General features: G+C 39.6%; 9 protein-coding genes, 1 non-coding gene and 1 pseudogene across 22 annotated transcripts; 3 read left to right on the top strand and 8 right to left on the bottom strand.

Moving 5' to 3' along the window:
• Positions 1 to 21,311: 21,311 nt before the first annotated feature.
• On the bottom strand, positions 21,312 to 33,683 carry timp2a (TIMP metallopeptidase inhibitor 2a). The gene is made up of 5 exons (XM_029456247.1): positions 33,282 to 33,683; positions 26,194 to 26,294; positions 25,983 to 26,091; positions 23,708 to 23,832; positions 21,312 to 23,322 (listed from the first exon to the last, which is right to left on the bottom strand). Exons 1-5 carry the CDS (start codon positions 33,421 to 33,423, stop codon positions 23,125 to 23,127), a joined length of 675 nt encoding a protein of 224 aa, XP_029312107.1. The 5' UTR covers positions 33,424 to 33,683; the 3' UTR covers positions 21,312 to 23,124.
• Positions 33,684 to 35,723: 2,040 nt separating this feature from the next.
• sfxn2 (sideroflexin 2) lies at positions 35,724 to 40,950 on the bottom strand. The gene is made up of 11 exons (XM_029456706.1): positions 40,932 to 40,950; positions 40,590 to 40,761; positions 40,403 to 40,501; positions 39,339 to 39,414; positions 38,224 to 38,309; positions 38,053 to 38,113; positions 37,906 to 37,972; positions 37,768 to 37,817; positions 36,763 to 36,812; positions 36,559 to 36,606; positions 35,724 to 35,823 (listed from the first exon to the last, which is right to left on the bottom strand). The coding sequence occupies exons 1-11, from the start codon at positions 40,948 to 40,950 to the stop codon at positions 35,724 to 35,726; spliced, it is 828 nt and encodes a 275-aa protein (XP_029312566.1).
• Positions 40,951 to 43,076: 2,126 nt separating this feature from the next.
• On the top strand, positions 43,077 to 47,442 carry arl3b (ADP ribosylation factor like GTPase 3b). Its single transcript, XM_029456138.1, has 7 exons — positions 43,077 to 43,095; positions 43,498 to 43,538; positions 44,741 to 44,884; positions 45,025 to 45,141; positions 45,286 to 45,336; positions 45,859 to 46,044; positions 46,379 to 47,442. The coding sequence occupies exons 2-7, from the start codon at positions 43,536 to 43,538 to the stop codon at positions 46,424 to 46,426; spliced, it is 549 nt and encodes a 182-aa protein (XP_029311998.1). The 5' UTR covers positions 43,077 to 43,095; positions 43,498 to 43,535; the 3' UTR covers positions 46,427 to 47,442.
• A 6,908-nt stretch (positions 47,443 to 54,350) lies between these two features.
• trim8b (tripartite motif containing 8b) lies at positions 54,351 to 69,273 on the bottom strand. Its single transcript, XM_029456007.1, is given in 7 exon segments — positions 54,351 to 56,364; positions 56,366 to 56,493; positions 56,580 to 56,695; positions 57,463 to 57,728; positions 57,841 to 57,936; positions 66,691 to 66,792; positions 66,795 to 69,273. Coding segments are annotated over 7 exon segments (1,779 nt in total). The 5' UTR covers positions 67,299 to 69,273; the 3' UTR covers positions 54,351 to 55,797.
• A 3,407-nt stretch (positions 69,274 to 72,680) lies between these two features.
• LOC115025142 (U5 spliceosomal RNA) lies at positions 72,681 to 72,796 on the bottom strand. Its single transcript, XR_003834185.1, has one exon. It is a non-coding gene; the product is annotated as a U5 spliceosomal RNA (small nuclear RNA).
• Positions 72,797 to 73,681: 885 nt separating this feature from the next.
• On the bottom strand, positions 73,682 to 73,856 carry LOC115025138 (uncharacterized; annotated as a pseudogene).
• A 6,131-nt stretch (positions 73,857 to 79,987) lies between these two features.
• LOC115024617 (alpha-N-acetylgalactosaminide alpha-2,6-sialyltransferase 1-like) lies at positions 79,988 to 93,267 on the bottom strand. The gene is given in 10 exon segments (XM_029456379.1): positions 79,988 to 80,756; positions 80,759 to 80,825; positions 81,205 to 81,304; positions 81,617 to 81,700; positions 87,240 to 87,343; positions 87,428 to 87,566; positions 89,818 to 89,974; positions 92,277 to 92,439; positions 92,613 to 92,889; positions 93,099 to 93,267. Coding segments are annotated over 10 exon segments (1,326 nt in total). The 5' UTR covers positions 93,197 to 93,267; the 3' UTR covers positions 79,988 to 80,619.
• A 392-nt stretch (positions 93,268 to 93,659) lies between these two features.
• Positions 93,660 to 100,071, bottom strand: mxra7 (matrix-remodelling associated 7). 2 transcript variants are annotated; one of them, XM_029457034.1, is made up of 5 exons: positions 98,971 to 100,071; positions 97,605 to 97,709; positions 97,472 to 97,505; positions 97,239 to 97,347; positions 94,070 to 94,206 (listed from the first exon to the last, which is right to left on the bottom strand). In XM_029457034.1, the coding sequence occupies exons 1-5, from the start codon at positions 99,229 to 99,231 to the stop codon at positions 94,092 to 94,094; spliced, it is 624 nt and encodes a 207-aa protein (XP_029312894.1). In that variant the 5' UTR covers positions 99,232 to 100,071; the 3' UTR covers positions 94,070 to 94,091. The 2 variants fall into 2 exon arrangements, with proteins under 2 accessions (XP_029312893.1, XP_029312894.1); XM_029457033.1 differs by having other exon boundaries at positions 93,660 to 94,206; positions 97,472 to 97,709; positions 98,971 to 100,069.
• A 1,715-nt stretch (positions 100,072 to 101,786) lies between these two features.
• srsf2a (serine and arginine rich splicing factor 2a) lies at positions 101,787 to 105,455 on the bottom strand. Of its 8 annotated transcripts, none has more exons than XR_003834170.1 (4): positions 104,915 to 105,454; positions 103,148 to 104,138; positions 102,774 to 102,866; positions 101,787 to 102,258 (listed from the first exon to the last, which is right to left on the bottom strand). XR_003834170.1 is itself a non-coding variant. In XM_029456891.1 (3 exons), the coding sequence occupies exons 1-2, from the start codon at positions 105,268 to 105,270 to the stop codon at positions 103,835 to 103,837; spliced, it is 660 nt and encodes a 219-aa protein (XP_029312751.1). In that variant the 5' UTR covers positions 105,271 to 105,455; the 3' UTR covers positions 101,787 to 103,440; positions 103,811 to 103,834. The 8 variants fall into 8 exon arrangements, 3 of the variants coding, with proteins under 3 accessions (XP_029312751.1, XP_029312752.1, XP_029312750.1); XR_003834171.1 differs by having other exon boundaries at positions 103,243 to 104,138; XR_003834172.1 differs by having other exon boundaries at positions 103,811 to 104,138.
• A 471-nt stretch (positions 105,456 to 105,926) lies between these two features.
• Positions 105,927 to 131,288, top strand: rnf157 (ring finger protein 157). 5 transcript variants are annotated; one of them, XM_029456888.1, is made up of 20 exons: positions 105,931 to 106,546; positions 110,286 to 110,404; positions 113,674 to 113,762; positions 114,237 to 114,386; positions 116,075 to 116,192; positions 116,367 to 116,433; positions 116,536 to 116,579; positions 117,624 to 117,671; positions 117,832 to 117,903; positions 117,992 to 118,151; positions 120,069 to 120,181; positions 120,266 to 120,495; positions 120,827 to 120,929; positions 121,105 to 121,213; positions 122,740 to 122,954; positions 123,040 to 123,102; positions 123,577 to 123,625; positions 127,190 to 127,300; positions 128,241 to 128,275; positions 129,426 to 129,560. In XM_029456888.1, exons 1-19 carry the CDS (start codon positions 106,459 to 106,461, stop codon positions 128,273 to 128,275), a joined length of 1,983 nt encoding a protein of 660 aa, XP_029312748.1. In that variant the 5' UTR covers positions 105,931 to 106,458; the 3' UTR covers positions 129,426 to 129,560. The 5 variants fall into 5 exon arrangements, with proteins under 5 accessions (XP_029312749.1, XP_029312747.1, XP_029312748.1 ...); XM_029456889.1 differs by lacking the exon at positions 127,190 to 127,300 and having other exon boundaries at positions 105,927 to 106,546; XM_029456886.1 differs by lacking the exon at positions 128,241 to 128,275 and having other exon boundaries at positions 105,934 to 106,546; positions 122,839 to 122,954; positions 129,426 to 131,288.
• Positions 131,289 to 134,061: 2,773 nt separating this feature from the next.
• On the top strand, positions 134,062 to 142,703 carry LOC115024935 (5-hydroxytryptamine receptor 3A-like). Its single transcript, XM_029456833.1, has 10 exons — positions 134,062 to 134,101; positions 135,048 to 135,208; positions 135,286 to 135,330; positions 135,447 to 135,556; positions 136,538 to 136,707; positions 136,791 to 136,951; positions 137,613 to 137,823; positions 137,918 to 138,082; positions 139,526 to 139,611; positions 142,485 to 142,703. Exons 1-10 carry the CDS (start codon positions 134,062 to 134,064, stop codon positions 142,701 to 142,703), a joined length of 1,368 nt encoding a protein of 455 aa, XP_029312693.1.
• The last annotated feature ends 234 nt before the right edge of the window (positions 142,704 to 142,937 follow it).

Raw genomic sequence — 142,937 nt, 5'->3', positions numbered from 1 at the left:
ACACAAACACTCACACACACATAGTTTGTCTGACTCGTGTGTACATGAAACACAGAAATGTCAGAAACAGCATGGCACGCACACACACACACACACACACACACACACACACACACACACACACACATACACACTACAGAGCACTCTGTGTCTTGATAACCACAGAAAATCACCACGGCAACTGAACACTGATAGCACTTTGTGCCAGTCTTGCTCTGCTTGTCTGTTATTTCTAGGCTATGAAGAGTCACACAAAAGCAACATTTAACCAGCAAAGACATGTGATAATAACAATGATGACAATTGATTCATAATATTTAATCGTTTGCTCAATAATATGCCACAAAATAGTGAAAAATGTCCATCACAGTTTCTATAAGTCCAAGGTGATGTCTTTAGATGTTTTGTTTTGTCAGTCCAAGATCCCAAAATATTCAGTTTCATATGAGAAAAGCAGGAAATCTCCATATTTCATAGGCTGAAAACTGCATTTTCTGCTATTTTTGCATGAAACATTTCTTCAAAGATGAAGCGATTATCAAATTAGTTGGATATTATTTTTCTATCGATCAACTAATAGATTAGTCGACTAATCGTTGCAGCTCTACTTTTAAACTCAGACAATTAAAGAAAACTGTAAGAGAAATCCGCTCAAACTGAAGTTTACTTATCAATAATTATTCATAAACTCGCAAACTTGAACAACACATTTCTATTTTCTCAAAAAACAAAAAAATGCAAGTGTATTTTTTTTTTTATAAAAAAAACGCTCACCTGTGGCTGCAGCAGGTCGCACTGTAGGACAGAGAAATGCCTGGAAACTGGAGGCACACAGCTCACTCACAGTCCCCATCACCACAGTGGGAATTCAGGAGTTTGTGACAAAAACAGCGTTCGAGGCTAATGGTATCCTCTCAGCATCTCTGTGCTTTACTCCCCTCTTAAGTCAGCTTCATACTTGACTAAAAGGCTCAAGTTCTGGCCTCAGACAGAGAGACGCTCGTTTAAAAAGTGTTTTCCCTCCCGACTGCCACCAGACTCTGACAGACTCTCAGGGAAAAAAAAACACGCTCTCACTCTCTCTCCTCCCACTTGTTCACACACTTGACCTCACTCCTGAATTCAGCCTCACACTCTCCACACATAATACATTCTTCACATAAAAGGACACATATATTGTATATATAGACACACACACACACACACACACACACACACTGCTGTGTCACTTTGAACAGTCGTTGTTAATGTATTCTTGGAAGTAATGACAAATGTACACACACATGCACACTTTCCTCCTGTTTCACACCTCCACACACACACACACACACACACATCAGAGCCCAGATTAGTTTAGTCAGAGCCGAGCAAACACACACACATACACACAAATACATACATACATTATGTTAGAATATATAAATAATAAGTATTTATTGAATTTTATTTATTTTAAAAAAGTACTTTAATTTGCAAGCAGTGTTTTAATTCTATGTCCTGATAATTATATGTATGTGAGTCTTTATATCTTTTGTTTCAGTTTTAGAGGATTTATTTAATTTTGTGAAGATTTATGTCATTAAAAAACAGTTAATGTTTGATTTACACTCCACAATCAAAGAAAATCGAGAAAATTACATAACATATTGAACAAAAAAACAACAACAAAAAAAGAAACACAAAATAAATAAACCACATGCATATTAATATGCACATCCAGAGTTAATGAGTTTTAGAGTATTTCTAACATATTCTTTTTTTTATCTGCTTGTTACAAATCAATAATTACAAAAAGTAAAGTATGTGCAGAGAGTAGTACTCTAAATTATATAATTTGATTATGATAATATATGGGCAGTATTTTCATGTTGTAGCTGGTCAAAGCGGATTTTTTTGTTTTAATATATATTTTTTTTTACTTCTTTACTACCAACTGTTTGTTATGTTTAATGTAGAAACAGTTATGGCAGAAGTACTAGTAGTTGTATAAGAGTATAAGAAACAGGAGCAGTAAATGGTATCTTTTACTGTAGAGGTAGTTGATTGAGTATAACATCAGTACAAAGATAGCAGTAATGGCAGCAGTATCAATACAAAAAGTGACTATTTAGGTAGTTCAGTTAACAGTATTGTCAGTGGTAGTAACGGCTGAATTATAATGACTTCATTACAGAATGTCATGTATAACACCCTAACAATGTATGGAAAATGCCAGCAGTTGTTGTAGGTGCTACTTTATATACATCCACTATAGCTATTAATACAGTGCATCTGCCATTAAGGAGAAGTGCCACTATTTTTGGTGTGAGTGTGATATCATTGCCCTTCAGGCAGCAGTTTGAGTTTGATTTTGCATTTCTAATACCCAATATATTTCCTAATTCTTTGATTTTCTCCATACTACACAACATTTCCTATCAGCATGACTCCATTTATCTTCTTCGCTCATTAAATCTATTTGAGTTTTTGATTATCTTCTTTCCTCTCGTCTCTCTGTAGAGCTGACCTCTTTCTGTTGACCTCCTGACAACCAGGAATATCTTGTATGTTCATCTGTGACAGTATTTTGTGGCTTTATAAGATTCAAGACTCACACAATACAGTTTATACTGCATATACTGTATGTGGCAGGTGGCAGGTGGTACTGACAAACAGAGAAAGAGTAGGTGGTGCGATGTAAGCAGCCCCAGTGAACCTTTTATGTGATTTGCATAAAAAATATAAACAGAGAGAGAGAGTTTCCACAGAATCAGGCTTCATCAGAGGTTTTTGCATACAAGGAATTTGCTTTAGTGTATTGGTGCATAACATAAACATAGTAAGAGAAAATGTAATTAAAAAATCAAAGCAATAATGCAAAAATCAGGAAACATAAATATAGTATAGAAGAAAATTAAAGTGTAAGAAAATAGTAAAGAATTGTGTAAATATGTACATTATATCTGAACTAAAAAAAAGAACTGTGCAGTTTTTAGAAGTGGTAGTTTTGTGCAGAAATGGGCTAAATTATCCAAGGAATCTTTCAAAGCTTCACAGTGAAAAATAAAAACATTATACAATATACAGAGCCCAAAGATGTGCGTTAATGTGACGCATATAGACAGATGTGAAGACAATCAGAGAGATAAGAGTCATTGAGATGATGAAATAAAGACACAAGGTTCAAACTTTCCGGACTTTCAGATGCTTGTTTACATTATTTTCATCTTTTCAATCCTTCAGTTTCCCAATGGAAAAATAAAAGTGAAACATAGTACCACCTTTCTCCGAGACACTCAACCTTCAGTCTCCAAACTCCTCACTTAAATGCACCTAGTTACCATGACAACCACAAAAAAAAGCCCAGCATGTGAGAAAGTGTAATCTGTCCTGCTCCTTGTAGGTAAGAAACGTCATCATTCACTTTCTTCTTGCTCATTAAAAGACTCATAGGTTTGTTTACTCAAAAAAAAAGAAAATATATTCTTGCCCCTTATAAATATGAAGCAATATTTCCCAGAAGGAGGCCTCTGCGCATATGCGAGAGAAAAAAGGGAAAAACTTTATTTTTTAAGTTATAATTTATTCACATAAATGTGACGATTTACATTAAACTCATGTAATGAAATTGGATAGAAAATGTACATGTAATTAAAAATACTTAAAGTCAATGTTTTGACCATGTACAATATTAAACATATAATAATAATAATAATAATAATAATAATAATAATAATAATAATAATAATAATAATAATAATAATAATAATAATAATAATAATAATAATAATAATAATACATTTTATTTTATAGGTGCCTTTCATGGCACTCAAGGACACCGTATAGAACATAAGGTTAAAAACAAGGAACAAACAAGCAACAAAACAAAGTCAGACAGTCATTCACAAACAAAACAAAACAAAAAACAGAGAAAAATAAAACTTAAAAACAACAATCAGTTAACAAATGAGTAACATATATGTTACCCATGCATGCCCCAGTTTATGCCTCTCATGTATTAGCATGATGTGATATAATATGTTGATATAAAACGTTGACTATTTTAATAAATCTGTGCAAAGGTGATAAAAGTGTGTAGGGGAATTACCTTTCTTTGAAAAATAAATCATGTATTAGCATACATAAACATTTACTTCACAAACTGAATAAACAATAAGATATTTACAACAAATTGAAATGAATAAGGCACAGAGAGGTTCAATCAATATCAGTACCCCGCAATCCATCCAATAGTTTTAAAAAGATTTCACTCAAAACCACAAATTTCAATGTCATTTTAATTTAGATAATAGGGGGGAAGATGTCTGTCAAGTTTGGTGAGAGCAATTTGGATATAAATACAAGGTGAAAAACCATACGTGAACTCTAAAAGAATGCTAAACATGATCTGAATTTTATCAAGTTTAAGGTAACAGATTAGCCTCAACTGCTGCCTCCATATCTACGTGTTTCTGTGATTCAAATAGATGAAATCTATGTAGCAGAGGGAAAACTTTTTTTTTAAATCCTTCAAAATATGTTTCCAATCTTATATATAATCAAGAAGGGAATTAGATTTATGACAATTTTGGTTAACATCAATATCCATCCATCCATCCATCCATCGTCCACCGCTTATCCGGGATCGGGTCGCGGGGGCAGCAGCTCCAGTAAGGAACCCCAATCTTCCCTTCTCCGGGCCACATCCTCCAGCTCCGACTGGGGGATCCTGAGGCGTTCCCAGGCCAGTGAGGAGATATAATCTCTCCACCGAGTCCTGGGTCTTCCCCGGGGTCTCCTCCCAACTGGACGTGCCTGGAACACCTCCCTAGGGAGGCGCCCAGGTGGCATCGTTACTAGATGCCCGAACCACCTCAACTGGCTCCTTTCAACGTAAAGGAGCAGCGGCTCTATTCCGAGTCTCTCACGGATGGCTGAGCTTCTCACCCTATCTCCAAGGGAGACACCAGCCACCCGTCTGAGAAAACCCATTTCGGCCGCTTGTACCCGTGATCTCGTTCTTTCGGTCATGACCCAGCCTTCATGACCATAGGTGAGGGTAGGAAGGAAGATCGACCGGTATATTGAGAGCTTTGCCTTCTGGCTCAGCTCTCTTTTCATCACAACGGTGCGGTAAAGTGACTGTAATACCGCCCCCGCTGCTCCGATTCTCCGGCCAATCTCTCGCTTCACCGTCCCCTCACTCGCAAACAAGACCCCGAGGTACTTGAACTCCTTCACTTGGGGTAATGGCTCATTCCCTACCCGGAGTAGGAAATCCACCGGTTTCCTGCTGAGAGCCATGGCCTCAGATTTTGAGGTGCTGATCCTCATCCCAACCGTTTCACACTCGGCTGCGAACCAATCCAGTGACTGTTGAAGGTCACAGACCGATGATGCCATAAGGACCACATCATCTGCAAAGAGCAGCGATGAGATCCTCAGGTCACCGAACTGCAACCCCTCTTCTCCACAACTACGCTTCGATATCCTATCCATGAAAATCACGAACAGGATTGGTGATAAAGCGCAGCCCTGACGGAGACCAACACGAGTCCGACTTACTGCCGAGTATCCGGACACAACTCTCGCTTTGGGCGTACAGGGATTGGATGGCCCTCAAAAGTGACCCCCTCACCCCATACTCCCGCAGCACCTCCCACAGTATCATCCGGGGGACCCGGTCATACGCCTTCTCCAGATCCACAAAACACATGTAGACCGGATGGGCGTACTCCCAGGCCCCCTCCAGGATCCTTGCGAGAGTTGGTCCGTTGTTCCACGACCAGGACGGAATCCGCATTGTTCCTCTTCAATCAGAGGTTCGACTACCGGCCGAACCCTCCTTTCCAGTACCTTGGAGTAGACTTTACCAGGGAGGCTGAGAAGTGTGATACCCCTGTAGTTGGCACACTCTCTGGTCCCCCTTTTTAAATAGTGGAACCACCACCCCGGTCTGCCAACCCCTAGGCACTGTCCCATACTTCCACGCAATGTTGACGAGGCGTGTCAACCAAGACAGCCCTTCAGCCCCTCTGCTGCCCAGGTCTGGTCCGTCAAGGTCCCTGACCATCACTGCCACCCGTGTGACAGCGCACCAGACCCCAGCGGTTTTTCCCATGAGTAGTGGGCCCACAGGATGGATGGATGGGAGGCACTACGTAGCTTCTTCGGGCTGTGCCCGACCGGGCTCCGTGGCAAACCCGGCCACCAGGCGCTCGCTGTCGGGCCCTCCCTCTGGGCCTGGCTCCAGACAGGGGGCCCTGGGCTTCCTCCGGGCAGGGTCTCTCCTTTCCTTTCCCTTTTTTTCATGAAGTCGTTTTTGAACCATTCTTAGTCTGGCCCTTCGCCTGAGACCAATTTGCCTTTGGAGACCCTACCAGGAGTACTAGGCTCCAGACAACACAGCTCTCAGGTTCATGGGACACACAAACCTCTCCACCACGATAAGGTGATGGTTCCCAGAGACATCAATATACTGTAGATAATTTAACTTTGAATAGGTTAGCTCTGTGGACTATAGAGCTGAAAGATAGAGTGAAACAATTCCAATATGCTTGGATTCTCTCAAATGAGAGGATTTCCTGCTTTTCTTTGTCATCAAATCAAATCAAATTTATTTATATAGCCCAATATCACAAATTATACATTTGTCTCAGTGTGCTTTACAGACTGTACAGGATACAACACCCTCTGTCCTTAGACCCTCACATCGCACAAGAAAAAACTTCCTAAAAGAAACCCCACAATTAAAGGGGGAAAAATGGAAGAAACCTCAGGGAGAGCAACTGAGGAGGGATCCCTCTCCCAGGACGGACAGATGTGCAATAGATGTCGTGTGTACAGGATAAACAACATAGTACAAATACAACATTTGACAGAAATTATGTTGTGTTGAAAAAGAGAAAGTATGGATGAATCCAGGAAAATGTCAAAAAGGCTGCCCGGTGTCCAGCAGGACCAGGGCAGCAGGCGCAGCCACGATTCATGATCCTGACGTAAACTTTATCAGTGGCAACCTGCCACATGAAAGACACAGAAAGTCCAGGGATGATGCCCCGGATGATGAGTTAGTAACATACATTTACATAAATGCATACAGATAGAGAGGGAGAAGAAGAGAGGGAGGGGAGGAGAGAGGAAGAGGAGGAGAGCAGGGAGGTGTCCCCCGGAAGTCTAAGCCTATAGCAGCATAACTAGGGGCTGATCCAAGGCAGACCTGTGCCAGCCCTAACTATAAGCTTTATCAAAAAGGAAAGTCTTTAGCCTGCTCTTAAATGTGGAGAGTGTGTCTGCCTCCCGAACACCAACTGGAAGCTGGTTCCACTGGAGAGGAGCTTGATAGCTGAAGGCTCTGGCTCCCATTGTACTCTTAGAGACTCTAGGTCATACATCATTCTGATTAAAAAAACATGGGGTATTTTGACTTCTGGTCAAACAAGATTGAAGACGTCACCTTTGGCTCTGTGAAGCTGTGATGGCCATGTTTTGACAATTATTTTGACATTTCAAAGACTTAACGATTATCGATTAATTGAAAGAAATTATCTGCAGATGAATCGATAATTGAAATACTCGGTAGTTACAGCCCTAATGGACTATTTGCATTGACGAACACTTACAGAAGATGAGTGTTTCAGGGAGAACATTTCAAACTTTCAAAGGCGTCATGTGCTTTAAGAAAGACCTGACCTGAAAGTATCTAAAGAAATGAACCTCTGGCAGGTAAAACATCCCAGAAGATTCAACAAAAGAGGCACTGCCATCATCACTGAATATGTCTTTGAAACATCTTAGCAATAAGCAGTTTTAAAGTTTTGAACTGGTTACGAAACAGTCTCAATTGATGCCGCTCTATAGCCTAAATAACAAGCAAGACAATCAGCAGTAAGATTTCGATAGAGTTATTCTTAATGCCTGTTTATTTAAGAAATACTTTGAGACGTGGCTTTACATCAATATATGGATTTACGTTGGTTAACATTTACTTTGTTTCACCGTCGTCATATTACAGTTAATAATCTCACATAGCCAAAAAGATACATTATGTCATCGCTATGCATCCTGCAAATATGAAAGATTGTGACCTGATTATGAGAAAAAGACCAAAATGCTATTTTTTTAAATCATCGACTCTTATTGTGCATTTCTTTTTTCAGGTGATGCGAGTGTGAATGATGAAAACTTGGTGAAAGTTGAACACTGTTGATCTGGAAACCTAACAAACTGTTTTGGGCGGTTCTTCCTCTGACAGCTGTCAGGATTCACACTTCTCACAAGAATGACTGTTTTTCTCGTTTTATCCTCTGAGAGCAAACATGTGGGTGTTAACAGGATAATATGGATGATCCACATGTCTATTAAATACCAATAAAATATTTCCACATGCTCATTAGTATGAATGAGAGATTTTTCCTTTTCTTTTTCTGCATTCAGTTGCTTCTTAGGTGAATGATTATTTTTTGCTGCTATGTCCTCTGGTGGCCACCGGGTGGCATCACAACAACAAGGGACAATGTTTATGTGGAAATGTATGAAATATGTACACCAGGTACCTGCAGCTTTATATATAATTTATATGATTTGATTTCATCAGTTAAGTCCTGGTTTATTGCTGGTGTGAAATCATGTTGTTATACTTACAGAGAAATGGTGAATTATGTCTTTTTTATAGAGACTATTTTAACCTTTAAAAAAAAGAAATGAGATTGGAGCCTTTTTATGATGTTATAATCTAAAAACGTTCTTCTTTGGTGGAGAAGTTATTCAACTATAAAATGGTCAGATTGATTTTACCTTACTCTTGTGTTACCACCCAAAATGCAACATAATACTCACAATACATCAGATAAAACAATTAGTGAAAAGTCAAATATTTAAAAATGGAAAGGTCAAAATACTTTCTTTTTCCTCAATCGAACAATATGTAGTAAAGGTTTTAGTCTTTCTTTAATTCATAATTAGTTTCTTTACATTTCTTTGTGCTTGTTTGGACAAGAACTTACAATAATAATGTCTCTTCCTTTGCATCGTAACCAGGATTGCAAATCAGAGTTTGCAACAATTCACCGTTCTCACGTAATCGAGGGTTACCCAACTGGGTTTCAAACACAAAGGAAGAAGTCAAAAGCAACTGTCGATTTAAGAGAAGTGACATTATCAGTCCACTTCACCTAAATATACTTATAATGAATTGACACCTTCCCTCAGACACAGTGACCGCTGAGTGTCGGAAGAAGTGAAATCCCCTCTGACACCGGATGAATATTACAATCCTGTTTGACATTATTGAAGGAGAGAATGAACAGAGATGACTGAACCGCCCGGTCTGGGCTCTGCCTGCACATTGCTCAAATATTTTCCTAGTTGAGTCGATTACCACATCTCTTTAAGAGTATTTGTCTGCCCTCCTCCCAGCACAGCCTCTGTACTCTAAAGTCCCTCACAAGCCGACGACCTTAGTGGGACATTAACAGCTGCCAAATGAAGGCCAAATTTGACTGTTTAACATACCTACATTACAAATATTTGGAGGTTAAACTCAGTGTGGAGAATCAAGAAGCAACTAATTATGTAACTATTACTATTATGTAACTCAATAAATAAGACATTATGAAATACATAAGTAAATAACCATACAGAAAATATGGAATATTTAGCATGGCATCGTGGAATAATCAAATTTTCTTGAACTCATTATTATAAAATGTTATTTCATCTTGCTTCTTTCCACAATAAAATTGTTTATTGATGGTTATTGTTAGCCATGCTAGCTGCATTGGTACAACAACTATTGGATGGATCGCCATCAAATTTGGTACAAACATTTATGATCCCCTCAAGATGAACTGTAAAAACTTTAGGGCTCTTTAACTTTTCCTCATCAGGTACATTTATTTATGCTAAAATACCTGCAAAATGAATTAGCAAAAGTTAGCATGATAGCACGCAAAACTAAGATCGTGAACATGATAAACGTAATTGTTTTCTAAACATTAACGCGTTAGCATTGTCTTTGTGAGTATGTTAGCATGCTAATGTTAGCATTTAGCTCAAAGCATCTTATTAGCCTTATGCAAATTCCGTTAGATTGTTAGATTTTACAGCTTGAATAAGTAAAAAACCAAACCATAATTTCTTAACTGTTAAACAAACATTAGCAAGGTTACAAATAATGAGAATAATTGTTTTGCTTCTCGATGCCAATTCTAACTGCTTCTACATTCTGTGGATTTACTTAACTGTAAAAGTCAATACAAATCATTTCGGTTATGATATGGGATGTGTTTTTCCATGGGCGTAATTTCCACTGGGGACAGAGGGGACATGTCCCCCCCACTTTTCAAAATCCCATTTGTGTCCCACCACTTTCAAATTTGTTTATTTATTTATTTTAACCTCATTTTTTATTTTTTTATCTTGATTGAAGATATGCTTTATCACCAGCGCATAATGTATTTTAGACAGTGGAGGGGCATCTCATACACTCTCCGGAGACCACCCCCGATGATGCTCCCCATCAGGAGACACCAGGAGCTTTATTGTGGCAGCTCATTCTAAACCAGCAGAAAACTTTATCTGTGTTTACTTTAAATGTTGTTATATTGTTTTATAATATTTCTCTGTTTATAATAATCATGAAATCATTTTCTTTGTTTATCATTTATTTACATTAATTGATAAGTAATTTTCTAAATTAAATAAACCCTTTTCTAAATTAAAAAATCATGTGTACTAAATAAATTATTTTTGAACATTGAAATCAATTAATCAATCATTTGTTAAGTTTTCATTCATTTTCATTCATAGTTCAAGTAAATTAAAAACACAATATATTCATCATGGTATATTTCTTTATTTGAATTCATTTACATTTCATTTGTCAACAGTTTTCTCCAGCAGAGAGAAGAATCTGTCCATCCTCTCCCTGCTCTCATCTCTTCTGCCTCTGTCTCCTTCTCCCTAAAACAAAAGCCAATTCCCTGCTGCTGCTGCTGCTGCTGGCTCCAAATGGCTAAAGCCAAAGGCCCTGCAGCAGCAGCAGCAGCTGGCTCCGGATGGCTTAAGCCAAAGGACCTGCAGCAGCAGCAGCATCTGGCTCCGGATGGCTAAAGACAAAGGCCCTGCAGCAGCAGCAGCAGCTGGCTCCGGATGGCTAAAGTCAAAGGCCCAGCAAGGTCCAGTAGCAGCAGCAGCAGCTGACTCCAGATGGCTAAAACCAAAGGACCAGCAGCAGCAGCAGCAGCTAGCTCCGGATGGCTAAAGCCAAAGGCCCTGCATCAGCAGCTGGCTCCGGATGGCTATAGCCAAAGACCCAGTAGCAACAGCAGCAGTTGCTGGCTCCGGATGGCTAAAGCCGAAGGCCCAGTAGCAGCAGAAGCAGCAGCTGGCTCCGGATGGCTAAAGCCAAAGGCCCTGCATCAGCAGCTGGCTCCGGATGGCTATAGCAAAAGGCCCAGTAGCAGCAGCAGCAGTTGCTGGCTACCGATGGCTAAAGCCAAAGGCCCAGCAGCAGCAGCAGCAGCAGCAGCAGCTGGCTCCGGATGACTAAAGCCAAAGGCCCAGTAGCAGCATCAGCAGCTGGCTCCGGATGGCTAAAGCCAAAGAGCCAGCAGCAGCAGCAGCACCTGGCTCCAGATGGCTAAAGCCTAAGGTCCAGCAAGGCCCAGCAGCAGGAGCAGCTGGCTCCGGATGACTAAAGCCAAAGGCCCAGTAGCAGCAGTAGCAGCAGTAGCGGCAGCTGGCTCCAGATGGCTAAAGCCAAAGACCCAATAGCAGCAGCTGGCTCCAGATGGCTAAAGCCAAAGACCCAATAGCAGCAGCTGGCTCCGGATGGCTAAAGCCAAAGGCCCAATTGCAGCAGCTGGCTCCGGATGGCTAAAGCCAAAGGCCCAGTAGCAGCAGCAGCTGGCTCCGGATGGCTAAAGCCAAAGGCCCAGCAGCAGCAGCAGCAGCTGGCTCCGGATGGCTAAAGCCAAAGGCTCAGCAGCAGCAGCAGCAGCTGGCTCCAGATGGCTAAAGCCAAAGGCCCTGCATCAGCAGCTGGCTCCGGATGACTATAGCCAAAGGCCCAGCAGCAGCAATAGTTGCTTGATCCCGATGGCTGAAGCCAAAGACCCAATAGCAGTAGCTAGCTCCGGATGGCTAAAGCCAAAGGCCCAATAGCAGCAGCTGGCTTCGGAAGGCTAAAGCCAAAGGCCCAGTAGCAGCAGCAGCTGGCTCCGGATGGCTAAAGACAAAGGCCCAGCAGCTGCAGGAGCAGCTGGCTCCGGATGACTAAAGCTATGCTGATGCAGGGCCTTTGGCTTTAGCCATCCGGAGCCAGCTGCTGCTGCTGCTGCTGCTGCTAGCCTTTGGCTTTAGCCATCCGGAGCCAGCTGCTGCTGCTGGGCCTTTGTCTTTAGCCATCCGGAGCCAGCTGCTGCTGCTACTGGGCCTTTGGCTTTATTCATCCGGAGCCAGCTGCTGATGCAGGACCTTTGGCTTTAGCCATCAGGAGCCAGCTGCTGCTGCTGCTGCTACTGGGCCTTAGGCTTTAGTCATCTGGAGCCAGCTGCTGATGCAGGACCTTGCTGGGCCTTAGGCTTTAGTCATCTGGAGCCAGCTGCTGATGCAGGACCTTGCTGGGCCTTTGGCTTTAGCCATCCGGAGCCAGCTGCTGCTATTGGGCCTTTGGCTTTAGCCATCCGCAGCCAGCTGCTGGTATTGGGTCTTTGGCTTTAGCCATCGGGAGCAAACAACTATTGCTGCTGCTGCTGGGCCTTTGGCTATAGCCATCCGGAGCCAATTGCTGCTGCTGCTATTGGGTCTTTGGCTTTAGCCATCGGGAGCAAACAACTATTGCTGCTGCTGCTGGGCCTTTGGCTTTAGCCATCCGGAGCCAGCTGCTGCTATTGGGCCTTTGGCTTTAGCCATCCGGAGCCAGCTGCTGCTATTGGGTCTTTGGCTTTAGCCATCCGGAGCCAGCTGCTGCTATTGGGTCTTTGGCTTTAGCCATCGGGAGCAAGCAACTATTGCTGCTGCTGCTGGGCCTTTGGCTATAGCCATCCGGAGCCAGCTGCTGCTACTGGGCCTTTGGCTTTAGTCATCCGGAGCCAGCTGCTGCTGTTGCTGCTGGGCCTTTGGCTTTAGCCATCGGTAGCCAGCAACTATTGCTGCTGCTGCTGGGCATTTGGCTTTAGTCATCCGGAGCCAGCTGCTCCTGCTATTGGGCCTTGCTGGGCCTTTGGCTTTAGCCATCGGTAGCCAGCAACTATTGCTGCTGCTGCTGGGCATTTGGCTTTAGTCATCCGGAGCCAGCTGCTCCTGCTATTGGGCCTTGCTGGGCCTTTGGCTTTAGCCATCTGGAGCCAGGTGCTGCTGCTGCTGCTGGGCCTTTGGCTTTAGCCATCCGGAGCCAGCTGCTCCTGCTGCTGCTGGGCCTTTGGCTTTAGCCATCCGGAGCCAGCTGCTGCTGCTGCTGGGCCTTTGTCTTTAGCCATCCGGAGACATTTGTTTTAGTGTTTACATAACTGTTATCAAAGAGACGGTCAGGATACTATGTTGCTCCAAGAAACAAATGTTTATGTTTATATACCCAAAGCTAAAAGGTTTGAGTTTCCCAGAACTGAGTTCATCAGATATATATATATGTATATACAGTATATAAATAATATATGCATAGCCTCTTTGTATCGTATTTATATATATATATATGTATATACAGTATATAAATTATATATGCACAGCCTCTTTGTATAGTATATCAAAAGGAAAGGAAAAAATAGAAAGGATCAAAAACTAAAAAAAGCCCAAGAGCTTATTTCCGTTGTGGTCCTTTGGTTGTAGTGTGTTGGAGTGAGTATAATGCCTTGAAACCCCATACTAACGCTGTCACACTAAATAACTTAAAATACACTCTGGTCTTCCTGCTTACTAGCAGTTATATTGACAGAAACATGGTGTACAATAAGGCCATCAACCATTCTGAATTTAACAGCTAAGTTTTCTCTTCTGCAGCCCATGTTGTTCTGTTTGCAAACATCATCATCTCCACTCTGTTGTGTTTTGCTTTCAAATTTCATCAGGATGTTTGAATTTGCTAGGACGTAAATCTAAATCATGTTGGGAATTTAAATCCTCCAAGACATTGAGGTGATTCTGTATTTGAAAGAAAGTTGTTGTTGCATAAAATAGCACAGAGCTATTAAGAGGAAGAGCAGAAGACGTTTAGTAAAGTAAAGCTTGCATTTCTGATTTGGATATGACTCACGTCGAGCAATAACCACAACAATGGTGACATGCTAATATAATAATTTATTGTATTTTTTATATGTTTTGTGTCCAATTTCCCTGTCGCTGACACAGCCCTGAAAGAGAACAAGAGAACTGCAAAACAGTTATGTGATTTTTTACATAATAATAGTTTATTTGAGGTTTTTCAATCTGGATTTATAGTTCATCATAGCACAGAGACGGCACTGGTGAAAGTTACCAATGACCTTCTAATGGCATCAGACAAAGGACTTGTCTCTGTTCTTGTCTCGTTAGACCTCAGTGCTGCTTTCGATACTGTTGATCAGGACATTCTACTACAGAGGCTGGAACATTGGGTTGGCATAAAAGGAACCGCACTAAGCTGGTTCAAGTCCTATTTATCTGAGCGATCTCAATTTGTACTTGTTAACGATAAATCCTCCATGACAGCCAAAGTCAGTCTTGGAGTTCACCTTATATATGCTTCCTTTGTGAAATATTATAAGGAACCACTCTATAATCTTTTATTGTTATGCGGATGATACCCAATTATATCTATCAATTAAACCAGATGAAACCAATCAATTGGCTAAACTTCAAGCATGCCTTAAGGACATAAAAACTTGGATGTCTAGCAACTTTTTGATGTTAAACACAGACAAAACTGAAGTTATTATACTTGGCCCTAAACGCCTCCGAAACGCATTTTCTAATGATATAGAAGCTCTGGATGGCATTAATTTGGCCTCCAGCACCACTGTAAGGAATCTTGGCGTCATCTTTGATCAAGATCTGTCATTTAACTCCCACATAAAACAAATCTCAAGGACTGTCTTCTTTCATCTACGTAACATTGCAAAAATAAGACACATCCTGTCTCAAAATTATGCAGAAAAACTAGTCCATGCATTTGTTACTTCAAGGCTGGATTACTGCAACTCATTGTTATCAGGTTGTCCCAAAAAGTCGCTTAAGACTCTTCAGTTGATCCAAAATGCAGCAGCACGTGTATTGACAAGAACAAGGAAACGGGATCATATTACTCCTGTTCGGGAGGCAGACACACTCTCCACATTTAAAAGCAGGCTAAAGAATTTCCTTTTTGATAAAGCTTATAGTTAGGGCTGGCTCAGGTTTGCCCTGGATCAGCCCCTAGTTATGCTGCTATAGGCTTAGACTGCCGGGGGACACCTCCCTGCTCTCTTCCTTCTCTTCCTCTCTCCTCCCCTCCCTCTCTTCTTCTCCCTCTCTATCTGTATGCATTTATGTAAATGTATGTTACTAACTCATCATCCGGGGCATCATCCCCGGAGTTTCTGTCTCTCATGTGGCAGGTTGCCACTGATAAAGTTTACGTCAGGATCAGGAATCGTGGCTGCGCCTGCTGCCCTGGTCCTGCTGGATACCGGGAAGCCTTTTTGACATTTTCCTGGATTCATCCATACTTTCACTTTTTTTCAACACAACATAATTTCTGTCAAATGTTGTATTTGTACTATGTTGTTTATCCTGTACACACGACATCTATTGCACGTCTGTCCGTCCTGGGAGAGGGATCCCTCCTCAGTTGCTCTCCCTAGGGTTTCTTCCATTTTTCCCCCTTTAATTATGGAGTTTCTTTTAGGAAGTTTTTCCTTGTGCGATGCGAGGGTCTAAGGACAGAGGGTGTCGTAACCTGTACAGTCTGTAAAGCACACTGAGACAAATGTATAATTTGTGATTTTGGGCTATACAAATAAATTTGATTTGATTTGATTTTGATTTGATTAAACTTGTGAGAAACTAATCACAGAATTACAAATGAGCAAAACTAATTCGATTTTAATAAGATTTATTTCAAATGTAAAACACATAAATAAGAAAACAAAACAAGAACATGAAACTCTCAATAAACAACCTAATTATGTATTCCTGAAAAGGAGTAGGAGGAAGGAAATACTTTTTAAAAATAATATATTTTATCAATCAACTTTATGCAAAAATTAGACAATCAAAACAAGAACAATACAATCAGAATAAAACCAACAAAACATCCTTCATATGCTGTATGTGAGCACAGGACAGACGTGCAACCGATGCCCTGATGAGATAAATCCTCACATTATCCAGTGTGTCTGAAAGGCTGTCCAGGTCCGCGTTCCCTCCTGGGCTCAGTACATATGAGCAGTGCTGACAGCGGCCCTGTGGCAACACTGCACCCACAAGTAGCAGTCACAGTGCCAAGTCTTTGTAGCCATGCTGGGGAACAAATATTGCACATATAAGCATATTTTGTTTCACCCCAACTACTGCCATGGTTCTCAACCATAATTAACACTTATTTACAGTCTTTAGCCCAGGGAACCGGCCCGCCAGAGTGTCCAATCCGGACCGCGGGATGATTTTGCAAATTGTAAAGATTACAGAGAAGACATTAACTGCAATTTTTCAATGAAAGTAACTGTTATTTCAAATGTGTCCACTGGGGGTCGCACACAACACTGTCAAGCAAGCAAACTGTTGATGCTGAACTGCCGGTAAAAGAACTTCTGGAGCTGGCGGGTTCTGTCAACTTTACACTCTGTGGCACCGTCATTACACAAAATGTCTTTGTCAAAAAAGGAGAAAAGTGGACACGGAGTGTAGAGTTTTCCAAGACAAATGGACCGTTTCCTATTTATTCACAGAGGTGTGTGGGAAAGCTGTGTGCTCGGTGTGTTCGCGGCAGGTTTCAGTGCTCAAAGAATATAATATTTGGCGCCACTATGAGACTCATCATGGCGAAAAATAAAACAGCTTGCAAGGACAACTGAGAAGAGAGAAGATACATGAATTGTTAGCGGGTCTGAAGAAGCAGCAGTCTGGTTTTACCCGTAGCCGAGATATCGGTGATGCAGCAGTGAAAGCTAGCTACCGTGTTGCTAGCGAAATAGCGTTAGCATCAAAGCCAGACTGTGAGGGTGAGTTCGTGAAAACATGCATGCTGAAGGCTGCAGGACTCGTGTGCCCTGAGAAGCGACAAGCTTTTGCCAACATTAGCCTGACGAGAAACACTGGCAGATAGGATTTCAGATCTTTCGGCAGAGTTAAACAGCCAGATGAAGCACAAAGTCAAGTCATTTGTTGCATTTTTTTTGTTGTGCTATGACGGACACCACAACAGCAAATTACATTTTCAGCGCTCTCGTTGGAGGGCTGCACCGGGTCGGAGTGGACTGGGCTCGTGCTGTTAGCGTGGCTACAGATGGCGCGCCATCAATGATCGGGGAAAAAGCAGGTGTGACAACTCAGAGAGAAAGTACAGGCTGCAAATGGAGGACATGGTTTTTGGACATTTCACTGTATTTCGCACCAGGAAGCGTTGTGTTGCAAGTGGTTAAAAATGGATCACGTCATGGCAGTGGTTGTCCGAACTGTTAATTTCATCCGAGCCAGAGGTCTGACTCACCTTCAGTTTGACAGCCTCCTCAGTGTAGAAGACTTACCTATAGCCTGCCATACTACACTTATTGCAAATGCTGCTTCAGACACTTTTGCACCATGAACAATATATTTCTGGGAAAATGAATACTTACTTTGGAAATATTTTAAGACATTGAACATTGTGACATATAATGTCAGTCAGCAGCTTCAGTACAAAGAGCCACAACTTTATGTATTTTTTATGTATACATTTTATACATTTACATGGCAGCGGGATAACTTAACCTTCTTCCTTAATAGTTCCCACTTTAGTTTGTGTGGTGTGGTGTCAGTTCAGGTGATCAGGATTACTACACAGATGTGGAAATGAATGTACATTTAAAAATAATTTCTATAGCTTGACGAGTTGTTTTGATCATAAAGTAAAATACTATATTGTTCAGTTCCAGATACCTGTGACTAAATGTGTTGTGCCTTTGTAGACACACTGTGATGTGTATGTTGTACACATGTGTAAATGATAAACTGATGCTTAATATTGTTGAATTTGCACTTATTTTTCTTAAGAATTTTCAGGTTGTTCATAATGTTTTGTAAAAATATAGTTAATTAAATGTGAATATTTTCAGAATGTACTTGTACTTTTTTGTACTAAAACAAAGGGGAACATTTGGAGTTGTCGTTATTTATAGGTTATTATGATATGATTTTACTGGTCCGGCCCACTTGAGATCAAATTGGGCTGCATGTGGCCCCTGAACTAAAATGAGTTTGACACCCCTGCTTTAGCCCATTCTGAATGTCTTACCTTCTGTGCATAAGGTAGTCAGGCTCCTCTGATTTGTTCTTCTCTGCTGTCCTTTGTGAATGCTGCTGCACGCTATTATCCAAGGTTTATATGTAAGCCTGTGTCGCTTCCCTTCCTTTTAGCCCAACACTTCACTACAGGGGGTCGACAAAGTGGGATTAAGCAACACTTAATGGCGACCTACAAGATTACACTTGGTGGGATTTATTCCCCCTCCACAAAAACACGAGACGACCCTTTGCAGCTATTTCCAGTCTGGCACTTGTATGACACATTTTGAATGTACAAAACTAAGACACCATAAAGGATAAAGAAAAATGAGATGACACATTTACAGTATATACATACAGTTTATATATAACAATCATTCATGGAAATATATATCCACGGTCAAGTGCAATAATCATAGATAGGGAGATCTACACCACTCCCTGTCTCTTTCATTGATGTTCACACTCAAGCTAAAAATACACAATATGATTGCCTTCATCATTCATTCTCACAGGCTGGGTACCTACTATATTCTTTTACTCTGTAAAGAAATGAAGATGTAGGATAGAAAGGAGTTAAAAGGAAACAATAGGTGGATAGAATAAGGAGGAAGATGAAAGATAGAGGGAAAGATGGACCAGTAACCCAGTTTCTGTACATGTACAGGACTGTCTCAGAAAATTTGAATATTGTGATAAAGTTCTTTATTTTCTGTAATGCAATTAAAAAAACTAAAATGTCATGCATTCTGGATTCATTACAAATCAACTGAAATATTGCAAGCCTTTTATTATTTTAATATTGCTGATTATGGCTTACAGCTTAAGAAAACTCAAAAATCCTATCTCAAAAAATTAGAATAGTTCCTCAGACCAAGTAAAAAAAAAGATTTATAACAGCAAAACAAAATCAAACATTTGAAAATGTCCATTAATGCACTCAGTACTTGGTTGGGAATCCTTTTGCACGGATTACTGCATCAATGCGGCGTGGCATGGAGGCAATCAGCCTGTGGCATTGCTGAGGTGTTATGGATGCCCAGGATGCTTCAATAGCGGCCTTTAGCTCATTAGCATTGTTGGGTCTGGTGTCTTTCAGCTTCTTCTTCACAATACCCCACATATTCTCTATGGGGTTCAGGTCAGGGGAATTGGCAGGCCAATCGAGGACAGTAATGCCATGGTCAGTACACCAGTTACTGGTGGTTTTGGCACTGTGGGCAGGTGCCAGATCATGCTGGAAAATGAATTCCTCATCTCCATAGAGCTTTTCAGCAGACGGAAGCATGTAGTGCTCTAAAATCTCTTGGTACACAGCTGCATTTACTCTGGGCTTGATGAAACACAGTGGACCAACACCAGCAGCTGACATGGCTCCCCAAACCATCGCTGACTGTGGGAACTTCACACTGGATTTCAAGCAACTTGGATTTTGCTCCTCTCCAGCCTTTCTCCAGACTCTGGCGCCTTGACTTCCAAATGAAATACAAAACTTGCTTTCGTCTGAAAAGAGGACTTTGGACCACTCTGCAACTGTCCAGTGCTTCTTTTCCATAGCCCAAGCTCCCCCAAATTCTGGAAGCGACTCTTCTTCACAATGCTGTTAAGGCTGCGGTCATCTCTCTTGGTTGTGCAGCGTTTCCTGCCACATTTCCCCCTTCCAACAGACTTTTTGTGGATGTGCTTTGAAACTGCACTCTGTGCACAGCTTGCTCTTTGAGAAATTTCTTTTTGTGTCTTACCCTCCTGATGGAGGGTGTCAATGATCGTCCTCTGGACAGCAGTCAGATCAGCAGTCTTCCCCATACTTGTGATTTAGTTTACTGAACCAAGCGTGTTTTTCAAGGCTCAGGAAACCCATGCAGGTGTTTCGAGTTAATTAGACGATTCAAGTGATTCGTTGAACACCCTACTAGTATACTTTTTCATGATATTCTAATATTTAGAGATAGGATATTTGAGTTTGAGTTAAGCTGTATGCCATAATCAGCAATATTAAAATAATAAAAGGCTTGCAATATTTCAGTTGATTTGTAATGAATCCAGAATGTATGACATTTTTGTTTTTTTAATTGCATTACAGAAAATAAAGAACTTTATCACAATATTCTAATTTTCTGAGACAGTCCTGTAGGTGTAAAATGTCATTTTTATTCCGTAACTAAAATGTTTATTGTTAGTAAATCCTGAAACCCCCCACGTATTGTTATTTAATTCCAGCTGTTTTTACTTCAAAAAGTCTTTCATTTCACCACACTATTTTGCCAGAGACCATTTCATTTCATCACATCCTATTTGTCAATCATGATGAACAGGACAGAGCCAGTTATGTGATCATTTTGATAAACAGTTCAGACCAAAATAACAGCCAATTACACAACAGTGTCTGAACTGCCCGCTTTAAAATATGTTTACATTTTGAACACCATGACCAGCCTTTTACATGAAATTGCTTCATTGACACAAAACAAAGATGTTAAATCTAAATCCTTAACATAATTAATGAAGGGCTTCCATATATTTTTTAATATATGCTGTTTAGTCTTTACTATACAAGTTATCCTTTCTAATGGAAGGCTTGAACACATTGAGTAGTGCTTGGTCTGGGAATGTGTTCCAGAACAGTGTAATACATCTTTCTGCGTAAAGCCAGCTACTTGAATTATGCAAATAAAGACTTTTATCACGATGAAAGTGGAATTAAATGAAACTGTTATTATAAACAGACATTTTGTAATTAAATGTTAACTTCATAATTTAGGACAAAGCAAGTTTGTTTCATATTGTCTTACTGTATTTATTTAGACATTTTTGAACACTATGGGCCTTAGTTTTATCCTTCACCACTTCACCAAAATTGTATCAGCAAACACTCAAAAACACTCACACAGGCGGAGTTTATTCTTTCAAACGTGTGGTTTTTATTTGATAATACTGAATATTTTGTCCTTCGCCCGGACTTACACAAAGCATCAAACACATGCACAGTCCTCTATTCACACAAGGTACCCATTTCTCATTTCTCTACACCTCTCCAAAAATGATTAATCTCTCTCACTCTCACGTTACTCCAGCGCAAGAGGACCTTCTCACCTCGACACTACAGCTAAACACATCGTAGACAAAGACAGCGAAAACACACAGAAATCATGACAGGTATAATAATAACACTGAAAAAAACACAAAGTAATGGAAAATGGAAAGAGTTTACTTTTAAATTATGCCTCTAATACTCCATCATATATATATTTTTTTGTTAGCTTGAGGTGTATAAAACAGCACTGTAAACTTTGATTGAGTAACTTGCTTTCTATGACAGCGATAAAGCTTTTATTAATAACTGGAAGGAGCAGGAAAGATGAGTCAAAGCTAACATTAAGCATGTAAAGACCTTATTACTCATGAAATGAACCGTCTGCGAGAATATATTGGCAAATCATTAAACTGCTGTTGGCATTTACAATCAACAGATAATACAAAGACACTGAAATAACATCCAACAAAGCTCTTTTTTGTTTCTCTTTCACACATAAAACCTGCAAAAAGATCCCTTATATCCGAACCTCTCACGCGCCACATTTTTTGTTTTTCTTCTATTGCAAGTACTATTTTATCTGTTATGACAAAGATAGCAAGAATAAGTGAATAGGGATCACCAAAAGCACTCAAAATAGGAGAAATCTGCACCTGAGGTGGATCTGTCGGTCGGGGCGAACTATAATAACTGTCACATCAGAGTGCTCAGGCTCTTGTCTTTACTGGATCCTCAAAAAAGTGCAAATCTAGTTCTAATGCAGTAAATAATAATCATCAAGTAACAACAAAACTAGTATATGCATAGGTACTGTACAGCTACATAGTGGGGGTAACAAGGGAGAGGGGTGAAGACGAGATGAAGAAGAGAAATTTGGGATATTTCTGATTGGACTGCGGGGCAGAGAGCAGGTTTTTAAATTTAAAGTGCTCATCTTTACACAGCATAGACTGGTCCAGTGAGGCCTGTGACGATCACAGACTTAAAATCACCACAAGAGAAGACTTTTCACCGAATGAAACCAGAAAAGATCAGCCATGCAAGATGACTCATGTTCTTTTAAAAGAAAACCCTGTCGTGGGAGTCCCAGCAGAGAAGACGAGAGAGTAACTAAAAGTGTTCGGACAGAGAGAGCGCGACAATCATCTAAAAAAAAGGCAACTTGGAATTTGGCTTTGGAATAAAATAGAGAATGAGGTAATAAAAGTAAGAAACACGATGGGTAACGAATGATCGTCCGTAGATCGGGGATTGATTGTTGGAGTCGGAGGGCAGAGCTGTTAAAGCGCTTTGCGGGGCAGGAAGTGCTCTGTCTCACCGAGAATTTATATCCTCCTGACGCCAGCCTCAGGAGGAAGTTACATCATCACTTGACCAGTCTATGTCTCATGATGCGATTTTATTTGTTTTTACAGAACCGCTGTGTCTGAGAAGAACCTCCGAGCCTCTTCAGTTAAAGTTGAGCAATGCTGAGGTCGCTTTCTCTGACTGAAATGCTAACAGACAACAAATACAAAGAGAGGATGAAGGTTGTTTTCAGACCAGCAGGTAATTTCAGTCACATAAGCTTTGCCTTTTTTAAACAGAAATCACTTTGCTGATGTTGTTATCTTTAATTTCAATGGAACCGTTTACATTTATTTTCCAGACAGTGGGCAGTCAGGCGTGCCACGCGACTAAGGGTCGTCAGCGTCCAGGAACTCCTTCTTGGGCGACGCAATGCCGCGGTACCAGGAGCAGGAGCCGTCCACCCGCTTCACGCAGGCGTAGTGGTTGGCCTGGCGTCCGTGTACCTGCTTCTCGATCATCATGTCCGTCCACAGACACTCCTCAGGAGCAGAGATCTCGCAGGGCAAAGAGGGACAGCGCACAATCTGCAGAGACACACAGGACAATCACCCTATACTGTGTGCACAATCTGCTGAGTCATGTTAAGTCAACTTATGATACCGTCGTATTTTACACATTCACAGTAGGGCTGGTTGTTATTTGAAACTACGACAATTTATTTACATTATATGTTATACTGTTTTATTAAAGTTTAAACTGTTACATTTCTCTATAAATACAGCACGCAGCAAAATCCTCTCATATAAGATGCTCAAAACCAATAAATATTTGTCTTTTTTTTAAATGAATGACTCATCGCATGTTTGTTGTTGTGGCTCATGTCTCATCTCATTTGGTCTGTTATGTCTGACTTTAAGAGCGGGGACTCTGGGAGATAAACCATGGATACACAGACAGTCACTGCCTTACCTTGCAATCACAGCCCATCTGGTAGCGCTGGCTCAAGCCCTTCTTCTGGGTGTTGCTCAAGGAGTCCCAGGGCATGATGTAATCACACAGGGTCACATGCATGCGCCCGTCGGCCTCGGCCTTGCCTGAAAAAAAAACGAAACAGCGATAAAAACGTAACAGTGACAATTCAGACATAACAAGATCACACATGCATCAATGTAAAAGCTCTCATTGGACAAAAGGTCACAAACTGCGAGCGTCAGGCAACAGATTCACAGGTAAAACTGATCAAATCTGTGCCTGCAGGCATCAACACAGACCGCCAGTCCTCTGTGTGAAAAGATGGAGCGTATGTTTCACGCATGAGTGGCACCAGTCAAAACAAGAAGATATTCAACTCGAGTTTACAGATCTGCTCACATCACCGCTATCTGTCTGCAGAGCAACTCTCAACATGTTGGAGTCTTTACAGCACTGACTCACGTTTCACTGGAACTCTTCCAACTGTGTTAACCCTTCAAACTGAAGAGAGGATGAATGGTTTTAAAAGACGCCCGAGTCTGCAGAAAGTTAACTGTCCCACTTTCCCACTGCTCAAGTCCTGCAGTCTGCGAGAGAGAGAGGAAATGCTGGCTTCAGCAGTTCCTCCTCTTACAACTCTCTGTAATTAGGGCCCAGTGTTTGCGGGTGCATCTCTGTCTGCGATGGGGAAACCAGAGCATGCATGACATCATGATGCTCTGTGTCTCCTCTACGCGCTGTACTACGTCTCATTCTGCTCCTTTAAATCACAACACCAACCAACAAAACATTACAAAAAAGGGATAGTTTGACATTTTGGAAAATATGCTTCTTCACTCTCTGGTGGACAGTTGGATGAGAAGATTGATATCAAACTAAGCAATTTATAGCAGCAAAAATATTTTCACTGCTTGACCTTGTTGTCAGGAAGCCCTTTCCCACGGGGAACTAAAGCCATTATCTATGCTTTTCTTCATTGACAAAAACAGTAAATTCTACAGAACAAGGAAGTTGCCGGTCTAACGCTGCCTCTGTTGATTACTTTGTTCTTGTTATTAAGAAACTTTGGAAAATCCGAACTAACGCTTTAAAAACACCAAAGTCACACTGTAACCAACTAGATAAAAAATATATTTTGCTGCTGCCCCGTCCACAGCAGTACTAGGACTATGAATAAGTACCTCAAGCAACCTCACTTCAAAACAATCCGAACTATCCCTTTAAGGTTTTTGGTCTTGAAAAATAAGTGGCTTATAAAACTTATCAACACTGGAGTTGAAGAAAGGCTATGCAGAGTCAATTGGAATAAAAAGGTCTTGGACAGTCACAATACATCCAGCCCACTAGAAAATGCTCTCTTCGTGCTGTTATGTTGTAGAGTGAAATATTTTATTTTCATCTCATGGTCATCGTCATCTCAAGCAGGTTGAACAAGATAAACAGAATGTTACAACTCTCAGGAGCTCAAGCTGCTACACAACAGACAAGGTCACTCCCAGTCTCCACAGGGTTTAGTGAGCAGCATATCATTATCCATAATTACATAAACAGTTACTCCAACACACAACATGGCCGGCTAAGTCTTTATTCAATGCCATGTTTGTCTGCCAGGCTGTTTACACCTGGAGGTCGATATGTGATTATCTGTCTGTCTTTTCATTCTTTCACTTTTTGTATACTTATAATACTTATACTTATATACTTATAATATATATATATATATATATATATATATATATATATATATATATATATATATACCAGAATCCAAAGTAACACATTTCTAATACTATTTACAAAGATATAAAACAGAGAGAAGCAAATAAACTAATATTTAGTATTTTTACTATATAAATTACTTAAATAATTACCATTATTTAAATGTAATGCCAATCAAGCAACTGACTAAATGCAGTGTATGCTTAAAGGAACAGTTGAACGTTTTGTAAAATACGCTTATTGGCCTTCTTTCTGAGAGTTAGATGAGAAGATTGATTAATAACTCTGAATTTGGAGCTACTGCCAGGAGTTGTTAGCTTAGCTTAGCTTAGCATAAAGACTGGAAACAGAGGGAAACAAATAGCCTGGCTCTGTCCAAAGGTGACAAAATCCATCTACCATCATCTTTAAAGCTCAATTATTAACACGTCATATCTTGTTTGTATACAAAAACAGATAAGTGTAAGACAAATTGAGTTTTTACATTTCTGTACAGATTTAAGAAATCTCTCCAGAAACAAAGCTGACATAAAACATTATCAGTAGTACGCACCTGAGATCAAGTACTCCTTCTTGCCGGTGACATCCAAGGTAACGCCACAGACAGCAGACACAGGAGCAGTGAAGATGGCATCGATGTCCTGGTTAGGTCCCTTGAACATCTGGAACAACAACCACAGCCAGCGGGTCAAAGGTCAGAATGAAGGAGTCAAAGTCTGAGCATCCAAATACTTTGGTGGATACTCTGATCAGTTTATTCTTACCTTGATCTGTTTGACCTCATACTGGATCCTCTTGATGGGGTTCCCATAGACATCATTCCCAGAATCCACCTCTCTCTCGCCCACCACCTTCGCTCGAATCACTGTTGAGGAAACAGAAGAACACGGCGCCAGATTACATGATGTTACATGATCCCACCGTCAAAAGACAGGACGTGGATGCGAAAAAGACAAAACCAATACATTTTCCAATAAAAGGATGCAGAAAACTGCTGTAAGCAACCAGATATGTGAACAAGGAGTTCTTTGGAAAGAAATCATGGACTGAGGCTGCTCATGTGAAAAGACTAGAGCCCGAACAATATTAGTTCATTATAGATATATTGGCTTCTTCTTATATGTATATCAGCCGATAAATAACAAGGAATTGAAGTACAGAAATGCCAAATATATGTTTTGAATCAATATCTGCAGTTTATTTATCAACTGTAAAATGTCCTGCTTAGTACATGTCTTGGGTACCAATTCAAAAATGGTTATGTTAAGTTATTTAAAGAAATTAAAATTGTTCAATACATCATTATTTTTCAAACTCAGTAAAAACCTCAAAAGACATCTCATGTCTTCATTTTCTTTATTAGAAGTGTTCTTTAACTAGTTAGCTTAGAAAAATTCATATAAATCAACATTAATAATTAAAAAAATTATAAGTTATTATATAAATACCCTATAAATTATAAGATATGTAGGGTTGCAAAATAATTTTTTTGGATTATTTATTATTTCTTAGTTACATTAAAATGCTGATCACAATTTCAGAAATTCCTAACATCACGTTAGGATTTCTGAAATTGTGATCAGCATTTTTACGATTATATTTATTGTTACAACCAAACAATAAATTAATGTAACTAAGAAATACTAATCATCAATAATCAAAATATTTTTTATTTGCAACCCTACATAAAATTTATAGGGTATTTAAATAATAACTTGTAATTATTTTTTTTGTTTTGTTTTGCCTGACCAACAGAGATATTCAGTTCACAATTCTATAAAACACAGAAAAGCAGCAAATTCTCACATCGGAGAATCTGTCTGCAGAGAATATTTGGCATTTTTGCTTGAATGATTTAAAACAACTTGACGACAGAAGGGCAGATTGACCAAAACAACACAGCTGCTTGAAGTCTCATGTGCACATACCACATAAGATCGAAAGCAGCCCAGTCAATGAAAAACCAACTAAGGGTCCCCATTGGGTCCAAAACTGCATGAGGGCCAGACACATAAACTGACTTGGCCTGCAGCACGAAGCTTCCTGCTTCCAAACATGACCAGGAAACTGTCAAAGGAGCAGAATTAAGGAGTACAACCTGAAAGCTGATCTGCAGAGAGAGCAAGTGGGCCAGAGGCATGTTTCTCACTGTGTGTGTGTGTGTGTGTGTGTGTGTGTGTGTGTGTGTGTGTGTGTGTGTGTGTGTGTGTGTGTGTGTGTTTTAATGGCCTTACTGACTACATCAAGCTTCAGCTATGCTTAGGACATTTATTCAGAATGGAAAATATGAGCCATAGAGGAAGAAAAAAACCCTAAAATAAGCAGGAACAGAGGACACATAGATAAACACACACACACACACACACACACACAACACACACACACACACACACACACACACACACACACACACACACACACACACACACACACACACACAGTGTGCTCTTACACCCTGGGGTTCAGTTTATGACTTGGAGCAGACACAAATATGGGGGTTCATGGCTCTCAAAGTTAATAATGTCTCCTGCTCTTCTGCTCCTTTCCTCCCCTTCTTCCTCTTCCCTTTTTCAATCTCCTTTCCTTGTCCAGGAGGCATGCTTTTCTGCACATCTAATTACAATTTTATAGATTGAACGATCAACGTCAGAAAAGTGAAAAATGATCACATTTTCCCAGAGTGGAAGGTGACATCTTCAAGTAGCTTCTTGATGAATTCCCTCTCTCTCTCCGACAGGGGAAGCAACATCCTGCATCAACCTTATAAAGTGATAATATGTCAACGTTGTGTTTAAAGCTTGTCTCGTTGCCCAGGAGTGGCCATAAAACAAATCTAATAATGCAGGTTTTAATAACAAAAGTTATAAGTTAATGTTTTAAAAATGTATTACATGCTTAGAAATGTCAAAAACGACGACACAATATGTTTAATGTTTTGTTGAGTTGTGTACTTACATAATACCAAATGTTTCAACTATTTTTTAAAACCAGAGAAGTGCTTAATTTTAATCAAGGTAACAAACTGTTTCATTTGGTTGCTTGTAATGGCGTCATGTACCCTTTGTGCATGTGTCAGCGTTGTGGTTGTCTGCCAGAAGCCGTCCTAAAATTGACTCTTTTAAGCCACATTCTTTCTTGTACATTATTGACTGTATATTTTTACTGGATGAAGGATTTTAGTCCTCGGACTTCTGGATCTTAAGTTATCAGAGAAACAAGCTGAGCTAACGTTAGCGGCAGCCGTCAGAGAATTACAGATTTTTAACGTGAAACTTTATTCAGTGTCAATGACGTCAATGGTGGTGAAGACAACAACTCCCATGATCCCACGCTACTTCACAACATCACCAACCACTCGCCTTCTGTTATGGTTTTGATTGAGAGACTCCTGACTGAACATGACATGTTGTGTGTTTAAGTTGATATCAAAATAACAGGTTTTGCCAGACAGATTACACATTTGCAATTTAGATAAATGAAAGAGAAGAAGATAAAAGATTTGATGATGAAGAGATGACCAAATCCACGATACAATAGAGCCAGCTATACGCACTGATAGCTGTCATTATAAAGTCATGTATCAGTGCGTCAGAGAAACCAATCCTAGTTCCTCACAAGCAAACTGCATTTTATTTCCACTCTGATGTTTATGCAAATATGCAGCAGCAGCCAGAGTACACACACACACACACACACACACACACACACACACCTGGCTGGCACTCTCTCCTGCATTCCTCTGTTTTTCCGCTCTCATTTCCTGACCTCATTCGGTGCCACAAACTAATGAGCAAAGAATCAGCAGCAGGACACAATACTGAGGGGAAATTACCCCGTTGTTCACGTGGTTTGCTATAATGGGAGCTTATCTGTCTACCTTGGTGTTGCAGACATGTTTACTTCTCAGTTTTACCCCCTGCAATAAAGCCAAAGTGGATCATCCTGTGCAGTCTAAACAGCGTGTTGCGGAGGCGGCTGACTGCACAGCGTGATGCTAAACCAGCACGAATACCGGGAGACCCGCAGGCGAGCTTCACCGCAGATTGATCCTAAAGTCATCTGATCAGCAGCAGTCAATCAGCAGCCAGGAGCCCCCTCCATGAACCACCAACTGACCCACATTACTCCCGCTCCCCTACCCTCCCGACCAGGACGACATTTAATGACTTGTACATACGTATCAGTTGCACTACGCAATGTTTTCCATGCAAACCCCGTATGAACGAACACACACACACACACACACACACACACACACACACCACATCCTAAGTGCCCCCCCATTCAACCCCACCGCATGACTATCCATTTCTTTTTTCATACTCCAGTGACCACCAAATCTTCGCCGACTTTCCTGATGTGGTTTGTCCAGCTCCAGACGTACGTGGGCCGGCTGTTTATCATTTGACCAGAGACAAACCTCCCACATGACCTCTGACAACATCTGCATGAAGACCTGTGCAGTAAAGATGAAAGCTTCCTTTGTGTAACTGCCAACTATTTTGATAATAAATTACTTGTTCAAGTCATTTTTCATACAAAACGGTCAGAAAATGCTGTTTTCAGCTTCTCCACTTTTCTCTGTTTTATATCATATGAAGCTGAATGTCTTTGGGTTTTGGACTGACGACACAAGACATTTAAAAACATCCCCTTAAACTGGGATTTTGGGGCCCGTTTCCTTCTCCATTGAAAATGTCTAAGGAGGGTGTTGTATGGTGTACAGGTTGTAATTGGGCTATATAAATAACATTTGATTGATTTATTTGACATATTCCTATATTTTCTGACATAAAAAAAAAAAAACATTAGACAGATTAATCAATAATAAAAATAACCATTAGTTGAAGCCCTAGATGACGGTAACAATATTTATCATCAAACGATATTGGCTTTTTGTGCATATTTCCTTCTTTACTTCTAGTGTTATATATTGTCATTTATGTGTTTGATTTATGGATTACTAACAATTACAGAAAATTGACCATCAAAATATCCCAGACCCTAACTTGTCTTTTCCAACCAACAGTCCAAAACACATAAATATTACATTTGCAATTATATAAAACAGAGAAAAAGCAGCATTGCTTTAATACTATAATATTTAAAGTAGCATTTATTGTTCTTTTGGCCTCTTGCGGTCAGTGAAACAAGATGTAAACACGACGCTGACATATCATCCTATCAACCTTCTAATTAGATATGACAAACTTGCTCATTTATAACCAGCAGATACAGAGCAACTTTATCATTCATTTTGAGTCGTGTTCACGTAGCATGATGGATTTTAACCTTATATTCTCTCTACCAACTCCTGAGGGAAATAACTGTCTCTCTCTCTCTCCTACGTTCTTCAGCTATTCTCTAACTGTGTCTGTCTGCTGTTTAATGCTGAGCAGGAAGTGTACAGTGGGTTTTGTGTTGCTTTTTCATTGGCAACAGCTGCTCGCTGCTACTGGAGACAATGTTGATGGAGAGCGGTGGGAATGAATCAAAATGTGGGCCAGAAAACCAAAACAATGAGCCAAAATGTCAATTAGTGCAGATATAATTTCCAGTGAAGTTCACTTCAACTCTTAATAAACCATTTATTAGGGATCTGCGTAAAAAAACAAAAAGTGTATGTAAAGACAATTAAAATACAAATCTGATAAAATTATACATTTTCTATTGCAACTAGTTGCGCTTGTTAATTACTTTTCATGAAGAAAACACAAATATATATATATTAATTATATATATGTAATAACGCACGCACGCACACACACACACACACACACACACACACACACACACACACACACACACACACACACACACACACACACACACACAAATAGAGACTTGCAGAGTCAGTGTGTTGTTGCATGTCCACTCCTGCAAACAGCAGGGTGACTCTGTTCTTCCACAACGCCCAGCCTCCGGACAGTCTGCTGGGCAGGGCTGCCGGGGAAGTTCCCCTTTGTGGGCAACAGATTTATGTGAAAAGAGGATGTTTGTCTCTGCACATGTGTGAGTGTGTGTGTGTGATTGTGTGGTAGGTACATGACACAGCTACATTTTAATGGCTTGTGGTCTTAACCTAGAGCATCATTTAGCATTTAAAACAGAAGGTGACACACGCACGCTGCCGACCCCTGCTTGTACAGTATGTGTGTGAACACGCAACGAGTGGGATCCAATTTCACCAAAACAAACATCAAATTGTCAGACCACATAACTGTTGACAAAGTCACTTTGTTGTTGCCTACTTGCACATTCTGGGCAACCAGACAACCAACTCTATTCTGATTCTTTGCTCTTTGCAAGCCTGCAAAAAAAAAACATCTCTGCCTTGCGGTTAAGATCCTGCAAAACCGCAGGTTCATCCTTAGATCCACCCTGAAACCGTTGCTGGACAAAGACATCTACCAGTGTGCCCTTAAAGTGCATCCTCCCTCCTGACAAAAGCGTATGGACTCATAACGCCTTTAAAAACAACATGAGCACACCAGACATAAATACACCTCTGCTGTTAGACTGCCAGCTCAGCAATAGATTGAGTCACACCTGAAAATAAAGATGTCATTTTGCAATGTGAAATTGCAGGTATACAAATCCTACTCACAAACACACACCCATTCATGTGGAAGTGTGTGTGTGAATAAGGAGTCAAGAGAATGAAGAAAAGATGGAGCCAAAGTAGTGTGGTCGTGGAGTTTCTCATTCTCAAGGATACCATACATATTTTAACTTGGACCGTGACTTTTATAGCTTTTTCCTCCTAAAACACACCCTGAACTGACAGCCAGATGTCATCTGTAGCCAGAGTGTGTGTGTGTGTGAGCGTCCACCATGCATGGCTGCAGGCCTGCAGTTGTGTGTGTGTGTTTGTCCCTGAGTTACACCGGAGCAAAAGTTGGGAAAACCCCAGCAGCATTCCTGTAATTCCTCCCAGCACCACCCCTCACAGGAAGAAACAGGGCAGGAATGGAAATTTTAAAAAAGAAGAGGAAAGCTCGTGGTGTGACATATTTCTGTGGTTTAGATTCAAAACCCCCCCACCCAAAAAAACATTTCTCTTCACATTCTCCATCCCTTGTCCTCCTCTCTGCTCTTTCCCTCCTTGTCTCTTTATTCCCTCTCTTGTGCCACGTTGCCCTGCAAAAGCCAGGCATGCTGCTTTGTCCCGGAGCAGCTGAGGGGTGAAGCCACACTCTGCTCTGGACCTGAGATGTTATGTACAGTGATGGGCCCAGACTGTGTATTACACTGACTTACACAAACATAGTGCTCTTACACCATGAGATACAACACTTATAGTCCTCTTATTGTTTATTATAGAGGACTGCAGTGATATATTACGATTACAATCAGTAGAGATAATTACCATAAAGTTAATTATTATACTAACCGGTGCTATTTAACTCCTTGTCGTGGTGTTAAAATTAATTTTATGGAGACTTTACTTCAAAATGAGCATGCGTGTGTGTTTGCGTCTCTTCATAACATGCCTCCATGAAACCTAAAAAACATTTTCTAATGCTGTGCTTCCCCAAATGGCTACTTTGGTGTTTTGGAAGTCTATTGTTATGAACATGACATGAAAAAACATGACAATGGGAACTGCGCGTGTGTGCAACCTGGAGGCAATGCAAACTGTCTGGCCATGGCCTTGAGGAGGACATTCCACCTTCAGGTTTTCCAGCGGTTTCCAGCTGCTTCTATGAGCCCATTCAGCGCGCACCGGAGGCGGGCTGACCGGCTGCAACCCGCCGCTGTAGCTCCCGGTATCTGCGCAGGAGCCTGGTGCAACATGGGCTAGTCAAACAACAACAACAACAACAACAACAGTCCACGGTGCTGTACTCACCTACGTCGGCGTTGCAGAACGCCTGTTGCGGGTGTACCGGAGCGCAGCTGCACGCTTCCGCGAGCTCCTCCGCCCGCCACAGGACCAGCAGCGCGAGCGTGCAAAGGATGCCGTTAACGGAAAACGGCATTTTTATAAACATTGATGCGACGTCTTTTCAGCCTCTTCGTTTCTGTGCTGCGCAGATGCGTTGCAGTGTAGTTCCAGCGGCAGGCAGCAGTCCCCCCTCCGCTTTCTCTTGTTTTGAACCGACAGAAACAACCTGGTAAACAACACCGGGCGGTCTGCTCGCTCAGCTCCGGTGTGACGGTGAGGTTTCGCTGTGTGCTCTGTGGAACCAGGAGGTGTCTTGGCTGGTGTCTGCAGCTGTCTGTCTTTTAGGGAGTGTTTTCGTTTCTAGGATCAAGGCGGTTTTATAAAGCAGCCCGTACGGCTCCTCCCCCTGGTGGTACCGGATGACCGGCAGGGGGCGTTACACATCTGTATTTGTAATATAACTAACCGTTAATAAGCAGTTTGATTAGAAACGGGAAGACAATCTAATAAAATGTACTGCACACAAATCTGTCACTGATGATGTTTCCTAATTTACAGTGGTACAGTTTGGAGGTACTTGTACATCACTTAGAGTATTTAAATGTTATGCTAATTTATACTTCTACTCCACTTCATTCAAGCAGGTAATATTGTACTTGTAAAAAAACTACATTTACTTAACAATTTGAGTTACTGGTTAGCAAATCAGTACATTTGTTTTGAATGTCTTATAAAATACAAAACACTATGAAAAATAAGAAATAGTGGTTCTTTGCACTTTAACAGTTTTAACAAAGAAAGATTTCCTCACTAAACTTTTCAGTGTTTCATTTTTAAATGATCAAATATTTCATAATAAAAGCACAGATTTGGTTATTTGTGATGGGGAACCTTTAGTTATCTTTTCTCTGATTAATCCCTTTATGACCACTGAGATTTATCTAGTAACCCTTTTGCAGTAGGTTCGTAACAACTGGACTAGTTACATGTGTATAAAGTAGTCAAAACTAGCTCCACCTCGACCAGCTACAACAGTATGCTGCTTGTACATTGATGCATCAAGTAAATCTAATATTGTCATATATAATTATAATCTGATTACTTATTGTCAAGGATTACTTGATTACCTCTTAAATAAATGGTAATTGTATAGTTATGAACCTTTTTCTTCATGAAAATCAATGCTATTAACTCAAGAAATGCTGAATAAGCAAAATGCATTTTTATTTGCATTGAAAATGTTTGAGGTTTAAAAGCAAAAAAATAAAATATTTGTGGAACTCACATTTTGCAAATATTCTTTTCATTATAATGTGGATTATTTTAAATGTTTGATTTTGAAGTAATCCAAAAGTATTCAGTTTAGAATTTCTTTTTATAATCGATTCAATTACATTACTTATTACAATTACCATGTAATTTGTATTCAGTAACCAACTACATTTCAAAGTAATCTGACCCAACCCTGTGTATCAGCCACAGGGACCATTTTACTGCATAATGTGGGCTTTAATTCTCATATTCTAAAGTACATTTAGCTGAGAATACTTCTTTACTTTGACTTCTAGTTGTTTAAATGCACAACTTCTACTTGAAACGGTGTGATTTTACATTGTAGTATTGGCTCTTTTAATTAAGAATCTGAGTATTTCCTCCACTATTGTCTGTCTGCTGGTATGACATTAAAAAAAAACACTACATGGCACTGTATTTCAAGTTTGTATGGTTTTATTACAGTTCATACTGATTATTGTGGCACAAGTCTAAGTTTACAGCGACATGATCCAACTGACAACCGTTTACATAAATCATGCAAACAAGTTGTACCTCCATTCTGGCAGAAGAGGGCAGTATCCTCCACTTTTATCACACAAGACTTCTTTTCAGAGTTTAAACCGATGCATAGAAGTATTTTTCTGGTTTCACAGTAAAGCCAAAATTGGTTTAAATAAAATAAAATCCAGCAGTGTTGTTGGTTCTGCCACTTTAAAGGCACAGATTGTAAGAAAGCTTGGCAGACAGAGGACAAACAAGACAAAGTTTAAAGACACAAGAAGCAAACAACTACAGATGAGCCATGAAGGACAAACTAACAAGAGCTTTAATCTGACAAAGTAATGCGCTGTTCCTGAGAGGAGATCATTTGGTTTTGGTTTCTCAACAGGAGTACACAGTTCCCCTTGTAACAGTTTAGTGGAAGAAAACTGAAATAATTTGAACCAAAGAAACAGAAACCGATTAAAAAAGTGACACGATTGATCTTTAACATCCTACTGATTAGCACCGATTTGATGACGTAGGGAAATGAGTCATGACTAATAATTAGAGAATTACGATTTATTACATAAACACATATGTATTCTGTCTTGTGTGGCGAGTAGATAATGCTAATCTGCCCTTTTAGCCTCAGAGGCCTTTGTTGAAGTACACACGTTGTACAGCGTCTCCATATTGAGACATGATGGAGTCTTTCAGCTCGGGCTCCAGATTCGACACGGCCATAGAGCTGATAGAGACCGACAGAGAGAGATTTTAGGAAGAAGGGGGGGAAAAGGAAAGAAGAGAAACAATGTTGTTTGATTAAACAAGCTAATGTTTAAATTCTAGTGCTGGTTTGTTTGCTTATACAGAACGCTTCAGACACGCTTGGAAACATCACGAATGAGAACACAATGCAGTTGTGTTAATAAAGTAACAACATCTACTGGTATAGTTAGGAAAACAAGTGTTTAAACTTTATAACTACACCTATTCAACTTCTGGCACACCTTTTATAAAAACATTTATTTGCCCATCTGCATTCCTGTGTTAAAATGGCGTACTTCACTTTTCTTGTGTTGTTTTTGCACCATTCCTTGTGATTAGTTTGTATAATAAGTAAGTATTAGTCATTTGCAACACAGTATGGCAAAGTATACTTTCTACAACATCTCATGAAATTGTCTTATTTTAGATTTGCATCAGCTAATTTTCTACATACGTGCTTTTGTCAGTTCATATTTAGAAAGCAGTGCATGGTCAAGTTGCATTGTGGGTAATGTAGGTACCAGGTTTTGACATGGAAGGATGTGTGGAATAAAAACAGAAGGTATATTTGGTTCTGTTGCATCAATTTAGATTATTTTTTTAACTGAGTCCGACAACGTTACAGGAGTGCAATGCTAAAATCGATGGAGCACTATATGTAGAGTCTATAAGCTACGTGTGTCAGCAGGTGAGAGTACAGAAACAGGTGTATTACCATCTCTGAGGGAACAGAGAGCAGGCAGCAGGCACCATGAAGACCAAACTTTAAAAAAAGAGGAAACAAAAGTTATTATTTGCCGCAATAAAAACATTCCTCAGCACTTTAAATTTAGATTTACTTTATTGTTTATTGTGGAAATGTCATGAATAAAGTAAATCTAATTTAAATTGCTGTGAGCGTGAATCCCGCTCTACTTACAACACTCCCACCATCATCACTTGGATTGGTCCGTGAAGATACGTGATTCTCTGTGAAAAGACACAACGAGTTTTGATTATGTGCAGGCCAGACAATAAATATCCTCTAAAGCAGGGGAGTCAAACTCATTTTAGTTCAGGGGCCACATGCAACACAATTTGATCTCAAGTGGGCCGGAGCAGTAAAATCATTATAATAACCTGTAAATAACGACAACTCCAAATGTTTCCCTTCGTTTTAGTGCAAGAAAGTAAAAGTACATTCTGAAAATGTTCAAACTTAATCTTTGACAAAACATTATGAACAACCTGCCGTTCTTTAAGAAAAAAAGGTGCAATTTCAACAACAGTTTGCCTCATTTGATCATTTACACATGTGCATTACAACTTACTGATCACAGTGTATCTACAAAGGCTTTTACTTTATGATCAAAACAACTCATTTTTACACTTTGCAAAGTCATCCCGCAGGCCGGATCGGACCATCTGGCGGGCTGGTTTTGGCCCGCGGGCTACATGTTTGGCACCCCTGCTCTAAACTCTCTGCCACTGTAACTACTAGGTTATACCTAATGTGAGATGTCAATAATCCCCATGTAAAGCAGCTCCATGCTGTAGTTAATATTTATAATGCATATTGCCTGTTAAATGTTTTTGTCATATTTTATAAAATTTGTATGCTGTTTTTACAGTTGGTTTGTTCACTAAAATACCAATAAACATTCAAATAAAGAAGACAGATGCACACATTAGCAGGAGGACGTTGATGAAGATAACTCAACTCAAACGTATTTGTATAGCACATACATACATACATACATACATACATACATACATACATACATACATACATACATACATACATACATACATACATACATACATACATACATACATACATACATACATACATACATACATACATACATACATACATACATACATACATACATACATACATACATACATACATACATACATACATACATATTTTAAAAGGTCTAACCTGCATGAACTTGTACTTTTCCACCCTCTGCATGATGATGGGGAGGATGACTGACAGAGAAGAACAAAGGTTAAAAGACGAAGAGGATAACTTGGAGAACTCACTACAATATTTATGAGATGAAACTTCTTTGCATACTCATTCCTGGTGCAGCCATGGTGATCCGAGAGACGACCACCTGAGTGATGCCTTTTACTGCCGCTTTCTACAGGGGACATAAAACAAGTTTAAAACAAGTTTATTTAAAAATAATTAAGTGTCTTAAAGTGTGTCCAGAGTGCCGACCTTAGAGTGGCCCAGTTTGTTCCCATTTTCATCTGTGACAGCAATGCCGTTCAGAATTTCCCTGAAAAACAAAACAGAGACAAAATGAAGGCGACGTTAAATTAAATCACACGATACAACACAATAATGTTGTTTTTTTTGGAGCTGACGCAGTAACACAGCAGGACTCACTGTTGCCTCATCATAGGAATGTTAACACAGTTGGCTGATGCCACCGCTGCAAAAGGGACCCAGCGAGCCACAAGAGGAGGAGCTTTCTGCAGGACAAAGTAAAGACAAAAAAAAAGGTGTTAAGCTTTTTACTTTATGATCGTCAGCTGTACTTTACTTCACATTAGTACTGAAACACTTAAATCAAAAGGAGGTGAAAACTCTTTCAAGAGCTCTCTTCAACATATTCATACAAAAAAAAACAACCTTACTAGCCTTTTCCAGAGCTTTCAACCTCATCTGACTGCTCATGTGCTTTATCTTTGTTGCTCTGAGCCCATACAGTATTTATCAAGCATCTCACAGTAGGAAATCCCTCCTAAGAGGCTAAAATTCTCAAGAGTGACGTACTTTTGGTCCTACTTTTAAGACTGGAAGTAAAAACATTTCATCAACCTTACATAGGAAATCACTCCCATCTCACTTAAACTTGGCGTTCGAGGCCCAACCCAACACTTACGGCGGTTGCACAATCTAGGCCTGAAGTTTCTTTTCTCTGAGACTGGGTGTAAATCTTACACATAGTTGGGAGCAGCCGTAAAGTCAAAATTGGAGAGTGAGAGTCGTGTTCACTGCAGCGATTTAACAAACATACATAAGACCAGTCGGTGCAACCCGCTCCAGAGGTTTCCTAACCTGTTGGAAGCTGCCGGGAGATGGCGTTAAAGCAGAGATGTTCCACAAGAGGAGAGATACTTTGGGAGCGCTTGATGACAATAAGCTTCAAAAGAAGAAATTATCTTTTCGACTAACTGCGTGCAGATGAGAACACAAGCTGTCTCTTCAGAAACCGGGGTCAACATTAAAACAACATTACATACATAACAAGGAAAACACAGCTGTGCCACAGTGATGATTCTGTCAGAAACAACAATTTAGGAATAAATCAAACCTTGACCGTGTTTATGAACATGAAGAGTGCTCAGTAGGAACGGACCGTTACAACCGGTCAATTCATTGTTTCAAGTTATCCAGATGACTTTGTTGACAAAGAAGAAGCAACACATTTAGTCAACCTTGAGCAGGAACAGTAAACAGTTCCTGACAGTGTCGGAAGAATAATTGTCTGTTTGTACCTTTGTGTAGAGGTTGAGGCCGACTGCTGTTGCTAGAGCTGTGCTGGTTGCTGTGACGTAGGCTACGCCAATCTGCCTGAGAGACACAATAAAAGCCTTTTTTCACATATGGAACACGACATTGCTGGCTTCATTTGTCTGTTAAAGCTTTTTGTCATTCACACGGAGGCGACTGTGATACGATGTTTCTCTCTGCACCTGGTGCCTAAGGGAGCGCTGTTATTGATGGAGAACAGCAGTTTTACACTTTATTTCGCTTCTTGAAGCCTTAAATAATGAAGCTCGACCCACAGCGCACAAGCATTGAATGACGAGCCGCTATGTTGGGACTTTTAATAATTACATTCCTGCACAAAATTAGAGGGAGAGCTGGTCTGATTGTTATCGTGGTTGTTTGAGGGCTTTATCATTTACTGTTTTCCCCCTCACCATGAGGAATAAAGAAATATTTTTATACACGGATATGATATGAGAAGAATCTCCTCAAAAACTTAGATCCAGTGTTTTGTGGTTTATTAACCTGATTTTATTACACAGCTTTGTTGAATTCTGATTGGTCAATGTTGGCAATAAAATTGACTTATTTTTATTTATTTTAATAGAAGACCGCCGCTATGGACAGAGTTCTGATCTCCGAACACACGAGTGGACTTCTTTTTAGCTGAAGCAATAAAATCATTTTAATATTTTGTATCAAATTATTGATTTCGTAATATATATATGTATATAATAAGCGGGAGATGGTGACCTCACTCTACACCCGCTTACTGTTCATTATCACTTACATATTTCCTTTGTGGCGAATAATAGGTGCAGTTAATCTCTGTGCTGCTGTTGCCTTTACATTATTAATGTGACGGCGTTAAATTCAGACATGTGTCTAGGTCTACCAAGTAAGATTAGCGTTGTGGGTTTTACATAAAAGTGACTCAGGAACTTATACAGACGTGAGACTTACACGTTACATCGCTATTAAATTAATGTAACAAGGTCTGGAAGAGGCTGGAGACACAACTCAGCTAGATTTAGGTCAAAATCCATGAAAGCTTACAGTAAATTCTTACTTGGGAGTGATGGGGGAGGCAGCGTTACGGTTGGTGTAGTTGACCAGAGCGTTGAAGGACTGATTCACCCACTGCCAGAACACCACAGCAGGAACTGTCCTAGAAAACAGACAGTTATGAAACCTCTAACAAAGTGAAACTAGTGTAATGTGGTCAAATGCAGTTCGTCCTGTTTGCTCCTCTGTACCTGTAGAACTGCAGCATGAAGCCCGTGATGGCCATGCCTCCAGGGACCTGGAAGGACATGCGGCCGATGAGGTTCATGCGGTCTCCGGTGTCTGGGTGGAAGGCCGAGTCGTACAGCTTCTTGGCGTAGTGGAGCTGCTCCTCTGTGGTGCCGGGAGGGACGGACCCCTGCCCTACAGAGCAGCAAAAACACATATTCAACACACAGACACATTTTCATACCATCAACTACATGCAGAGACTTCCATGAATGTTTCATGTTGAAACGTGCAGATGGCAGTTAAAATGCAAACTCCAAATATCCTTTGGGATAAATATAGTTTTATCTCATCTTACAGTTCACATTCGGTTTTAGTGTCCATCTTCTTACCTGCAGCTATCTACTAAAGCTTTTGCCTCATCCAAGCGTGAGTCAGGTAAGGTCACCGTTCGCCAGTCTGTGATGTTGAAGAAGTGTTTCAGACGGCCCATAAACAAAGACTGATCCCATCGCGGTGCGTCAATGTCAAATGCGCTCAAAGCCATTGTGGTTGTTAAAAAGCAATCCCAACTTAATGCATTAAAAAGTGCGAGTCTGTGGGCAGTCTGCCTTTACTTTGCAGGACGTTACTCAGCAGCTGCAGTCGAAACCTGCAGAAAAAGGAGGGGAATCATAATATAATCATCTAAAAGTGCAGCTGAAAATAAAGGAATGATAAACAGAAAAATACGACCGTAACTAAAGTCAAACATACGCTGCTTCGTAGGTAATGAATGAATTACAAGCCTGTCTCTTATCCGTTTGTCAAAACCTGGTTCATGTTTGTTAACAAACCAGACGAACCTGGTTTGAGTTGATGTAACATTAACAGATATTTAGCTCAATGGGTCAGTGAGAGCCAGGCTATTTTACCTTTGAACTCACTTTCCCACAGGGTTTCACAAAGCTGTGTGGGAGCTGCATTGATTAGTCGATTAATCGATTAAAAAGCCAAACATTTGCTGGTTACAGCCTCTCAAATGTGGGGACTAAATATATTTAGGTCTAAGAGTGTTAGTGGGACAAAACAAGCATTTTGAAGACATCACTTTGAAATTACAAAGGTTTTTTAACAGTTTGACTAAATCATTCATCGAGGCAACAATCAGTTGATCAAACAATAATGAAAAACGTTAGTTGCAGCCGTAAAGTACAAGTGTTGGCATTGAACCTCAGCAACCCTGTGAAAGTGGTCTTTGAGATACTGTATGTTCCACACTTAGTTGTTGTTTTTCAGCTTCCAGCTGTTGGACTTGCTGCCAACATGTGCCCTTGAGTTCAAACCCAACACAACCCTAAAACAAACACAAACTCTTGTTTCTCCCTAAAAAAATCTCAAGGGCCAAACTTCCACTAGAAATCATTGACCACCTCCTGGTAAATGGTTCCACAGGTTGTCATTTTGGATTTTTGCAGCTGCAGCATTCTGCTTCTTAATAAACAACCAGAGGAACCAAACCTGCTGACTTCAGCGCAAACTATCCCACTGTGCATCTTCACCATTACATTAGGAATTCGGTGAAATCTCACAACAGAAACCTGCCTTATATGGTTTAATCTGTTGGAAATAAAGAGCAAATGAGAAGAGGAGTATATCAGTGTTCTTTGACGGCTCAGTCAGGCTAGAACTGGATTCTTACTGCAGCTGTTTGTTGAAAGTAGGACAAAGGCCTGCAGAACCTTATGGGGAACACAGAACATGAGCCACAAGTCTACGTGGCCCAACATACCAATACATAAAGAGGAATTTATATACAAGGACTGGAACTCATAGAATGAGAACAAATAACTACAGCTAAAGAACATATGAGGGCTGCAACCAACTAGTTATTTTTTATGACCAGTTCACCTGTGATTAAACGTTTACTCTATAAAATGTCTGTAAATAGTCCAAATTCCTAGAGCCCAAGACCAGACCTAATCATAGCTGAATATTTAGCTTTTGGAAATTGCAATGGAAAGTATTTATTCATTTGTGACCGATTCATTGAGGAATGAATAGATAGATTAATAGATCATGAGAATAAAGGTTCGATGCAGCCCTGCATGCAGGGAAGGTAGAGTTAAGACATGGACAGGGCTTAGTTTATGCTGCATGTCATGGAAATGGTTACGTTTAGTTCACCAGAATCTTGAGAAACTGGATCAGCAGGCCGGAGCATAGCAGCAGCATCTGATTACATCTGGATAACGATCACAACTAACACAACGATCACAGCAGTTTAAGCTTGTGCGTGCATAACACATAAACTCGATGTGTACCGAGCGGTTAGTGTTATTAAGTCTATAGAGCGAACTGCAGTGAGACAAGAGTTAAAGAGTGATGCAACTCATAACTCGAGTTCCCAGCTGACTTCTGCAGCTCGACAGTAATAAACAAAACACGTGCATCGAGACACGAGCTGCAGTCTTTAGAGACAAAAACTGAAATACATACCTTTGGGAGATTCCTCCTGAACCCCAACCGCCCTACAGAGCAACCTGTCAGGTAATCAAATATGCTCGTGTGGCATAGTAAAGACATGTGCACGTGGCATGCAGTCCTCCAATCACGGGTCGGGGCAGCTCCCGAGTTTACGGCTAACTAACTAACCTAACTGTTATGCTAACTAGCTAGGTAGCTTATTAGCTCTTTGACACAATGTCGGTTGTTCTGCGTCTCTTATAGAAACGAGACACATTTCCGTGCATTAAATAATTTTAAAGTCGGACGGAAATAACTGTCATCAAAATTAAACATGTGCAACCATTCTTGGTCGAGATTTGAAACATTTAGCTGTGGCCAGGCAGCTAACTAAACTCGTCCTCCATATTTTGGAGTTGTGCCCTAGTTTTTTGCGTAACTCTGCGTGTCTATGCGTCTCTGTGCGTTTGACGTCATCCCCCTTAGTAACCCTCGGCGGCGTCTCCAGGAGAGAAGGCAACAAGATGGTGAGTTTAATTTGTCGTAATAATTAGCTATTCACTGTTAACATCAAGAACAACTATTAGAATATATTCACATTAAGTATCGCTCGCTTGAATACATTCAAAGTGTAATGGCTGCCGTTTCCCGCAACTTGCCGAGAAAACATTCAACTGCAAAAGCTGCCTTGTTGCTTCGTTCAGTTATCAGGGGAGATTAGCTTAGCACGTTAGCTACGTTTAGCTCATGTTTGCGTGCCGTTAGCCAGCCCTGCACTGAAACAACAAGCACGCAAGGCACAAATAAACAAAGACGGTGATGTGAATAGTTACTCACAGCCTGGAGCAGTTGTTGTCCTCATGTGTTTGTACCGTTAGGAGAATGTTTGCCCATCTTCAAAAGCCACAGTGGAGAGTAGAAATGCACTTGCACGGCCTGTAAATGTGGCGTCCGGGTAGATGGAGGAAAGAGATGTGATTCTACAATGCCTTAAAAAGAAAACTATACTTTAACTTAAACTTACCTGCAAAAGCAAAAGAGGTTCACTTATTTTATCAAGTATTTGACCATATACATCCTTCAGTAGAAGAACTCCTTACACAAAGGTTCAACAACGATCACACTAGCTGTAATTTTCTGTGATGAAGAAATAGTAATAACAAATGTTCTTCTTCTATTTTTATAGCAATACTTTCTGTTGTGATATCTATAATTGGCTAGAATCAAACATTTTCTCTCGCCTATTTTACCAGAAATTATATTATATTTGGAATCATATTGGATAATGAGAAAACTGAAATCTGTTGAATACTGTATTTATTTTAGGTAAAATAAATGATCAATAAACGTAAATGTATTAAGACACAACGCAAATCAAATAGTTATTAGAAATTATCCTTTATCTTTATTACATTTATTTATATTAGGTTAAACCTCAGTTAACTTTGTGTGCTCCATTTTCTAAAGAGCATAGTACTGATGATTTAATTATTTAATTATTTAGGCTTTTAGTAGTTTAAAATTCTGTTTACATTGTGGTCTCCATTTTCTGAAGTGCCTGGTAATACTGGTGATGTATAACTTGCCCATGTATTGTTGTATATTTTATACTTCAATTATTAAAATTTAAAAAAGGGTTCATATCTTTACAATGGTGGTTAGCTGCAGTGCTCCACCTGTCCCCCTGGCATAGTAATATCACACAGCTATTTACACTGATCTATTTCAGGGATTGCTGTCAATCCTGCGTAAGCTTAAGAGCACACCAGACCAGGAGGTTAGGATACTTCTACTGGGTCTGGACAACGGCGGGAAGACCACTCTGCTCAAACAGCTGGCATCAGAGGACATCAGCCACATCACCCCCACACAGGTATGGAGGAAAGTTTCATACATGCTCCATCTGTTATTGGACTAAATGGACATAATACAACAGGGATGTATGCATTTGTGGGATTAGGAAATACGTCTGCTTCGTCTAACCTTTAGCTTTATGTTTTGTGTTCTCCTCAGGGATTCAACATTAAGAGTGTCCAGTCTCAGGGTTTTAAACTGAATGTTTGGGACATTGGAGGTCAGAGGAAAATCAGGCCGTACTGGAGAAACTACTTTGAAAACACAGATGTGCTGGTGAGTGGAGCACCAAACACAGCAAAGAAGCTTTTTTTGGTTTACATTACGATTTTGATCCGTTCATCCTTGGTGCAGTCACAGTTTATCACACTGAGGACCAGCTAACACATGCTAACAAGGAAAACTTTCATTTTGTTTCAGATTTATGTCATTGACAGTGCTGACAGAAAGAGATTTGAGGAGACAGGTCAGGTATGTAGAATATGTGTTGTTTTAGTGTCAGTGTGCACTATACATGGAGTACGGTATATACTGTAGGACTACACTATTGATTATTTACATTAGCTATTATTCCGAAGACTATTTTCTCAAACAATCATTTATTCAAAACATTCATTCATTTCATAAACTTTCACAGAAGGCTAAAAGAAAACACTGAAAACCTTTTGAGAAGATGGAACCAGCTATTTCTTTATGATACATTTGTGCTTAAAAAATCACTAGCATCAACTACTTGACTTTATAAGTAAATTGGATGTAAAATGCAAGACTTTCAGGTCTTTCAGTCTGACAATTAAACGTGGACAGTATTTGAATATATTCCCTTGAAGGCTGTGTTAATGATGATGTTTATATTGTTTTAATTACATAGCTGAGACCAAGTCCTTTCTACACAGAGTCCTTATAATAAAAAATTGAAAAGGTTTGTGGTTATGCCTGTCACTGTCTTTATGTGTTTTCTATGGTTCATTTTTCTATTTGTGTGTGTTGCAGGAGCTGGCTGAGTTGTTGGATGAAGAGAAGTTGAGTGGCGTTCCTGTGCTGATCTTTGCAAACAAGCAGGACCTGCTGACGGCCGCTCCGGCCTCCGAGATTGCCGAGGGTCTCAATCTGCACACCATCCGGGATCGCATGTGGCAGATCCAGTCCTGCTCCGCCCTCACTGGTGAAGGGATTCAGGTGAGCGTACGAGTGTAGCTGTAGAATAGTTCGAAGCTTCATTCAAAACGTGGACATTTTTTATTAATTATGTTTAAACTTAGTATTTCTGCACAATTGCAGATGAAGATTATGCTACACAAATGTTATTCACTGCAGTCAAACTGTTTTCCCTCCCGTTTGCCACACACAAAGGGAGGCATGCACTGAGGAGTTATATTTATTGAAGAAAGTTGATTTAATAAAAACAGATTTATTTAATCTGATGAATTGAGGCTTTTGTTTGAGTTTTTTTTTATTAATTTTTTTAATGTGCTGTACTGTGCTTCTTCTCATCTCTTAAATTCACTTTCAGGAGGGCATGAATTGGGTGTGCAAGAGCGTCAACTCCAAGAAAAAATAGCTTTGCTTCTAGTCTTCTGCTACTCAAGAGGAACAGCAGCACATACACATACTCTGACACACATTGCACCCTCCTGAGCCTTAGTACGATGGGATATACCTGTGAATGTAAACGCACTACTAATCCAACATGGACCTGGAGTTTTTAACCCTCTACATTCCCATATCGCTGATATTTACTAATCTCGGCACATCTTCCTACGTTGGCCTCCACGACGAGCAGGGCGGTTTGACTTCAAAGGGAATCGACCTCCTCCACCCAGACTACCTACGTCACCATCCACAGCCCTTTAACAACCTCAAACATTCCCATTAAACTGCTGTCTTTCATTGGAATTCCAGCTTGTCCTTTAAACTCTTTCACACACTGTCCTGGAAACCAGCTTCCCCCCACCCCCCCACACACTCCCATATACGTCTCCATCTTTTCCTCCGTCTTGTTCTTACAGGTTGGTAGTTTATAGGTTGTGTTTGTTTGTTTTTATCATTCCACGATGGCTGTAAGCTTGTTTCCTGCTATGGCTCTGTTGGAAGTGAGGTATATTTTTGTAATTGTATTATTTATGGTGAAGTAGACAAACGACAACCGGTGTGATGTGTGTGCGTGTGTGTGTGTGATTTTAAAGGATGTTGGTGAAACAATTCCAACTGTCCCCACTAAAGAATTATATTGTACATGTTAATATGTAAAAAAAAAAAAGGAAAAAAAAGATGAGGAGAGGAACATCATTTTTGGATCAAGTGTAAATAGCTCGGCCCTGTGGTCATATGTTACGTTATGCACATGTTATAGAGTATATGTTACCCTGCTGTACTTTGTAGTCTATAATGTCTGCATATCTAATATATGCAGATTTTTAACAGAGTTATACGTACTGTACGTCCCAATGCATTTCTTTGTGCTCATAGGGTTTGTGAGGGAATTCACTCTTTTTGGCGTTTCCTTTTGATATTCTTGAATGTAATCTGTCCAGAATTGAAGGTACTGTATGTGAATAAAAAGACAAGAAATCCTGACATCATTGAGTTTTTAATTATTAAATTACTTCCTGCCGTAACATACTCAGAGACTCACCAGGCTCGAGTGGTCACACACCAGCAGCAGATGGAGTCAGCTGTTCATGACAGCATTAAAGCTTTTTTGGGAGACAGCAGCCAGGGGTAGAGACTACAGGGCATTGGATTAAATAGAGCATTGGATTCAGTATTAAATTATACTGGGGGGGGGGTGGGGGCTGGGGGTATAGCCTATATACTATAATATCCTACTTATGTTGAAGTATTACTTGCATATAAAAATAATACTTTTTTTTTAAACGGGAAAGATTAGAAAAAAGGGGGAAACATTTTCAAGGAAGGCTGGGATAATTCAAAGAAAGGATAACGTCCAACAAAAAATATATATATCTGTGTGTATCATTCCAAATGAAACTAAATATTTTCTTTTTAAATGCTATTTTTTACGATAAATTGACAAACATTTTCTTTTTGCAGGCCTGAAGAATTTTTAGCTACTTTGCTCATTTTCAAAATTAGTTTTCAATGAAAGGTTTTTATCAGCTGTTATATGTATTGTCAAAAGATTCACAGATTATTTGACTCAAAAACTTTTCATGTAAAATCAATGATGCTGACCGAAGTGAAGACAACATGGTCATAATAATGAACTCTGTCTCAGAAAAGGTAAAAAGCGAATTTAAAGATCCATTTAGCACATTTGTTCCCCAAATAAATTACAGAAAAATTACACATACCAGTGGTTTTTACAGATAAATCTAAGAGGTTCTAAGAAGATTTTAAGGGTAGTAAATAAGACAGATTTTCTACCCACATTTTGCTTATTTTTTCTCTAATAAGTGGACCTCATGCTAAATTCAATAATGAACCTTCAAACTCAATATAGTGTGCAGTTTTCTTTCTCCAGGAATCTAAAATGATTCAGATGTAACAATCTGAGAAGAAAAATCACTCTGATTGAATTGATCACATCTCTCTAACCTTTATTTAACCAGGATATGGCCTCATTGAGATTAAAAATCTCTTTTTCAATCTCTAAAGACGTGCAGTTTGAGAAAGCTTGATTTCTAAACTAAAAATAAAAGCCTGTGTAATTCTTTACTTAACTGCAATCTACAAACCGCCTCAGAAAAGATTAATTGCTTAGATTTATTTGTTGTCTGATCTTTAACTAAAGTGAAAGTAGCAATACCACAATGTAAAAATACTCTTCTATAAAGTCCTTATTACAAAATTAAGTACATAAGTATTGGCATCAAAATATACTTAAAGTATCAAAAGTAAAAGTAGTCATTATGCAGAGTGGCCCATTTCCAAATATATATAATATTTTTGGATTATAATTAATGATGCATTGACTAATTTCAATGACTTTGTATAGCCTTTGACACAGTGGACCAGACTATCTTAATAAACTGTCTGAAAAGCATGTTGGCATCAGTCATGTGCTTTTGGATTGATTAATTTTAAGAGATGTAACGCTCTGTAATACTCGGAAATGCCTCCTCAACTTGTGCTACTCTATGTTGTGGGGTTCCCCAAGGCTCCATTTTGGGTCCCCTCTTATTCACCACATACATGCTACTCTTGAGGCAGATCATCTGAAGACACAACATTGATTTCCACTGCTAATTGGAGGACTGAATTATGTCCTGCAAAAAATTGGATGTCCAACAATGTTCTGCAGCTGAATGACTCTAAATCAGAAATCGTTATAATTACGCCCTGTAGCCTCAGCACTAGCAGCATTTCTAATCTCTTCTCTAGTCTGGGTGCCTTTTCGAATAATGTTCGAAAAGAGGTCCACAACCTTTGTTTTATTTTTTATTCTGAATTGTCCTTTGATGCTAAGGTGAGTAGTCCTGCTTTGACTAACTGAGACAGCTAACCAAGATCAGATCATTCCTTTTTTCTTCTGCAGACTTCATCCATGCTTTTATTTAATTTCATTTTACTTTATTATCTTCACTTCATTTGCCCAATATTCCAAAGCCTCAACAGTCCGGAAAATGTCCCATGGGATCGAAAGCCCATTTGTCATTCTGCATAATAATTTCCATATGTGCTTCTGTTTGTTGCAGGGAGAGTGTGCAATGGGCCTTCGGAGCAATGGGAATTTGGTTTTCGGACTATTGGGGTTTTGGAATAAGGCCCTCGGAACAACAACATGGCCCCCTTTATTCTGGTGTCAGCAGACGAAACGTCCAGAGACTGCAGTTGATACAAAACGCTGCCGCCAAGCATGTAACACTTACTAAGAGAATCGATCACATCGCACAATCACGCTGCCCTTCACATGTGAGTTTTAGAATTTAATTTAAAATTCTACTCCTTGTTTTTAAAGCCTTGGATGGTCTGGCTACTGTCTATATCTCTGAGTTGGTAACTCCCCATGGGCCCGATCTCCGCTTGAGATCCTCTGGCAGGGCACCACTAAGAGTTCCAAAAACTTGACTTGTCAACAAAGGTGACCGGGCTTTTGCTGTCCGGACACCTGAACTCCCTGCCAGGAAAAATCACCTTTAAATCTCTTCTTGAGACTCACATTTTTATCCTATGGCTTTTTCTTAAATGATGGTGTATGGTCTATGGATATATCTTAAGTTCTTGATCAAGTTTTTATTGTAATGCTTGTGTACTTTTGTTTTTGAAAGGTGCTATATAAATACTATTGTTATTATTATTATTGATACATTTATTATTATTATTTTTATATGGCTGGGTAGTCTAATCTGTAATACTACTTCATGAATTAGTGGATTTTATTTTGTATTATAATTAAAGTAATTTACATTGCCAAATAAATGTAGTGCAGTAAAAACTACATTATTGGCCTACAAATATGTAGTGTAATAGAAGTATAAAGTAAAAAATGGAAATACTCAAGTACCTCAAAATTGTACTTAAGTACTGTAGGTTACTTGAGTAAATGTACTTAGTTACATTTCACCAGTCCTTTAGTCCAGTGTTAAAAGATAGCATGTTCCTCGTGTATACTTTGGAGTCATGGATTGTACATAAATCCTTATGTAAATGGAAACAGGCTGCAGAATTCTAAATATGAAATAAAATGTGTTCTTTTCTCACAGACGGGAGTTTCAGGCGAGTCGTGCTGTATTCACCTGGTTGTGTAAGTGCCTCATGGCCTGGGGCTGAGCAGGAGAAGCTGTGTATCTGGTATCTTCTCCTCCAGCTAAACTGACAACTATCTGCAGTGCACAAACCCAATCCACCTCAAAGGCAAAAATATTCATTTTAAAGCTTCTAGAGACAGCATGTGTTTGAATAGGCTTTTTAATTAATTCAAAACCACATTCAGGTGATAAATAAATGCCTAAAAGAAGACATTTTAAGGTGTTACATGTCTAACAGTGTGTTCCTGCTGTAGGAACAATATGCCATATGTTTTATTTTGTGTAACACTATAATGTTCAAAAGGCCTCAGAGACCTGCAAACAGCCTCTTATTTTCCTTCACAAAGATTCTCATTGTCCCGTCTTTCTCTCTCACACACAGAATGTGGCTACATATAATGCTCACAAAGCATTATGGGAAATACAGCATGATGCACATTGGGAGTTACATATAAACATAAATGCATTTAAAGGAATAGTTTGACATTTTTGGAAATATGATTATTAGCTTTCTGATGGAGAGTTTGATGAGCATATTGATACCATCCTCTTTAGTTTAGGGTTAGGTTAGTTTTAAGGGTCTTTGGTATGTTACTTTATAATACATGTACTTTTTTCAAATCTAGACAAAGTTTTAGGAAACATTTATTTAAAATAGTATCTGCTTAGTGTCTGGGCCCCTATTCTCAAGCTTCAGATAGCTTATAGCTTGGTGTCCTATTTTACATATCTCAATTATGTTTGAATGAATTTGAACTGTTTTGTGAATAAACTGAAACTGAACTGAACTGCTGTAGCCCTACATATACCGTACAGACATGACACTTCTCATGACTTGGACTCAAGTCACAAATTTGATAACTTTAGAACCGACTTGCACTTAAACACCAATGACTCGTGACTTCACTTGGACTCTTGACTCGAAAATACTTGATACCGTCACCCAAGCCCAAAGATTAAAAAGTGTTTTACTACGAATAAATACATTTTCCTTCATTTCCTGAATCAACTAACGTTAACGCTATTCGGTCCCAGCAAGTCGACACGTAATCTCCCAGATGAACTCAAAGTAAAGACTTGAGACTAACTTGTGACTTGTGAAACAATGACTTTGTCCCACCTCTGCAAATAAGCATATATTTCCCAAAATATCCAACTGTTCCTATAATAGAGCTTTGAGGAGTGTGTACATACACAAACAAATCAAAGACAAACCTTTGTGGTTGTTTTATCAGTGTATAAAAGGCCTGTGTTTGTGGGTAATTTAAAGTAGCCAGACAGTGTGTGTGTGTGTGTGTGTGTGTGTGTGTGTGTGTGTGTGTGTGTGTGTGTGTGTGTGTGTGTGTCTGTGAGTGTGTGTGTGTGTGTGTGTCAGATATACTATACATATCGAAGACGTGGGCGACCGGATTATGGCCTTTCACCTCATGGTTCAGACAGCTGTGCAGCAGCTGTGTGTGCAAGTATGAGAAAATGTGTGTGTCAGGAGAGGGGGAGTGTTTGTTAGTGAATGTGTGTGTGTGTGTGTGTGTGTTTACATGTGTTTGTCAGAGAGTGAAAGATAGAAAAGCAGCGCTGTAATTTATGCTGCACCTCCGACCCCACAGTTCTTGGCTGCTTATGTCCCTGAGGTTTGCTGACGTGAGAAAAAAAGAAAAGGCAGCACATCAGACCTCGAGACGGGAAAGAAGTGGGAGGAAGACGAGGGTGGAGCGAGAAGAAGCAATATGATTTCAAACGTTTGTTTTTACGTGTACATTAACCACTGATTGGTGTTAGAAGGAAATAAATGGCGCACAGAAACTCAAAGTGACATTTTTGAATGAATGTTCAACATTTGAAAGGTCATTCTTGACTTTTGAAACAGTAAAACAATCTGATCCTTGCTTTCATTTATAAACTGCTTTTAGAGCTTCCAGTTGTATCACATGATCTACTTCAGCACATGGACTTATATTAGAACATCAGATGTTCAAATGTCTAATATTCTGAGCACTTTAATGACTTTGCATCCATATTAGCTTTAAGTTTGAGATTTTAAGTGAATTACTGCCCTTGGAAACAAAACATGTCTGTCAATAAAAGGCTAGTGCAGACAGTTATCTTAGCTTAACTAGACTGGCTCTGTCCACATAGGTGGATTTTGTTACCTTTGCTGTGTCTCAATTAGATTTATTTTGTACCATCACTTTTATATTTTTAGTGCATAACTTCATTCACACAGACGAGTATGGCAAAATGCAGTGCACTACGAGTACCTGCAGGACTCATAAGGGTAAAGAAATTCAGTGTAGGACGTTGGACACTTCTCACCTCAATGGTTGCCATCTTGGCTACATAGCCATACCCAGTCTTTATGCTAAGCTAACCAGCTGCTGGCTGTAGCTTCATATTTATCGTACAGACACAACAGTGGTATCACTCTTCTCATCTGACTCTCTGCACAAAAGCCAATAAGTATTTTCCAAAGTCTTCATACACAAACATTAACCTTTCTCTCCTAAAACCTGTTTGTTATTTCCATTCCCTGTTCGCTCACTCAAAACACATAAACACAAGTGGATCAGCTTTGCTGTCTGAATGGGAGTGAAGCGCAAAGTGCTGGGGAGGGGGAAGCAATAATGCAACATCTTAATCAGGCTGAGGGGAACAAACACTGACCGACTCATATCAAGACTTGTTCTCTCCATCCTGTTTTCTCTCTGCAGGCCTCCACCCACACATACTCATGAGTCCTGTTTGTACTGTGTGGACACAGATATTTAAAGTTGAGTTTAAGTGTCCTTCTGTTCACATGTCCTTTAAGTTAAATAAATACATTAATGGCCAGGCAGATTATTTGTATGTTTAAGAAAGAACAGCAGAGGATGTGCGATGTTCGTGTACAAGTGGGAGGATGAGGTTTCTTTTAAAAGTCATATGGAGAGTAAGCAGATGACTGTATGAACTGGAAAAAATTAACACTGAGCACGAAACGAATGCTGAGATGCTGTGTTCATACATTAAATCAGACGGGTGATATTCTATATTTGTCTTATCTATGTTTGTTCGGTTACCAAGTCAGACGTAAAAAAAAGTTTGTTTCCTTGATAATTACGAGTTTGATGTCGATATGAACGCTTCTGACAAGTCGGAAAAGTACTTGTAAATACGAAAACTCTAATATGACAGGAATGCAGCATTGAAGTACTATGATATTGACCCGCACGCTGCCCTGAAAAACAGGGTTCTCACAGCTTAAGAGTAAAATTCAAACACTTTCAACAAAACATTTCCAGACTCTCATGAGCCTTCATTGTGTGTGTGTGTGTGTGTGTGTGTTGATTATCTCGCCAACCCTTGGACCGATCTACTTTACGCTGATCCTAATACCGGTGATAGAAATGAGGGTGTGTGTGTGTGTGTTTCTTAAACACGCTGCATGTTTATCCATACCGTGCAGGTGCCCCGAGATGCCAAAAATGTTAAAATGAAGAAATCTGTGTCGGACAGTCTGAACTTCAACTTTCTTCCAAACCTAAGGCACACATTTACTGAGGCTTTGACTTTATTAAAGTCATAAAATCATCATGGTTGCTTTTGCACTAATGATGCACACACTGTAGCGTTGCTACCGTAAACACGTGCATAGACTCACTTCGAAACCCAAGAAGCAGCGGCACGAGCACATCCCGAACAGGCACTGCACTAGTAAATGCAATATTGCCACCCTTATCCTATAAACGAACATGAGAAAACAGGATTTGCACATACAGAGTTGACAGCAGACACCGGTTTAAATTTGTTTGTTTATTTGGAACCCTCCTCCAAATCACGTCTGTAATTTTTCCATTTCACAAAATATTTACAAAAAAAGATACTTTTATGTTGTTGTTTTTTCTCTCGTTAGGTTGACTGTTGAAACAGCTCCTTTTTAGGATGACAATTGCTTACATCTCGCAGTCCAGTCTTGTTCTTTTAGAAAAAGTTGATGAAAAAAATTCCTCCCACCCTTCTTTTTTGTCCATACACTCATTTTAAAACTGCATACATTTTTTAACCCCATTGTTCTTCCTTTGAAAAAAAAAAAAAAAAAAACTCTTCCTTGCATGCTTTCAGCTGCAAACAGGAAGCCAAGAGCTTGTGTGCTTATTGAGAGGAAGTGACATCTTTGCCCTGCAGGAAGTACAATTACAGCATCATCAGATCCTCCAGATGCTTGATTGGTTTGGTCTGTCCAGTCTTGCCTTTTTCTCTAAAAGCAAAGAGTTTCTCTGGACAAGCATGAAGCCGACAGATGTACCAAATAACACAAAGTCATAGTAATTACTAAATGGAAACAGTCTTTGTCAGAAGATTTTCTGTCCTGTGGGAAGCCTGATATTAGGAAGGGAGTGCTATAGGAATAAGGGCCAAATTCCCAACTCTTTGGGCCAGGGTCAACCGGCCCTTGCGATGCAGCTCCCTGCATCTGTAGTCCAGGCATAACAAGGCGTCCACAAGTGCATTGTGGGTGTTCCATGGAAGAGCGTTTTGTGTTTAAGCCGTACGATCCATCCCTGAACTCAGCAAAGAAAGGAAGAGCCATGACGATGAAAATCAAGAGACACGAAGGGACCGCATTCTCTCTTTTAAAAAGGATCTAGCAAACAAAATGAGCTGGGCAGAGAAAAATATGATGCTAATAACATAAGGCAATTGACCTCAGTACAACTAGAGGGGTGATTATATCAGAGAAACATGATACAGGCGCTAAACTGGAAAGCTCAACACTGCACGGTTTTATCTCTTTTCCCTAAAGAGTCAGTGAGAAGCCACAAAGAGGCGTTTTCTAATAAAAGTTAATTTTCTATAAATAAAAAAAAGAAAAGAAAATGCCTGTGTCAGAAATGCATGTGTCACTCTCGTCTCTCATTGTTTCTTGTTTATGTGTAAAATTCTGAGCCAAGTTGTGCCAGAGTGAGGCTTTTACGTATAATACACTACATGAAACACTGACTGAAAATAAAGAAAAGAGGAAAATAAAAACACAAGAGATCAACCCTGCCCCCGAATGTGTTTAGATGTTCTAGATCTGAGTGTGTGTGTGTGTGTGGATATAAATCTTAATATTTTAATGTGTGTATAGTATAACTTTTTTTTCCGGTTATTAAGACGGTAAAGGTGTGCTATTTTGGTGATGGTCTCTATATCCAAGTGTGTGTGTGTGTGTGTGTGTGTGTTTGTGTGCGTCTCTACTCTGTTAACTGGTGACATAGTGCTTTGTAGAGGGCTGCCCATACAGCCCGTAAAAATCTGCATGTCTGTGCGTCTGCGAGGCGTCTATCCAGTCCCTCACCGCCAAGCCCTGCATGGACGGACCTCCAGAGGCCAGGCCGGGAGGAGGGGGGTAGTCTTGGGCGCTGACCCAGGGGAAAGAGCCAGAGCGCGGGTATGGGGGATGGCCGCGGTGGCCTGATACAGAGGGCACTCCGGAGCAGTAGCAGTTATCCATCGTGCACACCAGGATCTTACGGCCGCCGTATTGAGGCAGCACAGCCTGCTGGGAGGAGTGCGAGGAGCTGCTGCCTCCAGGAGGAAAGTGTGAGGAGCTGAACACGGAGCCTGAATGGTGGTTGGTCAGAGAGCCGCTTCCGCTTCCTGTCCCGCCGCTCTCGCTGATGTGAGGCGGGCCGCAGGGGCCTAGAGGCTGCTGATTGGTGGACTGACCTTCTCCAGAGGCAGAGCCGGAGCCCAGGTAGGGCTGTTTGGCTAATGATGAGGAAGAAGAAGAGGAAGAGGAGTCCTTAAAACCTGGAGCTGAGTTTTTTTCCGACGTTCCCATTTCCCTCTGGGAAGGCGGTGGAATGTTTCCGTTTCTCTGCTCCAGAGCCGGAGCTCTGACCGCTGGGATACGCAGGAACACACTGCAGGAAAGTCGAGGGAGGGGTGAGGGGAGCTGAGAGAAGAGAAAAGGGTGTGAAAATTAAGATAAAAACACATTCATGACTAATGAACGGGATTAAAATGCGTTCGAGATCCTACCTTCCAGCGTTCTCTTCAAGCTCTTCTCTCTTTTTGAGATTTCAGAGAGGAATAGTTTTGAGTTTAGATTACCCACTTTGTAAGGAGGGAGACTGCTGCCCACACATGACTGAGACCTGCAAAATTCAAGATAAGACGTCAGCTTTGAAACACCACCTACATATTATGTGTGTGCTGCAGGGATGACTTATTTTTGTAGGGCAACCCGGAAGTTAGCATCGCCCTGGTTCCCTCAAAGAGCCAATGGGATTTATCCATTGGATTTCGGATTATTGCAGAAAATAAACTCTGTGGCAAACAAATGTTTATGAAACTTACACGTTTTGTTCAGCAAGATTATCTTCACAAATGAACACCACTTTTAAGATTTTTGAAGCGTAAATGCAAGTCAAAAGCTAACGTTAGACTAAATGAACTACACCAGGGTCGTATGACTTCCCAAATTTCACAACAATCCAACAGAACTACAATTGGAAAATAGTACAAATTGATAGATCGTCATGTGTTCGAGTATAAGGCTGAGGCTGTAAAGGCTTACTAGTGATGACTTTTAATGTCTCATTTTGTCACTAACCACCTTTTTTAAAGACACGTAAAAGCTTAAAAATTCACAAGTGGGGTATTAAGTGAAGTATTTGATGTTGATACTATTGAGTATTAAGTATTGACAAACGAGAAAATCTCTTAAGCTTGTGTAATTGTTAACCACAGAACTTATTTCAGGCATCTAACCAGAAACCCATTGGCTTTAAGATGAGGGAAGCGGAAGTGAAAAATGCTAACTCATTTCCGGGTTTTTAGGACTAATTCCTGCAGCTCTCTATAAACCAACAGGCCTAAAAAGTCGAATGTCCACTTTAAAAAAATCCAGCTATTCTCTCACCTGTCTGTGAGGATTTTAACAGGCTTGGTGTTTTTCATGAAGCTCAGTTCCTCTGCCTTGCTGAAGGCCGTGTGGATGGAGCTCAGCAGCTTCTGGGCCTCGTGGCGCTGCTCGCCCAGAGCTAAAACCTGGGCAGCGTTCTCCTGGCAGAAACGAGCCTGAGCCCGATCCAGAGCCTCCAGTGTCCGACCGAGATCCTCCTCCAGGAGCTGGTGCATCCGCTGGTACTGCAGACGCACCTCCTCCTTTAGCTCACACACCCTGTCCTGTAGAGAAACACATAAACATCAATCCCCTCAAATGTTCCTTTGCATTAAATAACGCCGTCTAGAAAAATGTGCGTAGTTGTGCCCACAGACTCAGGGTGTAAAAACATACCTCCACCACAATCTTGTCAGAGTCAAGTTTGCAGAGCTGCTCTTCGATCTCCTGCACTCGTTCCTCAACGCGTTCCTGCTGTCTTAACAGGCTTTGCTGTGAGGTGAGAAAGAAAGAAAGTCTTGAGCTTTGGGAAGTTGTGACCTCAGCTAGCTACGAGCATCCCCTCCCCATGGCTGAGATATTAGGATCCGAGAGCCGGCTAATTTAGTCTCCAACCAACACACAATCCCTGCGGGGGAGGAGGGAGGGAGTGCTGCCATAGCAACTAACAGCTATCTTGTGTTTGCATTAGTGAGTGAGGACTAATGTTGGGGGAGCTGGGGGCAGCGAGCACAGATAGATAATCGGGCATAAAGAGGCAGAAAGAGCTCCAGCAGCTCTCCTCTCAGTGCACCTCCTCTCTGTACTCTTATGACAATGTTGTGGCAACAACACTCGTTATTTCTAGGACGACGACGGCATGTGAACAACAGCAGACGGTTGCTCGGGCAAAACTGAGATGCCGATCCGGCTCAGCTTAAGAACAAAATACATTAAAAAACATAATTAATGGCTTCATATGAGATCAACAATCCTTTATGTCCCTGCCTACGTTGTATAAGTCTGGGAGTAGGAATGTCATTGACACAGATTTGCTAATCCTTCATGATATTAATATTTAATGTGAGATATGAATAATCCTCAATCAACATTTAATGATAGAGAAGCATGCTGATAAGATGGTACAGAGCAAAAATAATGTGGTGCTGCCAACATGCTCCAGTCAAATAAACAAGGGTCTACAGCAGGGGTTCTCAACGGGGGCGGCAGCGCCCTCCAGGGGGCGTTCAGAGGACGTCGGGGGACGCTGGAAGCAATATTTTAGAAAGGGGAGCATTCACGTGTCTTTGGGGGGCGTTTGTGTGTACGGCCCGCGAGGTAATTCATAAACACACGCAAAAAATCTACTCCAAAAAAATGAATCCAAATCTAGTCAGATATAGAATATAAACGGTGACCGACTGTTTTTCCTGGCCATGGTCCTTGATCACAACACGAGCGGAATGTGTCATCACGTGGTCACGTCAAAAACTTCAATATTAAACGAGACGGTCATTGACATCAGCGAACGCAGCATGGCGAGTGTAAAACAGAGAAAGGTGGATGCGGAATGTTCCAGGAGAAATGGATGAACGATTATTTCTTTGTGGAAGTAAAAGGCCAGTGTTTGTGTGGACGTGCTTGCGGTCATGAAAAAGTCTCTCGAGCTGCATTACAGCACGAAACATGCCAAACTGCACGAGCTGAAAGGACGAGTCGAGGGTATTTGAATAAAGTTAACATTGTGTGTTTTTAGACTTTTATTTTTATTTTGCTGAGCGATAAAGTGCTGCTTGAAAAACAAAAACAAGCACCGTCCCTCTCAGCCACCACTGCTCAAAAGCATTAATGTTATTCCAAAGATACACCATGAATAAAACTAATCGGACTTAATGTTAAAACACTAACACTCTGGTGGGGACTACGACCAGCAGCAGATGAGCTGCAGCTCTGGCTGCTCGTAGCAGCAGAGCTAACACCTGCAGAGCTAACATCAGCAGAGCTAACGTTTTAGCAGAGCTAACATCAGCAGAGCTAACGTTTTAGCAGAGCTAACACCAGCAGAGCTAACGTTATAGCAGAGCTAACACCAGCAGAGCTAACATTTTAGCAGAGCTAACACCTGCAGAGCTAACGTTATAGCAGAGCCAACACCTGCAGAGCTAACACCAGCAGAGCTAACGTTATAGCAGAGCTAACGTTATAGCAGAGCCAACACCTGCAGAGCTAACACCAGCAGAGCTAACGTTATAGCAGAGCTAACGTTATAGCAGAGCCAACACCTGCAGAGCTAACACCTGCAGAGCTAACGTTATAGCAGAGCTAACACCTGCAGAGCTAACGTTATAGCAGAGCTAACATTAGCAGAGCTAACACCAGCATCACTGCTGCCGATTCAGGCTGTGCGCCTCAGACTTGTTTCTTTGTGCTGGTTTATTGTTGGATCACTTAAGAGTGCAAATTGTTTCACATTTCTGAGGCTGTTTAACGGTTAGAGTTTGAATGTCTGACCCATCTCTGATTGGCTGCAGTCTATGACACCGATTAAAGTTTGAATATTCTTACCGTTGCATTTGTTTAACACTCCTGAATATAATGTCTTTGTTTGCTCCCTGGGTACATGGTGTATCAGGGCAATTGAAGGTAAAAACAACAAAACATTTGTTTAATAATATAATATTTATTATTATTTTGAAATGTTATTATATAACTTCAATCTCAGAGAGTTTTTATAATAACATAATATAGCCGCCTAATAATAAGAATAATATAAGAATTGAAATACTAAAATAATATAATCAATATGTAATATAAATACTAAGAATAATAATTAGAATAATACAAACAGAATAATCAACATTAGAATTCAGGGGAGACATTCAGGAAGCCTAAGGGTAAGGTAAGTGGTAATAATAATAATAATAGATAAAAGGTTGAGAACCACTGGTCTAGTCTTTGGGAAACAGCATTTCATGCTAATCTCAGCATGCTAACGTGCTCACACTGACAATGCTAACGTGCTTATGCTAGGCAGGTATAAAATTCACCATCTTATTGTAGTGTGTTAAGCCAAGGTGGGTAATGCATTTTAGAATCTGCGTTAGATCTGTGTTTTCTGAAATACTCTTCATCTCGTCAGCAATCAATAAATCAATCATTTCATTTGGGCTGTACTAACAATAGCCATGTTCATCGTTTACGTTCATTATACGTTTAAGTTTATAATGACAGTTTTGGGGGCGTGGCTTTGGAGGGAGGCATAAAGGGACGGTCTTCCAACGCGGTGACTTTCTTGCTAGATTCAGCGACTTTGTGAGCTAATGCTGCTAGCTGCTACTTTTATTGGGAAAGAGTTAGCAGCACTGGACTGGGTTTCTTTTGTTGGATAAAAAAAAAAAATCTAGTTTACTTTGCTGCATACCTGTCAACATTGGAATTTCAAAATAAGGGAATTGTTTTTGCCGGACTCTGTCCATATTTTAACAGCTCTCAGCCACCAATGTAAATGTAAACACATAAGGGACGGGTATACATTCAGGAAATACATGTTTATTTAAAGTATGTATTACGTGTACAGACATGTTTATAAGATTTATGTATTTTATTTGATGAGTTATTATCATCAATGTATTTGATGATTGATGAGTTGTGTGACTTTTGTTTCCCCGACGAGTAGCCGACTTCCTTGCGATGGCAGAGTCGGGAAACATGTCCGCTACACTGCGACTGAAATCATCGCAGAAGCTGAAGGCTTCATTATTTTTAGCGCAAAGCATCGACAGCTTTCCCTCAGCTCTGGTCACTTGGTCTGCCTCCAACACAGTTCTTGTCACACACGAAGTCATTGACAGTGTATGCGTTTGTGCCTCTTGACGTGCTTGGACGATGTTCATGCTGGCGAACATCGCTTATTCTGCCGTGTGTAAAGCTAACATCTGAATGTCACACTTTACAAAAAGCACGAGTTTGCCCGACTCTGCTTTTATTAAATAAGGGAAGGTCTCCTCTCATTTGGTACTTGTTTAAAGTTTTTAGTTAGTTAGTTTTTTCGAAAAATAGTGAAAGATGATACTGGTTATTTCTGAGGGTGACATCCTCAGAAAGCTTGTTTTGATCAACCAACAGTCCAAATGCTAAAGAGGTTTAATTTATTATCATACAAGAAATACAAAAGCCGCAAATCCCTACATTTGAGAAGCCAAAACCAGCAAATGTTTGGCATTTTTGCTTGAAAAACACCAAATCAAAGACAAACAATGATTGTTGTAGTTATAAGATGTAAAAGAAAAGCCTCAAAATGATTTGTAAATGCACATACCAAGATCCACAAATATTTCACAATTAACAAATGTGTTTTGCTATCATTTGTGGGTGGATCTCAAAAGAATGTCTTGAAATTACTTAATTGAAGGAAATATTTAATGTATGTATTGGTCGATTGATATTTTTACAAATAGACATTTATTTTCTACAAATCATAGTACATTTATTTAAATGCCAACTTTGGAGGAATTTCATGTTGTATATTTTATGAATAATGAATGTGCATTTACAAATAATTCTAAGACAGTTTTCTCTCAATATGTATGATGCTAAAGAATAGTTAATAAGGGATCACCAAAGTCAGTAAGATTCATCTTCTGGAGGTCATGAATGTGCAGACAAAATGCCATTTTATTTATCTAATAGCTGTTGAGATATTTCACTAGAGACCAAAGTGGTTAAAAAAGGCATTAAAGCCATCATTAATCCCACAAGACAATAATCAGTTGTTTTAAACAGGCTGAAGGTCTGTTCACATACCATCACCATCCAATCATTCCTACTGAACAGCAGCTGATTTTATCATTAGTGATCAGCTGCTGTAGAGTGCGATAGGAATGAAAACCGGCATAGTCTTGGGCCTCAGTGGCACATGGTTGGGAACCACTGCCCTAGATATAACACACACACACACACACACACACACACACACACACACACACACACACACACACACACACACACACACACACACACACACACACACACACACACACACACACACACACACACACACACACACACACACACACACACACACACACACACACACACACACACACACGACCTGGTTGTGCTGATTGATTGAGTTAGGCTCCGAGCAGAAGCCAGGGGAAAACAGGGTCGAAGGAGCCGAAGCTTCCCAGAGGGGGTAGCAACTAAATGTATGGGATACCTTTGGGGGAGAGAGACAGGGGTATAAAGAGGGGAGGGTGCTCTTTAGCTGTCATTTCACTACACTGTCTTTTCCATCAAAGCTACCAGAGCAGGAGAGCAGAGCCAGAGGGAAGGTCGGTCGTCGCCTGGAGAGGCAGGTGGATGGTGTGAGAGGCTGAGGTGAATTTGGTGGGGGGCTGATGGACGTGAAGAGCAGAGGGGGTTGCGGGGTCGCTGTAGGGTGTGTGAAGAGGGGGTCCACTCCACGTTCCATGATTGCCTTCAACATGGAGGACGATTCAGCAGTCACTTCCATGAAAATGGCTAAAATCAATGTCACAATGTAATAAAGATTTTTTTGCTTCTGATATCTAAATACGCAGTTCCCCCAGGAAATCATTGGGCCTCATGTAGGAAGCGATATAACAACAAATGTCTTCTTATTTTTGTTCTTATCCACATTTTGTTCTTGTTAGTCCTCAAATTGTTTGTCCAATGCAAGGACACACATTTTAAATTTGAGGAACATAAAAAAAAAAAATCTATCATATATTCAAATTATTATAGGTTTTAGAGTAATTATAATGATCTGAGTATTTGCACACGGTACAACACCTGCCCTTATAGTGTTTAGGGGGCGTTACCAATGACAATAATTGATCATATGCCTTTATGCAATTTATGATCAAGACATTAAAGTCATTTAAGTGAATGTTGCTGCATTATTTAGTAGAAGACGGACGAAACAATAGCCACACTCGAAAGATATGGTATTTGCTGCCCTTTTCTTTTTTTTTTATAAAAAAGGTGTATTTATTTGTAATGATGTTTTTTTGGACAAAACAAGACATCACCTTGGACTGTGAGAAATTATAACAGGCATTATTTACAATCTTTTGACATTTTAAAGACAACACGATTTATCGATTATTGAAACAAATAGTAATCAGATTAAAAGATAATGAAAACAATTGATAACTTCAGCAAGATTTTTAGTTTATGACATAAAACCAGCAAAACTATCACATTCCCATCAGCCTTAGCTGTACTTTGTTTTTAGTGCCAATTAGCAAATGTCAGCATGCTAATACAATATGCTAACGCCTCACTAAAGTCTGCAGAAATGTTGGTTTACAAAATAAAACTGTTGGGTTGATGCAAGAAACTTTAATTATTCACATATCCTTTCTTTTCTCAAATGTCATTTGTAATATGGTATTAGGTTGTAACTGTTGCTGTCCACGTTGAGCGACCTAGATTAGTTAGGAAAGTTATTTATTAGCATGATTGTTGTTACCTGATAACAATGCAGGTAAAGCAGTATTTTAGTTGTTTTAGGGAATGTACGAGTGAAGCAACAAGACTGGGACATAATCACTAATATAAAACAATATAAACATAATAAAAACAGCTACCAACGTGTTGTTTAAACACTGAGCAATTAAATACAAAACATCTTCTATGTAGCGTCCATGTGGTTTCCACATTACGACTTGAAGGTCATGAACACAGCGAAGTCAGAACGACTTCCCAACTCGGGAAATGGGACCATCCGAGGAGCACGTGAAGGCAGCAATAGACCATGCTAGCTCCCTGGGACACGTAATGGAACTGAGCCATCGTTATCAATTTCACCTGCGATTTTCTTACCACGACATGTCAAAATGTCTGCCGTGAAAAAAAGGTCTATTGTGAGCATGTTAGCATGCAGCCCCTAATTAAATGGGGCTCCATTGCCTGATTATATATATAATGTAGGAAAAAACTGTAATTGTGAATGATTTGGTAATACAGCTTTTAAATTCAGACCAGGTCCCACCCGATGGCCCTTCCTGTGCCCCAGGAGACTGATTAACTTTAGAAAAAGCTGAGTCATAGCATTACCGACAGGAAATACACCCAAGCATGACACGGTTGACACCTAAACAGGGTGTTGGGTGCACAACATGAGTCAGTCAGTATTGAGGCCTTTGTGGTTCTTCCTCTGACGAAGCTGCCCCATCACAAAAAAGAAAGAAAAGGGGGAGAAAACCCAACCCGACCTCTGCCGGGACCGAAGACAGCCAGCACCAAACCCCCAGGAAGGGAAGAGGTTAATGAAAAAGCCCCAAGTAGACCGCAGAATCAAGTGACGAATCACTATAATCCCCCGTCCCCTTGTCTCCACCCCCGCCCCCACCCTCACAACTGGCGATCCCTGAGCTAGGATGCACCTGTGCTGGGGAGATAAGGCCCTCTGAGGGCCCCTCATTGTTCCACCCTCGACTGCATTGTTTGTCATTCCAACAGATGAGAATAGAGGTTGGAGTGGATCACAACTGAAAAATGCACTCGCACGGCCGCTAAAAAACACTCAAAATGCAATTGTGTCTTAAAATAGGAAATTCTGTTTTTGATCGAGTGAAGTGATTTGGTAAATGCATGAACAATTGAGAACTCTGTACCCAAAGAAATCTGTACGTAAAGCGTTTTATTTGGCTAAAAATTACATTAAAATATGCCCTTTGTTCGGGTGAGTGAAAAATGACCTCACTGGCTTGCGTGAAGCAAAATTTTGGTACTTGAGCGGCATTTACTTATCACCAATGAAAAGTAGGGCCACAACGAGCGGTTATCTTCTTGCCCACAGAGCAGGGTGTAAAAACTGGAGCTGCAATGATTAGTCGACAAATAAATCATTAGATAAATAGCTAACCATTTTGATAACCGATTAATCGTTAGGAATTGTAAAAATGGCAGAAAATGCTGTTTTCAGCCTCTCAGATATGGAGACTTTCTCCTTTCCTCTGTTTTATATCAAATCAAAGTGATTATCTTTTGGTTTGGGACTGACAAAACAAGACATTTAAAGACCTAACATTGGATTTTGAGAAACTGGAATGAAAATATTTGACTATTTCCTGAACATAATCAACAGATAAACCATCAATGAAAAATAACTACTTTGTTTGACCAACAGAAGATATTCAGCTGGAACCAGTACATCTTTACAATTTTGTTTAAATGACTATTAAACGACTAATCAATTAAGGGACCAATTGTTTCACCATTTCTTGCCATTTGTCTGACATGCGCTTTAATGACGAGCCAATGATGTCAAACCACCGCCTGTAATTTTGTTTCTGTCACAATGTCGGTGTGACTTCACCCGGAGGTGAATAAATAAGTATGTCAGGGCTGCACGATATATCGTTTCAGTTTCCACATTGCGATGTGCGCATGCGTAATAGTCACATCAAGGACGTGTGACGGAAAGTAAGGCAAATTAACCCAAACATGTAATGCTTCAACAATTTTGCAGTTTGATACAAAAGTAAAACTCGTACTGGTCCCATTTTCCATGAGTAAGTCTGTATAATAGACCATCATTTATTCCATTTTAAGGCTTCTTGGATACAGAGAGTTTGTTTGTAGTGAGTGAGATGCAGGCTATGCATGCACAGGGAACCGCCAATCACAATTATTCTTGATTAATTTATCACACCTGCTAGTCGCCGACCACAACCTCAAAATGAGCGAGGAACAGGATGATTTGGTTGCAAAGTCACTATCGTCATTTAGTTTTGTTTAATGTATGTGTACGAGAGAGATATATAGAGATATATAGAGATAGAGATATATAGAGATAGAGATATATAGAGATAGAGATAGATATATATAGAGATAGAGATAGATATATATAGAGATAGAGATAGATATATATAGAGATAGAGATAGATATATATAGAGATAGAGATAGATATATAGAGATAGAGATAGATATATAGAGATAGATATATAGAGATAGATATATAGAGATAGATATATATGAGATAGATACTCATATAGGATAGAGTATCCTAGCGATAGAGTATATATCGAGATATATATCGCGCTAGCTATCTGAGTAATAGAGATTAGCGAGATCTAGCGATAGCGCTTATATGAGATTAAATAGGATCTCGAATACTGCGATATATTAGCTTATCGAGCTCTATAGCGATAGCGATATCTAGCTCGCGCTATCGCTCTAGCGCTATATCCGATCTATAGCGATAGAGTATATAAATATATATATAGAATTCTTACTCTGATGTCGTTGCGTCGCAGCTCCACGTCAGATGACGCGTGGCCGTGGGTGGGGTGGCAGCGGGCGAAGCAGCAGTACTGGCACACGGCTGTCTGCTCGGCGCCTCGCAGTGGTACAGCCTGTACTCGTCGTGCTGCAGGCAGGTCCAGGCCTTAACGGCCTCCGCCTCCACCAACAGGTGCCCAAGCGCTGAGCACGGCTGCTGCAGGTGAGTCTGGACGTGGGACTGGCAGCACGGGGCGTTGCAGCGCAGGCAGACCTTCACTGCGGGGAGTGGTGGGCCTCGACGACACAGGATGCACTGCAGCGCCGGCGGGGTGGCCTTTTCCACGCTCAGGGCGTTGTACTTCTCGACTATGTTGGACAGTTTGTGGTTCTTCTCCAGGCTCGGCTTCTGCGTGTAAGCATGATTGCACTCAGGGCAGCGGGCCAGCGTGGAGTCTTTGGCCCAGGCCTCGCTGATGCAGCCCCGGCAAAAGTTGTGCTTGCAGGGCAGCTGGATGGGATCTGAGAACACGTGCAGGCAGATGGGGCAGATGAGCTCCTCCTCAAAACAGTTCCTCCACGTCTCAGCCATGTCAGAGGCCATCATGGTGCAGGCAGGCATACACTAACTGATACCCACTTCTACCAGACCTCTAGGCCTCTCTGTACTCGAGGGAAACCTGACACTCTCCAAAAAACGAGTCTTGAGGAAAAAGATAAAAACAGATCTGATGCCGTCCCGAAAGATCAGTCTGTATATTTCAACCCTTGTGACCAAATTAATCTCCCTGACAGGTGACGAGTATTGCTTATTGCTGCAGCAGGAAGGAAAATTTCAGGAAAATTGACCAGAGAAGGCTTCAGGCAAAGGATGACAACACCTTGGTGATTTCAACACACACACACACAGCAGGGGCTGACGTTATACAGATTACAGTAAACGGTGCTTTCCTTTCCTCTAAATTACTCACACACACACACAAACAGGTCTGCCTTTACAGCTTATATGTGTTTATAGGCCTACAGGAAGCTAAAGGCCTGTCAGCTACAGGTCAAAATGCAAACAAGGCACAGAGAACTAAAATATCCAACAATCACAATTACTCATATGATCATGAGGTGAATCAATCTCCGTGTAGCACATGAAAAGACACTTGATCTCCTTTTCTCTGCTGCCTGCTCAGGCCCTTACCTTGAGCTTCCTTCACGTCAACGTCGGATTATGATTGACTGTGGACCAATTCAGACCAACGAACGAAGCATGAAAACCATGAGAAAGGACTGCTCCAGTCCAGTCCACACCCTGATTACTATTCACACAAAGAGAGCTTTTTCTTGAAAAAAACCTGAATCTGTTCTATCTAGACCTCAAGGACGCTTGATTCCGTCAATAATCACAACGCAGCGCAACGCTTTTGTCCGCTGAATCATAAATAAGTATCCAAAGGAGCCTCCACCTGCAATTTAATTATACATACAACCAGCGACGGTTTGGCAGTAGACAAAAAATACTGTTTCACAAAGTCAGATTAACAACCCAGCTACTTCCAGCCCTTCAATTCAACATAAAAGTGACATTTCTATTTGATGAATAACGCCTGCTATGTGGCACAGCTCGCATATCTGTACACAAGGCCTCGGCTTTTTTCTACCAGGTTTCTGTCGACAACAAAGGCCTTATAATCTCATTAAACACAAATTCATACCCGGGCCATCATTTCGAGCCTGTTTACTGCATAGTTAATCGTTTTAATAGTCGAGTCCAGCTCCTGCGCACAAAACAAAGGGTTTTAAGGATCCGCAGGAATGTTGGCTGCTGTTGCAGAGCCTTTTGGTTTCCCCCCTCCGACACATCTATCAAATATCTCCTCACCCCGGGATTAATATTATTATTTTATACAGCTTTTAGCCTCTTTTCACGTTGCTCTCCACCTTATTCACCTATCGTCGCCTCAGCCTTTAGCCAACAACATAATTTGTCTACTTCCTTATCTTGATTAAATCGTGTAAATTACCTCAGACGTCACCTCACCATTTTCTACCAGAGCACAGGTACAGATAAACACTAGATTAGCCGACAAGGGTTGAAGGTTGTTAAAAGCTATGGTCATTATTTTTTAAAAGCGGTCATATTTTATATATTTAACTAAGAGAAAATACAAAAATATACCCTCCTAATCTTAAAGGGGACGTCGCTTTTCTGTCCTTGTTAGGGGTAGCTGTCATCAGCCATCTTGCAAATCCTCAGTAAAAAAAAAAGGAGATATCCGCCGTGGAGAGGCCGTTTCACCAAAGCTGCTTTTCGATAGCTGACCTACACAGGCACATTACCGGGCCTTTACGTAAGAAAAACACGCCTTTTTGTCGGTATGCTAGGTCCAAATGGAGCAGGCTTGCCGTGGTTATTTTTTCGTGGCGTGGTCTGGTCGGTGTGTCCGGTGTGTGTCGACTCCGTGGCTCTTAAAAATCCAACACGGTTGAGAATAATAATCGGTGTTTCTCCCCCCTTTCTTTCTCTGTCTCTATCGGTCAGGCTTTAGAGAGAGGAGGAATGCAGGCGAGCTGGACTGGACTCAAACCAGCGTCAAGAAAATCAGTACGACACGACACTTCCTGTGAGGATTTTCAAAATAAAAGCGTGTTGAGCGCAAAATCTGTAGTCTGTATAAAGATATACTACATACATCTATATATGCAGTCTTTGGTTGATTTTCATGGGATATCAGATGCACTGAAACAAAAATCCAAAGGATAATATGTTGATGTGAAACGCTAACGTGGACACAAGATGTTAGAAGACAAAGAAAACACAAAGAAGCACAAATAATTCAACATACATTGATTGATCTTATATGAATGTGGAAAGATTTAATCCAGCGACGTTGGATTTTATAACTAATTATGATACTGGATGGAATATATATATATTAAAAATATGAGTCTTTAAAGCTACACTTATTCAAATTGGGCCATTAGGGGGCGAAAAAGCTCCAAAACAGATACTTTTTTTAACATACTTTTTTTTAAACCAATTTCGTTGCAGCAGACAGTCTTTTGTTATTCCTTATAAAATGTTGCTGTTGCATCTAAGTCCATTAGTCACTCTTATTTTAGCCATCTTTTAGTCTTCGGCAACCTTTGAAAATGCTTTGTTAGTTGCTTGATGTTCCACTTTCTTTACCAGCTAGTTGCTAACTTTGTTTGTCTGCTGGTGCTGAACAGAGAGTGAACCGCGGTTACCAGAGATTTTTGCTGAAATAAGATGCTTGCTTCAGTCACTGGTGGACAATTCCCGGTGGCCTAAAGATCGTTTTGGCCTGCCGTCAACTGTCAATTTGACCAGCAATAATATAGCAGGAAAGTGTTGACGGATTATTCAGAATGCATGCATCAGATCAATACACGTCATACCTAAGCCAGCAGGATACGAGAACATTTGCTTTGAGCCCAAATGTTTATACAGTGGCATGTTTTCTTTCTTTCTTTTTTTTTACTTTGATTTTATACTTAGTAATATAGGCTTAGTTAAAGTTCAATTCAATAGAGTGCTGCAGGGAGGATGTATTTTTGTTGGTCGGCCCAAAAGTTAGCATCGCACTGGTTCCCTTGTCGTTTGGATTATAGCAGAAAATAAACTCTGCGACAAACAAACATTAATTTTTTTTTGGATCAATTCTTTTTTAATTCATACACATTTAGAAAAATACAATGTACAATCACAACCGATACAACACAAATTACAAAAAATACAGAAATAACAAACAATAAGAACAATCAGACAAGAGGTACAAAACTAAGGAATAAAAAAAAAAAAAAAGAAGAAAATAAAATAAAAACCCATCGCCCCCCATCCCAGGACCTCTCAGGACCAATGATGGCAAACAAATATGTCAGTTAAGATGGTTAAATCCGCTCCTTCAATTTTTCAGCTGTCGACACCCATAAACCAATATTGGACTCCTTAACTCCAATCACACGTGCAGTGGACAGCTCCATGTACACTACATCAAGAAATGTTAGTAACCAGCAGGTCACTGAGAGCTTGTCGGGTTGTTTCCACCTCATAGCAACCAATTTCTTAATCTTAATTAAATTAAAATTAAAAGTGTTGTAGTAACAGAAATGTGCAAAATACTCATACGGATTATTTGATACATTGAAAACATATCAAATAAGATTAAGCCTTTTTCAAACTATCAAGACTTTGTACGAACCCTATTATCTATGTAACAAAACTAAAGGCTCACATGTAAAAAATGACTGCATGAAAGCTACAATATCTTTGCTTTATTTTGAAGTTGAATCACCTAGCTTCCTGTATGAATCAGGATTGCTATGGCTGACCTGACGCAGTTTCTCGGCAATATCAGACACCCCCTCCGCGTCTCCTCCCTCCTCCCTCCCTCCTTCCGGATCAATGCTACGGCCCGTCACGTGACCTGTCACACAACTGATGTGTGTCACGTTTTAACCGGGAGGAGCTGAGGGACGAACCGGGGAGGAAGGGCAGGGAATCATACTTAAAGGGCTTACTGCATTTGTTAATGGCCTGGACAGCTCATGATGTTCCTCTGGGGCATATATATATCTTTACTTAAGTATTTCCATTTACTGCGACTTTATAATTCTATTCCAGTACTATTCAGAGGGAAATATTGTACTTTTTACTCCCCTACTTTATTTGACAGCTTTAGTTACTTTGCAGAGACAGGCTAATTATTCTAATATAATCAACAAATAAATGTATGTATGTAAATGTGTTATCAAATAATAAAATAAGACTTTATGGATCCTCTGGGGTAAATTCACAAGCTACCCGGTAGTATATAAAGTCACATAGTACAAAATGAGTACTTTTACTTTTTGTACTTTAAGTACATTTGATGTTAATACTCTCGTAAATACTCGTTTTTTAATGCAGTACTTTTACTTGCTAAGTATTTCTACACTGTAGTATTGCTAATTTTACCTAAGTAAAAGATCTGAGTACTTCTTCCACCACTGACATTGATGTTATTGGTAAAGGAAAAGTATAACTGCAATATGTAATATAATATTCCTGTAATATTCCCTCAAAAACTAAAGTTAGGTTCAACAAAGAAGCACAAAGAAAACACATTTAAAACAGATAATATTCTGTAATATTTCATACTTTATTAACACCATCCATCCAATAATGATAATCCAATTCTTTGTTATATTTTAAAACTAACTAAACTCTAAAAGGAGCCATTTTGCACAATGAGGAGTTTTGCTTGATACTTTATATTTTGAGATCAGATACGAGAGACCATGTGGTTACCCATCTATATGCAGTAGGCTATAGTACATCGAGCAGCGGATTTGAGTTTTTAGAAAAGCGCTATACAAATCTAATGTATTATTATTATTATTATTATTATTAATATTATTATTGTTTGTGTTTCGCTGGCCCCAGTGCAAAATAAAAGAATGAACATAAGGTGCAAGCAGATAAAAATAACAGGTACAGAAAAAGATACAAGACAAGGTACAAACATATAGTGCAAAAAGGGAACAATTAAAAATAGAAATAGTGTGAAATGTAAACAAATATAAAGTGTAATAAAAAAGTAAAAATGTAATACGGTGCAAGTAGTCCAAATTAAGCATTTTACTAATAATGAAGGCTACTACGATTGAAGAGAAACTAATATTATTTTTATTTTTTATTGACAAAAGGGTGATATACACAAGATTGAGGTAAAAATAGCAGCACATACACGATAATGAGACATTATTAAAAGACAGTCTTTTTGTTAATTAAATTCTAGGAGAAAAGGTGGAAATCTAGGTAGTAATTTACACCATGTTGGTTTGTAAATAATAAAAGAATGCAAATAGATTAATGAAATTGATATTCAAGAGCATGTTCATCTGGATGGTTTTGGTAACATAACTTTATATGTTAAGTTCCTGAGGAGAAACGACTCAGTAGTCAGTACTACTAGGTAGAGAGATAATTTAACTTTTAACAGGGTTAGGAAGCCCCGCATGAAGCAGGGCATCAAAAAATTATTTATAACTCTTAATGTTCCTCTCCACAGGAAATCTTTAGTAAAAGGCGAAAGATTTATGCGCTCTGAAGGGAAACAAGAGTGATCTGTAGGATGTAGGTTTCCGACACCTAAAACCTTCTCAACAAAACTACTTTAAGTGCTGGTTCACTCTGAAATGTACCTTTACAACAATCTAAGACATATAGCCCACTGTAAAAATAAACACATGCTGAGGAATAACATTAATGTGGACTTTCAATGTAAAAAACAAAACAGGTTTGTTAAACATTGGTTATATTTTCAATGCTATTCCGCAATGCATGATGGGATTCCGGGTTACATTTCAGAAAGACCCGCCCCCTCACACAAACACGCACGCGCGCGCGCACACACACACACACACAGCTCGGTTATGTATTATTAATGAATAGGGAGGAACAAGGTATTCAGACTATTAAGTACTGATAAACCTGTTTTAAATTGGGTTTAACTGGACTGACATAAATGTGTTTTGTGTTGCAGAGAATAACCAGACAACAGAGAATACTGGAAGGCTGATACTCTGTACTGTGAGCTTTTACACATATCCCTATCAATAGTTTTGGACATCCTGCACTAATGTATTTTTTATATTCCACATTTATGTTCTTGACTTTTGCAGTACTTATTTACTCTTAATATGTTTATTGTATATGCACCAAACAACAAGGCACATTTATTGTAATTGAAAACCTTCTTGGCAATAAACCTTAGTCTGATTCTCAAATGTTGAGAAGCTGCAGAAAGCCGGAGATGTTACGTCTGCAGCCGATTCTCTTCAGCAGCTCTTCGGTGCGAGACTTTAAGACAGGAGGCGGAAGCGCCGCGAAGCAGTGATTATGTTTTAAATTACGTACTTATTCCACATATTCGGAATATTATACCTAATTTACTTTTTTTAAATGACTAAAAATGAACAAAAAACAGGAAGACTATGTGATACATTACAAGGGAATGCATTGCTCCTGTATGTTCTGCCATGCCAGGTCGATCCGTGGTGGGCGGAGTTAACGCATCCTCCGTCTGCTCATTTCAAAAAACAATTTAATACATGATGGATTTCCCAGATATTAAACTGATGAGAACAATAACACTTGCTCTTAGCCAAATGACCGAGATACAAAACAGTAAAAAAAAACTTCCTCGTCAAAAAACTGGTTAGTTATCGTCCCTGACAGGCCTAAAGGTGAATGATGTGTTTAAGTAACACTCCGTAAAAGTGAAAACAAGTTACAAGTAAAGTACCATTGCAAACACACAATGTGTACATTTATAAGAAACAGGATTGACATGCTCTAGTGACAAAAAAAGATTTAGCCACGTTACAAACACTGTTACAGCATAAAAACACTGCAAAATGCAAAATGTTGCTGTTTGTTTTTTAACCGAAGATTCTCTGTTTTTTGTTACTACACAAGACATCCGGTGGGCTCTAGTGGAGAACAGAGTTCATGCAGAACAACGACTCCCTGTGGAAACAGACCAAGAACACACACAACTGTTAAATTTACCCGAACTATAACTTATAAAGGGATTTATCACACAGTAAAACACAGTAAAAAAACAAGAAATGCAAATTAAATGTAATATAATAATAACAGTTAAAAAATAAATGTAAATATAGGGGACTGAGGAAAGTTAAATCGGCTACTCAGCATCTATGATGTATATAAAGGAATAATGTACGATCTGATCTAGTTGGCCTGTAAACAATTATATAAAAGTTAAACACAACACACACCCACACACACACACACACACACACACACATACAAACACACCCATATATATATATATATATTATATATATATATATATATATATATATCTCTATTATAATTATCATATATGAATATTGTATATACTATCTAATCTAATATAATATAATATTAATATATATATATACATATACATAGATATAATATATATTATAACATATATATCATATATACATATATACATACCACATATATATAATATATATATATATACTTACTATATATATATATATATATATACATATATATAAATATATATACATATATATATTATATATGTTCTAGACTCCTATGTAGAAAATCCAATAAACTAAGTACAATTGCATAAAAAAACAGGCATGTCTAAAAATAAAATACAAATTCTATCAGGTGAAGTGGAGTCTGGATTTGGATGTAACGTTACTGTTTAATCATTTTAATTAAGCATTTATGTTATCTATTTTTAACCACATGCTTTAATGGGATTGACAGGAAGTGCAATTCTATAAACACAAGGGGAAGTCCGCCATGTTGAGTTAACAAAGTAGTTTCTCAGTGTAACCGCTTCACATAAATTGAGAAACAGTAAGTACTAAGTCAAAAATTGTTATTGAAATTAAGCAGTTATCAGAGAACACTGAAACAGTTTCCCTGCAGAAGCCACTAGACTGCCAGAAGTGCTGGTTTTATCTGAATTTATTTGCATTTATTGTTGAGAACTACAAAATGTAGTTCTACTGTTACTTCTAACCGTATTAGTCAAAATGATGATGTTTACTTAATTGTTGAAACCGTTAAAGATAATGTATTTCTGTGTATTTCTCCATGGATTGGATTTTGATACTTTCACAGTATTTATTTAGCACTTACACCTGCTTTATAATGAAAAAGACATGACGATCTCACATTTTACAATATGGGACGTTTAGGTATTTGCATTCAGTCTGCGCTTACTTTGATATTATGATCTAGTATGATGTTCTATGACATGAGAAACATAAGATGAGATATGAAGGAAAGCAGAACAAAGACTGTAAGCCTGTTTGTAAATGTAGGTCAGGGCTTTTATTACATGGGAAGATCCAGTGAAGAAGATCCAACAACTCCAGCCTCCCAGCTCAAGTGTCCGGAACCTGGATCAACTGTGATCAATTGTGCCAGTCACCTGGATTGGGACCAACTCAAACATAACTTAAAGAGTGCACACATTAGACTCTGACAGCTCCGACCTCCATCTGATCTGAATTCAAACAAAGTTGAACAATGTTTTCTATGACTGACTTTGAAGTTACTTGAATCTATGGAGAAATTCCACATAAGGACAAATAGACATACTGACTTAAGGTAATCACCAAAGGAAGGTTCTTTACAGAAACATTTTCTTTGGTTTAAAGGGCCAGTTTTTTTTTATATCCATTGAAATGTTGCATTTGTTTGGCCATTTAGAGGCAAACTAAAGTGTCAGTTAACTGAATTCATTGTGTTATCGTGTTTATGGTCATTGCAGTCAAATCCTATCGTGCAGGCCTAGTTTTCTATCTTCTGGAATTCATGAATGTCTGCACAAGATTTTATGGCGAATAGTTGTTGAGGTATTTCAGTCTGCCTCCGTAATATTACATTTTAATAGATATTGGCAAAAATGTTGCACCCATAATATTTAGACAGGATCCCACGTTTGACAATCATATATATTAAACACAGAAATAGTGATTAAGATAGTGTATAAATCTATTTGCCGAGCACTAAAGGCCCTGTCACACATATCCGTATGGTGGAAATGAATGCCGGCGTATACGAACTATAGGGCAATACGCTGGTGTACGAGTGGATACCCTATTCCTACCCTCTGTTAAGATGATGCCTGACGACGGAGTAACTTATTAAACGTGTTTCTACAGTACAGCTAGCGTTCAGCATTCTAGCCGTTCTCCAGCATCAGCATGACGTGAACCAGATGGCACTTTTCCAGCTCCGTTGGCCAGACGCTCTGATTGTTTTAAATAGGTAAGTGATACGATGTCAATGTTTGATATACGTATAATAATTTGTTATGTATGCGTCAGCTACCGCTGTGGAAAAGTTGGACGTATTTGGACCGTATGTCTGGCCTGTTCGGCGTATCGTCTGTGTACTATAAACGATCACGACTTACCCTTCATTTATATCAACCTATTGCCGATATTTCGTGTGTGCCGGCATACGTTTCTGTCATACGGATATGTGTGACAGGGCCTTTAGTGGAGATAATGACGTTCTTTAATACATGCCCTTTCTTTCATAAAGGCCCTGTCACACATATCCGTATGACAGGGCCTTTATGCCTTACCTTATATCAACGTAAACCAGCGTGTTGCCAATATTTTGTATACGCCATATTTTTTTATATCTTATGCATTTGTTGGGCATTCGTCTGATACATTTTGTATTAGTAAGTGATGCGCTATCAATAGGTTAGACATGCATATCTGTATATGTTCACTTTTCCGATCCAATGAAAAGTTGGACGTATTTGGACTCTGACACATTTCCGTATGCGCCGGCATACGTTTCTGTCATACGGATATGTGTGACAGGGCCTTTATGTATGTATGCTTGGAAGTGTTGAGGATATTATAAACAGGGCTACTGTGGTGAAACTGTTTTATTATGTTCATCTTTTTTTCTACATTAGTGGACATGGACCTGTTGGGAAAACAACTCATGTCTCCTTGGTTTTAAAAATGCAACATTTTGCACTTTTGTCTGAAGCCTTGTAGCCATAGCCTTCCTACTGTTCTGAATGGACTAGTTGCTTTCTGTAATGAATTAAGGTGATACAAATAATGAGAAAAAAGGGGGTTCACGTGACTAGTTCATTTCATGTATTAGTAACTATTAACTATTAGTAACTATTAACTAACTACACTACTGTAAGTAAGAGTTATTTGTAGTGATTCATTGACGAAGTAGTGTGAGGCCCACAAACCCCCAGTGACTTTCCTATTCGGCCCACTTGCTAATGAAGTTGAATAGCCCTGCACTAGGGTTTATAAAGGAATATGTTTATTGCAGCATTTGCATCTCATAGTCATTAGGTAATTAGTAGTCAGTTTATATTGATGATATAAACAAGTACATAAATGAATAAGCAAAACAAACATACAATTGGCATAACTACTCACTAAGAGCGAAAGAATGAAGGTAAACCAATGCACAATACATTTCTATAATATAATAGTTTGTTAATACAGAGCATAAAAGTAATTTAAAAGTTGTATTTAACTGCCATCAGTTAACTGCATTCATTTGATCTAAAAACATATAAAAATCAGGCATAAAAAGGTTTTTGCACAAAAATATATTTTGATGAGGGATGTAAGGCACAAACTCAGCAGAGATCAGACAGGGACCACCACATCTACACAGTTTGCATGTGACCATAACAATTAGTGGATTTGTAATCGCAGCATATTCACAAGTTTAAATAGTTTTTATCAAGTGTTCTTTTAGTTGAATTTATTTCTTATTTCTGTCATTGCTAATTGGTAGTCGTAACTCTAATAAGTCAGCAGGTGGTGCCATTTGTTTCAATAACTTTCAGGGAAATCTACTTTTCTAATCTACTCTCACTGTTGCTGATCTCACCCTAACCCGAGTCCTGAATCCAACTAAGTTAATGACATTTTAATTTGGTGATGGTGAAAGCACTGAAATATATCTATCAAGACACATCAATTATCACTTTTAGAAATGTAAATATTTTTGGGGGGCTTCTTGGGTCATCAAATGTCAAGAATTCTATATTTCTTTTAAATCTATTACATATGTAGAGATATTTATAATAACATAAGACTAGTTGTGGTTCTAATGCATTGTGATGAAAGATTTTTGTTATATTATGTTTGTGGAGTTTTATATTTTATTCAACTCAAAACAAGTTAAGAGATTACTTGTTATTACAAATCATCCTGAGAGGAACAATAATTTCAATAATGTCACTTTGGGTCAGCAGCTAAAATGTATTACTTGCCTGATAGCCAAACTTAACTTGTAGCATTAAAATGTAGCAAGGCTCCAGACTAACCTTTTTCACCACCGTCCCATTACAAAAAAGCAACGATGATACAGGAATTACAACACAATGAAGTAAGAAGATGGCATGTCCATGCTCGTGGTATCAGGAGATATAAGAAAAGGCTTACAGCTACACAGAGAAATGAGCAGCTGGAGGCAGCCAGAGTGCTGGTGAGAGCACTCACTGCTGAACGGGATCGTTCAGATGCAGTAATAGCAAGTTACCAGCGTTTGTGGAATGTTAGGCATGCGTCCTCCGTTCAACAAGTAAACAACCTGATTGTGAAACAATCATGAAGCTAAACACAGGATAAGAACGATATGAACTTGGACTCCCTAAACGATTATGATTTTGCCGACTGTTTATGTACGAATGTAACCATACACTCCTAACGGGACAGGGAAGGAAGTATTTGATTGATGGCTTTCTGAAATGTTTAGTTAGAGATGTTGTATAGGTACATTTTTTATCTAGAAGTGTCGTATAATCAAGTTTTCTAAAAAACGTAGTGTAACAAGTGTTGTAATCAAGGTACGGAACGACAAGTTTGATGGTTGTAAACTCTAGGGCCACAACGGATGACCTATAAAGTGAGGGATGAGGAAAAGAGAGAATAAATTACAACCACCTACCATGAGTAGTACTTTGAGTGTAAAAATTAATACTATGTAAGAGCACAAGGTCAGATCGAATATAACCCAGAGCACTGATTTTAAGATTTCTGCTAAAGTAACACCACATTTCTTTATTGGGTACTTAAAGGATGTAGGCTCCATGGTGCAACAGAAACATTATTGTTCAATTGTATTTAGATGCTTATGTCGAGCCGGTCACCAACCCATGTCCACGCTTAACTGATGTTGACCCAAAGTTTAGACATGTCTTATCTTATGGCAGCATCGCACAGTAGAGTAAGTGTGACTGCAGTAGTCACAAAGGAGGGAATGTAGTGGCATATTTGTTACTTAAGCAAAGTATTGTGTATCAATATATATAATAATGATTTTGTAACCTCATAATGATGTAAGACAATCAAATGCTTGTGTATCTGGACCAAAGGTCATCTATAAGAGTATCCTAGAGGGAGGATGGGGTAGTGCATGTTCCTGAGGGAGGGGTGAGTAAGAGAGGGCAGAACACAGGCAAATATGACCCCCACCGAGGGGATAAACGCGTGTAAGGCCAGAAAACGTTGATGTGAAACGTTCAGGAATGAGACAGGAGTGGTTTCATTGTCTGACGAGTTTGATGCACTAAACAAGACAAACTAAAATAAGGTCTCTTTTTCCTGCCATCCCCGGGGATTCTTTGTGATCTGAGAGTTTGTTTGACCTGATGTGAAATAAACTCCGTTTGTATTTGACGAATTCTCCAGCGACTCCTTTTCCTTGTTTACACTAGAGATCAGAAATATAATTGGATCGAGGAAAATATGAAAGATTAAGTGTCTTGTGAGCAGAGGCGCCTACTACTCACCACCTGGCCCGGTGAAGGTCACCTCTGAATCACTACATAACCCCTTCATTTTAGACCAGTTACTGGATGATACAACTTTGTAAACAGCAACAAAAAACACACTTTCAACAAATGTTAATCAAATCCTTAAAGCAAAATAATGTAACAATTAATATTTTAGCGATTTATCTCCCCTACAGTTTCAGAGTGCAATTCACTTATGGACGTAAATATGGACAGCTGTAACGTTACACATGCATTTATTATGATTACATTAAAATCTGTGTAAGATCCCATTTCACCAAAATATATTTAATGTCGTAAAGCCTTACGCACCACTCCCGGGAGAAGTTACATAGTGCAAGAACAGAGTGGGACTGACAGAGGCACCAATCAGTGTAGTGACATGGCTGAGCAAACCTGCAGCTTGGCCAGTAGTCTTTAGGTTCTCCACAACATGTAATATTTTCAACAATCCTAATAACACATTGATTCAGGTAGAGTTCAGTGCAATAATAGAGAACGTCACATATTGTCTCGCAGTGTCTTTGGGGAACCCCTTAATACATATAATAAAAATATAAAATGACATACATTATTGCTCCCATTCTCACTGTATCAGACTTGCTTTGGCTTCTCTGTCCCTGTTTTGGAGTCTGTTCTTTGATATAGCTTAAGTATTTTGCTGTTGTGTAGTTTTTTCCACGTGTCCTTCTCCAGGATATAGTCGTGGTTGGCGTAAAAAATGATTTTTTTTTAGACTTCTCAGCGTAGTAGTTAGAGTATTTCTGGTAGTCGTCAGTCATGTATCCATATGCACTCACCTGAAAATGATAAATAGAGAACATGGAATATTTGGGACTATCCGAAATCACTGCACGCAAGAAATAGTCCAATACATAGTACTCCACATGTTTGTCAAGACTGCTAGCTTCAATCATATACATCTGATTGCAATGCTCCCTCTCTCCCTTTTGCTCATAAATACGTGTGTGTGTGGATTTATATGAGAACCGAGACTTCATGTTCTTGCGCCTCCATGTATGAGGTTCATGTCCGCATAACATAAATTTGAACATTTCCCTGAATATATTCTTTTAAGAATTGATAAACTATACATATTTAGAGTTATTGACCGTATCAAGTATTGTATACTTCGTGTTTATAGAGGCTTGGATCCCTACAGCATAGATAATAACTTACAGTGTCACAGGTGTGCAGAGCCAGGAAGAGAGTGAATGCCCCGTTTGTCGGTCTGACAATCGCCCAGTGAGAAGCATTCAGACTACGAGACTTTAAGAACCTGTGGGCGATGAAAAGTGTCAAATAAACATACTTTAGAAATCAATCTTTTATCTATAAGACAAGACAAACTACAGCCTCCAAAGTGACCAAACAAAAGCGTCAAATCTTGATTCTCAATTATTATGTGTTGGTTTTATTTTTTGTTTGTAATGTTAGCAAACATTTTACATTATTGTTTTCGGCTTCACATTGTCTTTAATCCTATTTTATGAAGCCCTTTGGTCTGCATGGTGCTAAAAAAATTAAGTTATCATTGTTATTATAATCATAAAAGTAAAAGGTTTGGGTAGGATGGGGAGCGGAGGTTGACCTGTTTCGCACGTATCTGAGGAAATCCTGGTGCAGAACATAGAAGCGTGTCTCATTGTACTGTCCGGAATAGTACGTCCTTGGCCTGCAGGGTTGAAATACAAAAGTCAAAAACTGGCTTTGTTAATTCTTGTCTGTACAATGCAGTTAATACTTTGATGGAGCATGAGGCACAATGTGTGTTATATTGTGCTATGGTTGATTCAAGGTTAATCCGCTGCTGTTAATGTTTGCGCACACACACACACACACACGCACACAAGCACACAGTACATAGGCCTTGTCAGTGCACTTAAATACAGATTTTTGACATAATTTGTAAAATATTTCAGTAAGTTTGAAGAACATTGATCCTTAATACCTCAATGAAGCAATATGTTTGAAATAATACAAAGGCAGTTAATGTGTAAAATAAATAAGTCATGTTTCCTCTCACAGTACATTTAGCACTCAACACCACAACAGATCCTGATGGCCCACTGCCACTAATATATTAAAGGAGTCAAATGACTTGACGAGATGAAATATGATATAATATATATAATATAATATAATATGTAGACACACTGACATTTAAACACAAAATAATTTATTTTCATCAATTTGTATTAAAATAAAATTGTTTTTAAATGTGAACTTAAATGATCAATGTTTTAAAGCTTATTTCTAAAAGGTTTTACAAAGTGTATTTCTATTTAAAGAGTAACTAAACCCCCAGCTGAAAATCAATGTACAGTATATGATGATTCTATTGTTGATGGATTCAGGTCCAAATAATTTAATGCATATGTGTCAAACTTGAATCCAGCCTGGCACCTCAATTTATGCAAGAGCTTGCAAAGAATATAATTTGCTTATCCCATAATTCTATGCCACTTTATAGAAGTACGGCACCACAATGCATCTTGATTGTGTAACCTGGGCACTGAAGCGTCTCATTATCAGCCTTTTTTAGCAGCGGCAAAAAATAAAATATGAATAGTACCAACCGCCGGAATTTTAAAAACATCTGTAACTCCTGAAATATATCTAGACTGTTTTACTCCAATCAACCTTAACCAACTAACTTCAACAATCTCATCGTCTAAGCCATCAACCTGTCTTTTAGCCATGATTCCAACTAAACTGTTTAAAGAAGTTTTACCCTTAATTAACACATTGTTATTAAATATGATCAACCTGTCTCTATTATCTGGCTACGTACCACAATCCTTTAAAGTAGCTGTAATAAAACCACTTCTTAAAAAGCCTAGTCTTGAGGTTTTAGCCAACTATAGGCCGATATCTAACCTTCCCTTTCTCGCTAAGATCCTTGAGAAAGCAGTTGCAAAACAGTTGTGTGACTTTTTACATAATAATAGTTTATTTGAGGTTTTTCAATCTGGATTTAGAGTTCATCATAGCACAGAGACGGCACTGGTGAAAGTTACCAATGACCTTCTAATGGCATCAGACAGAGGACTTGTCTCTGTACTTGTCTTGTTAGACCTCAGTGCTGCTTTCGACACTGTTGATCATGACATTCTACTACAGAGACTGGAACATTGTGTTGGCATAAAAGGAACTGCGCTAAGCTGGTTCAAGTCCTATTTATCTGAGTGATCTCAATTTGTACTTGTTAACGATAAATCCTCCATGACAGCCAAAGTCAGTCTTGGAGTTCCGCAGGGTTCTGTACGTGGACTGATTCTATTCACCTTATATATGCTTCCTTTGGGCAATATTATAAGGAACCACTCTATAAACTTTCATTGCTATACGGATGATACCCAATTATATCTATCAATTAAACCAGACGAAACCAATCAATTGGCTAAACTTCAAGCATGCCTTAAGGACATAAAAAATTGGATGTCTAGCAACTTTTTGAAGTTATTATACTTGACCCTAAACGCCTCCGAAACGCATTTTCTAATGACATAGAAGCTCTGGATGGCATTAATTTGGCCTCCAGCACCACTGTAAGGAATCTTGGCGTCATCTTTGATCAAGATCTGTCGTTTAACTCCCACATAAAACAAATCTCAAGGACTGCCTTCTTTCATCTACGTAACATTGCAACATTGCAGAAAAACTAGTCCATGCATTTGTTACTTCAAGGCTGGATTACTGCAACTCATTGTTATCAGGTTGTCCCAAAAAGTCGCTTAAGACTCTTCAGTTGATCCAAAATGCAGCGGCACGTGTATTGACAAGAACCAGGAAACGGGATCATATTACTCCTGTATTAGCTGCTCTGCACTGGCTCCCGGTAAAATACAGAATAGAATTCCAAATCCTTCTCCTGACTTACAAATCAATTAATGGTCAGGCTCCAGCATATCTTAAAGATCTCATAGTACCTTATAAACCAACTAGAGCATTACGCTCCCAGACTGCAGGGTTACTTGTAGTTCCTAGAGTCTCTAAGAGTACAATGGGAGCCAGAGCCTTCAGCTATCAAGCTTCTCTCCAGTGGAACCAGCTTCCAGTTTGTGTTCGGGAGGCAGACACACTCTCCACATTTAAAAGCAGGTTAAAGAATTTCCTTTTTGATAAAGCTTATAGTTAGGGCTGGCTCAGGTTTGCCCTGGATCAGCCCCTAGTTATGCTGCTATAGGCTTAGACTGCCGGGGGACACCTCCCTGCTCTCTTCCTTCTCTTCCTCTCTCCTCCCTCTCTTCTTCTCCCTCTCTATCTGTATGCATTTATGTAAATGTATGTTACTAACTCATCATCCGGGGCATCATCCCCAAAGTTTCTGTGTCTCATGTGGCAGGTTGCCACTGATAAAGTTTACGTCAGGATCAGGAATTGTGGCTGCTCTCCCTGAGGTTTCTTCCATTTTCCCCCCTTTAATTATGGGGTTTCTTTTAGGAAGTTTTTCCTTGTGCGATGCGAGGGTCTAAGGACAGAGGGTGTCGTAACCTGTACAGTCTGTAAAGCACACTGAGACAAATGTATAATTTGTGATATTGGGCTATACAAATAAATGTGATTTGATTTGATTTACCAAAATGCCCAAGAAAAGAAAAGTTGATGCATAGGCAATGCAATTTATGGAATGGGAAAGTGAATACATGTTTGTGTTTAATGGAGACAAGCCGCCATGTCTTCTTTCTTCTATGTCTTCTACGAGGCAGTGGCAGTGCCCAAGGAATACAATTTACGGCGGCACTTCGACACCAGAGCCAGGTGTGAGCAGGTGTGCCCTGATCAGAAACAGGCTTTTAACAATGTCAGCTTGTCAAGAAACTATCGCAGTCAGGGAGCTAACAGGAAATCTGACGACGCAGCTGGCTGAAGAAGCATGCCGTAAATACAAGGGTCAATAAAGAGTTTGACAAAGACTACCAGGAATGGGTAGCAAAGGGAGTAAACCAGTTGAAGGGCCACAGGGGCCCATTGTTGATCTCATGCTTTCAAAATATGGCCCTGATAGTTTAAAACATTTACAAGAATGGTGTGATGAATGTGGTTTTCCGACAGGAGGGTCGTTAAGTACGGCACAGATAGGGAAACTAAGCATGATTTCCAATGTTATTTTAATTCTGCTATTTAATACTGCTATTTTTATACTATTTTAATTCTGCTATTTACTATTTTAATTCTGCTATTTTTATAATGGTACTTCAGACTCATTACATCAACACTGTGATTATTGTACTGCAAATGCTCTTATTCTGTCTAATCTTGTACCAATTGTTATGTTTTTGCTGTGAAGCACTTTGGGCTGCAATTCTTGCATGAAAGGTGCTATACAAATAAAGCTTATTATTATTATTATTATTATTATTATTATTATTATTATTATTATTATCTGGCGTTATCATCAGCTGTCAGTAAGGAAAGTAGCTATTAGCTGTCCTAAAAGCCACTAGAAATGGCTAAAAGACATCGACTAATCTGCATAATTGCATAAAAGAAAGTGAGTTAAACACACCCTAAATATGTTTATAACTAGCCTGTATTGTAAGGTTGAGCAATGCTTGCTCAGCCTTACAATACAGGCAGTATGCCCGTGTATCATCTCCAATAAACAGCTTCAGCCAGCCTTTGAATTCAGGGTTTAATTCCCACTCCTTTCTGTATTTTTGAGTATACAGTTTAGACATGGTGAGCTAGCTAGCTAGCTAGATGTTTAGCTTATGTTACAGAGAGGCACACACACAGTGGATGAGGTGAGTAAGTGACTGAGGCTGTGTGAGTCGAATGCAGGGATTTATTTTAGTGACAGTGGAGAAACATTTACATTTAATCAGCGGCGGTTTTGCGTATGAGCATACCTGTCAACCCTCCCGTTTTTCCCGTTATTATCCCGTATTTTTAACCTTTAAGGCCTAATATGGATGAGAATCACAGTGAACGGGAGATAGATGGAGATGAGAGTTGTACCTGCCAAACAAGTTAAAACTTTATGCAAGTAACTAGACAAAGGGGAGGAGACCTTCCCTTATTTATTAAAAAGCAGAGTCGGGCAAACTCGTGCTTTTTGTAACGTGTGCCATTCAGATGTTAGCTTTGCACACGACGGAATAAGCGATGTTCGCCAGCATGAACAATCGGCCAAGCACAAGCACGCCAAGAGGCACAAACATACTGTCAATGACTTCATGTGTGACAAGAACTGTGTCGGAGACAGACCAAGTGACCAAAGCTGAGGGAAAGATGTCGATGCTTTGCGCCAAAAAATAATGTATGTATGTATGTGTATATGTATGTATGTGTATATATATGTATGTATGTGTATATATATGTATGTATGTGTATATATATGTATGTATGTGTATATATATGTATGTATGTGTATATATGTATGTGTATATATATGTATGTGTATATATATGTATGTGTATATATGTATGTGTATATATATGTATGTGTATATATATGTATATGTGTGCACACACACACACACACACACACACACACACACACACACACACACACACACACACACACACACACACACACACACACACACACACACACACACACACACACACACACACACACACACACACACACACACACACACACACACACACACACACACACACACACACACACACACACACACACACACACACACACACACACACACACACACACACACGAGGAGGTAAAATGGATGACAAACAAACAATGGGACAGACAGGGAGATATACACATAGACACTAATCAAGGGAACGAGACACAGCAGGAGGAGGAAGGCAAAGACACAAGGGCAGGGTGAATGGACACAGGAGGATCAAATCAACAATCACGGAAGGAGGGAAAAATACAAGGACAGGAAGTAAAACAAGCCATGGCACAAGGGGAGTGAATATTTCAAAAATAAAACAGGAAGTAGAAAACCAAGATCATGACACTAAATTAATTCCTTAAAGGTTTTTTTTTTTTTGCTGTTCCAAGAAAACGGAATTCTGGAATATTGTTATATGAAGCGTGTGTGTATGTTTGCAAATGCTCTGCATGATCTGAACTATACTATAGATTTAATTACTTTAAAAATAAATACTTCCATGAACAGGGTAACCTGGCAACATATTTTCAGGACCAATCCAATATGTTCCAGCCCTGGATATACTGTATATGTGTTTTTGTGTTACCCTCCACTAATGATATATAGAGTTAGTATTCACCTCTTGTTTTTATATCGGCCATCAGCGATCCTTTCTCCTTTGAGAAGACCCTTGAGCCATCTGTAATCATCCATCCCCTCAGGAATCATCACGTATTTTATGCCCTGCCAAAAGGAAGAGGATGACAGACGAGTGTGCATGTGTGGGGTATAAATGACAAATGACAATATTACATTTGAGTTGAGTACCTTATCATGAGGGACAGATGTATATCCGTATCTCCTGAAAACATATAATGATGTAGTGATGGAGTGGGTTGTGTGAACATACACCGATGTTCTGTTTCCTACGTCTTCCTCGTAACCTTTGATGACTGCGCCGTTCATCCTGTCCCACAAACAGATCCAAATGTGGGAGAGGCTTTTGTACTTTTATTAGCTTAGAAACACATTTTTATGATATCCACAAAGACCCTGAGCATATTGTGGTCTAATGTCATGACATGTCAGTAACTGTCAGTGTACATACATGTATGTTGAACCTACAGGTTTTAAGGCCCCGTCACACATATCCGTATGGCGGAAACGTATACGAAAAATAGCTCACAATTTGTCAGAGTCCAAATATGTCCAACTTTTGATCGGATCGGAAAAGTGAATGTATACAGATACGTATGTCTAACCTATTGATAGCGTACAAATGCCCAACGGATGCATAACGTATACAAAAATATGGCGTATACAAAATATCGCCAACACGCTGGTTTACGTTGATATAAAGGTAAGGTATAAGTAGTATTTGTTAAGAGCACGCTGTGTTAAGGTAAATGACATAAGCGTTTAGCTTATTTAATAAAAGAGCACCTGTTCAATGTGAAAAGTGAGTTGTAAATATAAAAATAAAACGCCTGGAATTTCAGGGGTGGGGCGGTAACACTACTTTATCGGTACTTTGTCCTACACACTTATTTCACAATATAGAAACAATAGGTCTAATATGCTTTGGCCTAAATATAAATAAAACAATCATTAAAAAAAACAAATCTATCAAAGCGAACCTGTTTTAGCCATTTGCGCATGGTGGGAAATATTATATTGATGTGACACATCAAAGGATCTCTGCTAGTATGAAGGAGAATAGCTTCTTACAAGGACTAGGCTTAATAAATGTTCACAAAGTGATAACAGTGATACGATAAGTTATAGAGGGGATTTTGCCCAGATATGAACTCAGGTGTGCCTTGAGATTTTGGCTTGGTCTTTGGTATGCCTTGGCCACAGAAAGTTTGGGAACCTCTGCATTAGACATACGTGAATATGTACGTGACTACGTTAGAAGTACGTTACATTTACGTCGGCTGACGGTGAACCGTACAGCCAACTTATTGATAACGAGTGGATAACCTATTCGTAATCCATGTTAAACTTATGCCTGACGGAGGAGTAACTTTTTAAGCGTGTTTCTACAGTACAGCTAGCGTTCAGCTAGCGTTTTGGAAGCTTATTGCGGTTTGAATATAGTACATAGGGTCCCTGTGAGTAGCTCATCCTCACTTCTTCACAGCACGTCTTGATGAATACATCAAACCATCATCAGAGAGCATGGAGGATGCTGAGAGGCTGCAACAAGAGTACATTATTGCCGTTCTCCAGCATCAACATGACGTGAACGAAATGGCACTTTTCCAGCTCCTTTGGCCAGACGGATATGTTTTAAATAGGTAAGTGATACGCTATCAATAGGTTAGACATACGTATAATAATTTGTTATGTATACGTTATGCATACATCAGCTACAACACCGCTGTGGAAAAGTTGGACGTATTTGGACTTTTGAGCTACTTTTCATATACGCCGGCATACGTTTCTGCCACACGGATATGTGGGACTGGTTAAATAACATTGAAGCCTTTGTTTGTTTTCACCCAACCTCCTGTCTGTCATTTTAAATGATATCGTGCACGACACACTCAGTCCTCAAAGTCTTTATCATCAAACTTCACCTCTTATCTAATGACGGTAATCACTTCCAGATGCCACAGTTGAACACGATTAACTACAGTGTTTGTGCAATTTCTCAGTATTCAGCCTTTCAGACAGAAGAGGGAATTTGTGTCCCTATTTTAAGAGTAACGCAAGCAGATCTATCCTTAACAAACATTGGATGCATGAGAACAAACACAGTGTGCGCGTAACTTGTCACTAGAAACCTGTCACTCCAGCGGAGGGAACACAGCACCCAAAGTGGCAACTGCCTGCATGCCGTGCAGCAGTCACTGCCCACAAAACTGAAATGGGTATCATATAACTGGGTGGCCCACCAAAGTAAAGTCTATATGTGGGAAACATAAAACAGGATTAAACATCCTGGAGCCACTCCTTCTTTGACCGACGCCGAACAAACTATCTCACATTTTGACATTCAAAAATGAAATCAAACTCAAAAGCAAATAATAGTTTTAAATCCTCTTTGCTCTCCATTATTTTCAAATGACAGATGAATATTTAAGCTAACAGTAGATGTGAGGCTTGTTGACAGACTGATTTAAGGGATCATTCTATAACTAAACATTATCTTGGCAAATAGAGTCGCCAATAGGGAACACCTAACAGACAAAATCGTCAGATTTCTTTCTTACCGAAAGACGTAATCGTGAGCATCGATCTCTTTCCCCATTTTAGAGCCATTGAGTATCCCCGCCCCAGCCACCACAGCACAGTGCACACATCCATCGCTGCCTGGAAGGAGTAGTGGCTCTTTTGGCTTTGGGATAAGCTTCACTGAAGGCATCACATCTGCAAAAAACAAAAACACATAAAAAGCATAGTACAAATTTGAGGTATTTTATTTTCATGCCACTTTCTACTTCTATGACATATTTCAGTGGGAAATATTGTATTTTTTACTCCACTACATTTATATATGACAGCTTTAGTTACATAGCAGATTCAGATTTTTGTACACAAAACATATGAAAGTACAGCTGAAACGATTAGCTGATTAATCTTTGACAAAAAATGAACTGGCAACTATTTTGCTTTTCTCTTTAATCATAATAGTTTTAAATTATGTTTAATAAGATTGAGTTTTGGACTGTTGGTTGGACAAAACAAACATTGTGAAGGTGTCACTTAAATAATGAGCAGATTAATCCATAATAAAAATAATCATTAGCTGTCGATTTATATTTATATGCATTTATTGGATAATTATTTTACTTTTGGTTTAATGGTGGCTTGCAACCGTTAGTTATAAGGTGCATACCTACTGTACCGGTCTATGTAGTACTTTATTATTAGGTAAATCATTTTATCTTCCTCCTTTTATCCTATCTCTTCCAACTACTTATATTGTTATGGGGTTAGGGTTATTGGTGCAATGATACTATAGTAATGCAGCTGTAGGTTCACAGAGTATTTTACAACAGGTTAACAGCCAATCATAAATCAAGGATATCATAATCAAGGACCAGAACTATCCGTTTTATAATAGTACTTTTACGTAAGTACAGGATCTGAATACTGGTAAAGACGCTAAACAGTTTACAACAAGAACAGTTTCTGCAAGCAAAACTCACAAGGATATTGCTAATGGCTTGCTAGACAGTTGCTTAAGGCCCTGTCACACTGTTCCGTATGACGGAAACGAATGCCGGCGTATACGAAATATACGGCAATACGCTAGTGTACGTTAATATAAATTAGTTGTAAATTGTGATCGTTTGAAGGACGCAGACGATACGCCCAACACGCCAGACATACGGCCCTGTCACAGTTCCGTATGGCAGAAACATGCCGGCGTATATGAAAATTAGCTCAGAATTTGGAGTCCAAATACGTTCAACTTTTCCACAGCAGTGTCGTAGCTGACGTATACATAACAAATTATTATACGCATGTCTAACCTATTGATAGCGTATCACTTACTTATTTAAAACGTATCAGAGCGTCTGGCCAACGGAGCTGGAAAAGTGCCATTTGGTGTCAAACTCATTTTATTTCAGGGGCCACATTCAGCACAATTTGATCTCAAGTGGGCCGGAGCAGTAAAATCATATCATAATAATCTATAAATAACGACAACTCCAAATGTTTTTTGCTGCATAACTTATGAAGCACACGTTGGGCATGTCTGAAAACTTTGAACACGCTCAAAACATTTTTCACAGACTCAGCGTTCAACAACGTACCCCAGCGTTCTCTTAACGAATACTACTTATGCCTTATCTTATATCAACGTACACCAGCGTAATGCCGATATTTTGTATGCGCCATATTTATGTATACATTATGCATTCGTCCGATACGTTTTGTATAAGTAAGTGATACGGTATCAATAGGTTCGACATACGCATCTGTATACGTTCACTTTTCCGATCCGATGAAAAGTTGGACGTATTTGGACTCTGACAAATTGTGAGCTATTTCGTATACGTTTCCACCATACGGATATGTGTGACAGGACAAGTTTTAGAAATTGCGGTGTGAAAGGGGTCACTCGTAGGGAAGAACCAACAGAGAATTATTACCTGAATCTGCACTGCCTCGGCTTTATGGAACTTTATAGTGAGTTTCAGCTCACTGTTTAGCTGCAATTTAATAGTTTTTGTTTATTCTCAGCGCTCTCATAGTGGCATTTTTCGGTGGCAGCAGGCAGCTGTTTTCATAGAAAAAGCTCTAAAAACCTATTGCAGATTGCCTGCTCAGCACCACACCCGTTAGAGACTAGCTGGTGAGCACAGTGGAACATTTAGCAGCTAAATTAACAGATTATCACCTTATGAAGTTGTTATTGGAGCGTGTTAATAAGTTGCATTTGCATTCACTTTTAGATTCAGGTGATTATTCTCTGCAGGCTCATCATTACTGACCCCTGTCACATAAGAATTTGTATCTATTGTTGTAAAAATATTCATTAGAGGAGCTTTAAGCAAAATTTCAGATTATGATGCCGTTGACAGACCTAGAACCTAGTCATAGCTAGGTTTATAGAAAAGGTTTGTCAAATGGGGCCTTAGGGTGTCAGTTTAGCTTATGATCCCAAGGCAGTGGGAACAGAAGTGTGCAAATACCCAGGATTAAGAAGTAAGGCACCTACCATCATGCTTGAATTGCAAAAAACCAAAAGGATTATTAAAATGTGAAAGCCGGTTCCATTCGCTCATGTTGATATTGTCTTTGTGCAGAAACAAACGTATTTCGGGAAGGAAATTCTTCTTGAAGCTTTCATCCTCAGAGTTTCGCAGAGACTGGGCACATGTCTGAGAACGTAGGATGCAATATTAAATTATATATATTTTTTATAAAACTGAATTATTTGCAGATTACAGATCAAACTAAAGACACACAACTGAACATGTGGCTTTGCAGATTACTCACTCCAACAATAATAAATGTATAATGTTTCTGTCCTATCTTGTCCTAGCATGCTTACTGTCTGCCAGGGTGGAGCATCCTGGTTATAAATATCCTCAAAATCCCAGTGAGGAAGCTTCTTGAAAGAGCTTCGAGAGAGGATGGGCATGGGAGTCTCAGCCAGAGCTCCATGTGTAGTTCCCATTTGATCACTTTTTAGTTGTTTTTTTGTGTAATCAGCAACTTTTGTTGTACGTGGAAACACAACAGATGGAGTCGAGTTTTCTTTTTCATTTCCAAAGTGAAACAACATTTCTTCAACACTGGGTCTCTTTTTTCCTGAGAAAGTAGGCCATCTGATGTGGAAATTTGACAAAAGAGCAATAAACGCAACATTCAAGAATTAGCAGCAAGTGATTTCAATTAAAATACTGTACCTGGAAAAGTGCTGATAGACATTTTGTAGAAGTAAAATTAACAGGATTATAAACTAATTAATCAGAAATTATTAAAGATAAAGTCCCATGTTTCCCATTAATGTCTTTCTAGCTTAAATACAACTTACCTGATTCTGATGGATGAATCTCCCCACGTTAAAAAAAGTACAACGCAAACTGAGCTCAGAAGCAGCACAGAAAATATCATGGAGATCTGGACTGCCATCCCTGACACTGAGAAATGGAGGATTTTCTGTTCTACACTAACACTACCTAAGTCACACACCTGAGGTATATCACAATTATTGGGCTCTCTTATTTTCTCTCTCTCTCTCACTCTCTCTCTCTCTTGCTCTCTCTCTCTCTTTCGCTCTCTCTCTCTTGCTCTCTTTCTCTCTTTCTTGCTCTCTCTCTCTCTCTCTTTCTCTCTCTCTCCCTCTCTCTCTCTCTCTCCCTCTCTCTCTCTTTCTCTCTCTCTCTCTTGCTCTCTCTCTCTCTCTCTTGCTCTCTCTCTCCCTCTCTTGCTCTCTCTCTCTCTCTCTCTCTCTTCTCTCTCTCTTGCTCTCTCTCTCTCTCTCTTGCTCTCTCTCTCCCTCTCTCTCTTGCTCTCTCTCTCTCTCTTGCTCTCTCTCTGACTCGCTCTCTCTCTCTCTCTCTCACACACACTCACTCACCAGCCCATCCATTGCTTCACAATTGTACATAATCTGGTTTATTACACAACAAAGGGGAACTTATAAATACAATTGACTTAAAAAAGAAGTTAAGTGATAAATTAACATATGTTTATTATAATATAAAACTAATAGAAACAATAGTCCTTCATTGATTTATATTATATGCATAGCTAGAAAGGCCTATTCTGTGCCGTTGGAAGAGATCCATCTTATCAGTTTAAATCATCATGTGGCGAGTTGAGGACAGGTTGACGAGACAGCAGTTCAAAAAAACAAAGAACATCTTGTTGAAAGAGAGTGGTTGTTCAGAGGAGGGTACAGTGTGTGTTACATATTGTGAACAAGTTTATTGAAGTATTTTGTGCATTGGAATAGTCCATTAGTAGCGCTCACAAGTTAAAGGAGCGCCATCAGAGGGTCGATCCCAGAACTTGAAGAGGATTCTCAGATGGAGTAGAGTCTGAGCTGCTCCTCCATGTCTCCATCTGACACCTCCCCAAACGTCTCCTGGTTGTCTTTCAACAGCTGGAAGATGGCTGCCAGCTGCTCATGTTGCACCCTGGTAAGACAAATGTATCAGAGAAAAATAATGAGAGGTGAAAGAACCCAAAAGATCATTCACATTGCTGATCTTTTGTACATACTTTTAGTTATAGTTTATCAGGTAAAATGCATAATGACCAACAACACCGGTACTATAAATGCATGTAAACAAAGCGGTGAAAAAACACCAATCAGAATTAGGGTAAATGAGCTCCTCTAATAGAGAGCTGCAGGAGTTTTTTTGGATTAGATGCCCTCTATGGTACGATGTTGCCTCTAGGTAATACCCATTTTTGGCCTTTTACATTCATACAATACATCCCCAGGTATAATTGCAGTGTTTAAATTTGTCACATGAATTTCTGGGGGCCATCCTGAAGTCCTTTATTGCAGACTGTCCCACAAGGATCAGCTCAGCCATTTCTCTCCACAAAAATTGTCAAACGTAATTTCCTGCCCTTTCTCAGTCTGGAAAAAAATGTATTCACAATAATATGCGAGTAAAGCTTAATTTGTAATAGTTTAATGTACTTTATTTGCTAATTAAGTAATGGAAACTTGCTCAAATGCAAATGTTGCCTTGAGGCAACACCGTACCATTATGGATTTAACTCTAGTGAACGCGTGGCTCCTGTACCGCAGGGACTGCAAGACTTTGGCATCCCGAAGAAAGAAGTGTACAGCTTCCTGAAATTCAAAGCTGAAATTGCAAGTTGCCTTTGCAACAAGAGGAAAGTCTTGACGAAGAGGGTTGACCATCACAGAATGTTGAGACCTGGATGAGAAGGGGAGAGCCCCTGCCTCTGTGTCAGGTCAACCCTGACCATTGGCCTCTGTGGGTGGAGAAAAAGGGCCGGTGCAAATACCCTGTTTGTAAGGGTATAGGGAAAGTGCAGTATTCGAAGTGTGTCACTTATCTATACTTCACTGCTGAGAAGAACCGTTTCATGAATTTCCATAAGCAGTGAGATAGTTAGATGAAATATGCTTAAACTCTTCGACCCATTCATTCCAATGGGTGGATCCACAACGGTACAATGCACCTGCAGGCAACTTTCAGACCTGCAATCTTGTTCAAATATTAACAATAACTATTTTCATATTTTAAGTGGCCTGCATTTTAATCTGGCTATTTAGTATAAGCGTTTTTAGATAAATGTTGTTCAAATTTGAAACAATAACTATTTTTTTCATTACTTTTCATTACTTACTACGGTATGGTGTTGCCTCAAAAAAGACCCCCCACAAGTTATTTCTTGGAAATTTCTTTAGATTATGTTTATTTGGTCTATTATATGACAAAAAACACTCCAAACTGTGCATACGCCTGTGTGCACTAAACAAACAAACGTGCAACTGAAAAATATGATATAAAAAGTTTAATTGATTAAAATATTTAACGGAATTTTACTAGATCCCAAAAAGAGGCTATGGGCATGAAATGAAACGTGTCATTTTATCTCCAAATATGATGAGTTATTGTGAATAAATTAATAACTTTAGAATAATAAACATTGCTTTAAAATGTGACCCTTTACTTTGAAATTTGACAAAAAGTTTACATTGGAAATTAGGTTGCAGCTAAATAGCATCTTTTTCTTTTTGTCAAACTAATGTATTTTTGTACATGGTCCCTAACATAACTACATTTAATAAATGTATTCCTCCAATTATCCCCTCACACCCTCTATTCCAGTGTGACTGAATAGTTTTGGAAGAGGCTTCCGTGTCAGCACAAGTCCCAGTGTTGCGTTACACTGAGTCCTCCTTGTGGCAGAACAGAGGAGAGTCCTGAGAGGATTAACTAACACTCTTCTGTCAGAGGTGAAGACTGGAGACACAATCAACACCTGCTGTGACACCTGAGATCACATGTCTAATGTGGAATAATGGGGCAGTGGGAGGCGGGGATGTGCATCAGTCACTTCGTGGCCTCTTGAGGATAAAGAGCTGATGAGGGCCAAAATCACTGCTCAGGTCAAAAATGCAAAATGGCTTTGGAGTAGTTTTCATACAATGGCCAGAAAGTGACGCCCCTGCGATAAACAGGTGAGAATAATAATACGTTACCACATAATTGCTCCTTTTTCAGGCTTACAGATAGTTACAGTCTCTGTTGGGAGTGTATCCTGCAATGATAAGAGCAGGGCATGCAAATATATTACGCAAAATATCGTGTGCGTGGGTTTTTCTCCCGCTTCGAGTGGTTTCTTTAAAGTCTCGTGTCATTCATCCTTCATCTAATGCCTGGCAGAGATCCAATCTCGTCTTATTCAGTCTAGCCTTATCAGAAGAGCTGACAGCAACAGCTAAACGTGGAGTGAAGTGCCAACCACACACAAACACACGTGAAGACAGCATAGGGAAGATTAGAGGGGGGAAGAAAAGGAGTCGACACTGGACAGAAGGCAGAGCAGTTACGTGGAAACAAGGCAGCTTTATGTAAATGTTCAAATCAATGAAAATATAACATTTTCAGTAAAACTTTGACAGAATCTTGTCTTCCCACAGCACTTTTGTTTTGGAGTACTTTGGGAGAACATAGGGGGATATCGAGCAGATAAAGACGTCCAACTGACAAATTTACTATATTGTGACATATTTGGGCACTTTTTCATAATTCATTCATCTTTATAAAGCTGAAATTAATGGTTGATAAAACTGCGGCAAGCAGTTTACGTTTCCGGGTTTGGTTTGTTTGTCACAAGGAATACGGGATAGCTGCTGGCCCCATTTCCATGAAACTTGGTGGAAGGATGTAGCATGGGCCACAGAAGAACTCATTACACTTTGGAGCGGATCAGAGTCACGGGGAGGATAAGCTAGTCGTATTATTTTTCACTTTTGGTACCATTGCGAGATGGGGCATGGCCTTGTCTGCTTTTTTGATCTGTTACTTTGTGCATAGCTCCTTAATTCATCAGTAAGGTCCCTCCAATTCACTGCTCAGCTATTAGAGGGGTCTCCCCAATTAATTGTTGTTAGAAACTCTTAATAAAAGCGAACCATTATCAGAAAACGGTACCCATACTTGTAGTTTTCACTGACCTCTGCTCCTCCTCCAGTTCCTCTGTGGACATCATCATCTGCAAGTGGTGGGTTCGCGCCTTTCCAGGGACGTACTTCAAGGAATCGTTTGCATTTGATGGCTCTTTATCTGATCAAACAGAATAAAACTTTGATAAGAAATATACACCAAACCTTTATTTTGAAAAATAACTAGTGGTATATATCTATGAAATATATATCTATGAAATATATATATATTTTTTTGTGCTCACCGTCTATCCCCGGGCTCTCTGTGGCTCCTTCAGTCTGGGGGTATGAGAAAGCACACTTTAGGAGTTCCTTATCAGAGAGCCCAATGAATGACCTACGACTCGTTCCCAACGAGGCCTCGGACGACGACTCTACCTCTAAATTCATATTCCTACATCCAGAACTGGGGATAGACAGGCTAGATGTGGAGGAGTGCTTAATTGCCAGTTCTTTGGTGCGAGGGTTGGGATGCGCCTCTTCCTGTCAGAGAATTAAGGGGTCAGATGAGGGGCATCAAACCATCTTTTTCATCATACAGCAATTCATGTATTTTTTTTAAAACTACAATATGTGCAGGCCCGGATTAGAAACTGCTGTACAGATATCTAGCTCCAAACAAATAACTCCTTCTGTTACCTGTACTCCTCACCTCTCCTGGATGCTGATCTGGCCTACACTTGGCGCAGGTGTCAGGTTAGCTTTTCATACTTTGCTCCCTTGGGTGCTGATTTGCCCTCTCTACAGGCAGACATCCAGATTAAAAAAACAGGCCAGTGAGGGTCCTGAAAGCTACCGAAGATATGTGTGCAGGAGGCTCATCCTTGCAGTTTTCTATTAGTCAAACTAAGAGTTCAAAATGAGAGGAAAGCCATGTTGCGTCTTTCCATTTATTGATACGAATTTATGCTAAAAGAAACCACAGTAATAGATAGTTATGGTCAGTCCACGTTGTTGTTACTATTTATAAACTACTCAAGTACTGTGCTTCAGTACAATTTTGAAGTAAGTTTTGAAGTAAGTTTACTTGAGTATTTCCATTTTATGCTACTTCTACTCCATTACTTTTTACGTCACTTCATTAATTTAACATAAAGAGGGCTGCATGTTACATATTAAACTACCCAACTGTCTATAAAACAAAATGAGCTTCATCTGGACCTGCTACAATGTTAAAAGGCTGCTTACATTTTAATGAATCGGTATTAATATTCCCATATATATATATATATATATATATATATATATATATATAAAAATAAAGCAAAATCACTATTTTACTGATTGCAGACCTTTTATTGTGGTACTCTCAGGTAAGGCTCTGAAGACTTCTTCCGTCACTGCTTAGGTGTAATTGTAACAAGGTTGAGTATTTTCATAATTCGTCCAAACAGTGTACTTTTCCACTCCACTAAATATATATGTGACTAGTTTCCACATTCAGATTTTCAATTAAATTAGACCTCTTTCATTGTTTCCTATCTTGCCTTTTTCTTGTAATAGTGATACTTGATTACATTGCACTGCAGTAAATTCCAATTATAATGTATTTTAACTTGTTAAGGAGTATTTTTCAATTATAGCATTATTAGTTTTACTTAAATAAAAGCTTTGGGTGCTTCTTCCACTTCTGACTGGACATGCACATTGTATCGGAGTGGGAGGGGAAGTCAGTAAAACAGATAATGTAATAGAAAACAAACAACCAGAGCTCTCCCATGACAGCAGATTACAAATGACTTACTGAAAGCACCGACTTCACTACATCCCAGTGATCATGCGAGCTCCCGCTGATCTCACACCAGTCGTCCGTCGCCTTCTTCTTCTTCTTGTCCGACAAATGGCCATTCTGCTGCGGCCCGGGTTGCTCTAATCCTGCGGCTGCACTGTGTCCAAAATAACTTGCAAAGTCGACTGTAGGCGAAGAGCCGCTTAATAGCGACGTCGCGACCACAATAGCGAGAAGCGTGAAGATAACAGCCGATAATACAAAAGTTAGATCCATGTTCGTGGAGCTGGCTGGATGATGTTATTATGAGGCCTGTATTGTGACTGTCTCTACCCCGCTTTCTGTTCACCTGTGTCGGCTACATTCACTCACAGTCAGCCATCGCGCTGCTTGTAATAATCCCCACCAGACATCAGCGTTAACGAGCAGTATTTACGGGATATGGTACAAAGTCCTCTCCGAGCAGGACGTCACATCCTCCCTCCCTGTGCCCGCAGAGTACCCCGGCTTTACACCCTCCCCCCCACCGGGCGGATCAATTGCAACGTGCTCGGTCCTCTACTTTTGTCGTTAATCCCGTCAGAGGTGAGTGTACCGGGAGATGGAAATGGTTTGTGACAGCACCAGTGTGTACTGCAGGTGCAGGCTGATAAAGTCAAACTGGGGTTACTGTAGGTGCAGGAGGAAAGGTGTTCTCACCCGAGGAGGCACTTTACCATCAATCTGCACCAAGGATTAATAAACACTTACAAACTACATTTAATGCCCGATGAATCTACAGTGATATGGTTGAAATCAATATCATATTGCATACTCCTTGGTCAATATGTTCCACTTCTATTTCTCTAAAAAACTATTTACTTTTCTTATAGTGTACTTTTTTTTTTTAACATTTAGCCTGGACAATAAATCAACGTTACATACACAAATAAAATAAGAAACAATACTAAGACATGAGACAGGTTATATATACCCTCACTTACAAATTATTGATAAACATCGCTTATTCCGTCGTGTGCGAAGCTAACATCTGAATGGCACACGTTACAAAAAGCACGAGTTTGCCCGACTCTGCTTTTTATTAAATAAGGGAAGGTTTCCTCCCATTTGTCTAGTTACTTAGATAAAGTTTTAACTTGTTTGGCAGGTACAAGTGCGTCTCCATCTATCTCCCGTTCACTGTGACTCATCCATCTCTTTTCGTCTTCTTCTGTGTTATTGTTCCTGTTTTCTTCTTCTGTGTTTACTGGTGGATAACGTTTTTCAGCTCATGTTAAACATACTACTGCCACCTGCTGTATCGGAGGACACTTTACACTTTTTTAAATTAGGCCTATTTTTTTTGAAAGGTTAAAAATACGGGATAATTAAGGGAAAATATTTAAACAGGAGGAAAACGGGATAGAAGGAAAAATACGGGATAATCCCAGGAAAAACGGGAGGGTTGACAGGTATGGCCTTTGGGTCCATCGGTCCATGTTACGTGGGTCATTTTCCCATTTTCTATTTATGATTCTTGACTTTTGTAGTACTTTTTTCCTCTTACTTTAATTTTTGTCATGCAGCAAGATACCAAGGAAAATTCCTTGTTTTTGAAAATCTATTTGTTATAAACCCGAGTCTCACATAAATTATAGCCCTTACCAAATGAATGCATTAAACCCATATACTGTATACATTCAACCATATTATTGCACTGACCATAATTAAACTAACCCTACATCTTTATGATAGATAATGTATTTCTATCTTCATTACAAAGAGCTTTACAGCCTTACCTTCAACTGTTATATTTTATGAGAATATTAATTGAGGATTAAATAATATTTATTTTTTACACGTATGTGGAAAAGCTGAAGTACTCTTTTTCAGCCCTTGTGTCTTCAGGTCTTCCTCAGTTCTAACAAGCTCCACCGATAACTTGCACTTTTATCTGCTGATGAAGATCATGTGGTGTGATAGAAAACTCCAGGGCAGCTACTAAATGGACTTTGAGGTAAGACTCAATTGTGAACTGTTATTTTTCAAGATCTAGAACACATTTTGAACCTCAATTTTTAAGCCAACAGACAATCCCTTGAGGAGCTCAGAAAATGTTTTAATTGATGAAGTTCATGTGATGGGATTGAAAACTCCAGGGCAGCTACTAAATGGACCTTGAGGTGAGATTGTTTTCTAAATGTCTAATGCAAACCTGTGTTCCACTGTTACGCATTACAAACTCTTGTATAGAATAAAAACAAAGTGTTGGCCAATGTGACATTATACAATTTATTTTAAAATCAAACTATTAAAAACACATTTCTAAATATTACTGGCTGGATTACCAAAAGGATCCTCTGATGCCCCAGGTTCAATATGAATTGTGGCAATTTGTGACCATACATCTCTTTTAAACATATCCCACATCACCTTATCTAGAGGCGTCATCTTGCAGGACACTGCTTCAAAATTACAGTAGCTTAATCTTCGAGTCAAAAGACACAAAATGTCTGCTTGAAATATTTAGTATCGGACTTAATGTCTTTTTAATTACACTGCAAGAAATTCTTAAAATGTCATCCACTCTTCTCATTGAAACATCCAGTGCGAATATACAAATATATTTAGAAAAAAAGCTTAAAGCTACATAACAACAAAAAAACATAGCCACAAGGGACAATTATGTGACATCGATAAATTATATAATGTAGCGTGACAGTAAATCCTTAATGTCAGTTTTATTACCCGTTTAAAAAAAAAAATGCATTTTGTAAAAGCATTGTTGAGATTTATTGCCAAACACTGCTCCATTGTAGTTGTTGTGCATATGACAAATAAAGACCTGGAACTTGACTTGGAACGACAGAGATGTTTATTAGCATTCACCTGATGCAAATACAAGACATTTGAGAGGTTTACAGAGTAATGAAATACACAAATCATTAATTAAGCAGCCTGGACTGCCCATTAAACCCTTCACTAGGAGTCAAACTGGACCCAATTTAAAAAAAAGCGAGCAAAACCAGTTATTAACAGTGGATAAACCACAGAGGGGAGGGGGGGGGGGGGGGGGGGAGAGAAGAGAAAAAGAAGAAGGAGAGAATCTGTATAGCACATGGGGGGGAAGGAGAGGTCACAAGACAGGAGAGGATGGATGATCTGCCACACCTGTGAGTTTACAAACCGGCAAACAGCAGCGGAGGGTCGAGCCCCGGAACAGCGCCGGGCACTCAGCACCGCAACACGCCACACCATGTCACCACCGCACTGCACCGCATCTTAACAGCTAACCAGCATTACTCAACTGCTACACAACTGCGCCTAGTGCACAAAAGATACACAAGAAAGAGGGTTAGAGTCATAGGAAAGCAACTTTAACCAGACAGAAAATAGATTTGACAGAAAACAAAAAATGTATGCTGCTGGATTAGCAAATTACAAATTAAGTGGCACAGCAATACTTTAATGTTTTGCCTTTATGTCACAGTACAGAAATAATTTATTTTTTCCAAAAAAAGAACAAGAGAAAAAAAGTGGAATAACAGATGTAAAAGCTCTGAACATCCAACATGATACCCTACAAATAAAACTTTCATATCCATTTGGAAAGAGTATTAAACAAGGGTTTTAATTAAAGGAAATCTACATTATTTCAAAAACAAGTGTAATCAAAATGCAAAAATACCCAATTTAAATGAGCGCGAGAGAGTAAAACACATTACAAATCCCTTTCAAAATGCTCAACTTTACAAGCAATGATCACATCTAAGTTACAGAATTTGTTTATGTTAATTAAGTCAAATTAAAAAACACATTTTAGACCAAGCTCCAATAACCTTTCAGTCTGCTTTCAGTGGTAATAGTAGAGTCCACTTGCTCAATGTGAGACTCTTCCTGATGTCCTCAGCAAAGGCTCAATCATCTGAGATCTGGAAGGAAAGACAGAACACAGTTAAAAAGGTGCAAAACAAAAAGTCTTTCCAACTCCTGCAGCTGACCTGGATATTTAAATACAGTGCTGGTCTGATATCCTTTCCCCTGACACTAACATTTATCATATTGCATTTTTTCCACTGGGCATTTTCATGTATTATACCTAACATTTCTAGTAATTTTCACATTTGTTTACACACCATTCCTGGCCCCCCTCTCCCCCCAAAAAAATTGCTCTTACAAGAGTCTTACACTTGGGCGAATTTGAAAAACAAACCTCGGGGTCCGTTCCCTTTGTGAGGCGGAGGAACCCACAGGAACAGGTGGGAACTGACTGCTCAGTGCATCTGCCTGTGATCCCCGCGAACGTACCTCACCACACCACCTCATACACCAACTGACAGCCCGAACCACCGCCATGACGACCTGCTCCATAGCAACCACCGTTGCCTCGGTGACCTGCTCCTTAGCAACTGCCATCGCTTTCAGCAAACAGGCAGGTCACACACTAACTGCTCTCACACTGCCACACCCCCATCTCCTCCTCTCTTTGCAAACAGGACTCCGCAGCTTGGAGGAAAGAATTCCACATTTAGGTGAACGTTTTTGAGTGCAGCACCCCACGTCCCTCCCATACACCCCATTTTGAAATATGATACAGTGGGTCTAATCAACCCAAATCTCCTGTTGTCTGTGTGTGCATAGATTGGCTAAGCAAAGTAAAGCACACACAGAACTAGGACTGTACATTACATCAGTCCCAATCTTATTTTAAATTTCTAAAAAAAAACATTCAGGATTCTGCAGACTTTGTTGCTTTTGTGCAAATGACTGTAATGTAGCACCAAGGCTGCAGAATACTAACCCAAGGGATGACAGATAGCCATCTCAGATAAAATATTTGAAGCACAAAATATAATCCCCCCTTCCCCCTGAATACCGTCATGTTGTGTCCAAGTCTGGATTAAGTCTCTGCTCCGTTGTCCTCTGGAGATTTTGGCCTACTCTTGGATTTGGACCGGGACCTGGATTTGGACCCTCTGTTGGAAGGCGGGGTTCGACTCCTTGACTTGGAGGAACGAGACTTGGAGGGAGATTTTGTCTTGCTCCTTCTCGGGGTCCTGGACTTAGATTTAGACTTGGACCTTGATCTTGACCTGGAGTCAGAGTGAGACCTGGAGCGGCTGTAGTGGTGGCGGCTCCTGGATCGGGAACGGCTTCTGCTCCTGGAGTGGCTACGTCTGCGGCGGCGAGGGCTGGCTGAACGGCTGTAGATACAGAGAGAAGCATTTAAACTAAACAGCAAAATAAGAAGGAAACTGACTAATCTAATTTAAAAAAGTACATATTCAATTATCTTTAACTTAAGTAAACTGTTCAGACAGAGGTAGCAGTGATGTAAAGCTAAAACAATTACTGTATTATATTAGCACAGTAGTCTATGCAAAATGAGATACACTTAAGGACTACATTATGATGAGAAACTGAAAGTAGGGATGAGACATGAGGATTTTATCGTTGACTGGTAAAACAAAATTGGGATAATCGTGAATATGAAGTGAAAAGGAAAATATGTTAATCCTTTATTTATGCAGGGGGATTTTTGACAACCTTATCTGTGATGCAATAAAAATATTTGTCTGTTATTTTAAGCATATTTTGATGATTATCAGGAGAATATTGTGAATGGCAATTATTTTGGCTAGGATAATCGTGACATGAAGTATTCTTATTCCTACAAAATATACCAAATAATCAATTGCTAGATAATGAAAACAATCGTAGTCACAGGCCTACTGTACTATATTACCACAGTAAGTCTACGCAAAAAGGTAGAATTAAGAATAATAACTAATCATGACTCACGTGTAGTTAAACTGAAAGTTTCGCTACAACATGAAACATATTAAAGTTTGCATAATACTATATTAGGAAAGCAAGCAAGAAATTACTTCAAACTAAGTCAATTTCGTTTTCCAACAAATGCTAGTCTACTAATTTGCAACAGTAAGCCAAAACTAAACATAATCACACCAGCATTTACCTCCTGCGTCCGCCGTACCCTCCTCCGTATCTGCGCGGCGGAGCACCTCTCCGGCTGTACATGGAGTCCGGAGGTCGCCCGTAGCGGGCCATCTGCACCCGAAGCTCCCGCCCGTCAAGCAGTGCGCCGTCCATAGCGTCCATTGCGTCCTCGGCGTCGCGCTTGTCGAGGAACCGCACGAAGGCAAACCCGCGGCTCTCTTTAGTGTACCTGTCCCGGGGGATATACACATCTCCTACACGTCCGTACTTCTCAAAAACTCTGCGCAGAGTCTCCGGCGAAGTTCGGTAAGTCAGGTTGTCCACTTTCAGGGAGGTCATCCCCTCAACGTCTGGCGGCGCCCTTCCGTAGCTCATTTTCTTCGTCTCCAAGCAACACAGCCGGCAAGTTAAGTCGAAACCCTATAGGCCCCACCGTTAGGTAAACGGTTAATGTTAGTTTGTAAATATTCAATTGGTGTATTTGATTCAAATTCTGACAGATTTTTTAAATTGTTTGGCACAGGCTGTCGTCCCTGTCGCGCTGCTTTCACATGAAATGGCGGCAATAAAGCTTCCTTTCCCCCTTTCTTTGCGCCCGTGTTGGCCTCCTCTGATTGGCTGCTCTACAGTTCATTTTCCGCCAACTTAACCACAACACTGCCCTCTGTCGCCGTGGAGTCGCTTTTAACAATTATTTTGGACATGTTCTGCCTTTGTTTCGTTTCGTTTAAAATATCATACGGGCTATTTGTCATGAGCAAACGGTTGTTGTTTTGGTAGTTTATCAACGCTAGAAATGGTTGCTGTGAATCCCGGGTCGTTGTCTCACAGTTTGATTGTGACCCTACTTGTTGCGGGGTAAAACAGCTTTTTATATCACAGACAATCTTTCCCGTTGTTTGGGTAACTTACATTTTTTACTGACATTCCCACTCCTGTCCAGAGGGTAATGTAGTTTGTGTACGGTGTGTATCCCATAGAGCAGTCCTCTCTGCACTGCAGTCAGCGCTACTCGCACATTTGGCGTAGGAAGGTCACGTTACAAAGTGGGTCGGCACTAGCTGCTGCTGGAGGACTGCGCAAAAACCACGGCCGGGATTTGTGCCTGCCTTACGTCATGGGGAGCCTCGGACCTCTTTGACAGGATCCAACAACGAGAAGCACCGAGGATGATGTGTGATCAACATCCAGCGGGCCGGGAGATGTCGACGAGCACACGGCTGTTTTGAGTCACACACTCGCCCTTAAAGTAAAACCAGGCACGGAGATTTTTCGCTTTGATTGTGCGATTGCGGCACAGCATGAGCGCGCCGCTCCGCTATTAAAGGGACTACAGCGGCTGCTTTCTGCCTCAAACACGAGCTGTTGACCGGGGAGGGATAAGCGGTCGGAGAACTAATCCCCCAGGACGGTCACATTCACGGCGGGGTTTGGACCCGACAGAAATGGACAGGCAGGGCAGCACGAACTGGATTAAATGATAGGGAATAAAGGAGACGCCGCGAACAAAGCGAACTTGAAGTGTTATGCCCTTTAATCCGTGTGGTCTTTATTTGACTGGAAATGGGAGCTTTAACAAGCAGACAAAACATAGGCGTGGAAGAAGTGGACATTTCGTCCAGTTCGGTGTACCGTTATCCACCGAAATCTGGTAAGTCACCGAACAGGTCAGACGGAGGGCGGGTTACTGTTTCATGCTTTAAAGCTTCAATGCAGATTGTTTATTTTGTGCTTTAAACGCATTGGGGGTAATGAAAAGTAGACATCACCATCTTACCTTTAGCTGCAGGCCTGCAGGGCATTCGACCTACCTGTGGAGAGAGGAGAGGACCAATAACTGGTTTTTCTGAGCTTACTTTCAACTTAATTCTCCCTTAACTTGTTCAAATCGTACCTTACCTTGGCTTCATGTTCATTTATTACATTTGATCATGTATTGTAATGTATTTATGGCACTGCAGCATTGTTGAATTGTCCATGGAGCAACACAGGAACATACACAGTGTACCCGTGCATTGTTAATACCCCTTTCAAATTAACCATATATTTGTATCTATTCATCTACTATCAGTGTCAGAATCATAACTGGGATTGGCTCTTATTTTGGTGCATCTATGAGCTGGACCTGTGTTGCTGGCATCATGAATGCCTCAGTCTGTCTGTTTCCTTAAATATGGAATGATGGATCCCAAGAGGATGAAAATGAAAAGACCACCATCATCATTAGCAGTAGAGACGTTTCATCAATGCACGTTATTGGTGTGTTCAGTTTTTGTTATAGAACTGCAACCAATGTTTTTTTCATCATACTTTTAATTTGATGTTAAATATAAAATGTCATAATAGGGAAACATGTTATTTACAATTTCCCAGAGCTGAGGTTGTCATCTTCAAAGTGCTCCAAAAGAGTTCAAAATAAATTATTAAATGGTTAGATTTTCGAAATAGTTGATTCATTTTGTGTCGTTAATTGACTACTGGGCAGCTAATTCAATACTAATTTAAAGGCATAGACAAAATTTTAATAAATCTCTTTCCCAGGTATCAAATGTCATCGTTATCATCCACCATAATCGTCCAGTAGAAATCTTCAAATGTTTTGTCTGACCAACTTTAATATTTTCATCATAGAAGATTCACAAAACCAGCAAAAATTCACATTTAAAAGCTGGAGACTTTTTGGCACTTTAGCTTAAAAAATACTTTGTCATTTGACTAATTGACTAATTGTTTCAGCTCTAATCAAAACCCAACTAGTACCCATCATATTCTTATCCTGTTTATTTATTCTTTGATCAGTGATTTTCTGACTTAAATCATAATTTGTACCACTGTTTGCTTTAAGACAACATAAACACTTATGCATTTGAGATTTTTTCCTTCCTTTTTAAAATGCTTTAAAGGTTCACGTTGATACACTATTTCAGTTATTGGCACCTGTAACAAAACCTTTCAAAAATATATATCAAACCTTACTCTCTTAAACCCCAGTTCACCCTTCTCACAAACTGTCCTTTGGACCTCAAGCTGACCTCTTGTGTTTTGAATCTGTCTTTTTATTGTTCCTCTATGTGACATTTTCTGATTGCAGCACTGTTCAGCTCCCCACCAGGGTTTAGTCCAGTATTACAGTCACAAAATCGTATTGTGAAGAAACAATGTTATTGCTTTTCCTTTCTAGTGTAAGCAAAGACATAAAGTAAATGAAAACCCCTCACAAAATGAGACCTGGAACATAATTGGGGAATAGAAGTAGAGTTATAGTCAGATGCAAAGTTTTGGGCTCATAATAATATCTTAGATCTATAGTAATATTATGTGCTGAAGAAAGGATGGAAGGGAAGAAAAACTGTTGTTGCCACTGACTTGTGGCGGCCATTAGCGCCTCTCTCACCATAATATAGCTGAATTAGTCACAAGCGCTATGAATTTGTGATATAACAGTCCTGGTTGCAGTAGTGGGAGGGGAGGAAGGTGGTGGCGATGGCTGCTGGTGAAACCGATCTGTCAGCCCCAGTTCCTGTTTCTGGGATCTGGTGACAAATCCGTTCACCTCTCCCACCTGCTGTAAATAATAATAAGGTGATGAAGAAAGAGCGTCGTCATTGTGGCTTTTTTTAGTTCATGATTTGACTAGTTATAGATTTTTTTCTACAGTGTGAATGGGTTCAATGTGACAGCATACAAACCCTTTCTCCTCTCCAGAATTAAAGGGACAGTTCACCCCAAAATTTCCCTCCTACCCGCAGTGCTATGTCTTTATTTGTTTTAGTGTGAGTTGCAGATTTTTGGAAATATCGGCCGTAGAGATGTCGGCCTTCTCTCTAATATAATGGAACTAGATGGCACTCGGTTTGTGGTGCTCAAAGCATCAACAAAAATACATTTGAAAAACTCAACAGTCATGTCCCTTCCCAGAAATCATGACCCGGTTACTCAAGATAATCCACAGAACTTGTTTTGAGCAGTTTCATGTAGGAACTATTTTCTTTCTACACCTGCCAACCGGATCACCGCAAAGAAGGATGGAAGCTCCCAAAACACAACAAGTTCTGTGGATTATCTTGAGTAACCGGGTCATGATTTCTGGAAAGAGACATGGCTGTTGAGTTTTTCAAATGTATTTTTTCGGTGCTTTGAGCACCACAAGCCGAGTGCCATCTAGTTCCATTATATTAGAGAGAAGGCCGACATCTCTACGGCCGATATCTCCAACACTCGGCAGCTCACACAAAAACAATCTAGACTGATAAATAGCACTACAGGTAAGAGGAAATGTATGTATTTTTGAATTTGGAGGGAGCTGTCCCTTTTATTAAGTCTAAAAGACGCCAGACTAAAAGTCCTCCGAGCAGCAGATACACAAGTTGCCTGTGCAGCATGTATTTAAAGACTCCATACCACTATTACAGTCTTATGATATTAGCTCACCCTGTGATTAAAAGGTAGTATTTAGTTTTGTTGTCAGCGGCCCAAAGTCTTGGTAAACAGGTGGACAATCTGCAGTACACCCATTAACAACCCAACTGTCAGAATACCCTCACAAATGTTTTCAGGGCTTCGTTTGGCTTCTTGAAATCAGAAAAGAAAAACAACGCTACCTTTTTCCTGTCATTTGTTGTATTACCTGCTACGTGTATTTGACAATTTGAGCATGTAAAGCCCGAGCAGTTTGAGATTATTTGGCTGTCGCAGTGACTGGAGGTGTCTGTGGATAACCTGCCAGCCGAATGGTTCAAATATTTAAGGGAAATATTAATGTTTCATGCCAGTGAAGTGTCATGTGGGTAGAATTCACAACTGACAAAAGAATGACAGCAAAAAGTCTGTTTTAAAATAGTATTTTTGTCCATCACTGGGCCTATTCTTTAATGAAAGAAGGGGCAAGATAAGTACATTAGTTTATTTATTCAACTTTCCCATGATTATTGAGCTTTATTATTAGAATAGCTGAAAGAAAATCAACTTCTTTAAATATTTACTAAAATAAAGTCTCATATTCTTGCAGAGATTTGCCTTATTTTGTATTGTTTCACATTATTATGTTACATTTTCTGTTTTTTATATTATTTATTAAGACATTTATTATTTCAAGGAATTAAGTGTTTGAAGCTATTTATATAATTTAACAATGTTTCTTGCAATTCACACAAGGTTTTGAGTTTTCAAATCATATTTTTCTTAAAACAGAGATCATTAACTTGGTTTAAAGAATCTATAAATAAATATATATAAAAATAGTTGTTATTTTTATGTCTGGTATGCATGAGAATTGAAGACACAGCCATGTTGTGCTCACCACTAAGGTCTTTGTCATAAATGTGTTTTTCCGATGATGTGATGTATTTTGAGTTAAGTGTGTTTAAAAGTGAGTGTCTCTCTGTGTGCAGGGAGTTACTTCGCCAGCCATTTCATCATGGGGGGAGAGAAGTTTGACTCCACCCATCCGGAGGGTTACCTGTTTGGGGAAAACACAGACCTTAACTTCTTGGGGACCAGACCTGTGGCGGTAGGTGTTCTCACACACTAACAGCTGTATTAAACGGGACATATTATGAAAACCTTACTTTTTCAGTGCTTGTGCACACACACACATGTGGAAATCAGGATTGCATACCAACAACACAAACGGTGAAATAACTTGATCAGTTTTTTGTAGGTTGCCTCGGTCCGAAAAGATGGTGGACAAGCCAATCAGAGCAGACTGGGCTTTTTCTGTAGGGGTCTTAAAGAGACAGGCGCTAAAAAGGAGCGCTTGAGAAAGAGGGTGAATACAGTAGGAGTAAAATAATGTGTTTTTTAACATTAAAGCATGTTCTAGTAGAAACCTAAAATACAAGTATGAACCTGAAAATGAGCATGGTATGTCCCCTTTAAACGTTAAATACTCAAACCATCTCACTCCACAAGTTTGACCCAGTGACTGTTCTGGAGCTTTCGATCACCTCAGACGATCTTCCTCTGCGGATGGAGTTGTCAAGGAGTTGTCGATGTTCAAGTTTGAATGTTTTATGAGCATTTTAGGGAAGAGTTCTCACACATTTTGGCCTAGAAGTTGAACTGGTACGTTTTTTTTTTGAACTTTCTGATCAAGAATGAACTTTCAGTCCCAAAATTAAACAAGATTATTTCAAGATTATACAAGTTTATATACAAAGAGGGGAACCGTAAAGAAAGGAGCTGGGCCTGTTACCAACAAGTATTTTTATTATAGATTAATCATTTTTTTAAATAGGTTTTTGTGTCAGAAAAAAGTGGAAGACATCAAAGTCTTTTCAATTTGCTTATTTTTTTAACCAGCAGTCCAAAAGCAAAGCTATAATTTAGTTTGGCCTTTAGTCTTGACAGATGTCTCGATTGTCAAAATAATTTTGTGTCAATCGACTAATTGAGCTATCGACCAAAAGGAGTATCTGTCTCCTTGTCATTAAACAGCTGCTACGTTTTAGCAGCCGTGACTCCTGCACTGGCAATTAACAGGCTTTCAGACTGTCAGTCATTGAAATTAATTTCAACGCCTCATCCCGTCAATCTAATTAAAAGTGAAATGTCAGTTTGCTGGCTCCCTCGTTCAGAGAAGCTGATAAGCGACGGTTCCTCCGGAGGGTCCGTTCAACCTAATCATGAACCTGAAGGTTAAACTAATAAGAGCTGCGGATCAAAAAGAGCTCAAGTTTGGAGGGGAAAGAGAGAATTTGTCACAGACTAGAAGGCTTGGAGGGAGTTAAAGTAAAGATGATATGGAGAGCTCCATCACTGTGTGCTAATCTCAGCCGCACTGCTGTTTCAGTCTAGACTGGGGCTAAAATTAGGAGTGCCATTTTTCGCCCGATTATGCGGGTGTTTATAATCCTACTGTGGGCACAGGATGCAGCGGGTGATTTTTTTTCATTATATAATGTTTTGGTGGTTTCTAAGCAGATGGTGCCGTGGCATCAGAAAACCAACCGCAGTTGTTGTGTTCTCGGTCTCCTCCTGCACCGCTCTACAAATATGATAATGGACAAGCTATATTTAGGGTTTTTCAGAAACTCCTGATTGAAACACATAGATTTACAGAATGAATTTAAAGCCATGCTAACATCAATGACGGTTTGACAGTCGAGCACTTTGGTACAGACTGAAATATCTCTACAACTATTGAATGGATTGCCATGAAATTTTGTACATTAATGATGTCCAGAGGATGAACCCTAATCGCTTTAGTGATCCCCTCACTTTACCATGATGAGGTTGACATTTTTTGGTTTTAGTTAAATGTCTTGACATATATTTTATGGATTGCCTTGGAATTTGTTACACACATCCATGTTTCCATCAGGATGAATTGTAATAACTTCGATGGATGCTTTACATCTAGCGCCATCAAAACTCTACATTTCTGCTCAGCTGTACTTTTTGTTTAGTGCTAGAAATGTTCCAATATTACTGAGCAAACTTTATCTTCACTCTTTTATGTAGACGTTTGTGACCAACATTAGCATTTTGACGTTAGCAGGGTGTGGAAAAAATTAAATGGATCCAAATAATGCGAGCATTAAACTTACGTTAGCTTGTTGAATATGGTGAGTTCAAGAAAAACTGGAAAATATGATTTTAAATTTCTTTATTTAATGTATATGTTTTGAAGAGACGTTTATGATTTCAGTTTTATTCCAGAGGAAATATTATATTAGGATCTTCTTCACTTAATTTTAGTGGGTTAAAATATATGTTGGCTTTCTTAAACAGGCTGATATCACCTGAACTTTATTTAGGCTAATGTATAACACGGTTAATGTAATGTTTTAGGTCATTTAAGATGCTATTCTTTTCACGCATAACACAGGACAAGAAAGAGTAATGTTAATGCTACTTACAGTCTTAAAAATGTCATTATTGACAAAACTCACCTGTATTTGAAAAGGAAAATATTCCAAGCTTTTGAAATAAAGACTTTTGCTCTTAAGTTTTGTACTTTTGAATATGTTATAAGACCCTCAGTGTTTCCTGTGAGTTTCCTTATGAATGTTTCTTTTCAGCATCCCTTACTCTGTGCGTGTTTGTTTGTGTAGTTTACAGGCGTGTCTCCTGCTGAGCCCAGATGTGTAAAAGTACTGAAAATGGTGCCACACACACACACACACACACACACACACACACACACACACACGGACACACACGGACAGATGAGGGCTTGTAGTGTGGAGGTATCTGACCACATCCTGCATGTTTCTCCTCAAACCACCTCGGCTCTCCTCTTTACGCTCAGTCAGCAACTTCTGGCTTCAAGCACACAACAAAAGAGTGCTGAGAAGTGAACCACAGATTGGGTGAAGTTTAAAGGTTTTGTGGTTTTTAATGTTGGACACAAGAGAAAATGGTGCAAAAGAAGGTATCTCACATCCTTGTCTGCTATCAAAATTCTCCTGATGCAGAAAACTTGACTTCATCTGGTCTTTGAAATAAAGTCTGTTTGACCCTGGACTGTTTCACACTCCTGTGGTCCCTGCGTTTGCAGAAATGTGCCTAAACACTGTCTGAAGTGTCAGCCTCGTCCATGGAAAGACACCACGCGAGCAGATTATTTTCGCTCTGGCTCAGCACTCAGGATCTCGCTGGTGCTGACCAACCGAAACACTTGTTAAGGTTAAACCGGGAGCAGTCATTGTGTAACCCTGAATTTCCTGCGGTGAAGAAAGGAATGTCGGGGCAGTTTGAGGCAAAGATGAACGCTGCTACTCTTCACTCTCATAACATGTATTTTAAATCTATAATTTGTTTTCTTTTTGTTTTCAGTTTCCGTACGCCGCCCCTCCACCTCAGGAACCAGTTAAGACGTTACGAAGCCTTATAAACATCCGTAAGGACACTCTGCGGCTCGTAAGGTACGCACCTCCATCCACCTAAACATACATCCACCCCTCATTACACCACTGTTGTCTAATTTAATGCCCACTGAGCTATTTTCAGACGACAAGCCACAGCAGCTAATTTAAGGGATAGTGTCATACCATGCATGGTTTTGTGCTTGTAATTCAAGCTTACTTTCAAAACACACAGTTGTAACAAGTATAACAATATAACATCCAATTACAAAATATAGGCCAAAAATAAAAGCATAAAATGTCCCTTATCCATGAAAATGACACAAATAATGCTATACAAACAACAAATCTCAGATATCTGAAGGTAAATAAATGACTTTAGATATGTTCATTACACGCCTGTTTTATTATGGCACACACTCCATGACTCTTTTACTCAAACATAAATGGAGTTTGGATCCTGCTCAGATTTCTTTTCTCTACTACTTGAAAAAAGTTCTCCCTCGTCCTTATCTCTCACGCTGATACCCGTAGGTGCAGCGAGGACCTGAAGCTGCCGGGGGACGAGGCGGCGGGGAAGAACAGGGCAAGCTACAACGTAGAGTTCACTTTTGACGCTGACACACAGGTGGCCATAACCATCTACTACCAGGCCATCGAGGAGTTTCACAATGGAGTGCCAGTGTAAGTGAAAACATGTTTTTATAAATGACACAAAAAACACTATATGTATATCAATTATTTTGCTAAAATCCAATAAAAATCACTTTGGTTTTATATGTGTGTGTGTGTGTGTGTGTGTGTGTGTGTGTGTGTGTGTGTGTGTGTGTGTGTGCGCGCGTGTGTGTGTGTGTGTGTGTGTGTATGTATGTATGTTTTTCTCATTTTACTGATGTATGCATCAAGTTTCAATAAGTAGAATTTGCCTGTTATTCTTTGTGTCGACTCAAATTGCAGCTTCATTAATGCGCCTGCTGATTTATTATCGAACGCTAAACTGCAATCACTCGAGACCAGCACAAGTTACTTCCTCTCAAATGTTGAATATGTGTAACATTGATTTTGACATACTATTCTCAAATATTTTTGCACGAGCAACTTGTCTACCGCAGGTGCATTCTTAAACTGTCACACTGAAGCAGAGATAATTTGGTGGAAACTGGCATCAGTTTTCGGTATCAGAATCTGTATCATTAGAGAAAATAAGTTGAATCATTGCATCTCTAGTAAATATCAAAATAGGGACATCTGCTACCTTTAGTCATCCAAAACTCAAACTAGAAATACAGGCTAGTTACACCGAAGCAGAAAGCACATTTTGCTGGAGTGGATGCCAAATGTTGGAGACAGTGTGGGTTTAGGGAAGCAAATCACTGAAATGTGTTTGAGGAGTGTCCAGTGATAAGACTTTTCTGGGCAGAGTTTCACATAGCACTAAAAAGCATACTTAACGCTGATCTGCCCTCGCAATTTTCCACATTATTTTTAGGAAATGTTGATGTTCAGGCAAGTCGTCCTGATGAATATGTGTTTGGCATTTTAATCTCCGCTTGTAAAATAGCGCTCACAAGGGCGCTGGTTACTTCCTGAACCCCCCACGATACAGGAGTGAATAAATATTCTAAATGACATTTATGTTACGCAAAAGATGACCTTTTCTCTTCGTCTTCAGAAAAATGTGTTCATTAAATTCTGGACCGAGTGTGTCAAATGTGTACAGTAAGGCACTTACGGCCAGATTTTGTGGAGGCATCAAATAGATAACCCTGTTATGTTGTTTTATTCTTTTTTAAACTCTATTTTCTCTCAAGTGTCCCTCTGACATATATTTAATTGCTCTTGTGTGCACACTTTACTTCTCCTAAAATGTACAAAGATCTTAACATTTGAAGAAGAAAAGATTTGTGGACCGCAGAGGAAATAAAAAGCTGCGTTTGTCCTGTCCCAAAATTAAACATTTATAATATTGAAAAAAATAAATGCAGGCTAATGTAGAAGAGAAAAAACATTTCTATAAATATTTATGCAGACACAAATAAGTGATGCTAACACGGCCTTACATATCTTTGCATTATATATCAGTATTTGCATAGAAAGCTGTCTGTGATTCGACTTCTGTTCAGACAAGATGTCGGAAGCAAGCAGACGTTGCATATCCTCCACTTCAAAAAGAATAACACAATCTTTCAAATGTATTCAGCACTAGTAGCTGCCACATTTAAACAGAAATTAAAACCTGTCATAGTTTAAATAGATTAAAATGCACTTGTATCAACAAATGAATCTTCTGCAAGTGAAACTGCGGCAGGTATAACCCCCCCCCCCCCCCCTCCATCTATTTTGTGCATTGACTGTTTATGTGTTTCCTGCAGTTACCTGCCCCAGGACAGCTCTCTGCAGTCTGAGACGGTGCACTTCAAGAGGGGAGTGTGCCAGCAGTTCTGTCTGCCCTCACACACCGTCAACCTCAGCGAGTGGGCTGACGAGGAGGTGAGCAGCTCCGTCGGCAGAATACTGAAACGCAGGCCTGTATGAGGCTGAGCTGTGAAACCATATGCATATATATATATATATATATATATATATATATATATATATATATATATATATATATATATATATATATATGGGCATAAGAGAAATCTACTTTGTTTCTCTCCTCAGCTGCTCTTCGATGTGGACAAAGAGGTTTTCCCCATGGTGGTGCAGGCTGTTGTAGACGAGGGGGAAGGTGAGTTCTGTGTGTTTATCACACTAATGGTCTGATGCGAAAGTAGAGCTACAGAATTTTAAGCAAAGACTTGTCCGCTGTTTGTATTTTTAATCTCTGCAGAACATTTGGGCCACTCTCACATTCTGCTGGCTACATTTGAAAAGGTAAGAAAGTTCTTTATCAGAGAAAGTGTGGCAGGCACAATATGTTTGCAGGAATTTGCTGTTCTGCAGGCATTGCCCAGGCTCTTAGATGGAGCCACAACTATTTATTAATAATAATAATAATAATAATAATAATAATAATAATAAGCTTTATTTGTATAGCACCTTTCATACAAGAATTGCAGCCCAAAGTGCTTCACAGCAAAAACATAACAATTAGTACAACAATAGACAGAATAAGATCATTTACAGAACAATAATCACAGTGATGATGTAAATGAGTCTGAAGTACCATTATAAAAATAGCAGAATTAAAATAGTATAAAATAACATTGGAGATCATGCCTAGTTTCTGTATCTGTGCCGTACTTAATGACCCTACTGCCGGGAAACCACATTCATTACACCATTCTTGTAAATGTTTTATACTATCAGAGCCATATTTTGAAAGCATGAGATCAACAATGCGCCCCTGTGGACCTTCAACTGGTTTACTCCCTTCGGTTAAAAGCCAATTTTTCTCCAATACACATTTATCAGAGAAACTTCCTCTCTAGTGACAGGAATTATTTTTTCTTTGATAATTGGTTAATCGTTTTGAGTAATTTTTCCAGCTAAAATGCCAAACATTAGCAGCTTCTAAAATCTGGGTATTTTTTAGTCTTACATTTGACCCTTTGGACCTTTTTGAAAGGTCCAAAGGGACATTTAAGATAAACAATGTTATCATGTACCAAAGAACCCGGAGAATATCTAATCTCATATCAAAGTATTACATTAACTAACTTAACATGTTTTTTTTACATTTTGGCAAATTGACACTATTAAAAGTATGCTGAATGAGCTATTTGCCGTTACTGTTTGAAATATACCCCTGGATGTACAGACAACTATCACTACATTACTTAATACAGAAGAAAACTTAAAAACGTGAAGATTCTCAGGCAAGTTCTGGAGTTACAAGAATAAAGAATGAAGGGCGTCCTGTACCAAGTTTTGAGTAAATTTCACAAAGTAATAAACAACTGTTGCTTGCTTTGGCAGCACATGGACGGGAGCTACTGTGTGAAGCCTCTGAAGCAGAAACAAGTGGTGAATACTTTTCTTCTCTCTCTTCCTTCCTCCTTTTGTGTAACATTTTTATGTTTTTGAAAGACGGAAAAAAACATTAAATCTTTGTTTCCCTGTTGAACATTACGCCTAAACCCATGAGACCTGCAGCCTTTATTCTTCACTGTGTTCCTTTTCCCAGGTGGATGGAGTGAGTTATCTACTGCAGGAGATCTATGGGATAGAGAACAAATACAACAGCCAAGAATCAAAGGTAAATATCAGACGGCACGGTCCTCTTTGAGTGCGTCAGAAGTGACATGGCAGTGTAGTAAAAATAAATCCTTTTTTTTTATCTCCAGGTTGCTGACGATGAGATTAGTGACAACAGTGCTGAGTGTGTGGTGTGTTTGTCGGATGTGCGAGACACACTCATCCTGCCGTGCAGACACCTGTGTCTCTGCAACGCCTGCGCAGACACTCTGCGCTACCAGGCCAACTGCTGCCCCATCTGCAGACTGCGTGAGTTCCCACCAGCGATGAAGAATTTCTTTCTGAAGTTTGAGGAGAAATCAAAAACAAGAAAGATGTGTTTTGTACCTTGAGGGCAATTTTTAGCCTCTAAATTTTAGAGTAACACTTTCTATGACGCCCATGTCTATAATGCATTATAAACATACTTAGAATGTGTTATAGCCTGCTTATAGCACTGTATAGTTATAAGCACACAAATATTCATAATGCTTTTTATCATAACACAATTATAAAGCATTTTAGAATGAGCTCAGGTATCATAATGCTTCATAATTGCTGGTCACTCACTGACATTTTAGATTATAAGGATATTTCTTTCACTTTACTTCAAACAATAATCCCTTATAGTCACTTAGTACCAGATTGTAATGTATTATATCTGCCTATACCTCAGGAATTGTATTGCTTCACTTAAAGCACCCAATGACCAGTTAGAGTAACTTAAAATCACTTTACAATGCATTATACAAAGATTTAGATTTATTAAAACTATGACCATTAGGATGCACTGTGATCCTTGTGTGCAGCAATTATGAAGTATTATGATATGATGAGCATCTGAAATGCTTTATAATGTGTTATCATTATCAAGCATTACGAATATTTCTGAGTGCTTATAACTATATTATACAGTGATTTAAGCAGATTATAACGCATTGTACGTATGTTTATAATGCATTATAGATGTCACAGTGCTACTGTTTGGAATGAATTTTCTTTTTATTTAAGGACTGCACTGATAATTGCAAGTTTGGCCTCATGCAGTATGTATTTTTAGGAGTTCCTATACAGAGGCACAAAAATATTTTTTTAAACAATAGCCACTGCACCGCTGACTGACAGCAGAGGAAACTGCATCTGAAATGTAACATCTGGGAAAAACGGGTGTTGTTTTAACGGACAGAGGGAGCGAGACAATAGCAGACAGAACCAGTGAGTTAGAGACGAACGGAAGTAAGAAAATGAGAATTAAAACCCACATTACAAAGTTACTTTGTCAGAGCTGTGATCAGCACCACAAAACGGACAAAAACATTAATGGAACAGTTGTTTTTTACCTTTCTTTTTCCTGCGTATTGTCCCTGACTTCTTTTGATTGTTGCAGCTCCAGTCTCATTCGTTCATTCACTGACCTTCTTTTGTTTTATTGAGATGATAAGATCAGGCTGTCCTCATATGACCTTCCACCATGAATACACGCTCGCTCTTCCTAAAGTGGCCTCTCTTCAACCAATATTCAGCAGACCTGTTCAGCAACAGTAAACACTTTCTTTCGCACTCTCTTCTATTTTTAGACCTGGACAACATGCTTCAAAACAGCGCGTCATCGCCTCTTATTCAACAGCACTTTCAGCTCATTTATATCTGTAGTCTTACAAAATACCCTGTTTTCAAGATCCCCCTGTATTTTAAAATCCTCACCTTTTTTAGTGGTAGTTAGTCTCACTAATATTGATAGTGTTGGCATATTTCTTTTTACTTTTTATTCTATTCACAATGTTTTGATCACTGAACTTTAGCAGTTCACACATTGATCTGAATTAAGATACTTTTACAGAATGATCCATATTCAGCTTTAAACAATGTAATTATAGAACACGGAAGTAGAACACGGGAGGAAGGGAGGAAGGAAGGGAGGGAGGGAGGAAGGAAAGGCATGAAAGGCATTTCTGGGAAATACATATTTCCCCCCAAGTTTACCCAAATTTAATTTCCTGAAGCCTCATGGAAAAGATGATTCATTTCATAAATGATATATTACTAATAGATGTTTTTCCCTATTAAAAGTAAATGTTTTCTCATCTTGTGATCTCAAAATGCAACTTTGTTAATGCCATTGACGTTGCAATTATTAGATATACTAATTATTTAAATTAATTTACTGTCATTTTGTTTTTCTTTCAGCATTCAGAGCTCTGCTGCAAATCCGAGCCATGAGGAAGAAAGTCAGTCCTCTGTCACCGACCAGCTTTAACCCCGTCATTACTTCACAGACCTCTGACTCGGAGGAACACTCGGTGAGACAGGAAAACTGAATAAATATGAAATGACGATCAGTCCCAGTGCCAGTGAACTCACCAGTGTCCCCTCCTGGTTTGCAGGCGTCAGAGCACATCCCTCCAGGCTACGAGGTGGTGTCTCTACTGGAGGCGTTGAACGGCCCCCTCAACACCTCCTCGGTAAATCCTCCTCTACACTCTGGTCCCAGCAACGTTACTGGAACGCTGCCCCCGTACAGCAGTGAGCCTCACCCGACCCCAGCCCGCTCCCTCTCGCCTCTCGACCACTCCAACTCCAGTCAGGGACTCAAACTCAAGAAGAGTGGGTCAAAGTGAGTCTAACTGACAGAGTGTAGAATGCAGATGCACTTATCGCTACGTTGGAATTTTTTTAAAACCAAAAAGTAGTCCGGCCTTTTGAAAAGGTCGTTTGCTTGATTTTATTTCTTCACTAATCCAAAATATGATGTTCACTGTAGTTTACAGTCCTGTTATTACGGTTTCCTTGTTGAGCATGCTTTACGTAAAAGAAAGAGAGAAGAAAATTTAACAATTTTTAACATACATTTCTTTTAATTGGCCATTTCTGTGTTAGTACAGGTACATCAAACCCACTCACTGTTAGTTCTGTCTGAAGCTCGTCCATTATGTTGTTTATTTTAGGTCCCTTTCCCAGAATTCCTCTGTGCTTCCTGAGGAGGAGGATGAGAAGTCTTGCAGTGAATCGGAGGCCTGTCGTCATAAACTTGCCGTGGACCAGCAGGAGGTGTGTGTGTGTGTGTGTGTGTGTGTGTGTGTGTGTGTGTGTGTGTGTGTGTGTGTGTGTGTGTGTGTGTGTGTGTGTGTGTGTGTGTGTGTGTGTGTGTGTGTGTGTGTGTGTGTGTGTGTGTGTGTGTGTGTGTGTGTGTGTGTGTTCCTCTCTTACCGCTGTTGTGTTACAGCATGGAGTGACTCCAGACAGCGAGAACCTGACTCTTTCCTCGTCTGGGGCCATCGACCAGTCGTCCTGCACGGGAACCCCACTCTCCTCCACCATCACCTCCCCTGAAGGTACACACACATACACGTTTGTCCAAAAAGGCCAAAATGTCCTAACTACGATGGTTTGAAACTGAAATGGGTCCTCACAGAGACAGTAATGCCAGCCCACACACAGAACCAAATCTAAAGTGACAAACACAAACATTCGGAGTAGCAGTGAAAACCGCAACATATGGATGTTGCAGAGGGAAATCATTATTATCATAGATATTCTTCAAGACATTGTTTCTTTTCTTCATGCTTCATATTGTTTAAACTGTAGTAGATGCTCATAATGTATTTAATTCTCTTTCAGATACACATATTATTACATAAATGGGATTTTACATGTCAGTCCCATAACTTCACTCTTACGTAAAGCCTCAACAGCAATCCTTTGTTTCCCCTCTTTTATCTAAATATTATTTTTGATCTTCTTTCTGTCAATAAAACCCAAGACTTTGATTCATTCTGTGTGTGGGTGTTGGGCATTACAGCAGTGTTAAATACAGAACAATAAACACAAATAAAAAGCAAATGAATGAAATATTCAGTGAGACAAGCAGAAACAAAATGTGCCCCACTCAGAGGAGCTCATAATGTATTTAAGCCTCTTTCAGACATTCATCTTATTACATAAATGGGACTTTACATATCAGACTTGTGTCTTCAGTTTTATACATGTTTATGTTAAGCCTTAACAGCAATCTTACTTGCTTGGACCTTATGACATTTCAGTTTCAACACGGCACAAGTCTGAATTTAAGAGAGAGAGATATTGAGAACATCTTGTTCTGCCCTCCAACATCACTGTAATACATTTATCGCTCAACCTTCATCTCTTAAAGACTAAACACTAATAACATCTGACAGCTTCGTCAGTGTTCACAGTTCGGCATCATCAAAAATAACAAATCATGACATCATGTGGCTTCACATAGACAGATTTAGTTTTAGCACGTTAATTTGTGAGCTTTTAAGGTTGCTGGTAGGAACTTTTCTTACTTCTACTTAGTGCACAGTCGAGGGAGCGTTGTCATCTTTTCTTCTAATCTGAAAGAAAGTGAATGAGCATATTACCCTAAACTATTCCTTTAATTTGACAACGAAGCATTAAAAACAAAACAATAAAACCTTTCTCCAGTATTATACAAATGACAAATACAAAATACAAATCTTTGTTCCAAAATGTCTTCTCTTTTGGTATGTTCAAACAGAGAAATAAAACAAACCCTTTCCTCTAACCCCCCACCCATCCCAACTCTCAGAAAGAGACACACAAGAAAACCACACGTACAAAAAAACTAAATAAAACACACACACTAAAAGTAAATTTAATAAAATGTGGAGGGTTCAATAAGAAGTGTGCTCGAGGTGCTTACTTCAAAGAACAGATGATTTGACAATCAGTTGGGGTCCCGAGGTAAGAGTAGTACACTTTTTTTATTTTTATTTTTTTATAAATACAATTTTTAATCTCAACCGGCAACCAAAGGAAAAAAAAAAAAAAAGGAGCTGTAGCCCGACCGTGATGTGTGTGTCCGTCTGTCTGTCAGACCCAGTAGGCAGCAGCCTGGTGCAGTCAGTGATGTCCATGGCCTCGTCCCACTCGCAGCACTCCCACATCAGCACTGACACCATGTCCTCCATGTCAGGATCTTACCTGGCCGGGGCCGAAGGCGAGCCTGGGGGGGACGAGGGGGGAGACGCCGAGGGCGAAGAGAACCAGGACGCCCCCATGGAGAGCCGAGGACCGTCGCAGCAGGACGGGGTGAGGAGTCTAGGGATGGAGGAGAAATTAGCTGCAAGATCCTGAAAAACGCGTCGTCTCACTTTGTATCTTTTCTTTCATGTAGGAGTTTTCCCAGGAGCCAAAGGAACAAAACTACTCCGTGGCTTTAGAGGAGCAGGACTCAGAGGTGAGTAATACACTGATGTGTCATTTTATCTATTTATCTAACTTTTATAAAGTCCTATAGCGCTGTATACAATAATACTAAATCCTCAATTTGAATAAAAATGAGTCATCATATTAAATATGTCAGCCTTTTTTTTTATTAAATCAGTTTTCTTTAATGAGTATAACTTGTCCCCTGTTTTGTGCAGCAAGTGGGAGTTTATTGACTGCAGTGAAGATGCTTTTTTGTTTTAAGGCTAAACGCCAACAAATATGGATTGAATATATAATATAATACTTCACAACCTCAGGAAATATTGGAAATGTTTGAATTACACGAGTCGGAAACAATCCTACAGTCTACAAAAAGTATAATACTGATAATATTAATGTAGCCTAATCTTAATTTGCAACTGTGTAGAAATACAGGAGTTAAACTGAGTAGACATGCAAACAAACAAAAGAACTATTAGAGCTTTCTTTCTGTTTTCTCCAGGGAAACGATGTCACAGAAGAGGACTGCTCCTCCCCGTCTAATGGGAAAGGTAACTATGGTGACAATCCCTCACCCCTTCACCCCTGACCTCTCACCTCCCTTTGCATGTTGTTGCTCTCAGGCCATGTAAAAAAGAAATGCATCTTTTCATACAGCTACACATTATGGACTGAGTGGTCGATCTAATATATTGTAGCTGTCAGTAAATCTTTTTGAATCTTGGCTTAATAATGACAACCCTTTCAAAATAAAGGGATCCTATGTCAGATACTGTCCTCTAGATGGGGCAGTCCATTTCAAAATGCACGTTATGTTGGCTGAAACCACCCAAACATGAAGTGTCTAAACTGCAGTGAATGGCTTCTCAGACAGTATGTGCACCAGAACCTCGGTCTGCTTCACACTGAAGGTGCCAAGAACTGGCTCCTCGAATCTGATTCTCACACTGTGATCTCATGAAATCATCCAAAATGATCCTGTGTTAGTTTAGTAAAGGACTTCGAAGTTTTGTGTTTCCTCCAATATCTCATAGAATGGGACCACAGGCTCACAGTGCCTTTAAGACACCGGCAGTGCAAAGATGCTGCCTGAGTGAGTCCCCACCACAAACAACAGTGCTTGTCTTTAATTTGTGAAGAGATAAACGGGATCATTAACTGTGTCAGGCTGTGTTCCAAATCAGGCCCTGGATCCTCCAAAGTCTATATTTCAAGACCGAATAGGTCATAACAACGCAATCCAAACAAAACACCGGAATCTGCAGCTCCTCTCAATGTACGGAGCTCTAAAGTGAGTTTGAGTTTCAGCTCATTGCTAAACCATAGCATCGTTTTCCTCCTTAGCGGGCAGCTGTTTTCAGGGGAAAAGCTCATAAAATCCCCTGTAAACTACATGCTCAGCACCAAACAGCACACAGACACAGTTAGAGACTCGCTGGTGGACACAGTGGAGCATTTAGCAGCTAAAGAGACAGATATTTCCCTCAGGAGTTGGTAGAAACCAAAAACGGAGCTAAAAGAGAGAGAATACTGGACTTATATTCTGCAGATACACAAGTTAAATTATTGTTAATGTTGCTTTGTAACTGCTTGGTGTAAATAAAAAACAGTTTGATAACAAGTCAACTTAAAAAGTGATGATTCATCAACGTTGTATTCACAACTTGTTTCAGTTATTGCAGGTTTGTCAACAAACGTGATGAGTAGAAATGACTCTATAGTGTACTTTGGTTACACAGCACAGCACAGCTCAATGATGATGCCTTTTAAAAAAATCTTTTAGGTGTAGAAAATATCAACGAGACATTGTGCTTCAGCAAAAAGCCAGCCTCCTGCATTGGATGTATTTACTGACCATCAACAGCTAGTTTAACTTTAGCATCTGTGACTGGACCCGGGGATTTCTGAATGCAGGCTAACGTTAGCAAGCCAGCTAAAACACACTAAACGTAAATATAATAATAGGAGACCATACTGTTTCCAACCCTGCATCCTTCGGAGGATATATCCCTGAGTTGTTACACAGCTGACGGACGAGACAGTAAAAAGTCAGTTTGAGTGACTTTCATTTATACGCTTCCCCTATTTTACAATCACTGTTTCCTTGCTGCTGAATTTAATGACCGGTAATCAAGTTAATGGCAATAAATATCGACTGATTCCAATCGATCGGAGCATCCTTTCATTCACAACAGGAAATGATCACGTACAGGCATCCTGTGTTGCTGGCTTGCATTTGCATGATCTGCACCTCTTATTATCTATTATAAATGTTTGTGCGTCCATGTGTGCTTGTGGATTTACTGTATGAGGTTTATCGTTTACGTGCTTGCACTCTAAAAAGCTCTGCACCATTTGCTTTTTTTAGCTTCTGCATCATGAAGTGAAAGCTTCTCATCAGTGTGTGTGCATAAGTGTCTGTGTGTGAGAAAGAGAGAGTGATGGAGCACTAAACAAAGTGTTGTGGTGTACAGAGTGTGTGCGTCAATGACCTTTTAAGGCTTGAAGAGAAAACAACAAGGTCACCTTCATTTGACAACAGTTTATATAACGTGTATATGTAAATGAGTTGTTCGGTGGATTGTGTGTGTGTGTGTGTGAGACACCTGGGGCCAGCCTGAAACAATCTACCTGTGAGTTACGAATGACCTTTCAGTTCTTTAGGAGACGAGCGGACCTGTGCTGCCTGACAGACTGTGAATGTGCACACGCGTGCTGTAGGATGTATGTTTGCATCTTGCACCAGCGCTGACAGACATCTTCTGTATGTGCCCTGTCTGTGTCTCTGTGCTGAGCTGCCAGTCATCCAGTCATCTTCTTCCTCATTAGCACACACACACACACACACACACACACACACACACACACAGACACACACACAGGCACGCTGCAGGCATGAGGCACTTGATGAAACATGTCAGTATTTGTTATCTGACCATGCTGGAAACGACAGAAACATGCTAATCCAGACAATTTATATGAATACCTTGTTTCATTTTGTCCGCGTACCCAGTTAATGAGAAAAATAGAAGCCAGTGTGTCGTGCTTTAGTATCAGCAAACGCTGTGTTGAGTGATGGTTAGGAAAGTGAGATTATGAGTACAGAGTGGCAGCTTTATAAACAATGGCGGATCATTTTAAATGATACAAAAACATGAAATATATCCTAACATGTCTGTTTATGCTTTATATATTATTCATATATTTATATATAAAATGCTGAGCAATCAAAGCTAAATGTAAGAGCAGTGAGTCAAAGTGGGGTGAATCTTATAAGATAAAATATATTTTTAATAAAAGTGCAATATGGATAAAAAAACCCTTAATCATGATATATATTATTATAATCAAGGTGTCCTTATACAATACTTTATGTCATGGTACAATACCATTTCTAAGAAATCAATTAAGAAGCTGTTGGATAAGATGAAAATGTCCTTTTTGAAATTAAATATCTTATAAATCAATTTGTTATACTGGTGGTAAACCACCACAATATAAATGGTATGGCAACATTATTGATGTATATTTCAACATGTCGCCCAACCCTATATGTTTATAATAATAGACTTTATTTGTTTAGTGCTTTGTCACAACAAAGTCATGCCACCTTTTGTAAAAGAATTACCCAATAAATTAATGTACAGTTGAAAAGGAAACACTCTCCTGCTATATTGATGTAGACTAGAGAACAAGTTGATCATCACTTCTATTTTTTTTTCTTCCTGTTAACAATCTGTACATTTTGTACATGTCATACTGTCTAATTAAATGTTGCAAAACGAGCCTTGCGAGTATCCGATCACACTTGTTGGATTATTGTTCCTTCGTGAGTCACATTCGTTCAACTTTACATGCTCACGTGCGCCCCCGCAGATTGAGAACCAGTCGAGTATAATATCTTAAATTTCACAGAATTTATGAAGCCAAATGAAAAATATCAGCAGTCTTTATGTCTGAAAATCATTTATTATTTTCTTAATGCCGTTCCAGCATGGCCAACCTCACCCCTCCACCTCTTGACACCTTCCCCTCCTCCCTCCCTTACCCTGCCTGCCCCACTCCCCCCCTGCTGTGCCTGGCTGCTCTTGTTTGACCTTTGCCCTCGCTTGCAGGTGGGCGGAGCAGGTGTCCAGAGTTGGCCAATAACAATCAGGGCGTCGCCCTCTGTGACACACCCTCTTTGGGGTTGGATAATGAGCAGGCTCCCGACAGCCGATTCGCCGGTGAGTGGCAACCTCTCGAACATGGACCGATGAGAGCCGAGGACTGGGCATCAGAGTGAGGGGGAGTGAGGAAGAGAAAGAGTGCATGAGTCAGAAGCATTAAGGCTTTCTGACACATTAGCTTGCTTTGCTAACATGCTAATGCATTTTAAAGCTAGAAAGAAACAAGAAAAACAAGTTATATTTGAAGGCAGTTAGTGACCAGAGAGGAGGTTTTGTAGCATGAAGATCTGGAGCCTTCCTTCTTCTCTTCATCCCTACCCTTTTGGTGTTGTGGTGCTTCATTGCTTTTTCCGTACCGGTCAGCTGTGCACTCTCTCTCTCCTTTTCAGCCAAAGCCCTGGTGTGTGTTTGTGTGCCTGTGAGTGCATCTTGTCGTGTGTCTGACGGACTCTTTCTGCATGCTGTGTTTTTCCGTTTGCGTGAGTGTGAGAGAGAAAAGAGTCTGGTCCATCCCCAGAGTTTGAAGTTCATGTTCAGTGTCAGCTCTGAGCCGCTTTGCCAAACATCTGCAACTCATCCTCACAGCCCTCCATCTTACCTCCCGTCTTCTCCTTATCCTCCTCCCTGCTTCATAACACTCGCCGGGTTACTGTGATCAGAGCTAAAGGTGCCAATTTTATTTAGATTTTTTATTTCTAATGTTTGATTAACAGTTTTGGGTTCAAACTTGCTTCACAGCCCTTAGCTCTGCATCCTTCTCGTAGCCCTCAGCCTCTAAAGCCCTGATTTACCTTCACCCCTCTGAACCTAACATCCCCCCTTTGGTCTTTTATGGTGGATGGTGTGACATGTTTTCTCTTTCTGTGTCGTAAAAGTGTTTTGTTATCTCTCTGTTTCTCTTCTTCCCCCCCCCTGTCATTCTTCACATCTTCTGCTCTATTTTCCTGGACATTTCTTTTGTCTCTCTTCCTTCTTTCGCCTTCTTTCGGATGGACAGATGAGGAGTCGTGCCCAGTGCACATTGAGGACTAGGTATGGAGTTACGGCTAGATGCTAGATCAGGGTTATATATTGTAGTTTGCATGTACCACAACAATCGCCCTCTTTTGTGTATTACTCATTTTATCTGTTTCAGGATTCAGAAAAATACAGTATAATTCAGTAATTAAATATCTTTCAAAATGTGATGCAGTGTTGCTCTCTCAATGCAGCTCAGAATCTGCCTTACGTTATATTTTCTCCTACTTTCAAGTTGCACAGTAATAGTTGGGGTGAGGTAGCTTTCATTGCTGGTGTTATTTATTATTCATATCCTCAGTGGTCAAGACATAAAGCTATCAATAATTAATTTCATTCCCTGTCTGAAGTTTACCGTTATTCACTTTTGCTTTTAACTGAAATGTAGGCCAGAAGACTGCAGTGTGATAAATGGTAGTTTTGAAAAGGAAATGAAAATGTGTAATATACATAATAGATTTAAAAAACTATAAAAAAAACAAGACGACTAACAAATAATAAACTGAGGCACGAACACTTGTGTGTATGTAATGTAATACATCTATTTTATTTTGTTTGTCTTTCATTTTTAGTGAAAAAATATAATGACAATTGTACAAAATAATGAAAGTAAAAGGGGTAGGTGTAATAAGGTACGGCCTCAGCCTACACCTTTTCGGTCAGAATAAACTTGTAAGTAATAACTTATTAATGTTTTTATTCTTTTTATATGTGTATTTGAGTTGTATAAGTTGAAAACCAGTGTCAAAAAACAAAATACTCCAAAAAAAAGCAAAGTAATCCATTGCACTTTGTCGCATTTTCTTTTTTGATAACCAAGTGTACATTTTTCTCTCTAATATTCCCAGTTTCTCAAAGTCCGAGGTGTCCTTAAATGTCTTGTTTTGTCAGTCCAAAACCCAAAGATATTCAGTTTAATATAAAATGAAATCTCGGCTGAAAAACAGCATTTACTGCCTGTTTTGCATGAAAAATTACTTCAAGCTGTTATCAAAATAGTTGGTGATTATTTTTCTGTCAATCGACTGATCGATTATTCGGCTAACCCTTGCAGCTCTACTGCTGTCTTGCCGCTGTGTCCTCAAAGGTTTGGGAAAATTTCCCTCTGGGTGACAATTTTGCAACATAACTGTCCTCTGTCTCTCCGTCTTCTTCTCTCCTTCAGGTCTGATGTACCTCGGGGGCTACAGGCCTGTTTTGGAGCCCCCCTCCCACCACACCTCCACCAGCAACATCAACATGGAGGAGCTGGGGGCTGAGAACAGGGACGGCCAGAGTCCTAAACATCCCCGCCGCGGACCACTCATTGTGTAACACACTTTAACAAACACACACAGAAACACACAGACTTCTCCGTCCAGAGTCAGCTTACCCTGCCATAGTGCTGCATCGCTGGATACTATCCTGCAGGGAACCCCCCCCCTCCATCCGTCTTGATTGTCGTTGCTGGCGCTGAAACTCCTCGAGTAGAAAGAGGAGGGAAGAGGAACAGAAGGGCATCACGTGTCTGTCGTCTGTGCACTTTTATCTCGCAGGAGTTTCTTTGTTTTTGTTCTTGTTGTGGGATTGTTTAGCCGACTGCTACGTTATTATTTATTACCTGTAGGTCTAACCAATGAGAGCTTTGTATTGTGACACTATCTCTAGAAAAATACATGCTGCTCCTTTCCTCTCCTCTATTACCAGCCAAACAGTCAGGGGCTACTGTGATCGGCAATCTGATTTATTACTAATGTACTTCTTCTTCTCTCTTATAAACTGTATGTTGAACAAGTGTTCGGACACTATTTAAAAGTCAGCTCACACCGGCCTACCTTACCTTGGCGAACTAAAACGTGCTGTTTCCTCTCTTCGGACCAGGGAGCTCACGTCTCGACTTCGCATGCAGCTTTCGACCTCTGCTGATGTTTTCCTCTCACTCAAACAACCTCGGACTTGTAAGGCGGCGGTCGAGCCAAAATGAACAGAAATGGACTGAAAAGAAACAAAAAAAGACACGTCACACAGAATGTAGGACGATGAACGTGGAACTCTTAGAAGGGGAATGTACGTGACATTTAAACTGGAAATTAACATTAACTTTGAACACTAAACTGGTTTTAAAAACACAAAAGCACCCACCATGCCATACTCTCTTTCTGCAGCTTCATCTTAGCATGTCAGTATTACCGTAGTGCAACTGGAATCTTAAGTACCACCAAGCAATAAAGATGCCGAAGCTGCACCTCCTCCTCTGTGCAGTTCAAACTAAAAAATTCAAATCCAAACATTTCAATGTGTTTAGTTTTCATTCTTTTTATTTTAATGTTTCCATTGTAAAGGGATTTATTGTGAGAAACATCACACGGTGAATTAAAAAACCACACTATGGCATTTTGTTCATCCACATATTATCATCCCGACGAGCCCTTCTCTCCTCGTTTGTGAAGCTTTTAGTTGTTTTGGTTTTGTGTAACTTTAATGTAGAGTTCACCTGTTGTTGATGTTCTCCGTTCCCGTGTTTTTTAATTTGTTGCAAAACACTGTGTCGTTTTACTAGAATGTGGATGAAAATATGTGAACAATTAATTTGTAAAGGTTTACACACTCGCATAACGAAAAACTGAAAAGGGACAATATCAACATTTAATGCACTGTTATCTGTTTCCTAGACGACACACTTTGCGGTGCATGAGGCGATAGTAGAGTAAGCATGTTAGTCTAGGTCAGCCCGCACCCTCCTGTAGAAAACTGGATGATGGATCACTGCACACACATAAAGCCGGACCATATCCTTCTGCAGTGTATATCGGTTGCTGGTTCCCTATTCCCTTGACCCGAACTGTTTACGGTCAAGAGGACTGCATTACTATATCCAAGCTGCAAACAGTCATGTGATCACAGTCCGAATGTGAAGATGAAGCCGTTCTCTGGCACCAGTGATATCAAAGGAATGGGTCCCGAATCTGTAAGACCCCCACTTTTCTAGAACTATGGATGAAAATGTAAATGAAAACATCAAACGGACAATAAAGTTTTTGCAACTAAACGGTCACTGAGTGATTTCGTTTTTATTTTAAATGGGGAAAGATTCATCAGTGCAGAGTTATGTGCCTGAACATGTTTCCTAACACGGTCATTTTCACTAAAAACTTTGCTCGCTGCTTTTATAGAATCATTTTTCAAACTCTGCTCTGCAGCATTTTTCTACCAAAGAGCTGTATTTTTGACACTGTTGAAAATAACTTCTCAGGGCCTGAAATCACCTTTACCACAAAAGGAATGACATTAGTTCTCTGCTAAACTTCACTTGCATTTGAAAATGTTTTTTATTCCTAATTTTCCCCCCTTTATATCCATTATATTCACTGTTTTCCAGGACGTAGATATCTTCTATACAAGCAGCAAAATATGGCAAGCCCCTTCTCTCCATTTGTATTAGTTTTGTCCCACTTTGATCTCAAGTTATAAAAAAAAAAAAAAAAAGAATTGTCAACAATTTAAATCAAAGAAACAAAACCAAGAAATAAACCAAAAAAGAAAGACAACAAAACAAAACAAGGAATACTGAAGAATACTTACGTAAAGCTGCACTAATCAATATATTTATGTTAACAATAGATCGATTTACTGTGTTTAATGTAAAAAGGTCAAACCACAGAGAATTATCACACAATTATATAGTTTCCATTTAACTACTGTTTCGCTTCAGTCTCACCACTCATCAGGTGGTTCTGGGTCGGGCTGTTTAGTAAACAAGCTCTACCTGCTCAGCAGCAGCCGGTGGACATAGTGGAGCATTTAGCACAGACAGATATTTCCCTCAGGAGTTGTTAGAGACCAAACACAGCTTAAGGGAGTGGGAATTAGACTTAAATTTAACAAATGGACACATAAGGGACGGGTGTGTATATATATATATATATATAAATATACATTCAGGAAATACATGTTTTATTTAAAGTATGTATTACTTGTACAGACATGTTTATAAGATTTATGTATTTTATTTATTAGTTATTATCATCAATGTATTTGATGATTGATGAGTTGTGTGACTTTTGTTTCCCCGACGAGTAGCCGACTTCCTTGCGATGTCAGAGTCGGGAAACATGTCCGCTACACTGCGACTGAAATCATCGCAGAAACTGAAGGCTTCATTATTTTTAGCGCAAAGCATCGACATCTTTCCCTCAGCTCTGGCCACTTGGTCTGCCTCCGAAACAGTTCTTGTCACTGAAGTCATTGACAGTGTATGTTTTGTGCCTCTTGACGTGCTTGTGCTTGGACGATTGTTCTTGCTGGCGAACATCGCTTATTCCGCCGTGTGCAAAGCTAACATCTGAATGGCACACGTTACAAAAAGCACAAGTTTGCCCGACTCTGCTTTTATTAAATAAGGGAACTGCGTCTCCATCTATCTCCCGTTCACTGAGACTCTCATCCATATGTTTTTGTCTTCTTCTTCTTCTGTGTTATTGTTCCTGTTTTCTTCTTCTGTGTGTTTAACGTTATAACGTTTTTCAGCTAAAGTTAAACATAATACTGCCACCTGCTCTACCGGAGGCCATAATTACGGGAAAATATTTTAACGGGAGAAAAACGGGATAGAAGTAAAAATGCGGGATAATCCCGGGAAAAACGGGAGGGTTGACAGGTATGGGACAGACACATGACTCCAAATGATGCTAGTGTTGCTCTGTGTCTGCCGGATTGTAAATACACAATGATTAACTTACATGTTAACTTTATAAGGTGATACTATGCATGTGTTGTGTTTACATTGTCTTGCGCTGCCCCAGAGTGGACAAAAATATCAATGAATACAGCTGTAAACATGACAATACCCATTAACCATAAGTTGGATACTGGAGACACTCAGATTTGTTTCCCTTTTCCCAGAAGGTGCGGCATTTTTCAGTTCTCGGCTATAAGTAGGTTTGCTTACAATATACAAATATCAATACATTTTGTACTCTTTTGAGAACCACTTGTTTACTCAATTGACAGAAATGTAATCAATTATTTTCATAAACAGTTAATGGTTTTAGTCCTTAATCAAAACATTGGCTAAACATCGACTGGGATTTGAATTTCTTTGTTAATCAAACAAATAGAGTTATAATTAATGACACTGAAAATATTCATTAGTTGATCATAACTTCAGTGTAAGCACAGAAGTCCATTAAAATACAAAACAACTTTTTCAGAAATAAAACTGCATCAGCGAAGTCACTTATTGTCCAAAAAGAGACGTTTAACATGAATAATAAAGCAGCTTTAATGGCTGCCCGCGGTGAGTGGGTTTAAATGGCGTCAGTGTTCATAATGTCATTACCACGTCCTTTTGGTTATCAAGTTCCACTCTAATTGAATTTTACTTTCTCAGATGACGTTGGCTGCTCTGCACGTGTTACAGTAAACATCTGCTTTGTAACTGTGGACACGATCCTTTAGTCAACAGTGTCAAACAGCTTTCTGTAAATTCACAATATGTCTCCTTTCAGATGGATGAATCCTGTCCACCTGCCTTTCCCTTGTTTTTTATTATTTGTTACCTTCAATATCACCTGCCTCGTGAGTCAAACCAAGGCCCCCCCTCCTCTGTTAACCAATTACACATCAATCCCTGCTCTCCACTGTGGGTGCGGTTTTTCATTTCAGGCAGAGGTCAGTCGCTCACAGCCCTGCCCTCATCCACTCAAACCAAAGGCTCTGGCCTTACAGGAGCAACACACACACACACACACACATACACACACACACGCGCACACACACACACACACACACACACACTCACACTCACTCACAGGGCTGCAGATATGATACATGTTGCTTTTCTCCTCCTGATCGTCTTCACAGGTAAGACTTTGTGCGGTATTTTCATGTTTGAGGTGTGTTTGTGTGTTTGAACTAGCACTGTTTGTATCTGATTTATAAACTGTGATGATGTGGAGCCTGCATGTGTTGTCAGAGCTATTTCACAAGATATTTGTAACTGCAAACCTTGAACTAAAAAAGGTCAAACTTTAGTCAAACTCAAAGCCATGACTGCTTTGTTCTGCGCGCTTCACGCTTCATTTAAAGAAGGGAAATATATTTAAACAGATTACTTTAAATGGACCTGAAATCCAGAAGCCCTCCTCTTATCACGGCATCTACATTTCAAAAATGTAAACAGAAAATTACTAATTGCTTTCTCAGCCAGCTAAGAATATAACAGAAGGAATGTTTTTATATTATGCAACAAAAGAAATCAAGAAATGTTAAGCTTCAAATATCTTTAGAATCTATTGGGCTTTCTTATAGGCTCAACAAGGGAGTAAAAAATAAATCAACAACAATAAACTGCAGAATGACCTACAGTAGGTTAGACAGAAGACTATGTAACCATTAATCATTTAATCTATATAAATGTGGAAAATAACTAAATAATGCTATCAGTCAAATTCATCTTTGTTTATTGTGTGTTTTGTCTCTATTTTGGCAAATGAATTACACTCAAAATACGAGTGTAGGTAGCTGGAGAGAGCATCTGTAACCATAACTTTACAAAAGAGTAAATGTATTATCATCCATTATTATTGATACACTGTTATCGTATGTGTATTATTAACAGGATATAAATATATATATATTTTTTAAATATCACGGTTATTATCAATATCGGTGTATTTCCCCCAATCCAGACATCGACTATAAATTAAATTAAATATATAGAAAATAATACAAACCAAAAGCAAAGCAAACTAAGAGACATATATTTTTGTTTTAAGACAAAACTCCTCTGATAACTGTTGTAATATAGACGGGTCGTCCTCTAAGAAAGTGTGCAGTTACCAGGATGTCGTGGACTACCTGAACCTGACCACAGATAATGGTGCGTATAAACTCACCCGGCCCGTTCTGGACTACAACCACCTCACCGTGGTGAAGCTGGACATCCTCCTCTATGCCATCCTGGCTGTGGTAGGTGTACGATTCATCTGCCGAACGTTGCCGTGCATTTGATCTGTTCTGACGGACGTGTGTGTGTTTATTCCCAGATTGAGAAAACACAAACTTTTATTCCTTTCGTATGGGCAACAGTGGTGAGTTTTGATTAATCAAATGAAAAATGTCTCTTCTCGTCATCGGTGACCCCTCAGCTAACACTCTGGTTTCTGGTCTCTTATCTTTCTGTTTATTCACCTTTGATTTACTGCAGATGTGGAACAATGAACGCATCAAATGGGACCCCACTCAGTTTTGTGGAATCACTCATATTTCAGTTCCTACAGAAATGCTCTGGAAACCAGACCTCTTCATCTATGAGATGTGAGCCTGCAGCACACACAGATTCAAAGTGTAGCTGATGAAAAGAGAAAAGAAAGAACAAAGTTAAGAGTTAGATGAGAAAGTTTATCCACTCTCATACTAGAGTGTGGTATCAATCTTCTCATGTAACTCTCGGCAAGAAAGCAAACAAGCGCATTTTCCAAAATGTCTGTCAAAGTATTCCTTTAAAGCAGGGGTATCAAACTCATTTTAGTTCAGGGGCCACATGCAGCACAATTTTATCTCAAGTGGGCCGGACCAGTAAAATCACATCATAATAACCTGTAAATAACTCCAAATGTTCCCTTTGTTTTAGTGTAAAAAACTACATTCTGAAAATGTTCAAATTTGATCTTTTTACAAAACATTATGAACAACCTGAAATTTCCTAAGAAAAAAATGTGCAATTTCAACAATATTAAGCATCAGTTTATCATTTACACATATGTGTTACAACTTACAGATCACAGTGTGTCTACAAAGGCACAACACATTTTGTCACGGGTATCTGGAACAGTTTGACACCCCTGCTTTAAAAGGTATCATAGAAACGGCCAAGGCTCATCTAAAAAAAAAAAAACAGAAATTAAAGAGAGCTTAAAGGGAACTGAATTGGAGGAGGAAACTAAATCAAGTAGCTTAAATTACTAGAGCAAATGTAAAACAGATAATGGGAAATATAAATAATTGTAATAAATGCAGTGTATTAAATTAAAAGGAAATAAAAGGTTTCATAGAGAAAGGGGGGTATTTCTTTCTAGCTGTTAGAGTAATTGAATACCTTGATATCTGCTAATGCTACACACCTACCTGTGTTTGTTTAGAAGGAAAAGGACACCGCTGTGTGGTCACTTTAATTAAAGTACACACAACTGTTTTTATACTATTATTAAGAGCAATAACAAGCTTGATTGACGTGCATTGTTTAAATGTTCTACAAACATGAACCATGAAAAGATTTAGTGTGTGTTTGTGTCTCAGGATACAGAAGGACGACTCCCCTCTGAATCCGTACATGCTCGTGTCGTACGAAGGGGAGGTCTCCTCTGAACAGGACATAAGGGTGGTCAGCACCTGCAGGATGGACGTCCACAAGTTCCCCTTCGACACTCAGAGATGCAACATCACCATTGGATCTGCGGTACACACTGGTGAGGGAGGAGAGTGTGTGTCTGGGCTGAAGTCTGTAGTGTTTTTACTTCCTGTCACTCAAACTTCCTCCCTCTCTCCTCAGTTAATGAGATGCGTCTCTCTCCTTTCTCCAACTCGTCTCGAGCCACCCAGTTTACCCGAGAGGTGATAAAGTCTCAGGGAGAGTGGGAGTTCCTCCAACTGTGCGTCACCAGCAACAACTTCACCTACGGGAATAGACAATGGGAACAGCTCATCTACACTGTACGTTTATATATATATATATATAACGTAACAATGAAATGCAGTTTAGCATTTAACCAGAAGAGCATTTTTACAGAATTTCTGATCTGAAGTTTGTGATCTGGAATAATGTTTTTCACATTTCACGTTCAAGTTACGTTAGGAAGGTAGTGAGGATCCAAGTGCAGTGAGAGCACGAGCCTGACGTTTATTTTCTTTGCATAAACAAAAAAGCACTACAACAAATAAGGCTTTCAATCTAAGTACCTTGGAGACGTCAATCTACGACACAGAAAAACAGAACTAAGATATGCTTTTCTCTGGTACTCACATGTGAAAAGGGATTCAAGATTACTAAGATTATTAAGATTATTAAGAAAACACTATATACACATACACACACACACATATAATGTGTATATATATAATTATATATATATATATATATATATATATATATGTATATACATACTTATATATATAATAACATGTTTTTGTCCACCACTCAAGGATTAATATGCTAATTATGACAATTTAAAACAAATGTCTAATAGGATAAAATAATGAAGGGATGCCATTTTGGATAGACATGGATGTAAACTGCAACTTGACTAGTTCTAAAATATAATCCTGACACCTGGAGTAATTTTCTAACTCCTGACCTTTGAACCTATTTTTCTAGTTCACCATGAAGAGGAGGCCTCTCCTCCATGTCATCAACTTCCTGTTGCCCATCCTGTTCTTCCTGACTCTGGACATCGCCTCCTTCTTCATCGCTGACCATCGAGGAGAGAAGCTGGGCTTCAAAGTCACCGTGCTGCTGGCCATCTCCGTCCTGCTGCTCATCCTCAATGACATCCTGCCCTCCATGTCCAACAAGACTCCACTCATAGGTACTGACTCACAAGTGCACAAGTGTATTGTTCACTGGATTATGATTCATACAGTCGGGAGCACCACTTTTTATTGCCTGTTTCCTCCTCTCAGCAACCTACTGCATTGTGATTTTTGCTCTGATGCTGCTCAGCCTGCTGGAGACGATCTTGGTTACGTATCTTATGGAGAAAGACTCTGCTTCCTCCGAGAAACTCAGGCTGAGGGACGAGTTGGAGGACAAACAGGAGAAAGTCAAAATTAATAACTGTAACACAGGTGAGACCCAGATCACAGACCGATTGGATGCTCCATGAATGAAATGTTTGGAGGAATTTCTAGTAATGATTCTAGTTCAAATCTATAAACCTAATTTTATTAATCAACTATTTCCAGTTTATGAATCCAAATCTGATGAATGGGCCTGGTTTTCAACATTTAAACACTTTTTTTCATAAAACTGCAATAAAATAGAACAACACTAAAGGCCCTGTCACACATATCCAAATACGTCCAACTTTTCATCGGATCGGATTGGAAAAGTGAACGTATACTGATACGCATGTCTAACCTATTGATAGCGCAACACTTACTAATACAAAATGTATCAGACGAATGCCCAACAAATGCATAACGTATACAAAAATATGGCGTGTACAAAATATCGGCAACACGCTGGTTTACGTTGATATAAGGTAAGGTATAAGTAGTATTCGTTAAGAGCTCACTGTGTTACGCTGGGGTGCGTTGTTGAACGCTGATGTTTTGAGCATGTTCAAAATTACCGGACGTACCCGACGTGTGCTTCATAAGATATGCAGACGTTACACATAAGTTACGTTAGACAAACGTGAATACGGAATACGTACGTGAATACTTACCTACGTAAATATAGTACGTAAATAACTACGTGAATACCTACGTGACTACGTTAGAGGTACGTTAGATATAGGCTACGTCGGCTGACGGTGAACCCTACAGCCAACTTATTGATAACGAGTGGATAACCTATTCCTACCCTATGTTAAGCTTATGCCTGACAACGGAGTAACTTATTAAACGTGTTTCTACAGTACAGCTAGCGTTCAGCTAGTGTTTTGGGAGCTTATTGGGTTTGAATATAGTACATAGGGTCCCTATGAGTAGCTCATCCTCACTTCTTCACAGCACGTCTTGATGAATACATCAACCCATCATCAGAGAGCATGGAGGATGCTGAGAGGCTGAGACAAGAGTACATTCTAGCCGTTCTCCAGCATCAGCATGACGTGAACCAAATGGCACTTTTCCAGCTCCGTTGGCCAGACGCTCTGATACGTTTTAAATAAGTAAGTGATAAGCTATCAATAGGTTAGACATATGTATAATAATTTGTTATGTATACGTCAGCTACAACACCGCTGTGGAAAAGTGGGACGCATTTGGACTATTTCATATACGCGGGCGTATGTTTCTGCCATACGGAACTGTGTGACAGGGCCGTGTCTGGCGTGTTCGGCGTATCGTCTGCGTCCTTCGAACGATCACAACTCACCCTTAATTTATATCAACGTATTGCCGATATTTCGTATACGCCAGCATACGTTTCTGCCATACGGATATGTGTGACAGGGCCTTTAGATTCAAAACTATGTTTTCAGTGCTTTTTATGTGCAGAATAATTGTGAATCATATTTCCTGTGCAGACACTCTTGTTGTGACCAACCTGCTGTGTTTTTTCAGTAGAGAAAAGACGAACCTGCTGTTCATGCATCTGCAAAGCGTCTGACGGTGAGAAACAACATGAATTGCTGCCAGTGGCTGAAGAGGTACAGCATTATACGTTCAGATAAAGCATTACTAATGCAAAACAGGTGATAGACATAATAACAAACATAATCGTGAAGTTTCTCCTGTATTCATGCAGGACATTTATATCATTGCACACAAAAATATATTGTCTCAAAAAGGTAAAATTCTGGGATCTTGAGTTATTAAAAGTATGTTTTTTTCAACATCTCAATATGTTTTAAAGTAGGAGCAACCACTCTTTCTGTGATTCCTCTTCCTTTAGTTGTAATTGTATTGTAGTTGTAGTGTTTTTGTAGTGTATTATATGCAGTGTTATAGCACTGCAACACTGCCCTCCATTCTGTTACGTTTCATTTTGTATTCAAACTATTATTTGAATAAACTCTTTATTTCTCTTAAACTAATAGTACGCTTTATAGAGATGATGCTGGAATATTAATTATATTAAACCAACAAAAGCCAATAACTGGGTTTCCATCCACCTGTTTGTATGCGCATTTTCAATTTGTGCTGACTGAGGTGGAAAAGTTGGTGCATTGATGTAAAGAAAAGGCACTGAGGTGCAATGAAAACAAACTTATGAATCATGATGTGCATGAATCTTCTGACTTAAACATCAGATCAGTGTGGAGCGATAAGGTGAATGATACATAAAACAAAGATAAAAGTCATATTTCCATCATGTTTCCACATGGTTTTCCATCATTAGACTCTTTTAATTACAATATTTCGTTATGTCCTTTTCTTCTGCAATGGTTTAGAATAGACCTATTGTTTATCTGAATGAACCATCTCCTAATAATCCTAATATTTGACAGTAGTGGGTGGAGAAGTGCATTCATTCACATTTTCTTTTGCCACATTTTCTTTTGCCAGTTTTCTTCTACATATACATACATACTGTATATACATACACACACATATATATACATATACATGTACATATCCGTAGTCTTGCTGGGAGACTTCAACGCACACGTGGGAAACGATGGAGACACCTGGAGAGGCGTGATTGGGAGGAAGGGCCTCCCTGATCTAAACCCGAACGGTCGTTTGTTGTTGGACTTCTGTGCTAGTCATGGAATGGCCATAACAAACACCATGTTCGAACATAAGGATGCTCATAAGTGCACGTGGTACCAGAGCACCCTAGGCCAAAGGTCAATGATCGATTTTGTAATCGTATCATCTGATCTGAGGCCGCATGTTTTGGACACTCGGGTGAAGAGAGGGGCGGAGCTGTCGACTGATCACCATCTGGTGGTGAGTTGGATCAAGGGGTGGGGGAAGACTCTGGACAGACCTGGTAAACCCAAACGGGTAGTGCGGGTGAACTGGGAACGTCTGGAGGAAGCCCCTGTCCTGGGGATCTTTAACTCACACCTCCTGGAGATCTTTAACTCACACCTCCGGCGGAGCTTTTCAGCCATCCCTGTGGAGGTTGGGGGCATTGAACCTGAGTGGGCGATGTTCAAAACCTCTATTGCTGAAGCTGCGGTGATGAGCTGTGGTCTCAAGGTCTTAGGTGCCTCAAGAGGCGGTAACCCTCGAACACCGTGGTGGACCCCGGTGGTCAGGGAAGCTGTCCGACTGAAGAAGGAGTCCTTCCGGGTTATGTTATCTGAGAGGACTCCGGAAACAGTTGCAGGGTATCGAAGGACTAGAAGGGCGGCAGCTGCAGGGGTTGATGAGATCCATCCAGAAATGCTGAAGGCTTTGGGTGTTGAGGGGCTGTCTTGGTTGACACGCCTCGTCAACATTGCGTGGAAGTCTGGGACAGTGCCTAGGGGTTGGCAGACCGGGGTGGTGGTTCCCCTATTTAAAAAGGGGGACCAGAGAGCGTGTGCCAACTACAGGGGTATCACACTTCTCAGCCTCCCTGGTAAAGTCTACTCCAAGGTACTGGAAAGGAGGGTTCGGCCGGTAGTCGAACCTCTGATTGAAGAGGAACAATGCGGATTCCGTCCTGGTCGTGGAACAACGGACCAACTCTTTACTCTTGCAAGGATCCTGGAGGGGGCCTGGGAGTACGCCCATCCGGTCTACATGTGTTTTGTGGATCTGGAGAAGGCGTATGACCGGGTCCCCCGGGTGATACTGTGGGAGGTGCTGCGGGAGTATGGGGTGAGGGGGTCACTTTTGAGGGCCATCCAATCCCTGTACGCCCAAAGTGAGAGTTGTGTCCGGATACTCGCAGTATGCATATATATACATATACATATATACAATATATATACATATACATATATATACATATATATATACATATACATATATATACATATACATATACATATACATATATATACATATATATACATATACATATATATACATAATATACATATATATACATATATATACATATATATACATATATTAACATATATATATATATATATATATATATATATATAATATATATATATATATATATATATATATATACATACATATATATATATATATATGTATATATATGTATATATATGTATATATATGTATGTATATATATATATATATATATGTATAGATATGTTATATATATATACATATATATACATATATATATATATATATATATAATATACATATATATACATATATATACATATATACATATATACATATATATATACATATATATATATATATATATATATATATACATATATATATATATATATATATATACATATACATATACATATACATATATATATATATACATATACATATGTATACACATAACTTGGCCTGTAAAGAAGTAAACATTCTGCATGACAACATGCACGAGACAACTTTGTCCACCTGGCTTGTGATCCATCATCAGTCTCAGCCGGAGAATAAACCCACTCTAACGTGACTCTGTGACTCCTGGTGTGTGCAGGTTAACAACAGCATTCAGTCACGAGAGTCTCGTGTATTACTGCTGATCCTGGAGGAGCTGAAGGAGCTGCAGAAAACTCTGAATCTACAGCTCAGCTGCAGACACGAAGTGGGGAAGTTCGGACACTGGGCCACAAGAATCAACAGAGCTTTTTTCATTTTCTACATCACCACTGTGTCTCTGTTTCTATGTCTCATCTTCATCGAGTGGAATAGTTAAATTAATACCTCGTAATACCTTAGGTTTCTGTATTGTAACTTTATGTTAACACGTGTTGTGTTGTGCTTATAAAAGCACACATTCTGTATTTACAGTATCTCGTTGCAAATCTATTTTATGTGGTTTAAATTAGAGCTCTTTTCAGTTGAAAGTGAAATTGCATGATCCTGTAGACGTATGTTGCAGAGATTCATACTGTCGAAGAAAGCTTTTTGTTTTGCAATAAAGAAAACT

This window comes from Cottoperca gobio, chromosome 19 (assembly GCF_900634415.1).
Source record: "Cottoperca gobio chromosome 19, fCotGob3.1, whole genome shotgun sequence".
Taxonomy (NCBI): domain Eukaryota; kingdom Metazoa; phylum Chordata; class Actinopteri; order Perciformes; family Bovichtidae; genus Cottoperca; species Cottoperca gobio.
This window is presented reverse-complemented; position numbering and strand designations above follow the sequence as displayed.

Bases quoted from the DNA above. Each gene is read 5' to 3' on its own strand.
- timp2a (XM_029456247.1), bottom strand. From the start codon at position 33,423: ATGTTTATAAAAATGCCGTTTTCCGTTAACGGCATCCTTTGCACGCTC. The intron at 23,833-25,982 runs GTGCGTACTACT...TTTTTTTTTCAG, and splicing joins GAAGGAGTACTTGATCTCAG to GCAAGGCCGAGGCCGACGGG. The intron at 23,323-23,707 runs GTAAGGCAGTGA...GTGTCTCTGCAG, and splicing joins AGATGGGCTGTGATTGCAAG to ATTGTGCGCTGTCCCTCTTT.
- arl3b (XM_029456138.1), top strand. The intron at 45,142-45,285 runs GTGAGTGGAGCA...ATTTTGTTTCAG, and splicing joins TTGAAAACACAGATGTGCTG to ATTTATGTCATTGACAGTGC. The intron at 46,045-46,378 runs GTGAGCGTACGA...ATTCACTTTCAG, and splicing joins TCACTGGTGAAGGGATTCAG to GAGGGCATGAATTGGGTGTG.
- LOC115024935 (XM_029456833.1), top strand. From the start codon at position 134,062: ATGATACATGTTGCTTTTCTCCTCCTGATCGTCTTCACAG. The intron at 134,102-135,047 runs GTAAGACTTTGT...GTTGTAATATAG, and splicing joins CCTCCTGATCGTCTTCACAG to ACGGGTCGTCCTCTAAGAAA. The intron at 135,557-136,537 runs GTGAGCCTGCAG...TTTGTGTCTCAG, and splicing joins GACCTCTTCATCTATGAGAT to GATACAGAAGGACGACTCCC.
- rnf157 (XM_029456885.1), top strand. From the start codon at position 106,459: ATGGGAGCTTTAACAAGCAGACAAAACATAGGCGTGGAAGAAGTGGAC. The intron at 114,387-116,074 runs GTAAGTGAAAAC...TGTTTCCTGCAG, and splicing joins TTTCACAATGGAGTGCCAGT to TTACCTGCCCCAGGACAGCT. The intron at 122,955-123,039 runs GTGAGGAGTCTA...TCTTTCATGTAG, and splicing joins GACCGTCGCAGCAGGACGGG to GAGTTTTCCCAGGAGCCAAA.
- mxra7 (XM_029457033.1), bottom strand. From the start codon at position 99,231: ATGGATCTAACTTTTGTATTATCGGCTGTTATCTTCACGCTTCTCGCT. The intron at 97,710-98,970 runs GTAAGTCATTTG...ATTCTCTGACAG, and splicing joins TAGTGAAGTCGGTGCTTTCA to GAAGAGGCGCATCCCAACCC. The intron at 94,207-97,238 runs GTCAGTGAAAAC...TTGTCTTACCAG, and splicing joins GAACTGGAGGAGGAGCAGAG to GGTGCAACATGAGCAGCTGG.
- sfxn2 (XM_029456706.1), bottom strand. The intron at 40,502-40,589 runs GTACAGAGGAGC...TCTGTTTTCTAG, and splicing joins TTCATGCTGCAGTTCTACAG to GACAGTTCCTGCTGTGGTGT. The intron at 37,973-38,052 runs GTCGGCACTCTG...TGTCCCCTGTAG, and splicing joins ACAAACTGGGCCACTCTAAG to AAAGCGGCAGTAAAAGGCAT.
- srsf2a (XM_029456891.1), bottom strand. From the start codon at position 105,270: ATGAGCTACGGAAGGGCGCCGCCAGACGTTGAGGGGATGACCTCCCTG. The intron at 104,139-104,914 runs GTAAATGCTGGT...CTGTATCTACAG, and splicing joins GGGTACGGCGGACGCAGGAG to CCGTTCAGCCAGCCCTCGCC.